The sequence below is a fragment of the Phalacrocorax aristotelis genome, chromosome Z (assembly GCF_949628215.1).
Source record: "Phalacrocorax aristotelis chromosome Z, bGulAri2.1, whole genome shotgun sequence".
Lineage (NCBI taxonomy): Eukaryota > Metazoa > Chordata > Aves > Suliformes > Phalacrocoracidae > Phalacrocorax > Phalacrocorax aristotelis.
Genome location: NC_134311.1, coordinates 78,086,431 through 78,208,326, shown reverse-complemented (window position 1 = coordinate 78,208,326; position 121,896 = coordinate 78,086,431). Strand labels below are relative to the sequence as shown.

The 121,896-nt window shown below is 46.9% G+C and overlaps 4 protein-coding genes across 8 annotated transcripts; 2 read left to right on the top strand and 2 right to left on the bottom strand.

Annotated features, from left to right (window-relative positions):
• Positions 1 to 318: 318 nt before the first annotated feature.
• On the bottom strand, positions 319 to 44,517 carry ARK2N (arkadia (RNF111) N-terminal like PKA signaling regulator 2N). Of its 2 annotated transcripts, XM_075078286.1 has the most exons (5): positions 44,322 to 44,517; positions 28,869 to 29,685; positions 10,577 to 10,759; positions 6,498 to 6,624; positions 319 to 2,086 (listed from the first exon to the last, which is right to left on the bottom strand). In XM_075078286.1, exons 2-5 carry the CDS (start codon positions 29,590 to 29,592, stop codon positions 1,897 to 1,899), a joined length of 1,224 nt encoding a protein of 407 aa, XP_074934387.1. In that variant the 5' UTR covers positions 29,593 to 29,685; positions 44,322 to 44,517; the 3' UTR covers positions 319 to 1,896. The 2 variants fall into 2 exon arrangements, with proteins under 2 accessions (XP_074934387.1, XP_074934389.1); XM_075078288.1 differs by lacking the exons at positions 319 to 2,086; positions 6,498 to 6,624; positions 10,577 to 10,759 and adding an exon at positions 21,880 to 22,462.
• Positions 44,518 to 54,655: 10,138 nt separating this feature from the next.
• Positions 54,656 to 65,432, bottom strand: HAUS1 (HAUS augmin like complex subunit 1). Of its 4 annotated transcripts, XM_075078653.1 has the most exons (10): positions 65,395 to 65,411; positions 65,233 to 65,286; positions 63,704 to 63,878; positions 62,955 to 63,090; positions 61,776 to 61,910; positions 60,691 to 60,814; positions 59,842 to 59,907; positions 58,088 to 58,159; positions 56,145 to 56,192; positions 54,656 to 55,076 (listed from the first exon to the last, which is right to left on the bottom strand). In XM_075078653.1, the coding sequence occupies exons 2-10, from the start codon at positions 65,251 to 65,253 to the stop codon at positions 54,993 to 54,995; spliced, it is 861 nt and encodes a 286-aa protein (XP_074934754.1). In that variant the 5' UTR covers positions 65,254 to 65,286; positions 65,395 to 65,411; the 3' UTR covers positions 54,656 to 54,992. The 4 variants fall into 4 exon arrangements, with proteins under 4 accessions (XP_074934754.1, XP_074934752.1, XP_074934751.1 ...); XM_075078651.1 differs by having other exon boundaries at positions 61,776 to 61,892; positions 65,233 to 65,432; XM_075078650.1 differs by having other exon boundaries at positions 65,233 to 65,430.
• Positions 65,433 to 73,834: 8,402 nt separating this feature from the next.
• ATP5F1A (ATP synthase F1 subunit alpha) lies at positions 73,835 to 81,732 on the top strand. Its single transcript, XM_075078285.1, has 12 exons — positions 73,835 to 74,195; positions 75,224 to 75,302; positions 76,404 to 76,573; positions 77,405 to 77,578; positions 77,657 to 77,823; positions 77,968 to 78,116; positions 79,043 to 79,194; positions 79,325 to 79,549; positions 79,656 to 79,763; positions 80,300 to 80,444; positions 80,664 to 80,814; positions 81,526 to 81,732. The coding sequence occupies exons 1-12, from the start codon at positions 74,136 to 74,138 to the stop codon at positions 81,605 to 81,607; spliced, it is 1,662 nt and encodes a 553-aa protein (XP_074934386.1). The 5' UTR covers positions 73,835 to 74,135; the 3' UTR covers positions 81,608 to 81,732.
• Positions 81,733 to 85,769: 4,037 nt separating this feature from the next.
• Positions 85,770 to 106,870, top strand: PSTPIP2 (proline-serine-threonine phosphatase interacting protein 2). Its single transcript, XM_075079029.1, has 15 exons — positions 85,770 to 85,841; positions 93,745 to 93,845; positions 96,070 to 96,147; positions 97,087 to 97,121; positions 98,221 to 98,327; positions 99,004 to 99,066; positions 99,531 to 99,629; positions 99,827 to 99,872; positions 100,255 to 100,334; positions 101,918 to 102,016; positions 102,534 to 102,630; positions 102,925 to 103,006; positions 104,651 to 104,685; positions 105,211 to 105,268; positions 105,466 to 106,870. The coding sequence occupies exons 1-14, from the start codon at positions 85,809 to 85,811 to the stop codon at positions 105,258 to 105,260; spliced, it is 1,005 nt and encodes a 334-aa protein (XP_074935130.1). The 5' UTR covers positions 85,770 to 85,808; the 3' UTR covers positions 105,261 to 105,268; positions 105,466 to 106,870.
• Positions 106,871 to 121,896: the final 15,026 nt, after the last annotated feature.

Sequence of the window (121,896 nt, the reverse complement as noted above, 5' to 3'; positions counted from 1 at the left end):
AGGAGAAAAGATCAACAGTCACTACTGACCCAGTGCCCCAGCAGCACAGGGCTTGGCCCTACTGCAATGCGAACGGGCTCCATCCACGCACCGCTCCCTCCCTCCCACCCCCAGAGAAAGAAATCGGTCACTAGAAGCACCACATATATTTTTTCCAGCCATGCAATACACTTAGGTTCAATGTTTTAGAAAGCTTTAAACCGGAATATCAGTCCCTTACCTAGCTGTTCTTTAAAATGCAGTCACAACCGTTCTGCATATTAAAGAAAAAGCTGTTTGCTACTAACTATACCACCAGTGCTGGTTTTTTTTTTTTTTGCTTTCTTATGTGACATAGACAATTTTATTTATTCTTTTTTCACCTACAGATAAAATTATTAGAAGCCAAATAAATTTAGAAATCAACTAACACAAAAAGAAAACAGAACTTCCCATGTCCTGACTACCCCCATTCAGCCTTAAATGGCAAAAAATCTGATGACAGACCTGTACAAAATTCCCGCTAGAAACATCGTGAGCACAAAGGAACATTTTAATTGCACAATAGACATTTAAAGTGATTATCATCTTGTTAAAGTCTAATCTTTGGTTTTTTGCCTTGAGAAAGGCTCAAAATGACAGGTGAGGGGTAGGAATTTCCATATATACTATAGAAACTACAGCCTGCTAAAGTAAGTAGTTCCACTGATTTCAGTAAATATTCTGGTAGAAAGTGTTTCCTGGATCATACCTTAAAAAAACAATTCCAAAACTAGGATAAGAGACATGATCTAAAGCCAGGAAAATGGTGCAGATCTAGTTTAAGCGGGGGAAAAAACCCCCACAGCCTTAAGCCCAGACCCTGCAACATCTTTTAAGGGCAGAGTTTTAAGCACTTGAATGGCTCCACGAGTTTCAGCAAACTGTCCAACGCTGAACTCTACGCATCTCCTACGGCACTTTGCCGGACTGGGGCTTTGCAACTTGGTTTTTTGTTTTGTTTTGTTTTGTTTTGTTTTTTTGAGATGGTCAACAAAGCAAATAAGCAACAGTAGGAATGAGGACTATGAGTGAGCAGAATGTTCTGTTCTCTCCTTCTCCTACTCCAGGCAAGACTCAGATGTAAGTAAAAAAGTTCAGCTATATTTGAAAAGGAGAGGGATGCTGGGCCTTTTAACTACTTTTCTTTTTGTTGTGCTTTTGCAATAACCAGCTGCTGGTAAGTCACTACTATTACTATTTTAAACCCTAAGAAGCTGTGGGAAATCATCAGTGAAACACAGTAGTCAAGTAGACAGAAGTCTCTGCACTGAAGAGAGTATAAACTATAAATTATATTGAAAATAAAAATCCTTTAATTAGAAGCTGTTCAGTGCATATGTTATGGGCCATTTGTATTACAGACAGTCCCTCCTGCTGGTAGCATAACCAACTCAGCTTGGGTATAAATACTCTTGGCCCAGTTTTCTTAAGTGTTGAATACCCTCAGTCCCAGTGAGGACACAGCATTTCTCAAAATCACTGATGCTCACACAGCAAAACACTAACTTCTACTAAAAAACCTCAATATACTGATAAACTCAAAGTGTTCTGAAGTTGGAGGTGGGGAAGGGTGGGAGGACATAAGTTTGCACACAGTTATTTCGTCAGATCAACACAAACACACAAGTTAGTAAGTGTAGATGTGTTTTACATTTGGAGCTATTGGCTTTTAATTCTGGGAGGAATCCTCCTTCGAGAAAGCAAAAACGTTTTAAGTGATATTGAAATTATACTACATTCTTACGGAAACGAAAAACTTCATGATTTTGAATTTCATAATGCCATGAACAGGGCTTCTGAAGCTGAAGCTTTAACAATGAACTTCTGTGCCACAAAGGGGAGGAGGGGTGGGGACACAAGCACAGTGACACTGTGTTACAGTAGATATTTGCGTCTGGTATCCTCATCCAAGGTGAGGTCTACTACTTCCGGAGGCGAAGACCAATTCTGCTGGGGAGTCACAGCTGTCCATGATTGTGTTTGCTGAGTGTTAATATACTGTGAGCCTGAGCCATGCTTCCAGGAAGACACACTCTGAATCACACCTCCCCTGGGATGCACACACCTGTAGCAAGGCAAAAAACACAAAGGATGAAAGCTACTATTGAATTCAGGCACCAGATTCTTAGCTGCAGTGTTTTATCACTCAGGCATCTTGTTAACATGCCCCTCTCCAAAATGTGCTCGTGGATTTTCCGTTTGTAGAGTCCATGACATCTTATTTAAGTAAACAAAGCTGAGACTAAACTTAAATTTAAACTTGGGGATGGTGGTAGGAATTAAGCTATTTTTAAGAATTGAATTCTGCTGGTGGGTGTAAAGTGATATTCCTTGCAACATATGTGCACTGATCCCAGGGATCTTGAAGAAGTTGCTCCCATCATGTGTCATACCATGCGTTATTCAGACGCACAGTTTCCTGCCAGCAGTTTTACCCACTGGACTTCTAAGAAGAGAAAAAATTTAAGTGAGGCTTGATGAGACTAAGCAAAAAGATATCTCTCTATATGAAATCACACATGTTAAAGTAAGGCCACAATGATACTTCCGTTACAATCACTACAAGAGAGATCTTGTAATTACATTATAACCACCATTACACTTGATTTTTCTTTAGTCTTCATAATTTCTTAACTAAAAATTACAAACGTGCTGGGAAATGCCCACTGATAACAGCACAGCCCCACTTCAGCAAAACATAGGCGCTTTCAGTGATTACAGTCAATGAGACTAAATCATGTATTTAAAGATAAGCACACACTCAAGTGCTTTGCTGAAGTGAAGTACGTATCTACTTACAGTATTTTTACTTATATTAATAAAGGATGTGTGACAATTCAAGTACAAGCTAATATTAATTAGAAAAAAAAAACAAAATGAAAGACAGACTGATTTTTTTATATGATGAAGTGATGACAAGAATTTACTGGAGCCTTTAAGATGATCACTCCATTCCCAGCTGTAAATCTTAAACAAGTGCCTTTGTGAAGGCACATGTACTATTATTTCAGGAACCCAGGTTTTCTGCACTGGTCAAATCATAGAATGGTTTGGGTTGGAAGGGCCTTTAAAGATCGCCTAGTCCAACCCCCCTGCCATGGGCAGGGACACCTTCAACTCGATCAGGTTGCTCAGAGCCCCGTCCAGCCTGGCCTTGAGTGTGTCCAGGGATGGGGCATCGACCACCTCTCGGGGCAACCTGGGACAGGGTTTCACCACCCTCACTGTAAAGAAACGTTTTCCTTATATCCAGTCTAGATCTCCCCTGCTTTACTTTAAAACCATCACCCCTTGTCCTGTCACAGCAGGCCTTGCTAAAGAGGTCACCCCCATCCCTCCTACAGCCCCCCTTTAAGCACTGAAAGGCCGCCATAAGGTCCCCCCGCAGCCTTCCCTTCCCCAGGCTGAACAACCCCAGCTCTCCCAGCCTCTCCTCACAGCAGGGGGGCTCCAGCCCTCGGAGCATTTCTGTGCCCCCTCTGGCCCCGCTCCAACAGCCCCGTGTCTGTCCCGTGCTGAGGAGCCCCGAGCTGGAGGCGGCGCTGCAGGGGGGTCTCACAGAGCGGGGCAGGGGGGCAGGACCCCCTCCCTCACCCTGCTGGCAATATCTCCCCAAGTACCATCTGGGGAGGAGCATCTTCCTCCTACACACCTATGGGCAGGCATGAAGCACTCATGGAAACTGGGATATCTTGTGGTCCGTCCACTTGAGAGGCATGGGGGAAGAGAGGCTGCCGGTAGAGACTGAAGCAAAAAAGTTGAGTACTTCAGTCTTCTCCTCATCTGTTGGTACCAATATGCCATCTTGCTCATCAGGAGGGTACATATTTTTGGCCATCCTTTTCTTACTGACATACCTGTAGAGGCCCTTATTATTCTTCGCATCCCTTTGCCAAGTTCAGCTCCAGCTGCACCTTGGCCTTCCTGACCCCATCCCTACACAACTGGGCAGCAACCTTACACAACTTCCAACATACCTGCCTGTCAGGGTTTTGGCTGGGATAGAGTTAATTTTCTCCACTGCAGCTGGCACAGTGCTGTGCTTTGGATTTAGTGTGAGAATAATGTTGATAACACACCGATGGTTAGTTGTTGCTGGGCAGTGCCTGTACTAGTCAGGGACTTTCACAGCTTCCCACGCTCTGCCGGGGGCACAAGAAGCCGGGAGGGGAGGGGGCACAGCTAAGGCAGCTGATCCAAACTGGCCAAAGGGATATTCTGTATCATGTGATGTCATGCCCAGTGTGTTAGCTGGGGCTGGGGTAAGCAGCAATCCCGGCTTGGGGACTGGCAGCATTGGTCAGCGGGTGGAAAGTGGCTGCATCACTCGTTTGTTTGCCCCCTCCCCCCCTCTGGGTTTTGCTTCTCTCTCTCTAGTTACTTTCCTTTTTCTTATAGTATTATTCCCAATATTACTATTTTATATTAATTATTAAACTGTTCTTATTTCAACCCACAGGTTTACTTGCTTTTGCTCTTCAAATTCTCTCCCCATCCCACAGGGGTGGGGGCAGTGAGCGAGCAGCTGCGTGGTGTTTAGTTGCTGTCTGGGGCTAAACCACAGCACAGTCCTTTCTGGTGACCAACGTGGAGCACGAAGGTTTGAGATAACAACAGTTGATGGTCACAGCACTGACTCATCTGTTCTCAATGTCGGTTTATCCAATCTGCACCATGCCCTTGTATTTGCTGTGTCTGTTAAAGATTGTTGTTAGATCTTGTAGTCTGCTGTGCTCTGCAGTGATTAGCGATGTTTTGCCTGGGAGAGTTGTTATTAAAACAAATAAAGCCTTGGGTTTTATCTGGTATTCGGGTTTTGTATTGAAGCTGTTACTTTACCTTGGGTACGACCTCACGGAACAATTCGCAATTATACCTCCCCCTCTGAGAGGTTTTTTTTATGGAGGAAACACAGAATGGCACCTTCGCTGCTGCCTTCTCTAGTGCCTCTTCCCTCACTACAACAGCTTTGCAGATTCTTGAACAGCTTGGGTATAAATGCTCTTGGCTGTACAGTTTCCTGTCTAAGAGATCAGGTCCTGCGCACTTTCCTTCTTCCTCTCCTCAGCAAAGACACAGTGAAGGGACAATGAGGAACAGCTCTGTTCATTGTCCCTTTTCCATCTCTGAGCATCTACTAGGCAGCAGACTAGTTTTAGAAAGAGACTGTGTGTATACTGTTTTAACTTGCTTTTATTCCACCAGATTAACCGTCCATACTATATGAAAATGCCAGTCTTGTTCAACTGCTTCATAATACCTTAAGCCAAGGAAAGACCATAGACTAAAGATCACAGGATCATGCAGTTAAGGTTGAAAAAACCTCTAGGATCATCAAGTCCAACCGCCAGCCCAACACCCCCAGGCCTCCTAAACCATGGCCCCAAGGGCCACGGCTGCACGTCCTTTGAACCCCCCCAGGGACGGTGACTCCCCCACCTCTCTGGGCAGCCTGTGCCAGGGCCTGACCCCTCTGGCAGGGAAGGCATTTCCCCTCATCTCCAACCTAAACCTCCCCTGACGCAGCTTGAGGCCGTTCCCTCTCGTCCTGTCCCTGGTGACTTGGGAGCAGAGACCAGCCCCCCCCTCACTCCAGCCCCTCTCAGGCAGCTGCAGAGAGCGAGAAGGGCTCCCCTCAGCCCCCTCTTCTCCAGGCTAAACCCCCCCAGCCCCCTCAGCCGCCCCCCAGCACACTTGTGCTCCAGACCCTGCCCCAGCCCCGCTGCCCTTCTCTGGACACGCTCCAGCACCTCAAGGCCCAAACCTGAGCCCAGCATTCGAGGTGGGGCCTCACCGGGGCCGAACACAGGGGCAAGATGAAGAGTAACATCAAAAAATGCCTATCAAGAACAACAGCTGAAGCACAGCTGGACAGGTTTCTATCTGAGCATGAGAGAAACCTCTGGCTTTCTTACCCTCATCTACTTTGGGTATTTGATCTTTCTTGTATCTTGAAAGAAAACAGATTTATCATGATCCAATTTTTAATCTAAAGGGGCTATCTTATGACATTAGCCATTGAAATGTTGATAGTATTTTTATGACTCCTGATTAATGAAATAAACTGGAAGCTGATTAAATGCCTAAAGTTAATATTTTGAAAGGAAACAAGAACCCACATAAATATTTTTGTTTATGTATTTGCATATTCACACTCTACCCTTAAAATCTGAATTCCTGATGTATATAAATTTGGTATTTTAATACTACATATATTTTGTCTGCTGATGTTTAATATTGAATCACAAGCTTAAGCTGAATACTTATCAAGTTGGTAACACTCTGAAGACAAACACATTCCAACATCACCATGACCAGCAGAACAGAACAAACAAGTGCAACGTTCACTACCTTTTGGGCATCAGTCACAGATGGACAAGCACAGAAGTGGAAGTCAGCGGTTTTTTTCTGTATTAATTTTGGCAATATTCTAATGAAATGAAAGAAATATTAAAGCAAGAAAAAAGAATTCATACCTGGCATGTTCCTGAACTCCAACAATCTCTACTTCACTATCAGAAGAGGCAATATTAATTTCTTCATTGATCTGGGCATTACCGGAACAGGTTTTGTCACTTACAAGGAAGCCTGGATCCAAATGACCTACAGGTGGGGAAAATGCAAATACAGCCAATGTTTTACAGCTGTCACAATGCAGAAGTCAGCTGGAAAAGGAATCTCCCAAGCTAACAAAAAAAAAAAAGACCAAAACACCAAGATTGGAAAAATCTTACCAGATTAAGTTATCCAACTTTCACTTTATACAGGACAACCACTGGATTTATCCAGTATCAATAGTTCTAACGATGGTGTTATCACACAAATGTGAACAAAGCCTGAGTATTTAGTCAAGAACACTTGATGTAATTAGGCTTTGCAGCTCTTGTTTTACAATAATACTAAGTCAGACTGTGGCTAAACCTCTTTGAAATAAAGAAACACAATCTATTGTCAATAAATCAAACTCAATGATACTGTGGCAAACAAAGCCTACAGGCTGGACAGAAACATCACACACCAAGGAAATTTAAAAAAAAAAAAAACAGCTGAAGCCAGTCAGTGGAAAAAACCTAACAAACCCATTGGTTTCTGGTTGCACTGCTTCACACATCTGCTCTAACATTATTACGAATACTTGGAAGAAAAAAAATCTGTTTCTCAGAAGTTCCATATACAGCTGTGCTGGTTTTCAGTTTAAGTTCCTAATGCCATCCAGTTCATCAGTCTGTCAAACAAGTCCTTTCTAAATACTCATAACAAACGTCACAGGTTTTGTCCTTTCTGCCAAGAACTGCTAAGAAGGTTCTTCACCACAAGTAGTGACACTGTGTTGTGACATATTAAATAATACTTGCATGGAAAACACAAAACATCCAAAATTATTATTTGTTTTACAGAAAATAAAAAATTTTATGTTTAAAAAAACAAATAACAATTCAATAAAGAGACAATGTCTACCTTTTTTCCTTAAAAAAAAAAAAGATTACTTCCACTGTCTCTCTTCAGCAGTAACCTGAGGGGTGCTGGGCAGCCCTGAAGCAGAAGAGAGTACCTGCTTCTTGGAAACCACTCATTCTGCTGTATTTCACAGGGGAAGAATCACCTATCAGTCAGGAAATCTGAGAACAGAGGAATATATTATGTATATCTAGTTTGAATGGACACCTCTTCAAAGATGAGGAGCAGGAGGATGCAATAATGATCCACCAACTCTCAAAGGCATGCGAACACACAGAACTGATCATACCCCCCAAACAGATCAAGAGGACACAGAGAGAAGAAATTAGAACAAGTGCCAGGGAAACTTCTAATGACTGGTTAAAGTAGTTGGAAAAGACACCAGCAAATAGAGGGGTGGAGACAATACCGTACGCTCAGTTTTTGGAAAGCAAAGGCCCTTGGTGCAACCCCTGATCAGGGTTAGCAAGGGAAGGAGTTCTGTGTGCTGCCATGTACCCAAAGGAGTTTCCACCTCACAAGATGAAAAAGATTTGTCAGCTGAACTTAAAATGAATTTATAGCCCAGGCAGACTTTTCCTAACACTACACTCGGCCAAACATTTCTTAGCAAACATCACTGACTGCCAGAAAGTCCCAAAATGGGTCACGGATATTTCTTTAATAGAATTGACTGGGCACAGTGTGAAGCATGAAATGGAAGCGCTCAGAGGCTTCGATTCACGTGCTGGTGATGCAAACCAGGAGCTTTACGTGGCCTCCGCCCACAATTCGCATCACCCTGCTCCTGAACATCACTGCTGCTACAGCACAAGCAACGGAACACGAACACAATCCTTGGTCACTGTTTCACGCAAACTGGTACGGGTATCGACCTGCTTTAATATGTTTTATTAATGCATTAATGACGTACCACCACTCTGCACCCTTTGCTAGACAGGTTAATGTCTGGCAGAGGGGCAGAGCAGACCACCTCTTAAATAGCCCCAAATGAATCCCCAGAGGTATGAGAGCCTTAAGAGGGCTTTCATATATTATCATAGCTTTAAGTGCAGACAACAGAAAGGTAATTAGCAGTAGAGAAACCACGATTAGCAGAGTACATATTGCAACAGTAGCTGAGTGTAAATCAGGATCATAGCATACAGATACATTTACAGCCTCTGGCCGTACAAATTTCATGCCTAATAACATGCCTACACTGTTAATTTCTTTGCGTGAACATTAGGATGATGCCCAAAGCAGATATTTTATTTGCCCTACAACATCAGGGCCCAGAATATTTGCCCATGCACAAAGATAGTGTGTCCTAGTAAGATTTTTCACTCACATAAAGCTCATGGTGTTATTTTCCCATGAGAACACATCATTTAATGTCTGTTAAACTAGACACAGGCTGAAGATTAAATTTGGGAACAAGGTGTAAGATCTGAGAATTCGGTTTTCCAAACGTGCAATCCCAGACACGGTAAGAAAAGGTCACTGCTGACAAATGTGCTGTCAGAGGTGTATGGAAGGCTACAGGGCTCTGGGACAAGGTGTATGCAGGAAGAAAAAGAGGTTCACCCTTTCAGACATTGAAATGGCCATAGCACCAGAAGCAAATTTGTCTGGATACGTTCCCATAGGGTCAGGGATGAAGAAGTTTCATGAAGTTTTCTAGTTTTCTTTTGCCTGGCAACCTCTCCCTTGCAAGTCCACTTGGATATAGGTGGAGGAAGGAAGACAAATTTCTACCTGCACCGCAGCATTTTACCAATCATCAGAAAGTGGAAGAAAGCTTGGTAAGAAACATTAATTTTTATTCCTTACGCTCCTTTGAAGTACCAATCCATTAGTACTGTATAATAAAGTTAGTTTCAGGTGTTTTAATCGTTTAATAAATCACTTTATAAAGGAGTGGGCTTGTTAGGGGTCAAATAGGTAACTATCAGTCAGCTGCTATCCTGCAAATGATACCAGTGAGCTTGGAAAACACCAACTAGCTGCAAAAAGGCTGGAACAACATCCAGCCACAGACCACAATGAAAATAATGCAAAAGAGATTCAAACAATGGATTTGTCCACTATACAATAATGGAACTTTTCTTTCAAAATCTACCACGTGCTTGTATTTCTTTAAGCCTTACAGACATTGAAAAGTAGCTCAGAGCTCCCAGGACACTTCCAGTGTAGGTGCCCTTTGGCAGGCTTATGTTTGGAAAACACAGCATGAAACAAAAACCTGCTGTGCTCCACCCCTGCAGGCAGGACTGTCTCATGCAGCTAAAAATCCTAACGTGCATTTTTAAAAAAATGAGTGGGAAGGAAGGCAATATGTTGGCATACAAGTGTACTGGACGAAGCCAATAGGAGATATTCCCTGTTAGCTCTCTACATCCACCACACAGTAGCGTTTCACATTAACTCTCTTGTAAGTGAAGAGCTGCAAGCACTTAGGGAAGCTGAACAGTTTTTACAAGCTACACAAACTCCTCTGAGTTCTTCTACAGTATTCCTGCTCTTGATTTCTTGAAGGAAATTTCTTTGCTGTCTCTTGATGCTAAGCCCACTTACCAGCACCTTTTCACCCTTCATCTTTATCTGATGCTGGTCTGTCCAATTTTCTAAGGTATGTTAGAAACGCAGGTGGAATACGGGAATTAATCCTGGTATTTTAAAGAAATCATGAGACAAAAAAGACTTATACGGACAACTACAACACTTAAAATGAGACTATGATCAGTTTACTGGCTGGTTGCGTGGGTTGTCGTAATCACAAGTAACAAGATTAGCTCACTTTCATTTAAATAAAACCAAACCACCACCACCACCAAAACCCCAGACCTAAGTTCCAAGAAGTAATTAGGGGGAAAAGGAGAAAAAAACCTCAAGAAAATTAGTGTCAAAAATACATTGCAGGAATCTCTGCCAACTTTTAGCAGTTGTATTTTGGAATAAATGTCAGACTTTTTAATAAGCACCTGTACTGTTTTACAGCAAAATCCATGTAGGGAGCTTTTAACTGCATAAGCTACAAAAATACTGAAAGCAAGAAAGGGAGAGACACCAACTGAGATGCTGGAACAAATGTCAGAGGAAGAGAATTTAAACAAACCTGCGTCAGCACTCAGTTCATCTAGCAGCCCTCTGGTTCTCCAGGTAGATCCCGAGTCTTGATTTCCTAAAGAATTATTGTGCTCTTGAACTACTGCAGCCGCCAACAGATTGTCCACATTTACCACTTCTGGGTCTGAATTTGTGTCTGATATATCATAATGAGCTACAACTGGAGGTCCATCTGCGGAAGGAGAGAAAAGCAATGCATATTAGAAGTCAGCACACTGTGAAAGACACCTTTAAAAGCACAAATAATTTGTTTAAGGATCAATGTAATCTACACGAAGCTCTTAAAGAACTATAAATTATATGAGTTATTAAACTTCAGTTAACGAACACAGTCTGAGATTACAGAGACATTTTAACCTTTACATACACAGGAAACAAATGGAAGAAACACACATTTATCAATGTATCAGTTACTTGTGTATCACCTTTTACATTAACACATAGACATCTCCATATATGACAATGTTGCATTTACAATCTTGAACGGATAAAACCTTCAGTTTAAAATAAAAAAAGTTACAGGACATTAAATTTGGTAAGACAAGATATTTATCTAGAGGATTTTACAGAACTCAAGTGACAGCTTACATTACTTTAGGGTTGACTGAATAAACCTAAGTTTTTTATATAATTGATCCAGTGACAATGAATTTAACATTAGGCAACTTTCATTTCATAACATTTACCTGTCAAGGACAGGGGAATTTTTCAAAATGGCAATGTTTTTGGTGTTGGTTTTTTTAAGATTAAAAATAACAAGACACAGACTATAATGTGCAGTGATAAATACGCTTTTAGTTTAATATGATTACCATATGCATTTTTGGCCACCAAAGTGAAGGGGGAAAGAGAGAGATAAAATTGCTTACGTGATTCTGAAATCTGTTCTTGAGGAATAACAAAAAGCTATTTTTGGCCTATTTTGTTAGAATGGACTATTTTCTTTGTGAGGAATGCCAATCACTTAATTGGAAAGCATGGTAGAGACAGAGGAGTCTCAGAAAAAGAAGTCAAGGTCAGGACAAGGATTGATGTGGCAGCCAAGACAGAACAGATAAATATCGTAATCTTGAAAGGATGCACATTTTAACTCAAATGCCTCATCTCAGCTATAGCTTACAACTTAGAGTGGATGAAAGTGGCTGGAGTTCCCATTCCCCAGATGGCAGAATCAAAACTTTCTTTGGGCCACAACTTCATCCACAAAAATAGAGCAGGTTGGGCCAAAGCTCAACTGCTTTGCTACTGCGATTCTTTAACTCCAAGGAAGTTCTGGCAGTTGAGTGTCTGCAAGACTTTTTTTGTTGTTGTGGGTATGATACACAGAGGGTATAGTTTGCACAGGATAATATAAAATAATCATAAACTAATAATATGTTTAGGAAGAGAGGACCTTCAGTATTACAAAATGATTAAAGAAATCCTTAGAAGTCACAAAGAATAAAATGAAAAGACTTTTCAGAACAGAACAGACTGGTTTCTTTTAGGAGTGTTAAGTGCCTGTTGAAGACAGAAAGAACATGATGAACTAAAAGTTTCAAATTTAGTTCTCTGAAAAGTGGTTTCTACTGAGGTTTTTAGGGTGGGGTGGTTTTTTTTGTGGTTTTTGTTTGGTTTGGGGTTTTTTTTTGTAACTTGGTCCCTGACACATAATTTAACCCACTATTTTAAGAAACACCTATTTTGTGATTAGCAACACACTTTATTAAAGAGTGACCATATTGCTTAAGTCATACTAAAGATCAGTTCTGCAACAAGGTATGAAGAAATCCACAAAATATTTTCGATCAGACCTGCCTCCAAAATAACAATTTCATAAAACAATGTTATATTACAAACTTAAAACAGACCCAACAAAAATAAATGGGTAGTTAAATGCCAATGTATTAAAGACCAAACTGTTCGCAACATGAAACACTGATGATTATGACTGGAAAAGAAGTCCTGATAATTAACTGAAAGGCAATCTTTGTCTTTTCAAAAGGCAATTACATAATAATGGAATACCAAGTTCAAAATTAAGCTGGCTGACATTCAGTTAATTATTTGTGAAAGCTGATGATTAAATTACATGCAGAAGTTACAACTGGACTGAGTCATGAGAGGCATGTTTTCCTTCAGTCTTATCATCAGAGTTCAGCGTGAACATATATAATGTGATCTATAAAAATAAACAGTCGAGTGCAGAAGATACGAGGGTCAAGTACAATATTGACTATTTGACCATTTTTTCAGTAGGTTATCTAAAATTTCAGGAGCTATGTACTGTTCCTTCAGGTCTTTGTTTCTCTCGCTTCTTACCAAGATCTCCAAAAGCAGAAGCGAAATTTGATTTTAGATAGACGTGTCTATGCAAGTAAAAATATATTTGGACAAAAGGCACTAATAGTCTCAAGTCAAAATTGTACCACTCCTACATGTATAATCATGCAAAAATGTATAATAAATGTATATACATGCAGAGTGATATTCTCATCACCTACCCATAGAAATAACTTGTGTGAAAGTCTTCATCAGTAGGAAATACAAGCATAAACTTGTTATCTGTAGCTCCACTCTTGTATCTTCCACACTTCCAAACAGCACACCTTATAACTTAGCTTAAATTTAGTATACATCAAACAGACAAAAATATTTTCAATATAATTTACATACTGTAATTATATTTGTCAGTGTAATAGCCACCAATTTAACAATCGGGAAAAACCAAGCTGCCTCAAAGCAATCACAGCAGAGATCTATTTTTGTTTTTCTCAGCCTTGCCTTTCAGGATCAGATTTGGAAACGGAAGGCCCCTGACACCAGGGTTATCCATACCTATCACCAGTAAATGACCAAGAGGCCAAGATAACAGCAACAACGCTGCAACAAATCCTAGGATTCCCAGCTTGTGTGAAAGAAATTAGCAGTAAATGCCTACGTGTGTTTAAAAAAATACAAAAAAAAACCAGTAAATAAACCAATATATAAGTTGTAGATAACTACAACTAGATGAAAGTTGCAGTGAAGGCATATTTTAAAAATCCTCTAAAAATCTTTCATTCCAAAATGCCAGTTTCTTTTTCAGAGCTACAAACACACAACAAGAGTTAAATTTGGAAATAAATACTTCCCTAACCAACTACGTGATCATCCGATGATGTGATGCAAAGTGAATATGGCCTCAGCTAGGAAATAAGTGAAAAAATGCTTTCAGGTTGAAAAGGTAAAAGGATTAACTACAACCATACTTGTAACTCATCTTTTCTTTACAACAGAGACACTCCCCATAATTACTGACTGTAACAGGATTTCAACAGATAGAAAAACAGACACCAACACAAATCATGCCAGAATCAAAATTTAATGTAGCACAATTAGGAGGCTCCCTGGTCAGTAATTTAAACAATCTATTTAAAACAAACCACATCTTTGAGAAGCCAGGGTAGCTGGAAGACTTATATTTCCCTGGTGATAAGCTTTAATTCATTTCTAAAGCAATAAATGCTTGAAAAAGACAAAGCTGGAAGTTAATAAGTACCAGCAGCAAAATACAGCTGTTGATATTCAATGTTAACAGGGGGCAAGAAAGACTGCTTTTTTTTGTTTAAGAATTCAGAGGCAGAGGTCATTATGGGGACAGCATTTCCAACTGTCCAATTTTCCCTTAATTTACACAGCTCATCAAAACTAATTCCACTCAGGACAACTGAAGCAGAAGCCACATGCACAAAAATTCAGGTCCACACATGCGAATTTTTATTTTAAGCTTGCAACATAGAACGTTCAATGATTTCTTATCTGCTAGCCACTCATACGCTTTTCACAGAACCTCATCTCAACATTCAGTGGTCTACGTACTATATGATCCACACTCCTATTATCCCTTAATTCATTACAATGGCAGAACAAACAGAAAAGTGCAATCAACTGTAAAATTTCAGCTGTAGGTTAAAAGCAGCAACCCTATAAGATGCACCATACCTTTGTACTACAACATGCACAGCAGTACTTCATCATAGGAAACAAAAGATATTAGCTAGCAGAACCTGAGTGGGGAATTTAGTCCTTTAAGTCATTAAAAGCTCTTTAGCGTTCTTAACATCAGGCATGCAGTGCCAAGCTCTCACCTAAACTCCCTCCCACTGTAACCACAAAGAGGAACTTCAGCATCAAGTAATCTCACCCTGGAAATTGCAGCCTGGAGCATCATCTCCCCTCCTTCCCCAGCACATAGAAAGAGCCTGGAGAACCACCTTAGACAAGGTACCTAACTTTTACACTGCTGCAGCAAGATGAATTCCAGCCTTAGGGATGGGATTTAAACTTCGCTGAATTTTCTCTCCAAGCAGTGGAAAAGACTGAAATCTCCAGAGGACTACCCTGAAATAATTTCAAAATTAAAAGCCTAATTTTGGTGGTCTGAATCGCCCTCTGGAGTCATCACTGTCTTTACAATGAGGAGATGTGGAGCCTTATTCAGGTGACTACCACCCTAAGCTTTAACACACGCAGTCAGGTACAATAATAATAGCAATAATAATTACAGCACTTCATTCTCACAAAAAGCTTTCCATTAGTGGATCTCAAAGAGCTCCGAGGTGGTTATTAACCTCCTTTGCCTGTGGGGGAAACTGAGGCAAGCAGGGATTTGCAGCTTGCTCAAGGCTAACAAGCAGAGCAGCTCAGCTTTGCTGAAAACACCACTCCCCTGAAATTAATGAGCTACTTTTAACTGATAAATTATTGAGGATTTTAGAAGTAGTGTTTAGGAATTCTTTTGTGAAACATGCAAAAGCTAAAAAGGCAACACACAGAGGCACCCAGGTAATAGCAAGCCCAAGGAGACACAGCTTCTTCCAGCCTCACCCCTGCACCTTCACTTGAGCGTAGGCACTCAGTACTCTAAGCTAAACTGCATTTATTTTTATATAACAGAATACTGAAACATTTTAATACAATAGAAGACCTAAGAATGCCCTCATTTACACCTGACACTTAAGTTAGACTCCTATGTTTTTTTGAATCTTGAAGTAAATGAATGGACTTCAATACCTATATAAATTTTAAGATCAGATGATCATTACAGTAATTGAAAATATTCATACTTTGTGTGCCAAAACCTAGAAGATTAATCTTAAGTGACTTGCCAAAATAAAAAGGCTTCATACACAAGACTATAGGCTGAAGTGACAGCCTTTTTGTTTTAGATAAACAATACAAACTTGGTCTTACTTAAAAGATGATACAGAGCTGCAGTTTAAAAAAAAGTATGAGCAGAGCAAATGGCAAAACTAGCTGAACCCGAAAACAATTCCCAAAAAGGGGCTGGGAGGCAGGAGATCTGTGCTTTTTTGTGTTCTTTAGCAACATGAAACACTTCATTACTGTTTATATTTATTTATTCCAGGTTACAGTAGTTACATTTCAAAATTTACAGGGTTAGGCAAAGAATACATTGTAAATACAACAAAAAACAATAGTAACATAACATTCTCTCTAAAAACCATAAAGTGAACAAAAAGTTATTGATGAAACCACTTTCCTCACATTTTCCTTCATTTCACACAGTAAAAGCTTTTGTGTTTGTTTTTTTGTTTTACCATAATACTGAAATAATAAAATCAAAACGACATGATCAAATGAGTATCTGTTCTCAGACTGGACCACTTTTAATATATCACATCAAAAGAGATCTCAAAAATTCAAGTCTTGCTGATCAACATTCATTCTTTCAGGCTCTTTGATGACTAGATGGAAAATAACTTGGATTTGTTTTATCAAATTATATATAAAGACATAATAAAGTATTTTCATTGTGCATTAAGCAAAGGCACATGGAACTTGGCTGCATATTGAAAATATCAGGAAGTGGCATGCACTTTATATCTCATTATAGGATTTATTTTCCCTGATGCCACCTAATGATTCATTAATTATGGAACCAGATATATTAGCCAGATCTATTCCCCAGTTTTACTTGCAAAAGCGTTATCAGGAGGGGTTTGGAAACAATCACACCCTACTCTTACATACCTATGACAGTTTAAAAAAAAATCCCTATGTAAATAAAATGTACATTAGGAGAAGGCAGGCAAACATGCACCCCGCGCACACCCTTCCAGAAAACATCACACTTCTGCAAGTACAAACTGCACCTTCCCATGGAAGGACCGGCGCAGCCTCGATGCAAAACTTTTGACGGTCCAGACTAACCCCCTGCGAGATTTAACAGAGCACTTGAAATCACTTCTAACTTAATAAGCCTATTTTCCATGTGCCTTCATTTTGCTGATCTAACACTCTAAGACTAATAAAATTTGTGAGAAAGGCTGGTTTCTAGCTGCATGTTTTGCAAGGTACTGTCCATCTCTATCAATCAGCCTGAATGTTTTAGCATCTACAGTACAAATTACACAGCGCATTTGTTTTAATACTTCCAAATATAACTGCAGACCTTGATTACTTTAAAAACATCTACTCAGCTGGCCTGATGTACACACACTCAAAGACTCCCCTTAACGTCAGCTGAAGGATTCTCTGACCAGAAACTGCAGAATAAGTTCAATTTCTTTTGAGGTGAAATCCTAGCCCCACTGAAATTAGTAGAAAATTTCTACTGGTTTTAATAGGGCTAGGATTTAATTTCTTAATGCCCTTGAAACATTACTAAAAAAAAGAGATTTACAGTATGTGGATACAGGAAGAGACAAAATATATTAACAAGAGAGATCAGTGATAATGAACACATTTCAATTCGTAAAACAACTGCCAAATATAAGCCCGTTCCATTGAAGCTACGATTGGTCCTCCAGTCTTAACTCTAGCAGCTCAGATAAAATAACCTAACAATCCTGCAAAAACACTAAGAGACGCTGAACTTAAAAAAAGAGATGTAGATTTCTGCCTGCATTATTTTGTCCTAATACTGTTAAAAATAACACTGAGGAGCAATATATCTGCAAGGTTTAAGATTTTTTTTTTCTTCCCCTACTCAGATATTTTCTGCAATAGAAACACTGAAAAAAGTTTCACTGCCTTTACCTGAATTTTTTTATATTTATATTAGCTTTTTTTAACCTAAATAAAACCTGAAAACATGCGAAGCAAAACCCCAAACCCTCAGATAAAATGAAGTGTGAAGGGCAGACTTTCCTACAGACCTGCCTTACCAAACCCCGCTCAAGGGAGGGAAGCAGCACGGGGGCCTGGGGAAGAACCTGCAGCCAAGCCTTCAAAACCAGTCCACACTAAAGTCCCTGGACTTCCAAGGACTCCACATACAGTCCAGTTCATGGAGCAGGTCCTTTTATTTTTCATTTACTGAACTGTCAGTTTGACATTTAGTGACATTTAAATTGAGCCTTTGTAGAAATACGTCTTTTGCACTTGCACAAAAAAAATGCTAACAAAGTAGCTGTGTTCACCTGCTACTAAATCCCAACTCTGCAGTCACACGGGTGTTCAACTGCTCCCATGCAAACAGCTGTCACATTGAAAACATAATTTGATATTAAAAATTACAATACAGCTACCTGAATAAGCCAGTTTGGTTTAAACTGACCGCATCTTCCCTGGAATGACACCAGTCTACACCAGCTGATCCCGACTTGATGCATTTACTCTTTTAAACCATAAGGTAAATAAAATTCTTTAAAGAAATTAGAATGCTTCTTTACTCCATTCTCAACTATAACACTTAGGGCAATTACAGTAACTCTAAAGTATCATCTGTGATTCTCCACATCTGTGCAAAACTCCTACTGATTTATCCTCTATTTGTTAGATTGGATGGTTTTGAAGTAATTTGTTGAGATGTGAGCATAAACACACACTCAAAATGTAACTCTGGGTTGGAAAGTACAAGAGTTTCCTTCTGATAATCTTAAAATAGTCTTAAGGCCAGACTGCTTTAATGAAATATAGAATAGATGAGATTAAAATTTATGTTAAAATTTCAGCTCAAGAAATTTTAACTCCCTGAAAAGTTCTAGTAAAAGCCCTTGGAAAATAAGAGCTTAGAGTGGAAATCATGACAAACTTCACGCAGCCATAAAATTTAGCAATAATATTTCCAGAAGAAAAACAAAACCTGAAGTTACGTATTAGGAATCTGTTTTCTCCAAGAGACGCCAAAGGCTGCCGCACATGCATTTAAAATACAGACTCATCACTAGTATTGGTATCTGAAGGCCGGTTTCTTCAGTGCCCTGCATCTTTCAAATTCATGATACAAAGCAAGAGAGATGCTCCTGTTTAATTGCAAAGCCTGCCAAATCCTTCATCAGGTAGGTTATACTACACCTGAACAACAGAGGGGTGGGGTTCCCCTCTCAGCTCCTAGAGAAACATACTTCACATATAAAACAACCTAATGGACCAGATATTCAACTGTGTAAATCAACGCACTTTCTTCGTTTCAAAGGACCTGATTTATGACAGGTTTGAGGCAAGTTTTCAGCTTCAGAGCAACCAGACAAAATAATATTTACCATTTACAACCACTGGTCTTGCACAGGTGTTCTTAACACTAGGGTAGCTTTTGTGGGGAAATTAGGTTAAAATTACATCTAATGTGAATTATTCCCGCAGTCTTCTGGGTGCCTTGGAATAATTTTATTCTAGAAAGAATACAGCTTTAATGTCTGTATGCTCAACTGCTATAATCCTCTGCTTGTTCTTTCACATGCACAGCTATTTGCATTGGGGAAAAAAACAATTACCATAAATGGATAAAAATGTGACAGTTTTTCATTTTTGTCTATAGTAACCAAATCCAATTTTGTATCTATTAATACACTGAATTATAGCCTTTTTTGGTTTTTTTTGAACAAGTTTACCTAACCAAGACATCGAAAGTTCACTTAAATTTCACTGGCTGCGTCCCTAACAAAGTTATCATCCGTTTACAAGACCAGCATGTAAAAGTCTGTTTCAGTCTGAGACATAAATAAGTTCGACTGATGTCCTTATACAATTTGTTCTGAAATACCTAATTGCTCCATATATACTACTTTATAAGAAAGGTTAAGGGCATGCTTACAGATATACTGAGTTAAGTGACTCTTGCACATTAAAAGAAACCAGTCACTGCAAAAAGCTGCTTCTGCATGCATGGGAAGACTTGTAAGGTTGTCATGCTTTAAAATATGCTGCTCTTATCATTGTCATAAAGTTTTAATATATATATATAAATTCTATGAACACCAGAAGGTTCCAATTTTTTTTTTTTAATATCAGCAAATAATCTTCCCTGAAGGATCTTAAATTTTAAACAGATGAAGACAAGTTTGTTTAACTACAATTAAACAAAATAACTCATTTAACTTTTACCCATAGTTAAGTTAAAAATGCACACAATGTCAGATGAGGGAGTTTTCTTACCGGTTCGTATCAAAATCTTTGTATCAAAATTATGCATGAAGATGATCTGTAAAGAATTTATTCCAGTACTTAAAAATTATCTCCTGCATAGTCTCTCAAACAGTTACTCTGAAGACTCTCTAACCTCATTTTTCCTGTAATGAAGGCATCACATACTTTAAAAAAAAAAAAAAAGGAGTCCTGGACCAAGAATAATGTTGAAACAGCAGTGCTTTTATCATACTGATAATAAAAAGCATTTCTTGAGCTCCTGTTACAGGTTTGATCCAAACTTCCAATTAAATTGATGGAAAAACTCCTACTAACTTCAAGGAGGGGGAAAAAAAAAACCAGACCAACAGAAGATACAGTGGGTACTTCCAACAGGAAGAAAAGGAATTATGCTAAAATAATTAGCAACAAAAGTGACTGTGGTTTAAAAAGCAAAATAACAGCTAAAGGAGACCTACAGTGTTCTCTTTACTTAATCTATGTCTATGCAAAGACATTATTTCCATTATTAGAAATAGTCCATTATTCCAAAATGTCCATTATTAGAATTTTAATTAGAAACTTTTAGAAAGTTCTAACTGCTGATAAATATACATTTTTGGTAGCTACGGAGAAGTTACTTCAGATGAAGAAAGGCCTTAATGGAGAGATGATCAAAAATCCCTGTGTCTAGTGATAACTGTAAGAATTAAATAGAGATTTCTAATATACACTTTAAATTAATCCTACTTTAAACATCACAGTTTCAAGCCTGCCTATTCAGGATAACTATCAGTATAAAAAAATCCACACAATAGCAAGTTATTGTATTATTTTAATGCAACTAATGTTCTGGCATTCCCCGTCACTAGTAAATAATGATTTCAGTGGCATTCAGACATGGTTCAGAAGAGGCTCTTGCTGTCTCACCCAGATCAACAACCCATACCTTCAGACCACCATGGTGTTTACTAATCTGACTGTCAAGCCTTCCTTTAAATTCCTGTGCCAAGACTCAATCCATCCACTGACAGCTGCTTATCTTAGGACTGACACGGCTATTTTTATTCCAGCATGAAGGATGCAGTTTGGTCATATATACAGAAGGAAGCAGCAGTGCTTTGTGCGCACAGGTCATGCATGCACACGCAGCTGGGTGTGATTCATCTCACCTAACTTTAGCCAAAAGTTATCTATTCTGAACTGTTTAAGGGAGGTTTAGAAAAGTAACTGAAGAGAAAGACGCTGCCAGGGGGTATCCTCTGTAGGTGCTTCTCTCTCCCCATTGACTCCAAAGGAGCCCCACAGCACAGCAAACAAGACACCTAAAATTAGAGGAGATGACTTCCACCCAAACCGAACACACATATACATATATATGTGTGTATTTGTGCACACAATATAAGATAGCTGCTTCCATAAATATGCCATGTGCAACACAGCAGTGACATTAATAAAAACTCTGGACATAAAATGAACTACTCAATAGGAGACAAAGAAAATCAGTTGTGCACATTTGTTATATTTAGCTAAATCTTTAGGGTAAACTTATTTATTACTTCTACCTAAAAAGGAAGAAGCAGCAGCTAATGTGTGACTTGTTCAAGCTGCAAAACTTGGGAGAAAACACATAGAGAAATGTTATGTGTCTGTATCTAGTCTGATTCTCTAGGGTACTTTACATCTTTAAATATAAAACTTATTTCCTTATATAAATGTTTAAACATGCAAAATGAGCATTTGGATCAATACTCTGAACACTCCTATTGTAACAAACATAGCTCTACTGATTTTGGGGTACCTAAACAAGGATTCTAAGTTATATTCTCCCAAGTTTGGTGATGAAAGCTTAGGGTGGTGTGTCCCCCCCCCACACCTTTAGAGGTACTTGTACATGTGTGCTGGCACATGCACCTGGGAATACTGTGGGGGTTTTTTAAACTACACAAATTCTCTATAAATTAAAAAAATACCATGTTAATAAAGCCCAAAGGAGAAAAACAAAACATACGAAGAGAAGAGAAAAGCAAACCTTGTTTTCAGCATATCCAAAGTAACATCAAGATTGCAAAGACCAGATTTTAAGTTTATGATTGATTCAGATCAGGCTCTGCAATATTCCCATTCTCTGGAAAGATAGGTGGAAAATTGTTATTAAAAGTCGCTGGAAACTCTAGCGTAGCATCAACATTTTGGTAGCCCACGTAAGAATTAAACGACTGCTGTGGAAGTACTTGGCTATCAGGCATCTGTATGAAAGCCCCTGACTGTGTGGTAGGGGGAATTCTTTGGCCAACTAGTTGAATTTTAGGTTCCCTGGGCTCCAGTTGTTGCTTGCTTTCTTCATCTGTGTCAAGACGGGTTAGCTTTTCTATCCACATGCGAAATTTCTCCTCTGTCTGCCTCTGCATCTCGGCAAAGCAGTTCATGGCCTCTTCCAGGACATTGCCTATGCAGTTCCTATCCCACACGGTGCCCCTGTCAAGCAATCCTGGAATTTCCCTGGTCGCTCCTCCAGATCCCCCAGCACGACTGAAGCCAGCTTTAAAGACATTGAGGCCATTTGATAAGACATCATTAAGTAAGAACATAATATTTTTTATTAAGGCATGTTAACGCAGGAAAACAAACTTTTCTAATTGTGTCCCTTGGATATGACAACAGGGGAAGAATTAGCAAATATTAACCAACAGTATTACCATGAAAAAAAACCAAACATTTTACACCCACTGAGATTTAATAGAAATTTTGGCTTCAAAATAATTTTTATTCTAGAATTCTCAGACAATATTGTCACAAAAGTTTGGGTTCTTCCTTAAATAAACCAATTACTCCAATTCCCTTGCAATTTCTGTTTTGAATTCAACTGAAGGTATCAAAGATGTTGTATAATAACATGTTAAGCTGCGATGCAACACACTACGGTTTAACTGATAAACCTGAATAATTAATGCATATTTTACTTACATACTTGAACCCTTTTATAATGGAGTGTTAAATATACACAGAATTGTACATAAGATAACAGAGATAAAGGCTGATACAGTGATTGCTGCACCTGAAGTTGCCAAGCCCAAAGCTCTCGGTCTAATTTTGGAAAACACACTGAACACCCGTGAAGGGAATACACAACACAAACACATACGCACACAAGCACGAAGATGTGTGAAAGCTATGCCAACGCATGAGGTAAAGGAGCCTCTGTTAGGTCTGATGGACACAGCTACAACACAGGGGTAATCCACACGACATGTAGGAGGGATCAGCCTCACGCCAACCAGAAGCGTGCCCTTCATCGCACAAGCCACCGGCTATGCGGCATTTCCAGCATTACTTCCAGCCAAGGCAGAAAACAGACAAGGGCACAGCTGGAAGGGAATTGTTCTCCTTCTATCCATCAAAAAGATGGTTAAAATGACTGGCATTGGGATTATCAGGAAGAACTTCAGCAGCGAGAAGAGAAGGCCATCCTCATTATCTTATTCTACATATCAATAAGAAAAGGCAGCAATATCTATATTTTTAAGTTTAGAGTTCACTCAGGAATTTTCTAGGAAGGAATAAAACCCCAAGAAAATGTGGCTCTGTACCTGTTTGAGAAGTAATAAACAACACATGCACGCTGTCTAAACACACAAACGTTACCTAAGGTAATTCCAAGACAAGACAAGCATCACATTAAACTACACAAAGCAGCTACAGAACCTGACAATTTAATAAGGAAACGTGAAACTTGTGGAATAATCTATCATAATAGAAAATACCCTAAGAATGAGAGAAATAATTCACAACTTAAGCAAATATTTACTAATAAAAACATAAGGCACTAAATATTTATTGGGATTTCACTGTGTACATGAAATTACAGTATTACTTAAACAATACATTCTTTTTAGGAGCTATTTAAATGAGGTATACAAGTCCTTCAGTAACAGCTACACAAAGCCCAGGATTATTCCCTTATTTCTGAGCAGTAGCAATGCTACCTGCCAGGGGTCAAAAACCTGACTCTCTCCCATCTGTTTACCTATCAGACAGGCTGGAAATTCAGCATTCAGGTCCTCTGCCCAAAAATAAATTACTTTATAGCAACTGATTTACACCCCTCTGACTGCATTTTAACTAAAAGTAATTAAGTAAAATGGTAACTTCTCCTTAAAACGTGGTTCCTTTTGTACAGCCAATGTCTTTTTCCTACCTGAAAAAAATTTTCTATTCACATACTCAGTGTTGAACATCCCATATGATTCTGTCAGTTCGTCTTTAGTCCGGGATCTTATCCTAAGATCAAGTAACTAAATGGCAGTCTGATTTCCACAGGCTTATGATCAGATACCTTTAAAGTTGAGTAAGTTTAATTGCGATTTAAAGAAAAAAATACAGATGGTGATACGTGAGACAATCTAGCTGGGCTTTTAAAATTAAGAATGAACTACCATGGTCGAAGTTGACAAAATTGTTTTGTAAACTGAAGAGACTACATATCAAAATATGTATCACCCTACAATACTACTTTTAAAGGGAATCATTCACAGTATATCTACAAATTACTGTAGCAGCAAATCAATGTTTCTAATGATTCGCTTGGAGTTCTTGTAACAAGCCTTATCTAATCTTTTCTTTACTGGTACCCTTCAGGGTTAAAAAGAAAATCAAGCCTAAAAATGCATTTTTATTATATTTAAAATGCTAGCATTTATCTAATTGGTCCCTTTGCTACCTGTAAACTTACAGCTCTAGTTTCTGAAGCTATGCCAAATTAAAAGGCGAAGAAATTTGCAGTCAGAAAGGGTCAGAATCCAAGACTCGTATCTTATTTTCAAGGGAATACCTCCTGCAAAACAGCACATAAGAAATGCCCCAATGCTGTATCTTTTGGGATCTATTAAGTACTATCTAAATAACAACCAAATCCAAAGTTATTTAATTTGGGAAGTCTGACAACATAACAACTTAAGAAATTACGCTGCATCTTCATGCTAATTAACAGTGGTGGATTCCTCTGCGTCAGTACGCTATCCAACATCTCCAAATGCATATTCTACTGCAAACCACTCTTAACAGATTTTCCCTCCTGTTGCCATAAAATTGTCCTTCTGAGTTACTTCAATCAAATTCATCCTTTGCAAAACACTTCATCCAAGGTCTATGCACAATTCTTAAAGTGTAAGTAACCTCACTGAGAGTCCCTCACGCAGATTGTTCTCTTCTCTTTGGATTTCTACATATTAAAACCCCTTTTTCTTTTTTAAAACGTGAGCTGGAACACTAACATCATTACTCAAACTTTCTAATAGATTTTTTTGAAAGCCTGAAACATGAGCCACCCCTACTGCAATTCAGATTTGTCTGAGTGGTGGAAAGCATAATGGTGCTGAAATGCCAATTTGTTCATATATTTGAGTTTTTAAACCCCCTTTCTTCTTCCAAAGAAAAGTGTTTACACAGAAATAAATATTGCTTCCCAGGCTTGCTCTCCTGCTAATTTAGTTCAGAGTTAATTTGCACAGTCAAATTTAAAATCATTTAGAGGAAAAACTCTCAAGAGCAGCAGGTCTCGCAGAACCTGTTTCAGGACTCAGATCACCCTCTTACGCTGTGAATAGTGTTTAAGACGGGTAAAATCCTAAATGCCAACAGAGAGGCTCAATTAAAAGACAAGAAATTGCTCCTCATTTGCAATAACTCAAAAATCATGGCATTCCCTGAATTAAAGAGCCCAAGCTTACGACTGCCCAGGTCAGTGACAAGACTCTCAGTAGCATTCACAAAGTTTAGATTGAACCTGTATTTTCAGGTATAAATTGATACCGAATAATATATTCGGAATAACACACCATAATGTACTTAGCTCTGAATAAGCTCACAGTATTTCTATTGAAGTATCACCAGTAAGATCTCAACTCTTTACTCAATTTTTGTTGAGAACAACAACACTGCCAGTATTTATCCACGTTACATCTGAGTTCAGCAGAGAGAACTGACTCTCTATTGCACAGCTGCTCAGTTCACAACTTGGGTGCACGCACAAAATGAAGCTAACAACACTACAGATGCTCAGTGGAATAGATAATAATGCTGTGAACATTCTCCTTACCATACTAATTTAGCCAAACATACTTCAGAGCCAGTCGTGTGGACTGTTTGAAAAAATAACTGCACTATTAAAATGAAAGTGGTTTAGTAACATGACATGAAAGACTACTACTGTATTCTCATATGTGGCACTTAAAATTTTCAGGCCACACACAAATGACTGTCTTCTGTAACGCTACACATGTCAACAGAAGGTTAAGAGCCGAAGCACGAACACCCTTTGTACAGGAAGACCATATTAAATTAACTGTCACTAAAAATTTTAGAGCATCTCTGTTGGCAAAGCTAGTTTTCAGACAACACATATTTGAAAATCAGTCCCAATAATATGCTATGTTGAAACAGTAACCAACACTACAGCTGAAGTATCCAGATACAGTAAGACTAAGGGGAACACAGGCTACCTGTAAAACTCTTCTGCATCAATGTGTACAGACTATTTTTCAAAATTAAAGGCAAAAGTTTTCCCACACTTATGCCTTTCTGACAGGTGAATTGTAGTTTCTTGACACTGAGGTTCAAGTATCAAGCTTTTAGATCAAGACTTAGCTTTTGCATGTGTGCAGAGGACACTCATGGCCTGAATTTCCAGTAATGTTTTTTCAATACCCTGTATTATTTTCTAACTATGCATTCATTCCCTAAATTTTGAGGATATTCACAGTGTAATGCTAAGTGCACTAAAATGGCTTTCTAGTCAAAAAAATAATTCAAGTTAAGCACTTTGCCAGTTCCAAGAAGAGGGATCGCAGATGGCATGTGAACCTACCACTGCGACGGAGAGCTGGGAGTCCTGCTCAGACTCACAGCTCCACTGCATCTGTTAAGACCACAACGTTTCATTAACCCACAAGCAGCACAGGATGCATTTTTGGCCAACCTTGTCCTTATCTCTATGGAGAATTTTTTTCTTTTGTACTTGGAGACTGTTTCCCACAAACCAAAGTCGTTTCTATTTAAAGGAAAACTGCAATGTGGCAGATATGCATTGCACCTAATTCCAAAATGACAAGTCAAAAGTTTCAATGCCTTAGATGTACTTTAGTATCAAGCAGGTGACACAGGCTATGGAATAAAAACAAAGGTCACTGTTCTTCAGGATGTTTTTTTTACTCCCACATTTTGCTTCGCAGGTGAAATTGGGCCTTGTTGTAATTGCCACTAAATCACTGAGCTCTTCCGTGCACAGCAGTGGGGCCTCTTCACTGCAAGCACATCACGGTTAACACCGAGAGCTCAAATACAGAAAGCCTAGTGACACAGCAAAGTACCATAGAGTGGTTTTGGGTCTCCGCAATGGAAGTCAGAAATCCAGGCAAATCTGAAAATACCATGTGGTGCCTTTCTGGGTCACAAGGTACTTTTATGACAGAATATCACCTGGGGGGTTTATTGTTTATGTTTTGGGGTTTTTTTAGGGGTGGGGAGGAACCTGTCCCAAAAGTCTTCGACAGGCTTTAAATCAGGCTTTAATTACACAGCAAAGTGTAAATATAATAAATAAAAAGACAGGAAAGTATGAAAGCCAGAAGTTTGACTAATGACTAAATAGGTAGAAATAATTTTAGAATTTCTACTAAAAGTTTACTACACAGTAATTACAGGAGGCCTATGCCTTTCCCAGGCTTTCTAATAAAAAACATTAGCTTCCTTTGTGCAACCTGCTTCCTTGCAACATGTGGGAAAAACGCCAGTTCTCATGGTGACAGAATCATTCACCATAATCAAGTCGGTTAAAGAACAGCTATTTGTAAAATCTGCTGCAAGTATTTTAAATAATTCATCTAGCAAATGTTAGTTCAGCAACTTAAGACTAATTATTGCAGTTTTCCTTTAAATGTTCTTACGCTATGTAAGCTGATATTTATCTAAAAAAATCTTCTAGCACAAGGTAAAAAGGCATGCAACCCAGTAAAAATTGGCAAGCCAAAAAGTTTATTTTGATGTGATTTTATTTTGATTGCCGTATGAAGATTGCCATTTGATGACGGTTCTAGGGTATAATATGCTGCAAGAATAATTCGCACAAAATCCTGTCCATGGCACTTGGGCTAATAAAGTAACAAAGACTCAGCAGACAGAAAACTTGAAGAATTCATCCTTCTTTTGCTAATAAGATCGTGAGAAGGACCCTAGATTTTGCTGCCTCCAATCTTAACACGGATGTGTATAAAAACCTTAAAGTATAGAAATTATAGATATTTATGACATAGTCAAATGCTAGCAGCTTTGTCTAAAATGTTGAAAATTTAGGTGTGGCTATAGCTTGGGCACCTGTGTAAACAAGTTCATATTTATGTCCTAAAATAGGTGACCAGCTGCAATCTGCAAGAACTTACAATAAGGCTAGGTAGGTTTGTCATGCACTGAAACGTAGAGCTGAAAGCACAGCATAAGTGCAATAATGAACAGGGCCTTACTGTAACACAAGCAAGAGGTATGCCGCATTATTTCTAACACAGTCGCTGAGCTGTGGTCTTAATATATTAAAGCAAAGCTGGCCACTTATCTTAAGAATGTATTTATTAGATTATCACCATCTAATGGGATTTGACAGCACTGACAGGAGTTCATATAGGCTTACAAAGGAAGAGATCTGAAAATACCAGAATTCAAAGATAGTCCTTCCTCCCATTTACCATTTCTATGCTTTGTTGGTGTGCAAAAGTGCACTGAAACCTCAGAACAGATTTTTAAGATTTGCCCATGTCTTGTTAATATACTGCAGTCTTCAAATTTACACAGAGCTGCAGTTCTCCTGGTTTTTCTCAAGTGTCACTCATCTAATTTAGCATGACAGCTGAGAAACGATGTCAGATGCGTTACAGTTCAGTTTAAAAAACATCCTCTACCTGGTATCTCTGCAGTGATTGTCTTGCTGCTCCCTGAAACCTCTTCATCATCATCTGATGAACTCGTGCTCGAGTCACACGTCAGGTCACTATCACTGGTACTGCTGTCCTGCAGCAGGTTGTACTTCTTGCGAGCAGCTGCCTCCCGTTTCTGTCTTAACAGCCGGATTCTTTCTTTGTGCTTTTGGCTTCGATGACCTTTTACCTTGGTAACTCGACCATTCTGCTTATCACTAGACTGTCGGTTTTTCTTGGCAGCCATTGTTGAAGTTTCACTTTCGGACCTGGATCGCCTGGATTTCCTCCCAACTGCAGCCCCAGACACAGCAGAAGGGTCTCCCTCTACAGCAGCTTCAGCTTGACAGGGCTCATTCTCTTCTGTGGAAGACAATGTATCTGAGTCAGCCAAATGCCCACTGGAAGAAGGGGAAAGCATGCAATGATTGGAAGAGTCACTCTCGTAAACTTGACTACCCGTTGGCTTATCGCTCTCTGTAGATGCTAGCTGAGACTCCGAGGAGTCTCGCCTCAGTTCCATCAGTAAGCAAGGCATTGAAGAGAGCACCGCAGAGTCTGCTACAGCAGGCACATTATCTTTCTGAGTTTGTGCCTCCAGTTCTATAGGTCCGACTTCATCAGGTGCAGTCTCTTGCTTTTCAGAAGTCTTTGGTGGAACTTCTGAATCAACAAGTTCTTCTGTTTTTCCTACTGCCTCCATCTTCATTTCAGAACACCAAGGTCCTCCTGGTCTCAAAGCATGGAGCCCACGGTCTGGAAGACTGGGTGAACTAGATGTGGATTTCAGCAATACAGCAGCCTGCAAAAGAACAGAACAGTAAGAATCATTAACTCAGTCCTGCTCTTCACAGTACTACCTGAAGACCTCATTGCTTTCAGACAGTACGGTTCAGCATCCTACTGGTTTTCCTCTCATTTACTTTTTCCTGGTGGACTCATCCTATTACAGCAAACTATTCTTCCTTTTACACACCCATGAAAGATGGTACTGGAATCACATTAAACTTGGATGACCTCACTAGAATAATTAATCCAGATCAGAAAAAATATTTCTAAACTCTTTCTTTATAAAATCTTAATCAATATATTATAAGCAACATATGCTAAACTACTTAGAACTTTAGGCATAAACAATGGGTAATTTTAAGCCCCTATGAACAATGCCAGCCTGAAAATTCCCAGACTTGGTAGTCATCTACCTGGACAGGCCAGAATATAGTTCAGTTTCTATATCTACGAGAAATCATCTTTCAGTTGAACAGGACCTCAACCTTGTAAAATTACAATGCTTTTATGTAACTTGCAAACTGACAGTACCAACATGACACAGTAGAAACCCAGTCACTCTGAGCAGAAACCGAGTGGCTGCTGAACGTTCCAGCACAAGACTACAGCCACCTTCCTTTCCCGTGGAACTGCTCTGCCAGCAGGTTTCACGTACCAAAAGATGCATTTACAAGAAGGGATACCAAATTGTCAGGGACACAGGGTCTACGACGTCTACAGGCAAGGTCTAACATCAGCTACGTGTAACAGATTTGTTCTCAGCAGAGAACTACCGTGCTGGTGAGTCATGTGAAGACTTCTTAGGAGTATCTCATACACCATTCAAGAGGTCCTTGAGTGTCTCCCATACAAGTCCTGGTTGTATGAGAATCTACAGGCTGACCTACTTTCTCTCAAATCTGCCAGTAAAACTGCATCAAATAGTATGGGCTGCAAGCAAGAAACAGTATCCACCCACACCAGTATCCTAGATTTTACTTCAAGTTATGATTTAATAAGTTGCATTGCTTCAGCGCAAAAACAAAAACCCAAGCTATTTATCTGATTGATAACGTGCATGTTATAAACCCAAAAGTACCTGAAGCACCTGCAGGGAAATTTTGCCTTAGAGATCAATATTTGTCATTTTCTCTTCCTTATTCACACCTTGCCCTCCACATGAATTCCAAGTGAAAATTTAACATAGAATAAAGATCTTTCAACTACCACATTCGCTTGCAGATGAAAGGCATGGAACAAATCGTTTATGGGTTTAGAAGTATAGTAAACAATAAATTTATGGCACTTGAAGAAAGGTGTAGACAAAAAAATCAGCAGTAAGATGTAATCTACTGTTTTTTAAAAATGCACTTCTGCAGACAAGGGCAATTAGTACTTGAGCAGCCCGAGAAAGCATGGGTGGTTCAGAGAGATTTTTCTGTTCCCTGAGAACCCTTCCTCAGTTTCCTGATCCATCCCAAGCTGCCTGTAATTGTATGTAATTGTATGCTGCTTCCCCCCCCCCCCCATCTGCAGCACAGAATAAGGCTACTTCCCTGCTTCAAAAAGGTGCTGTGAACAACTCAATGTTGTCCTATCTGCCCTAACCCACTTTGAAACTTCATTTTTAAAACAATATTAAAAAGAGAGTTCATGCTTCCTTCAGGCTAATGAATGAAATGCTGGATGGTGCAAGGGAATTACTAAAATATTTATGGGAAAGAAACACCAGTTAAGGAAAGAAAGCTTAGTTAATATCAGGCAACACAAGAACAATGGAGATGACAACTCAGTCTGCTAAATGTTAAAAACAAAAAATACTAAACCTCCCCAACAAAAAAAAAAGAATAAAATACATACTGTAAAATACAGGAACATTATATAAGAAAAACGTTTGCCAATACTTGCAGACTAAAACTCTCTTGAAAGCAACTTAAAAGAAGAATTTCTTGAGATGGTAATTTAACGTAGGTAATAAATATCACATAAGAACCAATTTATTTCCAACGCCACAGCACAGCATCAACAAACCCAAATGATGAATACGCATCTTCTGAGACAAAAATGCATCCCAATACTGTAATAAACATCAGTATTTCTACATATTTCATCCACAAATCTACATTACCAAATAATTCTCTTATTATGCAAGTAAGTAAAACATAGATTTGATGACCGAGTGACTTGCCAAGAGTTATACACAGTGGAGTATGTCTTTTACCTGCTAGTGCAACTCCCAGCTTTGCTCTGGTCATGCGATTTGAAAAGAAAAATATCTTTTCTAAGAGTTTTGAAATGTACATGCAAGGAAAAATTTGGTTGCTCAAACAAATACAAGACGACTATTAGCCTGGCCAAAATAAATGTATTTAAATATTCATACTAATTGCTGCAGAACAGCTTCTGCAGTATTCATCCTTTTAGCCTGGGAGCACAAAGGACTGAGCTCGACACAACGCTAAAGGGCAGCCAAAGTGAACTAGAGACTCTTTTTTCACTGATGTCCTACTTGGGAACATCATCTACCTCACAGGTCCCAAAGGGACTATAACAACACCTGTACTTGCCTTTCCATCTCTCTGGCCTATCTGCCAGAAATAAATATGTTTCATCTACATGGTACCACCTTGCTAACAGTCTATTAAACAGCTTGAGAACATTTTTTTTTTTTTACTATTAAGCAGCATCTAACGTAAACTACTCAAACCACACTGGTTTAATCCCTCAACACAAGGATCAGTGAATTATATTTTCAGTGAGAAGGCAGCACAGGGACTAGTAACTTCATGAAAGTATATCTGATCAACACTGATGTGTGTTTCTATGTGCGTGGAAAAAATATATGCTCTGATGAAGCTTATACTCTCCAGGTCCCTTGAACTGGCTATTTAAAGAGTCAACAATTCTAGTGTTAGTACATAAATAAAGAAGAATTTTATGTTTATCTCAGTGGAAAGGCTCTGTCACGACTCAAACAGACATCGCTGCAGGGAAGAATACAGACAGTTCCAGGGAACGTATATGCCTTGTCTCAAAGAACGAAAAAGATGTACTGATTTATTTCTCCTGGAGAAGTGTATAGATTAGAGAGAGGAAGAGACTACAGTGAAAAAAAAACATACATTCCTTTCCACTCACTCTTCTAGTAACAGTACTAGACAAGGTGATCTTAAGGTGATGCTACAGAGAGACGAGTTTCTTACTTAAATGAGATCAACACAGCACTGAAAAATAAGCTGTGATGCTTACACAGATGGATACTTAATTATACATTGCTCAGAAATATCATTCTTTTCCTGATGCACAGATACTGCACTGATGATTTTAAAAGACAATTCTGTAAAGACTTCTGTTCTAGATTTTTCCAACAGAAACTACTTTATTTTCCAGCCACAGATAGAGCATACAAATATGCAGAAGCCATTCAATATCTAACTGTACCTCCACCTGGGAAATACTTTCAAATTATGGACTCATTTGTAAAGGCATGTAATTTGTACACTATGAAACCTGCACTTTAGTGAGGAAATCCAGAGGATTCTAAAGGTCAAATTAACAGAGATAGCCCAGCCAGCCTAACAGCTCACTGCCACTACCAGGGATGGGTTTTACCCCCTGCTCTTTTACCACTTCACCGCGGCTGCACAGTCATGCTCCCTGCTTTGCACCAGAACTGGCTCATCCTTTCTTGGGTATATTCACTTCACTAAGCCAGCAGAAAACAAGAAATTTTCTGCCACAGCTGGCAGGAAGACAAGGGAAGGGAGGGCACGCAACAAACCACCCCTTTAGGAAAAAACCAAAATTTGATTAAAAACACACAGCTTCCAACTAGACACAGGAAAGGGTACCGAGTGTTTCTTTCACAGCACTGTTTGCTCTGAGAAGATATTTTTGAAGATAAATGACTAAAAAGTAAAAAATGAAATTCTGAGGTGTTAGTAGCTTTCTAAAGAACAACTATCATGCAATGTATGCTATTAAGTAATACATACTACTGCACAAAGAGTTATATAGAACATGGCTTGTATGCCCTTTATCAATAACTGGCCACTCATACATCCTTCATAATATTTTTGTTTGGTTTGCTCTCAGTAGATGTTCTTTCTTCATAAATATATACCCTGCAATGCCAGAAGAAAATGAGTTTCACTCAAACAAACCGTAAAGCCTGAAACACTCAATAAACACCATGACACCCTGACCTTATTTGTACATTTTCATTTAGTTATTATTGAAGTGATTAACAATAAAGAATGTCTAGCTTACATGAAGCAAACCAGCTCCTTTTCTCAGCAGCTGTGGATTTGACAGATTCTTACTTCAAAAGTACTACGTTTTTCAGAGCAGCCTGCTGTTAGAAGTCACTTTAGTTTATTACTGACACATTCTCTTATTCAGAGTCCAACAGATCACTACTTTTCCCTGCTTACAACCATATCACCTTCTTATGCCAGTTTTAGCAATAGTTTAAATAAAAAAATTATCCAGCAGAACATAGTCTTTTAATGCCATTTGTGCACTGAAAGAAAACAGTTGGAACTACCTCCTTGCACCCCTAGCAATTCATTCACAAGCTGTAATTTTTTAAAAAATGAGAAACTGTACCTACATTTTTGCAGAAAGTAACTTCAAGTACGTTCTTTAAGCTTTTGTGACTACATAAATGAAAAGTTAGACTGCACTGATGCGTAGGAGTTACTTGTTCAGAGTACATAGCTAACTACAGCGATCCTTCCAGAGCATCTATTACCTTACAGACCCAGTGACACAGAAGTCAGTATTTTCATCTAAATCTGAATATGTTTTCATATTTCTACAGAATAAAGAATAATGGCTCATACTTGCATAAACATTTCCATCACCAGTGGATTACATCTCACATTTACCCAACATAACTGAGCACAGATGAAATAAATCAGGTGTGAGACAGATAATGGCAAATGTATGTAACTGAGGCTAATAAAATTATGGAAAACAGTTGACTTTTTTAATGTAAAAACTGAAGCAAGCCTGTTAAGAAATCTGAATCAAACACTTTATAGAAAGGACAGAAGCAGCACACGACCTGGGTACGGACTAGTTGACTGTAACATCCACTTCCTAATACAGGCAGAACTTTTGGCAAAGACCAAGGTTATGCCCTCTTCTGACAGAGCCACGTAACTCTGAAGATGTGACTCTAGCCACTTCCAAAACTTCACCAAAACCCTTTGTAGGTGTATATGCATGTTGGCCATGCTTTCTTCCTACTCCAGTTGCCTCCCTTTCCATTAGAAGCCAACACACTTAATGCAGCAAACTCACCAGTAACATTAGAGCACAAAAAACGCATACAGACATGCCCAACAACAAACTAATCAATCCAAACAATGAGGCCTCTATGAAACAAAAACCTAATCTGCATCTAGACAGACACAGGAGTACCTGTGCTCTCTGCACTTCCCACCTGCTGTCTTTTGGACTTGTTCATCTCCTCCTCAAGATACCATACATTCTTTTTCATTTTAAGTGTCACACATAGCAATGCACTTAGAACAACAGAAGCATGACCAGCATTCTATTTAACTCAAGACAGTTGACTCAGCTCTGTGTGGATGTGTGTGCACGATGCTCGAGAGCAGATTTTTCATAACACTAAGCCACCCCCACATGGATACAGTGTAATTTATATAGTGTTCCTTTGAAAATGCTGCCCTAAAGCTGACTCACTGGCATACAATTCTACCTAAGGCGGATTTCTGGGAGTGGACCTGGCTCTTTATCAGATGATTCATAAATCAGGCCGGGTAACCATCCTAAAGAATAGGACCCTTCGCAACCAACATGGTAAGAGAATCGGTAAAAGAATTTCAGCATGAAACAAAAGAAGAAAGGATTAAACTAATGCTGTGTTTCAACTGGTTTTGCATAAACAAATGACGGTTAAAAATAGGCCGCTCCTACTGAGTGCTCAACAGGCTGCATATACAAATTATCCAAGACTGAATAAAAATGGCAAGTATATGTGTTAAAGGTTTGTGCAGCATCTTTTGCAACCTTGAAAAGCAACATTTTTCATTGTAAAGAGGCAGGGCTTTACATTAAAATACAGGGTTTTGCCCTGTAATGCTTAATGCACATCATCTGCCTCTTTCAAATGAAAGGTAACTACCAGCTATGGGTTAGTTCACAAGGCTGCACGCAAGCCTCCAAGAGCCATTCACCAGCTTCACTGGAATCCCACAAAAAAAAAAATCACAGTCCTTGCATAAATAAATTCATTAGCATACAGAGAAAGGCATATAGGGTTGGCTGCACTTAGCTTTCCAAAATCTCATTTCTTTCTCATAGTGAAACTATTTTTCTCAAGTGTGCAGTGATTTAAAGTCTACAGTGCCCTCTACTATAAAAATTAGAGGGGGCATATTTTTATTAGTATCTATTACTGAAAATATAAGCGCCTTGCTCTTAGATTCTTCATTATTCTTTCAACAAAACTAACGGCAGAAATCAATGCTAGAATAGCCATGCTTCATTTCTTTTTCCCTCTGCTGTATATTAGCTTGCAGAAGATCATCCTACTGAGTACAGTCATAGGGATGTACTGTCTTTTTTCTAGTATTTTCAGTTTAACAGATTTTCCCATGTTACCTATCCTTTTCTGTCACTCAAAGGAAATGTATTCTGTGCTTCCCCTGCTGGTTCATGGCATTCTATATAAACACACCTCTTCTCAGGAAGTGCTGGGCTCTTGCTCTACCATGGTCAATAAAGTAATGCTCACAAAAAAAGCCACATTTCAAATTGCTTGAGCAAAACAGTAGAAAATTTATCCTGACCTTCAGAGCACAGATTCTCTATTAGGAACATTTATCTGAAATATCCTGAAAGTAATAAAAAACTGTGTTATCCACTAATAGCTCCAATCGGCAGATCAGGACAACTGCAATATAACTTCAAAGTATAAGTCATCTCAGTACTATATTCATTCTCATACACAGTATTCATTCGAGAAGGGCTTGTGCTGTCTCCCCCAAAAATCAAAGCCGGTCCAACACAGACCAGCACAAGTGTATCCTGCTATTGCTGCTATTTGGAAATTGAAGTAGCAAGGAGCACCATGGGGCAGAGGCTGCAGTTCCAGGAGCCCCCGAGTCCATCCCACAGCCCACTGCCACTGTAAAGAGGCAGAACTGCCAACTTGCTGGGCCAGTTAGCACCCTTCACTTTCCTCTGTAATTCAGCTTCCCAGAGGAAAGCTGTGCACCTCGTCATGGGGCTAGCTGGCTGAATGAGATCGGGGTCAGGGTCCAGAAGGAGGGCAAGCTGAGCACCTTATACAACAGGCAGCAGCAACAGACCTGGAGCAAGGGGGGGCACTGGACCATTCACCTGATCTGGCAAAACACCACTCCAAAACTGCACAGCCCTTGCCATCAGGAGGACAGATACTCTCAGCAGATGAGAGCTGTTTTGCCTAGTTCTGTGTAAGGTTCCTTTCCCCTAACAGCGCTGCCTACCTAACCGACGCGACAACCGCCCGGGGCTGACTTGCGGGTACTTGCATAGCTCGCACAGCCACTCACCAACATCAACCCCTCTCCTACAGCTATCTGAAAGCTCAAGCTGAACTAGAAGTGGTATGGATTTATGACAGCTGTTTAAAAAAAGATGAGTTAAGCAATATTAAGTGACTCTACAGTTTAAGTATTTTACGATCGGTCCTTTTTACACACCTTTGCTACGTGATAGTACACAGCAAATAAACAAAACCAACCCTCAGGTATTTTAAAGCTTCAAATACTTTAATTCAATACCAGTGCTGTGTCTTTGCCTTAAGCCAGTACCCTCCTGCCACGGGGCAGTAATATACCCATTTTATGGTCTGGAAAGATCAGGTGACATGCCCAAATTCTACAAAAAGGCTGGAAAGGAACTGTAAGCCAAACCCTCATCTCCAGTCATTTTCTCATCCACAATCTACTAAGATTATTCATTTGTTGCTTTAATAATTAAGTTAGCAGTATAAAACCTAAATATTGTATCATGAATTTGCCATAGGTATGTTACTGAAAACTAAACGGTATCGTCACACTAAAGGCAAAGTCACTTTGCATTCAAATTGTGAAAACTTTAGTAGCGGTAAGATACCAGCTGCTGTTGGGCTGTTCTTGACACCAAACCCGTGATCATTTGTGACCAGTAGTTAGAGGTGCCAGTTGATTTCAGCACCCACTGGATTTCTAACGATCAGTACCATCGCCTTTACATGTCCCAAGTGCTCCTGAAGAAGCAAGCACTCATGACTCTGGTCTGTCATGACCTAATTAGGACTCAGTAAGCAACAGGTGTAGCTTCACTGGAAATAACCTGCTACCTTCTCACCAAGAAAGCTCACCCGTGCCACTGAACAATACTCAAGAGCACAGCTAACCTAACCTAACACCCTCCTCCTTAGCTGAGCTTTCCTAAGAAACTAATGCCACAACACAAGTTAAATTCTTGTAGGATGCCACAGGCATAGAAAAACATCTGTGGATGCTGGTGGAATTAGAGGGGCTGTGGCACAGACTGTTATGGAAGGAGAACAAAGCCTGATTAAGAAAAAGGACAGTGCAGGAGATCGTTAATTTAGAACAAGCTTTTGGCAAACAGATGAAAAAATAGCATGCAGTAAACACTAGGTGGTTCTACAAATGAACAAAAGCTATTCCAGGTGTTTCAAAAAACAGAAGTGTCAGACCAAAAGCCAGTTACATATGCATTACAAATAATGCCTGTAACAAGGGTTTTACGATCAGATACTTCCTACAGTATTTACTACCACTTGGCAGAGGCGTAGAAATTTGACCTCTACTTTGAGAGGATAACAGACAGACCGGGCAACAGACATTTCTTTCCCACAACATACAAAAGACTTTGCATATATTTGACTACAGAAATGAAACAACAGCAGATACCAAGTTATCACCTATATAAAGAGGAAAAGAAAGTTAAAAGGTAGTTTTCATTGGTAGTTTTCATTAGTACCATGCAAATACTGACAGGAGGAAAAAAAAAAAACCAACAACAAAACACCAAACAACCCCAATCGTCCAAAAACTTAACCTTAAATAAAAGCACCATTTACCCCAAAAATTATTTGTTGCATTACTGTTCTTGATTTAGGAAAGAGAGGCTTAGCTGGCAGAGCTTTCTTAAGAATAAAACTAATGGTTAGCAACAGGAGATGTGAACAATATATACACTTTCCCCAGCAAAAGGGGAGGTAGAAGAAAAAAGAGCATCAAGTATTAATTTGACCCCAGTCTGTTCATTCAGCATAGTCTTGTTACTGCTGTAGTTCAGTGAGTTCCATACAAACAGCAAAGTCCACTACAGGTGTTAAAGTAGAAAAACCATTTTGATCTTGTAAAACAAAAAAGGGAAATAAAGTGTCTGTTGTCAAACCAACTTTAAATTGAGGTGAGGTCTATAACTTCATAAGCCCTCAATAATTAGCTAACTCTGGCAAGATATTAACTGAATTTCCCTAGCTTAGTTTTAGGGTATTCAACAATTTCTGGACTTCATTACAGTGATCCAAAGCCTGTGAATTGCCTTTAAGATGACTTATTAAGGTCAGTAACTGTAATCATGGACAATAAAGCTTCACCTTAAAGGCTTTTAAAAACAACATTCAAAGAAGTGCTTTTTTAATAGCTCCTCACAGATTCTGCATAGTCCTGACTAAAAGGCATTACCAGATCTGGAGGAACCATGGCTATTGACAACTGAAATTGTATCTATCTGTAATTCAGCTCATGGGGACTGCTATGAGAAAGCCACAGTACAAAAGAACAGCACTGTTTTAACCTTAGCTGGCTAAAACATCAAGTTGCTTCTTTTCACTTCAGAAAGTTTGACAATACCGTTGGAGTGTACAGTACCAACCTCCAACTGGTATCATAGAAATGTAATATTCCCAATGAAAAACAAATGACTGAAAAGGTAATAACTGCATCAGACAGACAACTGGTATTTATAAAGTCTTAGTTATTCCCAGCTCTGCTACTATGAGTCACTTGGTCTCTACCCATTTTGGATGAATGAACGTGAAATCTGCCTTCTCTAAAGTAAGTCTTGAAAGACTGATGACCAAGCACTGTGAAGCAAACATTACAGCAGAAAAGTAGTAAGAAGAATACTTATCTAGTCATGGCCTCGCTCTTCCTGCTCATTTCCAGGAAATTCCGAAGCATCAAATCTGAAGAACATTGTGCAGGACACTGCAAAAGTCTCACTATAAAGTCAAATTCATGATCCACATATATTTTAAGAAAAATGCTAGCTTGTAAGAGTCTTAAATGCTTGCATTTAACTAAAAAGTGACCACCTGTTTTGCTAATGATTAAAAAACTGTCAGGCTGAGTCCTAACCACTTTTAAGCTGTCTTCTTGGTGACCAGATATCACAAGGAGCGATACGGCTGAAGCCTGTACACTACTCTGCTGCTTGAATCAATTTCTGTGCATTCAAATGAATGACTACGTGGTCAAATTGATATAAAACCCCAAATATGTTCTTAAATAAAAGGGGATATTGGGCTGGATCATTCCCAACCTAAAGCTGACTCACCAAATGACCACAGGCATGTTACTTGACCTCCCTGTGCATTCGATAATGCATCTGCAGTGCTGTAAAGGCAACACCTCAGTGACTGAGCCACATCTCATTTTCAGTCCCGAATGAGTAATCGATGTGTGCCCCAGCTGCAGAAAGTAAGCCATATCTGTGAAGAAATTGCTATACTGTACAGGCTCTATACGTGCTGATGAGACATGTGAAGAGGGAACACTAACAAGTGGGAACCAGCAACCACAACCTTAGCAGTAACACTCAGTTAAGTGAGAAGGTGTCAGTCACTCCAGCCTAGCTCAGAGATGTCAGAGAAAGCAACTGCAGAGGCTAGTATTTACACTGTATGCACTTTTTCATTTAGTGTCTCTTTCACCCAGTTTTCCTTTTGCTCAGAATTGCACATTTGTAGACACTACATTCTACACAACAAGTCGCAGACTTAGAACTGCATTACTCATTTAAAACCTAGAACAAAGACAACAGAAAGATAACACAGATCATGACGAAAATTGTACTAAGTTTCTCTCAATAACATTTGCTGCCACAGATTCCGCAGTCGTAACAGTTCAGCTACTCCCGAGGTACGGTGCTAAAGTTGAAGGCACTAGTGTCGGTCCTCTGCTGACCTTTGATTCACGTACTGGCAAACCAAGGCAAAAGTGGTTTCCTTGCCACGTAAGCCTCAGGTTATCTCGGAGCTGTAACTGTGCAGCAACGTGCAGCACACCACACACCTTCACCCCAGAGCGCTTTCCAGCGCTATGCCTGTCCCCCTCTCCCACTGCTGCTTCATTTTCGGTTACCCATTGCTACCAATAACATTCAAGCCAGCAAAGGTTTTCAAGTTTTGGTACTTTTTTTCCCAGAGTGCTTGTTCTCTGGTGCAAGTTGTACATTTACAACTATGGTATTTAAATCTTTCACTCTGATGTAGTAAAGATGTTATTAAATCTGCTGCTCAGTTTCTGTCAATGTTTACACTTTTCTAAGTCATTTAGTCAACTGCAGATAAAAACACAGAAGCTGAGATTGACCATAGACCCAATTCTGTCAAGAAGTACCATCAACACACTAAGTTTGAAACATTATAGAAAATTAAATATGGGTTGCTTGAAACTGTTTACCCATTTGAAAAGTTTCCAAAGCTTTAAGATACCTGGTGGTGACATTTCAGTCAGCGGGTAAGCAGACAGTTGCAAGTGCTTGCTCTGCAGCCGCTTTCAGTGTGGTACCTAGCGACTCCCATCTCATTGACAGATGTTTAAGTGAGATGTTGATGAGGTGAATCGTAGATGGCACACTCATCCTTGGTGGAGCAAGAGGCTGATGGGATAATATACCAAGAGATAGCAAAGAAAGTGAACAGAATCAAGGCAAGGCAAAGAAGCCTGTGTTTTAAAGGTAAATACACAGGAAGGAGATGAGGGGTCAGGACAACCAAGGCAATTATTTCTCATTGCTCTGATCAAGTTTCACCAACTTATCTCTCTAATGCTCAGTGTTCAAAGCCCCTCATGATTCTCTACATTTACTCTTTGTTCATCCAATCTTATCTTACCTCATTAATCCCCACCTCCTCGACATTGCTGCCAGTGTGATCTACTGATCTATCAAACACACACAAACATCCTTCCTACCTCTCTCTTATCAGCTGGAGCAGTGCTTGCTTTGTGTGTGTTGTGACCACTCCGAGCCGACTGTTCTCAACCGCCTCATGGGAGGCTTCAGGTTCCTTCCCTTTTCTCTCCCTCCGCAGTACCCAGTTTGATATATCCACTCATTTCCCAACTTGTTTGTGCACTTTGATTTCTACCAGGCAGGCAGCCTTCGTGCATTTATCAAGCACAAACATGGATAGCTAGACTGTACACATCAGACGCTTAGAACATGTAAGACCACAGCCCTCTCCTCTTCCTGATGTCTCAGGAATTTCTCATCACACCTCTTCATGATGCCAACTAGCAATTAGGCTGAAGAGCAAACAGAAATAGCCGACACATTATAATTAAAAATTTGAGTGTTTAAAAATGAGTCAGAATTGTTATCCTTATACTTGAGCATAAATACCAGCTGCCCAAACTCACGTATCACCTTCCGTCACTCCCGCCGTCCCTCCTCCAAATCCCCTAGACAAAACACCAGTGTTACCGATATACCAAAACCACGGAGAGCAGTACTTAATTAGCTTTTAGTAGCCACATAACCACCCCCTTTGGAGCTTCTTTTGCCAGCAGACTCCTCTAGATCCCTAGATGTGCGGAATACTCTGAAAACGATGGTTAAAAATTATTGCTGTTGGGCAGCTGAGTTCTCCGTACTTCATCTCACTGCTTCTGCACCGTACACGTATATGAGGGGAATGTTTGGGTTTAGCAAACACGTGACAAGTAACTTACTGTTCTCCTCAGTGCTTTTTACAACCTATTCACCCCACAAAGGCAATGTTTCCCTCCTGCAGGGCAACAGGGGAAGCTGCACTGTTGTGACTGCCTGACTTTCAGCTCTTATATCACAGAAACAGCAATTACAGGTGTTAACTAGGGCAGGGGAACCACAAGATGAAGACCTCACAGAGCACCATACCCAGTTTCCACCTCAAAGTCAAACATTAGGTTTTTAATAGACTTATGAAACGTAAGATACTTAATGAAAAACATTTTAGATTTAATGTTTGTCTGTTCTAAGGGGACAGCTGTTAACGTTTGTACTTAAAATTTTAGCTTGAACACTGGAAATAGGCTAGCACTTGCCTATAAGTGAAACTATTATTTGGTCTGATGCTTGACAACTACCACAGAAGACTTAAAACCAAATAAAAACTTAGTGAGGGGAATGAAGGGAAATGTTACAGTTTTAAAAAGATGCTGTAGGGTTCAAAGACTTACTACTCATTCATTTTTAAAAGCTGGAATTACTCACCAGTGAAAAAACAGCCAAAACCAAACAGGATTTACATGTACGTCATAGCACCTCTACACACAAGTTTTTTCAGCCTTTGAAAAAGGCTGAAACTTTGTGCTAGTTTAAAATATGTAACTAGTTACAACCAAGACCTTGTTTAACTAAGTTACTGCAGTTATGGATTCATAAAGGTACCCACAAACTAATACAAGTGGCCTAGCTCCACTATTAACAAACTAAGACAAATACAATTAGAAGCTACTTAAGAAAGGTAGAAGCTCTCCCTACCAGCAACACAATGTAAAATTAAAAAAAAAAAACCAAACCACCAAGTCTTTCAAAAAGTGGCCTTCTAAGTAGTTGTCCAACAACCTTAAAGCAAAGTTACAGTACTGGGATTGGGGAAATAGTTAAAATATTACAAGCCCGCTTGGACTACCTTTTTCCTTTCTAAGAAGAAAAAGTAGCACAGTTAAATTTTATATTTCCCTCGGATGGCTGTGTCGCTGAAAACCACATCTGCAGCCCACGCGACGTTAGGCGCTCAAGGGGAACTCGGGGTAGGTACGCACCGAACCACCTGAACTTTGGGGTGTTTTTTTCCACACGAAACATATTCCGACAACATCCGAGGTAAACAAAGAAGCAAAAAAGCCTAGAGAGGCGTAGAAGTGGAGCAGTTACACGCCTCGGTTTTCAAAGGTTAGCCTGTTTCTCGGAACAGCGAAGGGGACCCCGCGACGCAGCACCGAAGTCCCGGGAAGCACAAAGCGGCCCGAAGTCGCCTCCCGGGGCCGCGGCGCGGTTCTCACCCGCTCATCCCGGGCAAGGTTAGGACGTGAACACACAAAAGAGCGGGCGGCGGGGCTGGACCCCCGCGCTGCGGGCAGCGCCGGGCCCCGCCAGCGGTCACCCCTCCTCGGCCGGGGGCGGCCGGCGCCCCCGGCCGGGCACCCCCCGTTCCCCAGACCCCGGCCGCGAGCAGGGCCGCCTCGGCGGGGGCGGGAGGTGAGCGGGCCCGCCGGGGCGCCGCGGGGCCCTGCCGCCGGCTGCGGGGCACGGCCAGCACCGGGGGAAAGAGGGGACCCGGTGCCCGCCGCTTCCCGCCCGCGCCCAGCCGGGTAACGGTAACGGTGGCCACTCGGCTGCGGCGGCCCGGCCACTCACCTGCAGGACACAGAGCCGCTCCTGAACTGGCCTCTCCACCGGCGGGGAGCAGCTGGGGCATGGGTGGCCGGCAGCGGCCAGGAGCAGCCGGGTCTTCACCGCTGCCGCCGCCTCCCCCCGCCCCCGACGCCAGATAAAATGTCACCGGAGGCCGCGGCGGCCCCCCTGCGCGGCGTCACTTCCTCCCTGCGCCGCCGCCGCCGCCGGAGCAGGCGAGCGCCGGGTAGAGCGGCCGCCGTCGCCCTCTAGCACCACCCCACGGCTCAGCGCGGCGCCGCCCGGAGCCGCCGCCTCCCTCCCTTCGGCGCCCTGAGGGCAGCGGAGGGACGGACGGAAGGGCTGGCTGTGTTACACGCGGCCTGACACCCGCGGGGGGAATCCCTCTCCCCGAGCAGCCCCGGGCCCGGTGGGGCCCCACGCTGCAGCCGTGGGTCGCCCACCGGAGGGGAAGGGTGAGGCAGCCGGCTGTGGGAGCCCCGCGGCGGGCTGAGGGGACACGGCTGCCTCTGGCCTCCCTGCAGCGCAGCGGAGCCTGCGAATTTTAGGGCTGCAAAAATGCTCCGAGGGCTGGAGGCCCCCTGCTGCGAGGAGAGGCTGGGAGAGCTGGGGTTGTTCAGCCTGGGGAAGGGAAGGCTGCGGGGGGACCTTATGGCGGCCTTTCAGTGCTTAAAGGGGGGCTGTAGGAGGGATGGGGGTGACCTCTTTAGCAAGGCCTGCTGTGACAGGACAAGGGGTGATGGTTTTAAACTAAAGGAGGGGAGATCTAGACTGGATATAAGGAAAACATTTCTTTACAGTGAGGGCGGTGAAACCCTGTCCCAGGTTGCCCCGAGAGGTGGTCGATGCCCCATCCCTGGACACACTCAAGGCCAGGCTGGACGGGGCTCTGAGCGACCTGATCGTGTTGAAGATGTCCCTGCTCACTGCAGGGGGTTGGACTGGGTGGCCTTCAAGGCTGCCTTCCCACCCACATGGTTCTACTATTAAACCGAACACAGCAGTTGGAACTAGCTGACAGGCAGAGGGGGAAGCAGAAGAGAAGCAGGAGATATAAAGAAAGAAACACCTTCCCCCGGTTCAGGGGCCGGGTGAGGAGGAGGGCTGAGCTCGGGAGAGGCGAAGGCAGCAGGAGCCCAGCACTGCAAAGGCCTCCTGCCAGTCTCTCAGCCAGCACTGCTTCTCCTGCCAATACTGACCCTGGCGATCCTGCCTCTGCACTCCCTGGGATCAGAGATCCCTGGGCGGGGGAAGCGTGGCATGCAATTAGTACGACATTACAACATTGTTCTGATGTTTCTTAATCAGAGTATTTAACTTTGCAGCCCTGGGGCATATATGCTGCGCAACTACACAACACATTGTCGGTAGCGCTCTGCAACTTGGCAACAGGTGGCAGCAATCACTTCAGTATAGTCCCTAAATCCTCATTAGGGCCTACAAACACCTAGGAGATCCAAGTGTTAAACGTGCAGCAGAGGCACCCTTGGAGGATCCCGCTCCTCCACAGCCACTACTTGTGGCACAGAATCCGCTGAAGAGTTTATATAGAAACATGCGTTTCATCTACCCCCTCCACCACCCAAACCACGTACGCGGTCCTGGGAAACAAAGACTTTACATAGTACATCAGGAGTGTTTATCACATTGAGGAGAAATAAGAATGAGAGAGGGATTCAGGTAGAAGTAGAGCTACATATTCAGGATTTCATTATTCTCTTCTAAAACAGTACTTTGCAAGATATTTCTCACCAAACATGTAAAAAACTTCCTTTGCGAGAGCACCAGCCGCCTCGGCGCATCCAATATTGGCGGTGTCAGCGTAAGAGGGAACCAGCAGGGCGCTAACGAAATCTGTACTCAGGAAAATATAAAACCTGCCCTGTGTGGGGCTGCTGGGGGCTCTAATCCAGAGTCTGCTCTGATTTCCTACGTGGCTCTAGCCATGCCCTGCCACCAACTAAAATCAACCTCCGCAGCCTGGCTGGCTACTTCTGGGAGAATAAACCAGAATCTGTATTTAGAGGGAAGGATGTGCTTTGGAGGCACGACTCCTGAAAGACACCCGGAGGATGGCACACTGTCGCACAGGCGTTAGGACACGGCAGCGAGGAACAGGCGGTGCAGTTTTGGACGGCGTACAGAAAAGCGTAACGGCACAGGCGAGGGCGGTGAGCATCTGCCTTGCGTTTGCGAGGAGAGGGATAAAGGGAAAAGAGCTCAAAGAGCCACGACTGAAGGAACCGGCAGCCTGGAGGCACTGCGAAAGAAAAAAGGGAATTCTGACTATTATAGGTACAATGGAATGAGTAGACTAAGCAGGGAGACATTAGTGATCTGTAAATATTTGAATGAAGCAAGTGGCATGAAGGGAGACAACTGGTGATACATTAATGATTTTAATGGGGTGAAATTAAGGAAGGGCATGTTTAAGCTGAGAATCAGGGTGGAAATCTTCTGAATGGAGAACTGTAGGCTGGAAAATTGTCTCCCTAAGGGAAGTGGTGAAAGCTTTATTGCCTAAGATTTTAAACGCCAGATTAGGAGAAATACCAGGGGACTCATTCTGAATTTTCAGGGAGATGGGCTGAAAGATTAGGAAGGCGGGGAGGAAAGTCAAGAGATGGTGCTGGCTACAGGAATTTAGGGAGTGCAGCCCTATGCTCCTTTGGGTCTGTTTTATCCCTCTTCGACCGCCTCTGTCAAGAGTGAAATGATTTCAGCATTAGTTACCTCCACAAGGAAGTGGTAAGACCTCCTCCGCCATGAAGAAACATGGCTGAGAAATGGGAGTCTCAGTGGAGCATCTCTAGAAAGGACCACAGGGGAAGGGAGCAGTGGAGGCTCCTTCAGCTGTGTGTGAGGGATTTGAGATGACGCTCTGTGTACGGCCACGATGGAAAATTACAAGCTGAACAGAGCCGTGAGAACGCGGCCTTGAAGAAGGGAGCTGGGAGGATTGTTACTGAACAATATGTTGTTGCCATCCGGGGGCTGCTGTTCGCCGGCAGGGCACGCACCGGGCAGGCCTTGTTGCTTGCCCCGGCCACGCGCGCGGCAACGTCTAGTCAGTACTTTTCCACCCCGTCTGCTGAGGGTATGAAAAAGCGCGGCTCGAAGCGGAGAGAGGAGAGAGGGCACAGACTCTACGAACCACAGGGGACGCCCTGAAGGTGCCGCAGCTACCTCCCTTCTCTGTGGTGACCCCGCTAATGGTCACCCTCCTGCTCAGCGGTGTCTCGGGCATAGTCGGGTTGGTAAGACTCTCATAACGGGGAAACAATACGCTAGTAACTGCTTATGCAAGGCTGTAATAGAGCAATATGCTAGTAACTGCTTATTCGAGGCTATAATAGAGCAATAAATACTGTTGTGCTTTTAAAATATCATGTGTTTGGTGAATTTTGTGCATAGGAATCCTGCAAACTGGTTACAAGCTGCAGAGGGGCCCGGTGGTGCAGCGCTGCGCCTCCGCTTCCAGGGGACCATCACCACCACCACCTCTCCTCTGCGGCACTTGCGCTTCCCCAAAGACAATGGGAGGAAGTTAGCTCAGCGCTGGAGCAGACGGCAGGAGCAGCCCCAAGCCACGCTCCCGTGTCAAAGTAAAAGCTGTTTGTGAGAGCGCTTTGGCTCGAGAGGGTTTGCAGGAGAGCTTCCCTCACCCGGCTCTTTGCAGAGGGAGCAGAGCTCGTCCGTCCCTGCTCCCATCTCGCAACCAGCCCCAAGCCAAAAGTTTCCCTCCAGCTCGAGACTGGGAGAGAGACTTTTCTCATCTCATCCTCACGCATCCGACGGCGGCATCTGTAGGCACATGACTAAGCATCCTCTGCAGAAGGAATATATAGAAACTTCACCTTCCAAGTAACATTTAAACAACGCCCATTTTGCAAGCTGGGCTGCGGGCTGCCAAGCATCTGAAATCACAAATGCGCCGCTGAAACCCAGCCAAGCCGTCCCCGCGCTGCACTCCTGCTCCTTCGGGAAGTCACCCAGGCTCCTCCGCAGCCACCAGCGGCAGCCGAATGGGGACCACAGGAAGGTCCTCAGGACACCGCGGGGTTCACCAGCCCCTCAGCCATGGCCCTCGGCTCTGGGGGAAGGAAGAGAGAAAAACTTCCATCACTGCAGGGTTTTACCAGCCAATATTGGTTGTGCTGCTTAATTAGCATTAAAGGCATCTTTAGCAAGGGGCTAGAGGAAGCATTTATTAGATTAGGTCCTAGTTTTGGAGATGTGGGGTTTTTTTTACCAGAGATTACATGCTTCAGGAAGGGCAGTATAGTGCTGAACGACTCCGAGGCAGATGGAGGCAGCACTGTATCCTCCCACGTAGCTGGTACCCAGCGAAGAGGGAAGGAAATGCAAGTTTTACTTTAAACAGACACTTATTGATAAAGCCTCGGCTTACTCGCTGGTGCAGGTTTTTTGCAGAAGACATATTTCTGAATTGGAGAAGCAGAAATCCTTCCAGCCTGGGGCTGAATTTTTTTAATGAAGTGAGCATTTAAGAAAATGAAAGATGTTTCTAAAGCCGCTTGAAGTTACTCACAGCAATTGCGTACTCAGAGACAAACCGAAGGATTTCCTGCAGTGTGCAAGGCAGCACGGGCCAGGATTACTACCGTTTCGCTGCGGCCCCTGTAATATAAAAATTCAAAGAATAGCTCATAAATACAAAATCTTTCCCAGCCAAGGCCTGTTCAGTACTAGATATAATTAAAAAATTCTTAAGTACACTTACAATTTGACACATCTTCTTGTAAGTACCCAAACCAGAACTGAGTAGTAAAAGAATATTTGGAGTGTTTTACTGGAAACGGTACAAAATGCAACTGCCTTACTTCCAAAATAAATCTTGAAACTATTTTAATATTTTTTTAAATTGCATTTAATTATGAAGTCCTATATTAACATTCTATATCTACTAGAGTATTGATATGAATAAAGGAAAAATTTAAATACTTTCAAAGGAAGATTGAAAAGCAACCACAATGAAATGTCTGCAACAAATAGTGTATTTCTGTAGTACTACCTGAAATATGTAGACAAAAGAGATTCCATTCGCATCTTTTGAGTCAATGCATTTTGAGTAAATAGGTACGTATTTTGGCTCAGTAGCCTTAAATTTGCCTCACGTATTTTGCTTTTCTCTAGCATTTTGTTTTTATTATTCTGGTTTTAGTACCTGAATGTTTTCTTTTAAATAAATCCCTACCCCCTAATTAATATGGGGATGGATTCTTAATCTATGTCCTAAAGTAATTACTGTTTTGCATATTGGCCTGATAAGAACAGCATGTCACTCTGTGGTAAAACATATACAGGTTTACACTTGAGGTTGAACACTGTTTTTCACGTCTAGTGCATAATTTCAATTCCTTTGTTTGTTTTTTTTTTCTTCTCAGGTGGAATTTGTACCCTCACATTTTCCAGGAAGAGGAACGGAGCGCACGGTGACAAGGTGGTGCACACCTTTTGCCCTTTGTTCGTAAAACCAGGGGATCTGCAGCTCGGCCGGGCTCTGGCTCCAGCCCTGCAATGTCCCATGCCATGGGCAGCTGCCCCAGAGCTGCGGGAGCCCCATGCAAAGCTCCCTGCAAGCACAGCTGCTCTCGGCTTGCAGGTGTTAATAGACCAGTGTCTCCAAAACTCAAGCTGGGAGTTCAGCACAGAGCAGCTGATGTAATCTGAAGACAGGCTGAAGCAGCGGAGGCCTCTCCAGGCAGTCATGTCATCTCAGTTAGGTGATTATTTCATAACACACAACAGCCGAGGGGTTCAGCTGGCAGCGTCCCTCCCTCCAGGGTGCCACACATCTCACCACCCACTGTGACCTCCATGGAAACACTCAACAGCTGCCAGGGAAGAAGATGAAGCTCCAGATCAAACATTTTCTCGTGGGAAGGCAGGCTGGCTGGCCCCTGTCTTGGTAGGACCTCCACGAGGTGCTCCTGCACCGGCACCCCCATCCCTGCGCTGGAAGAGCTGGACCGCCCCAAAATACCAACAGCAAGGAAGGACATCTCTGCTTGCCCTGCAAGGCACCCTGCCTGTGCAGACACATAGCCAAAGAGCTGAGAAATGTTACTGAGAGTGCACCAGCTGCATAAATCTTGTTTATTTGACTTTCCTCGTTCCCATCAGAAGCTGAACTGTCGGACCTGACAACTGGCCCTGATTTAATGTTGTGTGTGCTGCAGATGGCTCAGCTGTGGCACACAGCTCGAATGCAGCTGCTGGGTATTCTTTCCCTCCTTGTGTTTCCAGTGCTAGGAAGCAACACGTGGCTATCTGTGGACAGCCCGAGTCAGAGCCTGGCCCGGCCGCTCTCTATATTCGGGCTCTTTGCCAATGAATGGGACGCAGCACATGCTGTGAAATAGCGGCAGCCACCCCGTGGGCGCAGGGGGAAGAACACACTGCCTAGGCTTCACAGCTGGTGCAGTGTTACCTGATTCAGTGGTGCTAAGGGAGTGCCACAGCCTGGGAAATCCTCCCAAGCCTTGAGTCATGGTTACACATGTGGGAATAAAAGGCTTCATCTAATGTTAGCAGAGTAATTCTTCAGGCTCGCATTGAAAAGCAGGGCTGGTAGCATCCTCAAGCCCTTATCTAACCCATCTTTCTAGCCCAAAGCATGATCAATGCTCCCATGCTTATAAACACCTAAGCAAAGCATTTCTGGTCTGCTCCTAAAAGTCTCCAGTGATTAAGACTCCTTAATTGTCAGGCCATGACCTCCAGTGCCTTACAACAGCTTTCTTGTTAAATCATTCTCTGATGCCTACCCAGCTACGTTCTGACGCCTTCCATGACCATGACTTCTTTCCCCTTCCACAACAGGGAAGATCAGATTATGCTCTTGCTCTTCCCATGTTCAAAGACTATACTCCCTTGCCTTCTTCCGATGTTTTTTTTGGTAAGCAGTGGCTGTACCTGCGGTCACCCCTGCACTACTACACGTCCTCTAGATTTCACATCAGTCACCTCTGAGGTAATTTCCCCTTAGCCAGTTCAGCCCACATGTACGAGGAATGGCTTGTCCACTTGCGTTTGACATCTTGATTTCTAGCCCAGAAGGAATTGAAGATAAATAGCCATGAAACTACTGCAGCTATCCCTTTCCTAACATATTGATTTAAAAACCTGAAACTAAACAGCAACCCCCTCCAGCTGAAGACTCCCACAAGCAGCGGCTCTCGGAATGTCCTTCAATTCTTCCCCATCGCAGTGAAAGAAATGATGCGAAGAAGGTCAAAAGGTGAGGAGGCTGTGGCACTTTACCAACACCAGTGTCATTCTGAGCTTGTAGCTGCTTAGAAATCAGAGCTACACCCTAAGCACAATCAGATACAGATCTCATGGTCCTGTTGCTTCAAGGGAGGACATGAAGCAATAGAAAGAACCTCTCATCCTGCAGATCAGTGAAATCAGTTTCTGCAGTGAGGTAACAGCTCCTGGGGACAGGCACACTATCCTAAACCATTACCATAATCTTTTGCAACTCTAATTGCAAACAGACGCACCTACAAATTGCACTGAGAACACCACTGCTATTTGTCTGGATGTTGCCCAGCACAACTGGGCTTCTTCAAGGCCTTTGATAAGGTCCCCACAGCCTCCTCCTGGAGAAATTGATGCGTTACGGCCTAGACAAGTGGTCTGTGCAGTGGGTGGGGAACTGGCTGACAGGCCGCACCCAAAGGGTGGTGGTAAATAGCTTTTTCAAACTGGGAACATGTCACTAGTGGTGTCCTCCAGGGATCAGTATTGGGCCCCATGTTATTCAACATCTTTATAAGTGATCTGGACAACGGCATCAAGTGTAGCCTGATGAAGTTTGCAGATGACACCAAGTTGGGTGGGGAAGTAGACACTCCAGAAGGGAGAGCTGCTCTGCAGGGAGACCTGGAGAGGCTGGAAGAGTGGGCCAGCAAGAACCTTATGAAGGTCAACAAGGACAAGTGTAAGGTCATGCACCTAGACAAACATAATCCAGGAGTGCAGCACAGACTGGGATCCACCTGGCTGGAGAGCAGCTCTGTGGAAAGGGACCTGGGGGTCCTGGTGGACAGAAAGCTCAACATGAGTGAACAGTGGCTGCTGCGGCCAAGAAGGCCAACAGGATGCTGGGTTGCATCAAAAAGGGCATCACCAGCAGAGAGAAAGAAGTCATTATCCCACCCTACTCAGCGCTTGTCAGGCCACACCTGGAGTGCTGTGTGCAGTTCTGGTCCCCGCTGTACAAAAAGGATGTGGCCAGGCTGGAAGGGGTCCAGAGAAGGGCCACCAGGATGATCAAAGGACTGGGAAGCTGCCATAGGAGGATAGGCTGGGAGAGCTGGGTTTGTTCAGCCTTGAGAAGAGGAGGCTCAGAGGGGATCTCATCGCCGTGTACCAGTACTTAAGGGGCAGCTACAAAGAAGATGGAGGCTCCCTTTTTACATGGAGTCCCATGGAGAGGACAAGGGGAATGGACACAAGTTGCTCTTGGGGAGATTCCGATTGGACACCAGAGGGACATTTTTCACAGTGAGGACAGTCACCATTGGAATAATCTTCCCAGGGAAGGGGTTGACTCGGCCACGTTGGACACCTTCAAGAGTCGTCTGGACAGGGCGCTGGGCCATCTTGTTTAGACTCTGCTCTTCCTAGAAAGGTTGGACTAGATGATCCCTGAGGTCCCTTCCGACCTGGGATTCTGTGAGTTTGTGAAATGGGACCTAATCCATGCCTGATGTCCTTAGGTGCTCCCTCTCTTCCTAGATTTTTATTTTTCTCCATCCACAGGACACTTTCAGATTTTTAACTTTAGTGTAAAAAAAAAAAAAGGCATTTAAAAGCTGGGGTGTTTAAGGCTAGTGTGGTGGTGGCATGGAAATACAGGTCTCTGGGGACCCTTCTGGAAGATTACATTTGACATAGAACTGGAAAAGACAATGTAGCTTCAAAATGGCCACATCCCACAGTGGTTCTGCAAAAACACTGAGGTATTTTCAGACCTAGAAAGGTCTTAGAAGGGATTTATTGTTTGTTTCTAAAGCTATCACTTCACTATCAAAAAAGCTATTTATCCACCAGTTCCATTTGCTTAGCTCTATTTATAATATCAGGAGAAACAACAAATAGTCATCAGTAAACTGGTACCTCCCAAAGCCTTCAACATGGGCAAACCTTACAGGTTAGTGCCATGGGCTTCCGTTTTCTCAGATGACAATGAAACGACAGAACCTTAGGAGGCTGATGCTGCTACATCTCATCTCCATACAACTTGCTGACCCATGAAGCCAATAGTATGACCCATGCGAAACAAGTCAGAGCTCAACTTGTTTCCATGACAGTAGGCAGCCATCACACACACAAGAAAATCCCCTTTGTGGACCGTCTCAGATGCTGCAGGGCTTTAGAAGGCAGTGCGAACTACTGTTCTGAGCCCTAGATCATAATTTCCATATTGTTCACTTTGATTAACATATAAAATCCCTGCTGAAGACATTAAGGAGAAATTAAACTGTTCACATCTGTTTAAAGAAAATGCTCACACTGTGAAGCACTCCAGGCACGAGTCTAGAACTGACCTTCACAAACTTGGTAACTATCAAACACACTATGAGTGAAAAAAATAATCTGTGGCCAACACTGAAATTGACAAAACACAACAAGGGAGCAAAAGCCAATGATCTAGCAGATGTAATGACAGTCTGACATCACTGTACTTGCACCACCAAAGACAGGACTCCAGAAGAAAGCACAATCCAGAGCCTGGACAGGGAAAAAAAAGAAGTATCGTACCTCGAATGCTGGGCTCAGGTTTGGGCCCCTCGGGACAAGAAGGGCCTTGAGGGGCTGGAGCGTGTCCAGAGAAGGGCAGCGGGGCTGGGGCAGGGTCTGGAGCACAAGTGTGCTGGGGGGCGGCTGAGGGGGCTGGGGGGGTTTAGCCTGGAGAAGAGGGGGCTGAGGGGAGCCCTTCTCGCTCTCTGCAGCTGCCTGAGAGGGGCTGGAGTGAGGGGGGGGCTGGTCTCTGCTCCCAAGTCACCAGGGACAGGACGAGAGGAAACAGCCTCAGGCTGCGTCAGGGGAGGTTTAGGTTGGAGATGAGGGGAAATGTCTTTATCGAAAGGGCTGTCAAGCGCTAGGACAGGCTGCCCAGGGAAGTGATTGAGTGACCACCCCTGAGGGTATTTAAAAGGCATTTGGATGTTGTGGTCAGGGACATGGGTTAGTGGTGGACTGGCAGTGTCAGGTTTACAGTTGGATTCGATGATCTTACAGGTCTTTTCCAACCTATACAATTCCGTGTGTATTCTGTGTAAAAAAAAGACAAGACTCACTGATCAGTTCAATTCTAATTAGTAATGGTCAACCAAATCCTGCCAGGAACATCTTGTGAAGGTGCCACCTAGAGGCCAGTTACAAGTGCATATCACATGTGGAAAAAGAACTGATAAAGGCGGCAGTAAGTTTGAGGTTACCTTATGAAAAATAGGTGAAGTTTACAGATGCAAGGCTACACGAACAAATGAGCCTGCTTGCTGGAAGGTCACAAGTGTGCCACCCAACACCAAGAAGAGTAAGACAGAAAGCTGCAGACGTACAGCAAGAATTCCAAAGTGTTTTTCTAGTGCAAATAAACAGACAGTAGAAGAGAAATCTTCTTCCACGCAGGCCACTTCATTTGAAACCGAATCTGCTGGACCCTGGCAGGTCAAAAGTCAGCAGATCAAGCTCCTTTGAGAACTCTGCATCCAAGACATCCTAGCAAGACAAAAAACCAAGAGGAATCAGTGACCATGAAACAGTTTTCTTACATTCCTGTTAGACAAACATATCTACAATGATCAAACCTTGCGATATTACTACCACTGATGAATCCAAATATTGACTGGAAGGTCTCACTACTGTGAACAGCAGTAGTCTCTGCAGGCAATGGCAGAGAAATCTACAAATGAAGGGCTAAACAAGCTCAGTTGCCTTTATACCATACCCCAGTGTGATATTAGACATCTTCAAGCTGAACAGATACACTACAGAGGTGAGTATTCTGACCTGATAAAAGGTGGTTAACCTCAACAGGTTAAAACCTGAGGCTGGTGAGCTTGTATTTCTGAATCAAAAACAAGTGGCTTACCAACCTGAGCAGTCCCATCTGAAGATGCGCAAAGTACTCTCAAATAGCTGTGATTTTTGATCACAGCTTTACAGCTTATCACTGAATACCTTGTACTTTATCTATGAGCAGGCAGACAGTAGCCCAAAGGAATAGAGACAGGCTTTATGCTGAAATGTGGCCCACCCCACTCAGGAAAGCTGCGTATGAACTTCCCAAATAGCTTCATGTGAATGTTTCGCAGCAACCATACCTGCAGATTATACAAGCATGGATGAAATGGGCATTATGTTTTATCGAGGAATGTCCCCACTGCAGTCTACAAGGCAGCTGTTAAATAAAATATGGGCCCTAGAGCCCTCTGCGAGTTCAGGAGCTGCAAGGGAGGTTGTGAGACCAATAAGCTGCACCACATATGAGTGAAGGACAGGTGAAGCTGACCAAATCCAGGGGGATACAGATACCTAATCCCCACTGATACCATAATGCCCAACTGCCTTGGCAGCTTAGATACTGCTCCTCTACCAGTTCCTCCTACCAACATGCACACCTTCTGCCTTACCAGAGCAAAATTTCCCTCTAGAGATCATTAAAACTACAATCTGACGCAGATAAATCCACAACCATATGTATACGGTTGTATATGTATCTTGTTTTGGGACAACAGCACTTATTTAAAACAGCACTCTCTGTGAGAGACAAAAAAAACCTCTTACCAGTTCCCGTTTTGCTTCTTCAATCTTCACTGTTGCAGAATAGATGTTCTGAGGAGGGAAAATGGCATAAATATCAATATTTCAGCTGGAAACACAGAGTCCCTGCATCATTGCAAGAGTCTGTGCCACAGGGGAATTCAGGGATAATGAAATCAGTACACCCTTCACATGCAAAAGGTACTGACATTAAAAGCCTAGTATCAGTTTGGTTTGAGCAATCACATATTTTTCAAAAGCCTGGTAGGGCATAGAGTCTAAAAAAACCCCCTATATTTAGGAATTTTCCAAATCTACCAAGTGAGGAACTAGCTTTTAAACATATCCGTGCAAAAATCTTCCAAAGCACAATAAGCTTGCAACTATAAACCTTCCGCCCTCCTTCTGCCTGGAGCACAAGTGAGGCGTCGGGGCTCTCCCTGGCTCCGCTGACAGAATGATGGGAGGGAGGGAAGGGGGAATTGCAGAGCCTAATCCAATTTGAACGTCGTGTTTTGCCTGAGCAAAAGAGGCAGCTGCTTCTTGGAGCAAGACTGATTTAAAAGAGAAGCAGTCCCACCCTCTCCCTTCATCCTTTTCTTCTAGGAGGGAGACAGCAGTAGTTGTATGAGAGAGATGTCTTGAGAGGCAGGAACTTGATGGAGGGGCTAATGAGGTGATGGGAGAAGTATGGGCCAGGAGACAGGTCCCGAGCTCATGATACAAGAGACGTAATTAACGGCAGAGCTTCTGTGTGATTTTGGACAAGCCTGTTTCTCAGGACCTCTATGCCCCATTTATAAGAACTGGAATAAATGTTTTTTCACGTCTTACACAGAAAGGTCTGAGGTTAGCTCTATTAGAGGCTGTAGGGTGCTCAGATGAGGAGATAACAGGGGCCTTATCAGGTAACTCAAATACAAAACTAAACTAGACAGTTACAATTGTATTTAATAAAATTGAAACCCGTTCAACTATTGACACTGGTTTTTGCTATTTCTCCCCTGAATGACAAAGAGAAAACTCCTTATCTGTAAAAGCAATGGCAATCTTCCAAAGGAGGTTGGAAATACTTGGGTTTAGTGGTCCCAAATATCACAGGTGATGATGTACAGACGTCACACAAAGCCAAGGCCTTCTGTTTCACGGACTAAAGCCTCGTTTACCCATGGCTTCTTTAAGCCACTAAAAAGTTGTCCACAAAATTACCCTTAACTGAAACAGTGTTTTGTAACAAGCATTCTAATCTGAAAAAAAGTAAAATCCTTCTTATAACAGACGCTTCCCACAGCAGTCTGGTAGTAACTCCTAGCACAGGGACCAACAGTGACAATAGCCAAAATATAAAATGAAAAAATAGACACAGACAGGGGCTCTCCAAACTGCAATTTGGTCACCTAAATGAGAAACCTGCATTTTCAGAGAGCTGAGTATCCAGCACCCTCAAAAGAAATCAAAGAAAATGATGGAGCAGCCAGTACTCACACAAGCTAGCGTGCTTGTTTAGGGGACAACGCCTACATTTGGCTATTTCTTCATAATCGTTAAAAATCCTGCTCAGAGCTCCAACCTCTGCACCTATGCTGTGCCCACCATATTGACAGCCTGATGACATGTAGAGCTCATAGTGGTAAATCTCAAAAAAATTTGTTATGCTAAGAAATTATATTTTCTTCCACATTTTTTTGCCCAATTTCTAGCTAATTCACCTTGATACTAAGCTCACCCAGCAAATCTGCGCATTTTGTTAGAAAAAAGTTTGCCTGGTAAGCATACTTAATTCTTTGGCTTTGATTAATAATTAGATAGCCTTCTGTTTAAATAAAGTCTTCTGTTTACACAATTAATAGGCCTGTAGGGTATCTACCTGTCCGCTGAAACCATCACAACAATATCCTTTACATTCTGAAGTCCATTAAAATCAATCTGATGGCAAATACAATAGGACAGTAAAAAAAAATAATTACAGGAGGTAAACCTAGGTAGCTCTCCAGTTTCTTCTTCAAAGGCACAATTTCTTTCTGCAGTTCAGCGAGTTCCTGTGAAGAGGGCAAGGCAGATTATTTTCTGTACTCTTATAGAAGTGATGTAAATCATTGAAACAGATCAACGATTATCTACAATATTCCAAAATTCACAGATGTTGGTGTTTCATAATCCTTCTTAAAACCCATGGAAAACCAAAGATCTGCTATTCATTCAGTTACCAGTCAGTCAAACCCAGTTCAAGTTTTACACAGAGCTATCATGACATCTTCAGATGTCTTTTCTTACAGCATAACCACCTGATCTCACCTCCCTGAAAGGAGCGGGGATTTCAGATGAGAATCCACCAGACTGAGGACTGTCACCATCAACCTCACAGTAGGCCAGAGAGAGAATTGAGCCCCAAGGAAGGGGATACATTCTCATGCCTATGGCTTCTGTGTGAAAACGGTTTTGCACATGCAGCAGCAGAAGGACTCCCCTTACACTTGCACTGTTTTGCTTATTCTGTTAACAAGGGGAAATAATGTCTCTTTGGGGCTGAAAATTGAGCCCCTTCCACATGCACTCCGAAGATACAGCCACTTGTGCGGCTCAATTCACTGAGCTCTTGGCAAAGCAGACACAGAACTGCCAGGGTGTCAGACCTGCCCTTACACTCAGGTTCTAGAAGGGGATGAGTCTAGAAAATCACCTATGACTTTTTGCATTTAAGACTCCAATGATTTTTGGTTAGTGTGCTTCTGAAACGCTGTGCAATGTAAGCATTGCCACCTAGTGCTGGCTCAGGAGAACGACAACATAAAAACCCAGAAACCTCTTTTCATTGTTCAGCTAAACTGACGTGCAGGAAAAGCTAGCAAAAAAAAAAAAAAATGGGGAGGAAGACTAAGTTCTCACTACATTAATAGCAAATAATATTAAAACGTGATGAGTGCAGACAGAAAAACACAAATACGTGTTACATGTGTACAAACGCTTCAGCACAAAGCTGGAGAACCTATAGGCAGTAACTCAAGAAATGTGCTTTTTCCTTTAAGGAATTATCCCCCTGGGCTTACAATACAGCTGAAAAATGTTATATTTAAAGACACGAGAGAAAAAAAAAGCACACAGCGGTTCAGATTTGCTTGCTCTGAAGTGTTTGAAAGCAGGTTGATTTCACAAAAACCAGAAAGAACCACCTGGGTCATTCTGTCAAGTAACTGCAGTACCCAGGCAGCCATGTAACAAGACACAGTCAACAGAATATCCAGTCTGTTTGTAAAACGTATCACTGAGAGAAGGAGGCAGATCACAGGCTGCCAGTTTTCTTCCAGTGGCAGGGAATTTATTCCATGAAAATTCTCTAGTAGGCTATATTCCCAAGTATAGACAGAGGCAGAAAGAGAGAAGGAAAACCAAAAGGCAACAAAAAGAAAGATTCCAATAGCTCCCCTCCATCAGTCCAGAAGGAAAGCTTCTTCCCAAGTCCAAAATAAACCCACGTCTAACCCTCAAGAAAGGTGCCACTTCAGCACACACAGATGCTTCCCAGTTTCCAGGAGAGACAAACCCAACCAACACTCCCCAGTTCAGAGGTATCCATCTATGGGATTTTTATTTCTGCTTCTTTTTACCATTAATATTTGTTCAGGTAACCAAGTAGCAAGCTACATTTCCTGAAACCACCCAACAAAAAACAAGCCTGTCGTGTACCACTGTAGAAACATCCACCTGGTATCTAAAGACCTACCTCAGACAGGATCACGAGCGACTCGTGTGTCAGTGATCTGTCCAAGCCTGTGGCAAGAAGCTGCTCCTACAAACAGGAAAGAGTTTGTTCATAACTGACCGCAAAATGTAACAGGGAGGAGAAAGATTTTACCTTTTCCTTGGGTTTTGATCTAAACAGGCAAACAAGAACACGGTTTGTCAACACCAGAAATGTGTGCTATCTGTACCACAGCTATAGCTGGTATATGAACCAGTTGCTGCTACAGTTTGTATAAACAAGTCTTTCCAGAAAGCTACTGGGAGAAGAGCACGTGGCAAGGCTGGGAAGAGGCTTCTCAGAAAAATGTCATCAGCCTTAACACAACATTTTCTATCACATATTTGTCAAGGTACTGGACAGCATCCAAGTGTTAAATAAAGCACTCACGTATCCTTCATCATGTAGGAAAGGTGAAGAAGACAGTGCAACTCCTGCCTTCTGTGTTTAATCATTTATTAATTTCAGGAAATGGCTATATGCAGAATTTTGACACAGTTTACCGCAGTGAATGAGCTGCTCTGCTGGAAGCTGCCTGTATACTCTTATATGACAGTACCTCACAATAAACACATGATAGTCTGAGCTAATACAGTTCTCAGGGAAAGAAGAGAAAGCATCCTTGCATTTCTCATAGGATGTCCTGGAGGGAGAACACAGATATAGCAGGAACAACTGAAGTGTAGTATCATGTTGTCCTGTTAGCCCACGAGTCCGCAGTCCTGGAGTTTAAGAAGCTCCTGGGATGTCTGTAACTACAATTTTGGGCCTGACCAAACATGACTGTGCCATCCCACCACAACATCTTGTTAGAAAATGCCTTCCATCTACCTTAGCGGCCTTGATCCGATATTTTAATTCCTCAGATTTCCTCCTCAGGAACTTCGAGTCCTTGGATTTCCAGTCAAGCACAACCCTTTCTTCTTCCAGAAGTTTCTCTGTTTCTGTAAGATCACTTTGAAAAAATACAAAAAGGAACAAACTTTTGCATTCAAAGAGATACCAGTATACAGATACTGCTTAATTATCTATGCTGAAGCTAAACACTGTAACACAACCAACACAAAAAGGGAGAGAACGGAGAAAAATTTGCATTTTGCAGTGAGATTCCCCAGTGGAAACATTCACAGCTGTTACATCCAGAGTCCCAGAGATCGGGGGGGGGGGGGGGGGGAAAAGGCCAAGGAGAAAGCCATCTGCATAAAAGCGAAGTGTAATAGTCTTCTGCATAACTCCCTAATTCAGTCAGACACCTGTTACGCAAGCTAAACTTAAGATCACAGAGAGGGGCCACAGCAAACCTGCACAGAGCACACAGGTCTGGCATCTTTACTACAAGCAGTGCCACAAGTACTACTTTAAAAGACAAAAGCCAGAAAATAATTGGACTGGAAGGGGGCTGTGGAGATCATCTGGGCCAATCCCCACTTCAGGCAGGGGCTGATCCTGCCATGCTTGGCAAAGCGCTTCAGATTACATCCTCTAGGGAATGGACTTGATACCATTTTTGTTTTGTTTTTAAGTATCCCACACACTGGTTAGAGGAAATTCTTACCTGGGAGCAGTTTTTCTTTTACCTGGCTCCTTCACTATTACTACAGAGCCCACACTAAATGTGTTAAGAAAATCAGGTTTGCCTTCGACCTCAGACGAAGGCAACTGGTGGAAGATGCCAGCCCATATCTGAAAACTGCTTGTAGACCATTTTTGCATTTAACTAATGGGTTTGATGGTACCCCAAATCTCTTTTGATTACTGAATGTGTCTGTAGAACATGGCTTTTGATAGATACTTCCAAATGTTGTGAATCAGAGATGCAACAAAACAATGAAAATTCAGTTTTCCTTGTCAATGGTCCACATTGCAGGGATCAGCAGTATTGCTTACATCTCTCCCTTTTCTCATCCATTACTTACTCCTGTAACCGCTTTTCCAGCGCCAATGCTGCAGTTAGATTTCTCCCAATCTTGGTCAATTCCTGTTGCATTTCAATGTTTTTTGCTTCTGTTGCATACAGGTCTGAAGTCATATCACTGATGGCACAGAATAAGCTGGTGAAAAAAGAGATTCAAAGGGAATGCTGAGGAGTCAGCTCTTCTCAAACACAGAAATTATTCTTTTCTCCACACTTTCCACAAATTACTTTTTTGTTCTCATATTATTATATGTCAGATAACTGTGAGCTATTCTAGAGGAGGAAAGTAAAATAAGTCACTAAGAATCTTTGCTTCCCTTAACTAACAAAGATTCTACCTGTAAGGGGAAACAGCCCAGCAATCTCAGTAGGAGGAAGTGAACAAGATGTGGCACTCTAGTGAATATAACCACTGGGTTTGACACGATCAGATGCTCCACTCCTGGCTTGCCACATTGCCTTTCAGAGAAACTGTATTCAGTCCCTGAAAATGCATGTCCCTGAGACATGCCCAGCAGTATTTCGGTCTCTTCCTCTTCCCAAATGGTCCAAAGCTGCTTGCCCCACCAGCTCAGCAGAAGAGCTGGAAGAGCCAAGCTCCTGAACATCATATAAAAATTGGATTCCAAGGCAGTTTTGGCCTTTCCTTACTGCCGGTGCTCAGCACACGCCTGCTGTGTTATGGGTCAAAGCCAGGCTAGGGAAAGGGGTCCAGGAAGAGCAGACTAACACCTGCCATTTCTCTGTGGATGAGCTGAGGAAATCTCCTTACATTAACTGAGGCCAGATAAGTGAGGGAAGAAAGAGGAGCTGAGATGAAGACCAGTTACAGTTCCCCAGTCCTTACCTAAGCAGTATGAAACGTGCTCTAGCTTGTGCTACCTGGCATAACAGTCTGAGTGGCAGCATCCTGCAGCCACTGACCACAAAAGCAGGGCCAAGAAAGGGATTTAACTGTGGCCAAGGCACCTCTCAGGCTTCAGAGACTTCCTTTGCTGGGATAATCAGGAGTTAGAGCTTTGTGCTCAGTGCCTGTGTCCTCCAAAGCTGCCCAAGGGGTGAAAAAGAAGCTGGACAGGTAAGATTTCTGGTGTGAAAGTCAAGTTAGAAACTGTTGCATTGAAAAACCAGAGGGAAACAGCACAGACCACCACCCTTGATGCACACTGGGAAGAATTACCTGATAAGAGAAGTGTCCTTCGTTCCAAGTGTCATTGTGCTCCTTACCAGGTCATTGACAGAGCCAAAGCCTTTCCTGGACGTACTGCCCGGGGAAATATGCAGGCTTTCTAAGAGAATGCCCCGTAGATAATTAGCTGGAAAACAAATAAACCCAAAATAGTGATTTCTTTTTTTATATTACTGTTCTTTTAAGGCCTAGGTGGGACTCTGTTTTAACACACGTGTTAAAAATGGTCCCCTGAACCACTCACTCGCTCCAAAAAAACCACATTGTCTAACACTCACTCTAGACAGCTTGAGCATAACTTAATCACCTCACTGTTGTTCCATATTCCTCAAGTGTTTTCCTTAACAGCTGATTAGCACTACCTCAGACTCTTAAATCAGCTGTAGGGTTGCTTCCCTGTCTATCCAGCCAATATTTCAATGCTGTGCTACTCAGCCCAGCAGGCTAGGAGGTTTTAGCAATTAATCTGCTTGTCCATATTTACAGCCTGCTCAAGATGGCTTAAAAATTGCTCTTGGCTAACCTTATGTCACTGTAAATTTTCCTGAAAGCAAGGCATGGGATGCATTGTCGTAAAAACAGTACCAGAACAGAAGCTGAGCTCGTTCCGGTTGTTCATATACACATATGTATATATTTATTTACATTTAATTATTTGTAAGATTTTAACAAAGACAATCTTCAGGGTCACTAGGGAAAACTAACTTTGATGGAACTGAGAACTGGAACTTCAGACTCACCTTGCGCTTCATATTCTTTAGCCTTGTGCTTCAGCTCCGCTGCCACCAAAGCCATGTCCCTGTCCTTGGCTTCCTTGTGTTTTACAAGCTCATACAAGATATCAATTGTCCTCGCATTCACTTCGTACCGTGGAACAGGCCGATTCCCATACACTTTCTTTAGCCATAATGCAATCTGCCAGAGAAGGGTCAAAAAAGATTAAACCGTCAAGTGAAACAACAGAAAATAGCTTATAGATGTGAGAAATGTAAGGTGCTGCAAGCTCTACATTCCTGAAAAATAACTCCCACTACATCAGTCAAGGCACGAGTGGAAAAAGAAGACAGAGATTCCTTTGTCTCTTCTTCAAACACCTTCTGTAGTTTGGAAAACCGTTTCCTTTTTAATCTCCCGCATTTCACTGGACACCTGCTTATCTCCAGATGATAAAATTTTATTTTTTTTTATGCACATGACCTGTTTGCTTACAGACACATAAACAGTTCAAGAGATATTAAAGGCGTATTTGGGCAGCTGGTAAAAGCGTGGGATAAAATTGTCCCAACCGTTATCACTGGGAACGGTCTCTATGGGTGAGCGGGGGAGCAGGAGTTTCTGCAATCTGCAGGCACGAGCCCCGCAACGCACAATTTCTATCGCTAAGAAGAAGGTCAGAAATGCGTGAGAGATCAACACAGTGCTCTCAGGCAGCACCAGACGATTAGATTACGCCCAACAGTAACTGAATACGTGGAGGTTCAACACTGAGGAAACATGAATCCTGGCCTAAGTCTAAGCAACCTGATGATGGAAAAGGACCCAGCCTTATAACCTAAAAAGTCACTTACTTCTAGCATGTCCTTCTTTACTTCCCCCATACCAGCAACTCACCTACATACACTGCTCACAGCAAACATCTCCCTGAACTATGCTGGGGAGAAAACCATCAAGCCCTTAGACGCAAACCACTCGAATTATGTATAGATGAGAACGCTAATACTGCAAAAATGCCAAGTTCACGATCGAAGGATGAATTGCATCTTCCTGCCACTCTCTCTAGGGACAACGATTTGAAATGCAAAAACTTCGGGCACCTAAGATCTTCATAACCCAGCAATCTAAACCAGCTGCGAGCTTATACTTAAAGGCTAGCGAGCCCGGGCTGTTACCTAGTGGGTAGAAGAGGATGAAGCGGGTGAACACAGACTTTGCTGCTGCAAAACCCACCCAGAGACCGCGTCCCCCAGGCTCTAACGGAGCACGGGAACGGCACGGGCCCGTTTCTGCTCTTCAGCCCCGCAGGTCCCAGGACCAGCCCAGCTGCGCCACCCTCGCCAGGGCCCCGCAAAGCTTCCCGCGCCGCCGCTCCGGTGCCTCCACGGTAAGGGCTGAGCGGGGCGCTCCGGGGAGAGGAGGACGCGGCCTCCCGCATTAAGCCGGGTCCTTCCCCGCTGCCCCCCGCCGGGGCCCGGGTGGAGCAGCCGGGCAGGTGAGTGCCCGCGGACACGCCGCACCGGGGGAGCCGCGACCCGCCCAGACCCGCCGTTACCCGATACAGCTTCGCCTCCATGGCCTTCCCCTTCGCGGCCGCCGATGCCGACGCCTCCATGGCCGTGGCCCCCTCCGAGGCCTCCGCGGCCGCCGACGTCTCCATGGCCGTGGCGCCCTCCATGGCCTCCCCGGCCGCGGACGCCTCCACAGCCGTGACCACCGCAGCCGCCGACGCCTCCATGGCCACTGCCAGCGTCCCGCCCCGCGCCTCCCACCGCCCCCTGGCTTCCGCCGCGCCCCGGGGCCGCGCCGCGGGGCCTGATGGGACGTGTAGTTCCTGGAATCATGGACTTGTTAGGGCTGGACAAAACCTCTGGGATCATCAAGTCCAACCCAACACCCCCAGGCCCCCTAAACCATGTCCCCAAGGGCCACGTCTGCACGTCCTTTGAACCCCCCCAGGGACGGTGACTCCCCCACCTCCCTGGGCAGCCTGTGCCAGGGCCTGACCGCTCTGGCAGGGAAGACATTTCCCCTCATCTCCAACCTAAACCTCCCCTGACGCAGCTTGAGGCCGTTCCCTCTCGTCCCGTCACTGATCCTGGCTTGTATCAGGAATACTGTAGCCAGCAGGAGCAGGGAGGTGATCATGCCCCTGTACTCGACACTGGTGAGGCCGCACCTTGAGTACTGTGTCCAGTTTTGGGCCCCTCACTACAAGAAGGACATCGAGGTGCTGCAGCGCGTCCAGAGAAGGGCAACGAAGTTGGTGAAGGGTCTAGAGAACAAGTCTTATGAGGAGCGGCTGAGGGAGCTGGGGGGGTTTAGCCCGGAGAAGAGGAGGCTGAGGGGAGACCCTATCGCTCCCAGCAACTACCTGAAAGGAGGTTGTAGCGAGGCAGGGGTCAGTCTCTTCTCCCTAGTAACAAGCCATAGGACGAGAGGAAATGGCCTCAGGCTGTGTCAGGGCAGGTTTAGGTTGGATATTAGGAAAAACTTCTTCACTGAAAGGGTTGTCAGGCATTGGCACAGGCTGCCCAGGGAGGTGGTGGAGTCTCCATCCCTGGAGGTGTTTAAAAGAGGGGTAGATGTGCTTGAGGATATGGTTTAGGGGTGGCCTTGGCAGCGATAGGTTAGTGGTTGGACTCACGATCTTAACGGTCTTTTCCAACCTTAACGATTCTATGATTCTATGGTGACCTGGGAGCAGAGACCAGCCCCCCCCTCACTCCAGCCCCTCTCAGGCAGCTGCAGAGAGCGAGAAGGGCTCCCCTCAGCCCCCTCTTCTCCAGGCTAAACCCCCCCAGCTCCCTCAGCTGCTCCCCAGCACACTTGTGCTCCATCATAAGACTTGTTCACCAGTGGGGGGGGGGGGGCCTGTAGTGTGTTTTCCCAGCTGTTTTCCCAAAAAGCAGGACCATTCACCCTTTGTGCAAGACACCGAAAAACACACAGAGCAGACGTGTTTTATTAAGTTCATATTTGAGCAGAGATGGGTCTAGCTTTGTGGAGTTGCACACGGGGTGAACGATCCTGCTTTTGGGAAAATGGTTTTGGCAACCCAGGTGGGACAGCCTTTCCTGGGTCATCTTGCCATGCCCAAAGCAGCGAAGCAGTCGACTGGACTCCAGCACGCACTGACCTGTTCATCAGGGAGTCCATTGGCTCCTCTCCTGCAGCCAGGTGGCGAGCAACACATTGGCGCAACACTATTCGAAAGAGGTGTTTTAATGGGAAAAGGTGGGAAGAGCAAGACCTTTTATGGAAGAAGTTGGAGCTGGTTTTTGTATTTGCTCTGCATAAGACACATCAGAAAAGATACACAGCAGCATCACAGTTTCCTTTGTACACATTGTACTTGTAACGTAGGGAGAAAATCCCTCATTTTGTATTTGGAATTTGTTGTGTATGGAACATTGGGTTCTTTTTTGGTACTAGGTTGGGTTCCACTGCTTTCCAGGAAGGCTCCTCTTTGTTCTCCCATAGGATGCATCCTAAAGAATTGGAGTAAATTTGGAGGGGACCCCATGACTTAAGATAAGTGAAAACAGTATTGGAATCAGTGGTGGCCACAGTATCAATTGGAGGATGGTGAAAGACAGCCTGAAAATGGGTCTTTGAAATATGACACTATATTACAGCTAACGCCGTTTTGATGAAGAGATGAGAAATGGGATAACATTTTCCTCTATAATGCAACAACTTCAGAGTCAGGAGTCCTAAGACTGGTAACTAATAACCACGCCAATCTCCCCACTAACTTGTGAGAAGAATCTGATGCCACTTTCCGTGACAATCTGTGCATAGCTGTTTCAGTTATCTTGGGGGGTAACCACCGCCCCATCATCTATTTCATGCCATGCTTCGGGACCCCTCCAAATTTACTCCAATTCTTTAGGATGCATCCTAAGGGATAACAAAGAGGAGCCTTCCTAGAAGCAGTGAAACCCACTTCAGTACCGAAAAAGAGAAACAAGTGGCATTGGGAGTGCTGACACAAGTGGCGTTGGGAATGCCGGGGAGCTGGAAAAGACCAGTGGGATACTTTTCCAAACAATTGGATGAGGTTAGTAAAGGCTGGCCTGCCTCCTTGAGGGCAGTAGCGGCGAATGTAGCGTTAATTGAGGAATCCTGAACTGACACTGGGTCAGCTGATTACTGTGTTTGTACCTCACGCTGTATTGTCTCTCCTCAAAATTAAGGGACACCACTGGATTTCCCCAAATAGGTTAGCGAGATATCAAGCTGTACTATGAGAACAAGATGATGTCACGCTTTCCCTAACCTCCACCTTAAATCCTGCCCCCTTACTCCCAGTTTTTGAGTCTGATGGATTACAGCATGATTGTCTAACCACCATTGAACAAGTGTATTCCAGCAGACCGTATCTATGGGATGAGCCTCTGTCTGACATGGAAGTGGAGCTCTTCATTGATGGTAGCAGCTACCTGTTAGAAAGAAAACGAAGAGCCAGATATGTGATGGAAACAAATACCCAAACGTTAGAAAACAGAACACTGTCTGGCAATACATCTGCTCGAAAGGTGGAGTTGATAGCACTGACTCAAGCCTTAGAACTGAGTCATGGAAAAGAGTTAATGTATGTATTGATGCCAAATATGCATTTGGAGTGGTACATGCACATGGGGCAATTTGGAAAGAAAGAGGACTATTAAACTCACAAGGGGCTCCAATAAATTATGGAACAGAAATTATTAAACTTCTGCAAGCAGCTCTTCAACCAAAGGAAGTTGCAATAATACATTGTAAAGCTCACCAAAAGGGAAATAGTGAAGTTGTGAGAGGTAATCGAAAATCAGATTGGTTAGCTAAAGAGGTAGCCCTGAAGGAGCCAAAATTGAAAGAAGCCTTAATTCCATTATCTTGCTTAGAACCACCACCACCAAAATATGCAAAAAAAAAAGAAGACTGGTTAGCAGAACAATTAAATTGCTTCAAAAATGATCGGGGTTGGTGGGTGATGCCACTGAAACAATTATTGGTTCCTGACAAAATGATGGAAATTTTACTTTCAAGGCTACACAAAGAAACTCATACAGGAGCAGATGTACTTGGATTAACTGCTAAGAGAAGCGCTTTCAGGCCCAAGATGCAAACTATAGTGGATATTGTAGTGAAAAATGTACTGTCTGTTGTACTAATAACCCCAAAATAGGAAGAAGGTTATGGGAGGACTTGTAAGACAAGGTAAAACTCACAGGGAATACTGGCAGGTAGACTTTTCATAATTACCTAGATGTAACCAATATAAATATCTATTGCTATTAGTAGACACCTTCTCTGGTTGGCCAGGGTCTTTCCCTTGCCATACCAACAAAGCTAGACAAGTAGTTAGGATCTTATTGAAATAAATTATACCTAGATTTGGTATCTCAGAAGGTGTCTCCTCTGACAATGGGCCTCATTTTATTGCAGAAGTATTAAAGAGAATTGCCAAGTTTTTATAGATAAAGTGGGAACTACACACACCTTGGAGGCCTCAATCTAGTGGGAACGTAGAAAGGCTGAATCAGACCCTCAAGAGGCAAGTTTCTAAACTTTGCCAGGAAGCACACCTTAAGTGGACAGAAGCCTTACTTTTAGCTCTTCTGCAAATTCAAATAACCCCTAGGGTTAAGGAGGGAGTAAGCCCCTTAGAGATCGTATAAGGGATAGCATATCCCACAAACGTTTTAAACGTCAAGGGAGACCAAATGCATATAAGCGGACACGCTGCAATCAAAAAATATTTTATTTCTCTCTCACAGACTTTGTCTTCACTGTACAGGTACCTAAATCAAAGGACGTCTCTTCCCTTGGACGCACCGGTCCATCCATTCCAGCCTAACTAACTTGGAATGATGAACTGTTGAAAGAAAAGTGGAAAGGACCCCATACTTTACTACTGAAGACTTATACTGTGGGTAAGGTAGAAGGAATTGATTTCTGGATTCATTATAGACAGGTAAAAAGGGCACCAAAGCCCAATCAAGGTAAATGGACTTCCGTCCCAGCTGGGGAAGTTAGACTTCAATTGACCAGAGACCCTCAGTGAACTGTGCTGAGGAAACAGGACTTGCCTGCATAGAGACTAAGTGCCTATTTTCCCCGCAAGGATAGTTATGGAACCCCCTCAGAAAGCATTGTTAATCAAACTATGCCAAGATGAAAACTGTAAATATTGTAGTCGTATATTGAGTATTTATGGTCTGTAAAGGAAGTTTAATCTACAACTTATCCAGTCATTCAGGAGAATCCACACTAGCAGCAGTTTGACTCTGTGTCTTCCACTACCAAAATCTGCTGCAACCCCCCAGATTGGGTGTTAGAAACTTAGTTCTAGGTTTAAATTGAACCTTTAAAAATTTGATAGCTAATAGTTCAGCAATGCTTGATCTCCCAATAACTGGAGGTAAATTAATCACATTTGGGTGTTACTACACGGTCATGGGGTTTGTGCATATATAAATTTAAATGATAAGGATTTGTTGTGTTCACATCCCAAATATTATTAAAAACCTAGATGATCAATTAGACGAAATGAAACAAGTGGCAAAGTCAAGCCAGGACCTGAGGCATTCAATGGAAATGGGATGGTTAAACAAAATATTTTATATAAATTTGGATTCTCCCTTACTGGATGGTTGCAAAGCTTGTTACAATGTTGTAATTATGATTGTAATTGCTTGTATATTATTTGGATGTATTAAGAGTATGACAGTAAGAAAGGTTATGGGAAATTATATACTGTTCGTGAAAAGGAGTGAGACTTATGAGACTCATGAAAAAGGTCTCATAGTCTCAAAGGGTGGAAAAATTATATCCCGCAGAAAATGAAATTTTCCACTAAGTAATAACAACGGACCCTGTGACCTTGGCAAAACAGAGTCTGGCAGTCAGAGGAGGGAGCTGACAGATAGGGAAGCATTTGTTTTGCAGCTGTGTCCTTGAAGGACTGAGACTGAAAAAAGAAAACATTCCGCCTCAGAAGACAACAAAAGACGGGTGATAAAGTGTGAAGTCAGTCCAAACTGCGGTAACTGGCAGAACGGTAAAGGTGGCAGGGGGAGCTCATGGCCACCGATGAGACTCAGGACGGAGAAGCCTTGCCCCTGACTCCTGCAGGGTGCAGGCGTGCTAATTTACATACCTAGTGAGGCTAATTAAAATACACTTAACCAATACCAGATGAGAAGATAATTACTAACCAATGAATATGAATTTCGGTGGGCTTTTACTAATCACGTAACAAGATAAATACCTCATAGTTTCCTGGTGCGGGGTGCTAGCTCTGTGGAGTTACAAATTAGCGCCCATCTGTGTGCAAATGTGAAATGAATAAAACACCTCTGCTCTGTGTGCGTTTTGGCGTGTTGCGCACCGGGTAAACGATCCCACTTTTGGGAAAACAGCAGGGCAGGTGTGAGGGCACGAGGTGGGCAGGGGCTGGTGCAAGACACGGGAGGCCGGTGCGTGGGGTGTGTGAGGAGCCTGGGGCTGGGGCTGTCGGGTGTGGGGTAGGGGCACAGGGCTGGTGTGGAGGGTCTGCAAGGCAGAGGGCGGTGGTGTGGAGCACGGGTGGTTGGGGGGTGTCCCCCCTTTTCTGGGGGATGTGTGTGTTCGTGCTCCTGTCCACCCTGCCTTGTAGCAGCTGCTGGCGGCAGAAGAAAATGCATGGCAGAGAACTGCTGCCATCTCCTCTGCGCTCTGGAAAGGGGGTAAAAGGGACAGGATGCGTAGCACTGTGTTGGTTTCCTTACCAATACAACAGAGGAACATGAATTTTTTAGCCAGCTTGCTGGTAACATGTGAAGCCTAAAAGCTGACCCCACAGGTGCCATCAGATGGTGACAGGATAGCAGCATTGCAAGCTAGGGAGAACCTCACTGCAAGAGGCGGTCGTGCTTATGGCACATGGGCATCTCTCCCTTGTCGTGATCCATCTACCAAGGCCTAACACTGCAGGGACAGTGTGCTTCACAACCAGACCCGTGCATGAGATGTAGGATTTAGTCTGCCGGGGAGAAAGCGCTGAAACTCAAGCAGGCACAGCGTGGTCGTGTCTCCGTGGTCATCTGGAGAGGTTAGTAAAGCACAGGCCCCAGCAGAGCATTCTGGGAATTGAAAAGGTTAAGTGAGAAATCCTCAACTGTTTTGGCATGTGTTGTATCAAACAAAATGCTTCAGCAATGTTTCTCATGCTGATTATTTCAGTAACCACTTCAAATTGTGCAAAACTTCTTGGAAAAAAGCATGTTAATTTAAATAACTCACTTAAGTCTTGTCCCTATGTACTTTTTCTCTATTGCTAAAGGAAGGTTGTTCCCTGATAATTGTTCAAAGGATGTGTTTTTATGGTGTGTTTTCTAATAAGGAGCACTGCTTTTGTATGACTTTATGTAAGCAGTGAGATATAAGCTATTAAAATTTCAGTTGTTACCCTTTAACTTAAAAATACAATTTAAGCCTTTTTGATGAAGGGCTTTCTATGCCTTTATTTGTAATTTGCCTTATGATATACATGAAGCATACAATTCCATTTACAAAAAAGTCACCTCAAAAAGATTCTTTAAAAACATTTGGGGAGTTTAAATCCACTTTGATAAAAGTGTCCACTAGTGAATTTAACTGATTTTTACGTTATTTTCTCTGTGTTTCAAGAATTTAAAACTAGGAAAATGAGTCCAGCTGTGGTCTCCCAAAAAGTAGAATTTTTCACCAGGTGTGCAACACACCGAAACGCACACAGAGCAGAGCGAGGTGTTTTATTCATTTTACATTTGCACACAGATGGGTGCTAATTTGTAACTCCACAGAGCTAGCACCCTGCACCAGGAAACTACAAGGTATTTATCTTGCTACGTGATCAGTGAAAGCTCACCAAAATTCACATTCATTGATTAGTAATTATTATCATTATTATTTATATATTAATTTATATTAGTTGTTACTAATCTATGGCTGAGGTGAATCCTATGAGTTCAACAAGGCCAAGTGCTGGGTCCTGCCCTTGGGTCACACCAACCCCAGGCAACGCCCCAGGCCTGGGGCAGAGGGGCTGGGAAGTGCCCGGCGGAGAAGGCCCTGGGGGTGCTGGCTGACAGCCGGCTGGGCATGAGCCAGCAGTGCCCGGGTGGCCAAGGAGGCCACCAGCCCCCGGGCTTGTGTCAGCACTGGTGTGGCCAGCAGGAGCCGGGCAGGGATGGGGCCCCTGTGCTCGGCACTGGGGAGGCCCCACCTCGAATGCCGGGCTCAGGTTTGGGCCCCTCGGGACAAGAAGGGCCTTGAGGGGCTGGAGCGTGTCCAGAGAAGGGCAGCGGGGCTGGGGCAGGGTCTGGAGCACAAGTGTGCTGGGGGGCGGCTGAGGGGGGCTGGAGGGGTTTAGCCTGGAGAAGAGGGGGCTGAGGGGAGCCCTTCTCGCTCTCTGCAGCTGCCTGAGAGGGGCTGGAGTGAGGGGGGGGTTGGTCTCTGCTCCCAAGTCACCAGGGACAGGACGAGAGGGAACGGCCTCAAGCTGCGTCAGGGGAGGTTTAGGTTGGAGATGAGGGGAAATGCCTTCCCTGCCAGAGGGGTCAGGCCCTGGCACAGGCTGCCCAGAGAGGTGGGGGAGTCACCGTCCCTGGGGGGGTTCAAAGGACGTGCAGACATGGCCCTTGGGGCCATGGTTTAGGAGGCCTGGGGGTGTTGGGTTGGGGGTTGGACTCGATGATCCCAGAGCTCTTTTCCAACCTTAACGATTCTGAGTCTATGATTATCTCATGTGCTACTGGTTAGCTACACTTTGATTAGCCTGACTAGGTATGTAAATTAGCACGCTTGCACCCTGCAGGAGTCGGGGGCAAGGCTTCTCTGCGTTGAGTCGCGTCGGTGGCCATGAGCTCCCCCTGCCGCCTTTACCGTTCTGCCAGTTACCGCAGTTTGGACTGACTTCACACTTTATCACCCGTCTTTTGGCGTCTTCTGAGGGGGGATGTTCCCTTTCATGTCTCTCAGTTCTTGAAGGACACAGCCGTAAAACAAATGCTTCCTTATCCCTCAACTCCCTCTGACCGCCAGAGTATGTTTCGCCAAGCTTACAGGGTCCGTTGTTATCACTAGTTAGCGGAAAATGCCATTTTTTGCAGGATGTTACCGCCGCCGATCCCCGCCCCTTCCGCCCGCCAAGGGCCATTTCAAGGGCACCTGCCCAAACGGGGTATTTTTCTAAAAGCCCCGTTTCGGAGTCTTTTTTGTAATAATTTTATTTATAATTACATTTTCCCTCATCGCTCGGAGGCGCCGGGACAGCGGGGGTGCCGGGGGAAGCATTTCCCCGCCCCGCCCCGCCCCGCGCCGTGGGCGTGGCTTCACCGCTCAAAGGGGCGGAGCGCGCCGCCGCCATTTTGTGGAGAGAACGCGGGGCCGGCAGCCTCCTGCATTTGCTGCACCTTTCTCCTGTCAGACGCCGCCGCCGCCGCCATCATGCTTTCCGCCCGTGTGGCTGCCACCCTTGCCCGCTGCCTGCCGCGGCCGGCCGGCCTGGTGAGCGCGCCTTCTCCTCCCTGGAGCCAATGGGCTAGTGGAGAGGGTGGGGGGGGAGCGGGCGCCGTCGCCATCTTGGGGCGCGAGGTGACATTGAGGGGCCGCGGCCTCCCGCCCCGGGGTCTCGGGGTGTGTGGGGGGCTCGCCTCAGTGCTGGGTGCCCGCGGGCCCCGGTCCCTGCTGAGGAGTGAGGGTGTCCTCAGCCGAGGGGTGGGGGGCTTAGGGACGGCGTGTCCTTCTCCGGGATACGGGCGGACACTGCTGGGGTTCAGGGAAATGTCTGAAAGCGGCCAGATCCCCGGGATTAGGGGTTTGAGCTGCGAGGCTTTGCCAGGTGGCGGGTTTTCCCCCGTTTTGGGGTGCGGAGATCTGTTAGGGCCTGTTCCAGCCGGTGTCCCTTGTGAAGGTGAACGGAGGAGAGGCCTGCCCAGGCTTTGAGAGAAATTGCATTAATGCTTCATGGGACTGCACTGGAGGCTTTGCATGGGATGTAGGATTATAATATTTGAATGCATTCATTATCACAGGGTTTTGGTTTTTTTGTTTTTTTGTTTTTTTCTGCTATCATATATGTTCTAGCCATGCTTGAGGAAGTCTGCAGTGAGATTTTTCTTAGGCCAACCATTAGAAGATGCAGTCTTATCTCTCCCTAGTGCAGAACCATGAGAGGTGCACCGATTTTTTTTATGCCCCAGGCTTTTGATGTTCAGCACAAAGGTGGCAAATGAGAGGAGGTGTTGCTCTGGGAGCTGCTGCGGTGCTGTGGTGGTGACATAAGCGCAATGCAGAAAAATGCAGCGAGTAATTGAAAGCAGTCTCCTTTATCATCTGTCCTCGCTTAGTAGCGCTGACCTTGGTTCCATAACTACAATTTGTGAATGGAGTGCTGTATAGCTCAACTCAAAACAGAGACACATTAAATGTATAACCTCATCATCAAAAACTTCAGTGTGTTATCTCTTAATGTTTTTTTTTTAATGATTGATTGAGGAAATCTCACTTGTTACTGAAGTAATTACTTATTTTAGGTGTCCAGAAATGCCCTGGGTGCAGCATTTGTTGCTACAAGAAACATCCATGCTTCCAAAACATGCTTTCAGAAAACTGGTGAGTCTGAGAAAGGCCTTCATATAAGAGTGCGGTTTAAGAACTTCCTCTGTCAGATAAAAATGAATTTTATTATGGAGCGTGAGGAATGTTTGTGTCAGTTGACAAAACACTTAAGGACATTTATGTACTGACAGTGGTTGACAGTCAACTTATCTGTTACACAGTCACATCCAGGAGGCTTCACTGTAATAACTAATCAAATTATGCCCAAACCAGAGGAGTGGTCACATGTCGGTTTGCTGACACAGCTTACCTGCTTCGCGAGGATTCAGTCTTGAACTCCTGCACAATTATTTGGAAGAATGCCTCAAATTCCAGCTTCCTGTCTTGTTTGTAACAGTATGCAGGAACGAATGACTTTTCCCAGCCTGCTCAGTTTGACCTTGTGTCCTTGAGTATAACTTTTTTGCTTGCCAGCGTCTTGGTGCTGAGATAAGGCAGCAATATTGCATAACTGTATTTTTGGTAGCGGCTCACGTTTTTTGAAGTGGCTTAGGGTTATTAAAGGTATTATTAGGAAACAACAGTTTTACAGGGTTATTTATTATTTCCTACCTCTGGAAATAAAAAGTTGTTGGAGGCACACTGCCAGACAAATTGGAGGAAGATGAAGAATACATTTTTCTAGCTTATATTGAACTTGCACCTTAAATGTATTGAGTTCTTTTAAATATATTTGGATCTTGGATTACAAAGCAGTTGACAGGGTGTTTTGATGCCTCCAGTCTAAGTAAATGCTCTGTAAGCGGAGCTAGCATGTCTGTTCTTTCTGATCTAAGCCTAGTCTACTTAATCTAATTGCTTTCTAGGGGAGAGGTTGATTGCTAGTAGTATAGGACACAATGAAGGAAATTGATAACTAAACAGCCATCAGTGTTTTGATTGAAGCTGACGCAAGATGAGTGGAAGCTGCTTTTATTGGCTGTGAATACAGAAGCTGTTGTTTATCTTATGTACCATATGTAACAAAGAGTGTTGCTTGCTAGATTGTGTGGCGTACCTGAGAAAGGGAACCATGGCTTGTGAATTCAAGACAAGCTTACTGAATTCATGCTGTGCCTTAATGTTCTAAATCTGGTTTGAAACTTCTCTTTCCAGGCACTGCTGAGGTATCCTCTATTCTTGAGGAACGTATTTTGGGAGCTGACACCTCTGCTGAACTTGAGGAGACTGGCCGTGTGCTCTCAATTGGTGATGGTATTGCCCGTGTATATGGCCTAAGAAATGTCCAGGCAGAAGAAATGGTTGAATTCTCTTCTGGGCTGAAGGTAAGCTTTCACTAAAGCAGTTTGTTTAGCCTAGAAATAGACGCTTTTAAGGAGAATCTGAGACTATGCTTGGAGTTAGCCATGTGGACCTTTTACAGACTTTACTGCAACTTCAATGTGTAGTAACTAGTTGAACTAATCCTACAAAAAGCAAACATTTTTTGAATTTGTAATACTTTGCGAAAACAAGTATTCCTTGAATTTTTAATACTTCGCTTTTGGTATAAGTATATGGTTCTTGGCCAACATTTGAGCTTTATCTGTCTTCATTTAGGAAGCACTAAGAATGAATCTGGCATTGAATTTTGTTTTCTTTGGTTTCAGGCTGGCTTTTCTGTTTACTGTTGAATAATAGCCACTGCGCTTCAATACAGTGTACAGTTTGCTGACTTCTTATAGTCCTAAGAGTAGACTATAATTAAGCTGTCTGACTGTTCCCAAGAGTACTGCAATGTCTCTTCCAGTATTTTTAATGACCTAGCTTGCCTTAGGCAGAGAAGAAGGCAGTGTTTTTCCCTTGTCCAATTTCTAGGCAGGAGAGTAGTGTTGTTTTTGAACCCTGCTTATCCTTTCTGATCTTTATAGAGAGATCAATTACTTAATGTTAGATTGCTTCAAGTATAATTAGTTACGTAGTCGGCTGAAGGCTTAGACAGGCTCTCTCAGCAGTATGGAAGAACATGTGCATTGTGCATAAAAGCAGAATGCTACCTATTGTTAAAAATAAGATTGAGGTAAGTGTGTATTGTAGAATAACCGTCTGCGTTAAACTATCAAAATTTTGTAAATGTTGGCATGGGTTTTCTCAGGGTAATGTGATCTTTGCCCTAGGGTATGTCCTTGAATTTGGAGCCCGACAATGTTGGTGTTGTCGTGTTCGGTAATGACAGACTGATCAAGGAAGGGGATGTTGTGAAGAGGACGGGTGCCATTGTGGATGTTCCAGTTGGGGAAGAGCTTCTGGGCCGTGTTGTAGATGCCCTGGGCAATCCAATTGATGGGAAGGTAAGCCTGGCTACGTGCTTACTATGTCTGCTTGTATCTGTGATACAGACTGCAACAGGTTTTCTTCTCTCTTTTAAGGGTCCTATTACGTCTAAGACACGTAGAAGGGTTGGCTTAAAGGCCCCTGGGATCATTCCCAGAATCTCTGTGCGTGAACCTATGCAGACTGGTATTAAGGCTGTGGACAGCCTGGTGCCAATTGGTCGTGGCCAGCGTGAGCTTATCATTGGTGACAGGCAGACTGGGTAAGTTGAATGCCTGAGCTAAAAATGTTTTGTTAAGCAGAGGCATGAGTACAGTGTGCTCCGCTGCGCAGAGCTGGACACAGAACTGCGTAGAGGTTGGGAAAACCATAGGCAACTTAACTTACCAGCCTCTGTGTTACACAGGAAAACTTCAATTGCAATTGACACAATTATCAACCAGAAACGATTTAATGACGGAACAGATGAGAAGAAGAAGCTGTACTGTATCTACGTTGCAATTGGCCAGAAGAGATCTACTGTTGCTCAGCTGGTGAAGAGGCTCACTGATGCAGGTACAGATTTTTGAACGTGGTTGAGCCTGGCAACTAGTGACATCCTGTTCTCATTATAATGCTGAAACTACTGTGAACTCTTCTAGCTGTATGTATGGACAAAATTATTTTCTTATTAGATGTGAGAACTATCTTTTTCTGGACAAAAATCTTTCTAGGTATCTGGGGAAAGAAAAACACCCTCTTTTGCTACAGTGTATTAGAAGTAGTATGAGGACCCAAAACTGCTGGATTGCTTCTGGAAAAGTCACCTTCCATGTTTTTTTTTTTTCCTTTAGCAGAGTTCAGAGAGCTTTCTCATGGCAGTCAGGCCTGATGATGAGCCATAGCCTCCAAGTATTTATGGACTTGGCGTTTGTTTCGTATGTGTGCAAGTCAGCGTGAGTGGCAGTTGCGAGTTTAGTGGAAAGACTTTACTGACAAAACATAGACTTTATAGCCCAAGCGTAAGGGATTAAGTGATAGCATCCTATTAGAAACTGATCTCATTGACATGTAACAGAGCTTGCAAGAGATCAGGCACCTTACCTCTTGCCTCCTGGTCAAGCAGAGTCATATCTAGCAGGAAAATAAACCCATTTTAAAGACAATAATTTGTTTGGTAGTATGAAACAAAGGGTTTCATTGCAGAAGCCAGGAAATCAGACTTCAAGGCTGAGTTATTTCTAGAACCAAAATGTGTCTTAGTGAAAGTTTGAATTTATTTTTAAATGGGAAAGAAGTCTGCAAGTGTTTGTCATTAGCTGCCACGAACTTGCTCTTGAAACTTCTTGAAGTAGTTGAGCTAATGGATGTGTTAACCCAGTATGGCGTTCTTCCCTGTAACAGCATAGTGGTGCTGCCTGGGCTTGCTTCAGCAGCTAGTACTGCATGTTACGGGCGTGATGAGGTAACACTCAGTGGTGTGTCTCCCCCATTTTTTCTAGATGCCATGAAGTACACTATTGTGGTGTCTGCCACAGCATCCGATGCAGCACCCCTTCAGTACCTGGCTCCCTATTCAGGCTGCTCCATGGGGGAATACTTCAGAGACAATGGAAAACACGCGCTGATCATCTATGATGACTTATCCAAACAGGTCAGGAAACATTGTTTATAGGCCTTATAGTCCAACATTGGTGTTTGGAGCTGTAAGATCACCTGAGGTTTAGAAAATCAAAATTTTAAATGAGCTGCTGAAGTCTGAGAGCTTTCTTTATGCTGCACAGGCTGTTGCCTATCGCCAGATGTCTCTGCTGCTGCGTCGTCCACCCGGTCGTGAAGCCTACCCAGGCGATGTGTTCTACCTGCACTCTCGCCTGCTGGAGAGAGCAGCCAAAATGAATGATTCCTTTGGAGGTGGCTCTCTGACTGCCTTGCCTGTCATTGAAACCCAGGCTGGTGATGTGTCTGCTTACATTCCAACCAACGTCATCTCCATCACTGATGGACAGGTAGGACATCTTCTTCACGTGCCAGTACTTCTGTGTAACCTACTGGCAGTTCTCTGTGGAGGCATCCAGGCTTCTGATCTGATGATAAAACAATTTTCTCCTGCAGATCTTCTTGGAAACTGAGTTGTTCTACAAAGGTATCCGTCCAGCCATCAATGTGGGTCTGTCTGTGTCCCGTGTGGGTTCTGCTGCTCAGACCAGGGCTATGAAGCAGGTAAGCATGAAACTGCTGCTCCTCCTCTCAATAGAGACGAGTAGTGTGTAGGCTTTCCAACCCGCTTAACTCTTTAGAGTTGTGAACAGAGAGGAAATAAAGTTTTGTATTCCTTAGCATTATGAAATTATAAAAGAACAAACTCTGGGGATCTCTGGTATTTCCATTGCAGAGGGAGGGGGAAGAAAGGAAAATAATATCTGCATAAAGATGTAGGATTATTAAGTTTCAGTATGCTGAACTGGGTACTGATCTAACTAGAAATAGAGAATGTTCTCTTAAGCCCACACTTCGTTTAATCCAGATATGGTATTAGAGAAGTTTAATATCAGCTGTGCCCATTTGAGGGAGGAATAGCATGCTCAGGTTAAAAGGTCAAGCAGATGGTGGGACTTTCAGAAATGCATATAATCATCTGTCAGAGTCTTGAGATTGACTTGACTGGTATGCAAGGCAAAGCTGACTTGTGACAACTGTCAGCTGAAGGTAACCTGCAAACTACTAGACTCATGTGAAAACTGTATCTGGTGTTGTAGGTGGCAGGTACCATGAAGCTGGAATTGGCTCAGTACCGTGAAGTAGCTGCCTTCGCTCAGTTTGGGTCTGATCTGGATGCTGCCACACAACAGCTGCTGAACCGTGGTGTACGTCTCACAGAGCTTCTCAAACAGGGACAGTATGGTGAGTGTCTTGGATGTAACAGGTCTATGATTCCTGCTAGTGTCTTGTGCTAACAAGGCTGGTCTTTGCGGCAGCATTGAGACATTCTGTGGACACATTAACCATAGATTTATTTGAGCCATGTGTATACATGCAGTTGATCGTCAAAGGAGGACTCTGTGGTACTGATGTGTCCTGATGTAAGAGTTACCAATGGCACGAATGCTTTCTCTTATGCAGTTCCCATGGCTATTGAGGAACAGGTTGCAGTCATCTATGCTGGTGTAAGAGGTCACTTGGACAAGCTGGAGCCCAGCAAAATCACTAAATTTGAGAGTGCTTTCCTAGCTCACGTACTGAGCCAGCACCAGGCCCTCCTCTCCACGATCAGGTATGGTGGTTTACCTGCCTTCATCCCAAGGGTGGTGACTCGATGGCTGGAGTGCAGATAACGGTCACTGAACTGTTTAGTGTATCCTAGAACATCAGGCTGTACAGGCTGCCTGTATGAGAACTGGAGGTTGAATCAGCCGTCCTACGCTCCTTGCACTGTCCAGAGCTCAGCTTCTTGTCCCCAGTCTCGACTTAGGAAATCCAGCTGAGTACCCCTCCTATCTGGTATTGAAATCATGGAATCTAGTCTGTTGCCATGTTTTTGACAGCTTTAACCTATTACAGCACTGTGGATTAAGTGCTGCTCCCTGCCTTCCCTGCTGCTGAGAGTGGACTGTCGGGGACTGAGTATTTCCATGGTTCTGTCCCACAAACTGTGGTCCTAGCTTGTTTTGTTGTGAGTCAAATCATGTGCCTTCCATCTCTGAGGCATAGCTCTGTAGCAGAGCCATGTTGAACTACGTACAGCTGTTCTGAAAGTATTTGTTGACAAACCTTAGTTCTTAAGCAGGACTAACTTCTTGAGGAGAAAGGGATATTACATTAGTTTCAGTGGTGTAGCTTCATGCATCAAACAGAAATCTGTTAATTCACCTACTAATTTTGGTAGAAATTGGAAGGGTCATTGTAAAGTGTTTCTTTTGCCTTAGTCAGGCATTGACTGTGTGCCTATTTCTGCATCAGAAGTTTAACTCAACTCTTTCAACAGGACCGAAGGAAAGATCTCTGACCAGACAGAAGCTAAGCTGAAGGAAATAGTCACAAGTTTCCTGGCTACTTTTGAGGCATAAACTCATACTGTTCAAACAGACTAGGCTGTTGTCGTGATCCTGTGCTCCAGCTCCATCAAAGACTTAAAAGTATGTGTGACTTGAATGTACAGATCTCGGTGAGAATAAAAGTTTCCACGTAAAAAGGCTTGTATATTCTCTTCTAGGTTACCACCTTTCTGGTTGGCTACTTGAGCAACACACACCTTTAGAACCACAGAGTTAAACTCCCCTGGGCACATGCTTGCTAAAGAAACTGAAAAATCAGAGGCTGTCTCAGCAGGGTTGGGTGGATCAGAGTGCCCTTAGGGGAACGGGCAGGGGTCACGGCTGGAACCTGTGGCTGAGGCTGCAGCTCCCGTCGTGACAGAGCTGAGGGCCGCTCTTCCTGGTTTTACCCTTTTCAGCTGATCTCAGAGGAAGGTGCGCAACTGGCGAAGCCGTTTACGCTGTCAGGTCACGGGTGGTAACTAAGTGGCCCTCACAGTGTTCTTTAACAGTGATACTGTGGCATAGTTTCTTAGAACTGCGGCCTAGCTGGTCCTGGTGTCTGGCTTTCAGCAGGTGCGTTCTTTCAGAACTGGCTGTCCTTGTGTCCTGGGACAACTGCACATGTAGCTGTCACAGTGATACAAGTGCCACCGTCCTCTGTAGTTCTCAGTGAACTTTGCAGTTGTTAGTGCTTTGCGGGGGAGGTTATACACCCCAGCATCTGTTTAACTTCCTGACTTTCTGGGAGCTATGTGAGGTACAAGGCCCCATTGTTAGAACTTGTATCTGGGATGTGGGAAGGCTCAGATTAAAGTCTTTCTGCTTGGTGTGATGTGTTCAGCTTTACCAGGTACACTGGAACTAGGTCGTTAATCCTCAGTGAGCCTCTGCTCCGCAGTTACTATGATCAGGATGACACCAGATGCAGATGACACCAAGCTGAGTGGTGTAGGTGACACACCAGAAGGACGGGATGTCATCCAGAGGGACCTGGACAGGCTGGAGAGGAGGGCCTGTGAGAACCTCATGAGGTTCAACAAGGCCAAGTGCAGGGTCGCCCCGTATCAGTGCAGCCTGGGGGATAGAGGTGTTGAGAGCAGCCCTGAGGAGAAGGACTTGGGGGTGCTGGGGGATGAAAAGCTGGACATGAGCCAGCAGTGTGCGCTTGCAGACTGTGCCCTGGGCTGCATCCCCCAGCGCGGGCAGCAGGGCGAGGGAGGGGGTCCTGCCCCCCTGCCCTGCTCTGTGAGACCCCCCTGCAGCGCCGCCTCCAGCTTGGGGCTCCTCAGCACGGGACAGACACGGGGCTGTTGGAGCGGGGCCAGAGGGGGCACAGAAATGCTCCGAGGGCTGGAGCCCCCCTGCTGCGAGGAGAGGCTGGGAGAGCTGGGGTTGTTCAGCCTGGGGAAGGGAAGGCTGCGGGGGGACCCTATGGTGGCCTTTCAGTGCTGAAAGGGGGGCTGTAGGAGGGATGGGGGTGACCTCTTTAGCAAGGCCTGCTGTGACAGGACAAGGGGTGATGGTTTTAAACTAAAGGAGGGTAGATCTAGACTGGATATAAGGCAAACATTACACTGAGGGTGGTGAAACCCTGTCCCAGGTTGCCCCGAGAGGTGGTCAGTGCCCCATCCCTGGACACACTCAAGGCCAGGCACGACGGGGCTCTGAGCAACCTGATCTAGTTGAAGATGTCCCTGCTCAGAGCTGAGGGGTTGGACTGGGTGGCCTTGAAGGCTGCCTTCCCACCCAAACTGTGATTGTAGGACTTCTGTGGGGCCGTTGGCTCAGTCCCCAGTCAGCTTCCTTTGCAGGAGCATCCTGTCTCCATGTTCAAACCTGCTGTGGGGCAAGCAGCTGGAAACATTTCATCTAAGCCTCTTGGTCTTCATCTAAGTTTCTCAGTCTTTCCTCACAAGGGGGATGCTCAAGTCCCCTGGTCATCGTGGCCAGCGGAGTGTTATGAAGATGTTCAGGGGCCTGGAGCACCTCCCTGGTGAGGAAAGGCTGAGAGACCTGGGCTTGTTCAGCCTGGAGAAGAGAAGCCTGAGGGGGGATCTCATCGATGCCTATAAATATCTGAAGGGCGGGTGTCAGGGCGATGGGGCCGGGCTCTTTTCAGTGGTGCCCAACGCCAGGCCAAGGGGCCACGGGCACAAGCTGGAACACGGGAAGTTCCCCCTGAACATGAGGAGAAACCCCTTTGCTGTGCGGGTGCCAGAGCAGGGGCACAGACTGCCCAGAGAGGCTGTGGGGTCCCTTCCCTGGAGACATTCACCCCCCGCCTGGACGCGGCCCTGTGCCCCTGCTCTGGGGGTGCCTGCTCCAGCAGGGGGTGGGACGGGGTGAGCTCCAGGGGTCCCTTCCAGCCCCCGCCACTCTGGGATTCTGTAAACCCTTCACTCAGCTCCAGGCTAACAAGCTTCTCTGTTAATGGCCCTTGCTCTGCAGTACAGGAAAAAATAAACGCTTATTTTTAGTCCAGAAGTGTGGGTTGTCTTTCTGGGAAGAGCTGGCATGTTCAAACAGCGCTCCCCTCCTGGAGGAGGGCTTCCTGTGGAGTTCCTTCTTTCGCAGCCTTGTTTCCTCTATGCTCAGCTCCAGAACAGGTCCCTGGGAGCTTCACAGGCGCGGAGGAGTACTGCGGCAGAGCCTTTCCGTGTCACTGGCCCCTTCCAGCACAGCCTCTACACCTCGCTATTCTGTTCTCCCACGGCCACCAAACCCCCGTTACTTGCTGATATTGCCATGTCCTGTTTTACTTACATACTGCTGTAGTTAGCACCAAGCTTAGGGGTGTCTTAGCCCAAAATCGCGCCGCAATGTGTTTGCGGTTGGTACCAGCTAAACGCTCCAAAGTTCTGATTTCTGCCCTGTTGCCGCTGTGACTTAAGAAAGCGGTAATTTCCTCATTAAAGCACCGTGTGATAGGTGAGTGTGGTCAGACAGAAGCGCAGAGGGGTGCTTGAAGGATCGGTCACAAGTCGCAAGAGGTGCGGTGGGCTGCCCCGGCCACGGGGTGGTGCTGGGAAGCAGAGAAATACCGAGTGGGTCGTGACGGCGTGGATCCGTGGCGGGGGGTTTGTGCCCTCTGCCGTGGGAGGCACGCACACAGAGTTCATCCAGCTAAATCAGCTCAACAGCCGGTTCAGAAAATCACAGAAAGGTCCCAGAAATGCGTATTTCCAGCACGGTGTCCTGTGACACGTAACTGCCAGCGCCGCGATAACACCCGCTCTCTGCACAGGTGACACCAAAGCCGCGATGTGCGGCTGACCCACGCGCCTCTGTCCTGCTCGCTTTGGGTCTCAACCAAACTCGGGCTTATCCTCCTGTCCTGAAGCAGTCAGATCCTGCAGTAGAGTCAGATCAGATGGAGAAAAATGTGAAGATTTATTGCAGGATTCACGCCTTGGAGTATTTGGTGCGTTTGCAGCCAGGCAGATTTGATTCGTATCTGAAAGACAGGTGTGACACTACCTCTGCTGCCGGGGCAGGGGCTGCAGCCGCTTACACTGAAAGCAAAATCTGTGCAAACCCGCGTTCATCAGTATAAACCCCAGAAACGTTTGCCAAGTGGCAGTGGCCTCAGGGCACAACCGAGCGGATTTATTTCAGTAAGTGGAAAATGCTTTTTTTTTGATGTGACTGGGCTGCTTTAGCTGTCCCTGTGTTAAAGCAGCGGCAGCGGGTGTGATTCAGGCTTTCCGGCACATAGTGTCCCCTCTCATCTGCTTTCATCTTTTTTTAAGAACAGGTCAGAGGTTGCTCACCCGGCATCTCCTCTCAGGCAGTGTCCCAGAATCAGCTAAGGATAAGAATAGCTGAAATGGTGAAACCTTCCCAAAATACTCCGTCAAACCTCTGGCCAGGCCAGGTGGGGCAGGCGCTGCGGGCCGCAGGGGCGCGGCTGTGCAGCCACCGGCCGTGATGCTCGTCGCGCTCCGTGTTTCCTTCGTGAAACCGCGCGGGTCAGCCGGGTTGGACCGTCTCGGGTGGGTTTCTCCCTACCCCGAGCCTCTCATCCCCACGGATCCCACCCACCTGCCGCGGGGAGAGGTGCTCCCTGCAGCACTGCGCCCCGCTCCCCAAACCCACGGGCATTCGCGAAGCCCCGCGGCAGCCGGCGGGGTGGGGACGGGGTGGGGACACCACGCCGCGGGGTGGGACCGGGCGGGACGGGGCGGCCCTGGGAGCGGCGGCTGCAGCGGAGCGCGGCGGCGGCGGCGGCAGCATGCGGGAGGGGCGGTTCAGGGACAACTTCTGGGTGAGAAGGGGGCACGGTGGGCCCGGGGGGCGCGGGGCAGGACCCAGCCGGAGCTGGGGTGTGTGTGTGTGTGTGTGTGTGTGTGTGTGTCACAGCTGGGTCGCGGGGGGTCACCCCTCCCTGGTCAGGGATGGTTTCAAAGCCGCCTTTGCGATCCTGGGGTGATTTTGCTGAAGGCTTGGAGCATCTCCCGGCAGGTACTGCCCGCCCACGCGTGTCCCGAGAGCTGTGGCTTTGCAACCTGCCCCGTGCAGCCAAAATATGCCCCGGTGGGCTGCTGCTGCGCTGCTGGAGGAAGTCAGTGCTGTGCTCAGGGTTTAACAGTATTAACTGGTCCCCGGGGACCTACTTGGAGGCACCATGACCCCAGGAAGGGTCCTTTAATGTCAAGCTAATCCCGAGCGAGGAGCGAGCCCTTTGGTGTGCTGCTGCTGAGCTGTCGCGGAAAAGCTACGGTTCACGGAAAGCCGCAATTTATTCTTTTGAGTCTGAACTGTGCTTTTGGGAATGGAGAAGTGTTGAATAGCCACTTATCTGCTGCAGAGCATCAGTTCTGTGGCTGCTCAGTTCCTCTTAGTGTGCAGGCCTTCGTCCCAGGTACTGGCAACCACAAAATGTATTACAAAACTTTGGCTTTTGGAGCTGAAAATCCCCATCTGTGAATGGCGGCACTCAGGGTTTCCCAGACGGTGCCTGGGAAGCAGCTCTTGTCTTACAAGACGAGGGGAAGGCACATGGGTCCCAGCAGGAGTTGGCGCTGGGGTTGGGGCTGCAGCCTGTTGTGGATTAAGAGGGCTGAATGCAGTACAGCAGTCTTGGCCAGCATCGTTAGCGTGTTACCTGGCATAGCGCCGTCAGATATGTGAATCCCATATAGGTTTTGAGCCCGGCTTGGAAAATAAAGCCAGCTTTGCATGTGGCAGCTGTTTCTCAGCTATACATTGCCCGAGAAATATCCATGGTGCTCCCTTTGCTTTGCAAACGTGCAGGAGGGGAGGGATGCAAGGTGGTGGCAGCATCCCCCAGCATGGGGGGAATAACTGTGATGGCAGGAGCGCTGAGTAGACAGAGTTTACCATGCTTCAGTGTATGCTGGATCGAAGAAGAGGTCCTTGCTGTCGGGCTGGCTTTGACTAACACTGCCTGGTTTGTTCCCACTGTGCGTGGTGCTTTTTGAGGGAGGATCCTGGAGGAGAGGGCTCAGTGGGAGAAAATACTGTGTCAGGAGCTGCCCCAAGCTGCCAAGGTGAGGAGGACCTGGGGCATTGGATGGGGTCCTCGCTCCTGCCCAATCCCCTATATTTGAAACATGGCTGTTCACTGAATAACCCCAGTTCTCGGGGAGCCCAAAACTACTGGTGCTGCCAGGGATTTTGCTTGACTTTTTCCTTTCCGAAGCCTGTGTGCTTCAACTCGCCCGACCAAGGAAATGTGCCTGGAGCAGGCAGCTGGGGCAGAGGTTGGAAGGGATCATGATGGATGTGACTCAGTGGAGAGATCGAGGCCCTGCTGAGGTCATTTGGCTCATGGAAAAGGCAGGTACCACCCCAATCAGTCTCCACGCCATGTATCAGTGACTGTGCATCAGCTGCAAGAGCTGAGGAGGGAGGTGGGGGAGCGAGACATGAGCAGAAAAAACCAAATGTAGACGAGGTGTGGAGGGCTGCTTATCTGGCTTTGGTTTGCTGTTAAGTGCTGTGAGAGAGCTCAAACTTCCTCCAGTAATTTTTCATCTTACATTACTTTGCTTAAGCCAAAAAAAGGAAGGAGAACTCTTCTTTATCAGGGCAAGTGACTTTGCAGTGGTCAGAACAGCCCAGTGGGAAAGGAGAGATTTTGGGAGGGCTCCACGGGAGGGATGCTCCAATTGATGGGACAAAGACTGAAAAATAACCAAATTCCTCAAAAGCCGAGCCATTTTCAGTATATTGCAGCTTCCAGCTTTGAAACGGGATGGGTTGTGAACAGCAACTGCTGAATTTCTTTGTGGGGCTAAGCTCCAGCCCTCCCTGCTCTGCTGGGGCGGTGGGGCTGTGCCTCAAGCCTCATCTGGGGACTGATCCCCATCAGTTCTGGCTTCTTTGGTGGGATGCGTGTCTATCTGGTCCCTGCTGATTTTCATGGAGTAATGCTCACGACGTGCTGCATTGGGAAAGCACACTGCGAGCTTGTTGTCTGTATTAGAGTTTGCTCATGCTCTTAGGTCTCTTCACAGATGATAAATTCCCTTAAATAAAGGGATGCCCTTTAGCATCCTACCCCAGCTCCTGCTTGCCCAGGGACTGAAGTCCATAGATGCCTGCAGCTGTGTGCAGAAGTGCTGTGCAAAAATAAAAATACGCCAAGGATGGTATTTGTTTCCTCCTGCAGTGCCTGTGGCAATTGCTGTGAGTTGAGCAAGTATGGGGTTTTATTTTCATTTGTTTTTGCAACCTGCTGTTCTTCTTTTATTCTGCGAGGTCTCTTCTTTCACTTTAATAATTTTCTTTGCATGTGCTTGGTTTTCCCCAAGCCTGTTTTTGCAGAGTATTTCGGGTAACCTGATAGCAAAGCTTTGGTTCTCATCATTTGGTCCTTGTAGGCACCTGTAAAACTATATGGGAAAAATAGAAATTATTATCATCCTAAATCACACTTTAAATTTGATCTCTTGTCTTACTGCCTGTAACTTGGAGAGTCAGTTTTGTTTTTAATGAGACCGATGTAATAGCTCTGCTCTCTGCAGGGTGTTCCAGGGTGCATTAAAAAGAAGCATTTGGCAAAATATTTAAAAAATAAGCAAGTGATGCTGGAGACTGAGCCCTGTTGACTCTCACTGAGGTTGGTATGGTCGAGCAATTTTTGAAAATAAGACTTAGGTATCCAAATCTTTTAGGCACTCCCAGATATTTATTTCTCATGCCAAGAAAGGTGATGCTACTAAAACAATCCATGGCTCAGGCAAGTCACCTGCAGTAAAAGCTGCACTGGCATATTTAATTTTTTAACTTTGCAAAAAAGTGTCTGCAAACACTTCTTCCCCCCACCCCAAACACATAGGAAAGAGCTGTTGCATCTCTTTTTGCAATGGCAGAAACAAAGCCTGGGGAAGATAAGTGCTTTGCTCCTCGCTGCGGGGCAAAGGAGCGCCTGTGTCTGCAGAGGAACCCACTACCACGGGTTACAGATGTATTTTGGTATTTTGTCAGGGCTGTGACCAGCTATATTTCTTCTTCATTGCCATGACTTTTTTTAGCCTCATGAGACTGCCTGGAGATAAACTTTTACTCTTCCCCGCTGTTGGGGGACAGGAGGGGCTGCCAGCCCCAGGGTTCCTGGGTTCATCCCCCGCTGCTGACTCGCGACGTGACACTGGCTGGACAGTTTCACTTCCCTTTATGCCTGCTTGTCCTTCTCTAAATGACAACTGGCTTGGCGGAGTTTATCAGCAGTGTTATGAAATCCTCAGGTCGTTGTTTGACAGGAACAAGGTGGGTTTTACAGGAAGAAGTAATTGCATTGTGGCGGGACGGTCCATTGTTTTCTGTGTTACTGGTATGAGCAGGGTAGATGTGTTGGCAGAGGGGAAAAATACTTCAAATGGAAAATTGTTAATCAAAAAGCTGCTTTTTTTGCAGGATACCATTCTCAGGTGGGTGAATTTGCAGCAAGTCCTCTTCTTCCCTGTGATGAGTTTTGTCTGCCCTGTTGTACCCACCTAGTCACAGGATGGGTAGGAACTGCAGCCTCTGGCAGCATGTGCCTGTCTCCTCACCCTGCTCCCTGCAGGCACCAGCACAAGCATTTTTCTTGGTCTCAGCAACCTCTGCAGGACCCTGAGTGATTCTGAGGGTGTACTAACTATGAGCAGGAATAACACAGCCATTTATTGTTGCACAGTGTTTCCAACTACTAAAACAGTCATCTGATTTCTGCTGTGTTTTTCTGAGCAGATAAGACTGAGGAGAGATACTAAGAGCTCTACATAAATAAAGATCTTTCAAGCGATGGACCATGAGCAGTGCAGTGTCCCAGACCTTATATTTTTGGGAAGGTTGGGATAGACTGCTCGAGGGCAGGAAGGCTCTGCAGAGGGACCTGGACAGGCTGCATCGATGGTCTGAGGCCGGTTGTGTGAGGTTCAACAAGGCCAAGTGCTGGGTCCTGCCCTTGGGTCACACCAACCCCAGGCAACGCCCCAGGCCTGGGGCAGAGGGGCTGGGAAGTGCCCGGTGGAGAAGGCCCTGGGGGTGCTGGCTGACAGCCGGCTGGGCATGAGCCAGCAGTGCCCAGGTGGCCAAGGAGGCCACCAGCCCCCGGGCTTGTGTCAGCACTGGTGTGGCCAGCAGGAGCCGGGCAGGGATGGGGCCCCTGTGCTCGGCACTGGGGAGGCCCCACCTCGAATGCTGGGCTCAGGTTTGGGCCCCTCGGGACAAGAAGGGCCTTGAGGGGCTGGAGCGTGTCCAGAGAAGGGCAGCGGGGCTGGGGCAGGGTCTGGAGCACAAGTGTGCTGGGGGGCGGCTGGGGGGGCTGGAGGGGTTTAGCCTGGAGAAGAGGGGGCTGAGGGGAGCCCTTCTCGATCTCTGCAGCTGCCTGAGAGGGGCTGGAGTGAGGGGGGGGCTGGTCTCTGCTCCCAAGTCACCAGGGACAGGACGAGAGGGAACGGCCTCAAGCTGCGTCAGGGGAGGTTTAGGTTGGAGATGAGGGGAAATGCCTTCCCTGCCAGAGGGGTCAGGCCCTGGCACAGGCTGCCCAGAGAGGTGGGGGAGTCACCGTCCCTGGGGGGGTATTTAAAAGACATGTAGATGTGGTGCCTGGGGACATGGTTTAGTGGTGGACTGGCACTGTTGGGTTAACGTTTGGACTTGATGATGTTAAGTTTCTTTTCCAGCCTAAACAATTCTATGAGTCTATGATTCTCCCATTCCATTAGCTTTGTAGGGTGGGTGTCTGGAGGAGGTTTTCCATGTAGATTGGGGTAGGAAGTGGAAATGTCAAGCTCAGCAGCTCTCCTTTCAGCTGTGACTCACACAAGGTCAGAACATGCTTCAGAACCCCACTAGAGCATTTTAGCTCCTCTTGGCTAAAAGTGCAAACAAAACCCAAAACATCACAACAAGCACACAAATTTCGTCTCCTCACTGAGTCCATTGGGAGGATGGCGCAAACCTGGGCAGCAGATTTGGAAGGGGGGCACATCCTGCTGAGACCCGTGGGCTTGAGAAATATCAGCTGCTGCTTTGTCACCTTGAAGTCATCTGGTTTTAGTTTCCATGGGCTGTCCTTTAAATGGCATGTGGGCTCAGAGCCCTGCCCAGCAGCAAGGACCAGGACAGCTGTATGCTGCAGGGTGGGGGGAGAGATACTCATCCTCCTGCATCCCTGTTTGGGGAGGGCTTGGTGCAACTCCCCATCCTCCATACTTGTCTTTGACTTAGTTATTATGTCTTTAAGTCTTGTCCTCTGTGCCCATGTCTCTATGCTTGCTGCGTTGCCCTTCCTCTTTCATTGCTCCCTGCCAGCCCTGCCTTTGGGACATTATTCCATGGCCAATCATGCTGGTCTTTTTTATTCTTTCCATGCCAGCATCTGCCCAGAAGGGTGCTGCAAAGGCTGGTTTCATGGCATACAACCCTGTGCCACTCCTTCTGCGCCAGGAGCTCCTCCTGCCTGGAATCGGCTCTTCTGGAAACCTCCACTCTTTCTGTCACCTCCCATGTTTCACGTAACACCTTACACTGTGAAGTCTGGTCCAGCTTTGCGTGCTTAGGCAACATACGTGCTGGATTTAAATCCTTCTACTGGAGGAGGAAGAGTGATGAAATACAGAGCTTTTTGATGGATGCTCCCACTCTTTCCCCTGGCACTTTTGCCTGGCACAGGAAGCCCAAGTGTCCCAGGCAGCAGAGCGGGATGCAGGAGCCTTCAGGTGCCCCCTGACATAGAGTGATGTGGGTCTGATGGCACTGTTCTGCCTGGGCTTGCAGTGACCAGCAGTTGTTCTCCACATCCATTTTATTTCCTTTGAAACCGAGGATAGGAAGTAAAGTTAGGACGTTCCTGTGTTTTGCAACGGTCATGAAGACTGACTTCAGTGCAAGTGTGTTTCCTTTTTCACAGACCCACTTAGCAAAGACGTGACGCAAACTGAGAACTGGTTGTGGGTTTGTCACTAATAACCCCATTTTGGAGGGATGTTTGTGATTTTGAAAGAAACTGTTTTGGTTTCTGCTTAGGTCCTGCTCCACAGTCCTTTCTTTCTGTGCATGCCACAGATGGAGCAAAGCTGATCTGGGATACCCAGAGATTTCCTGCAGGTCCCACTCCACCAGATCTCTACTTCACTTCTTACTTTCTGGCCACTGACGTTCAAGTCCTTGACTCCTTAGGGAAGTTAACATCATTAAGGCCTTAATTTATCACAAATACCAGCCCTGTTCCTCCTCATTTCTTGCACCACGTACGAAATTCTGAGAAATCCCCCCTTCTGCTGCCCACACATTCATGTCAGTTCTCTGCATACTCTCATACTGGCTTTGAACCATTTCCTCAATCTCTCCATCCTGCCATTATTCCTCTTCAAGCTTCTTAATAACTGTTTGTAGCTTTGTGTAACTTTTGATGAGTTTCATATCTGCTCCTACCATTGCCTCCTTTCTGCAGCCTCTTTCCCTACATTTTTTTTCTCCTAATGTGCTGTTCTATGCACACTGACCGCTGTCTTTGCAGAAGACGAGAGGTAGCACCTTCTGCTCAGCTCCCTGCACCTGCTTCGGGCTTCTTCCAGAGAAGGAGAGCTCATGGTCAGAGCACCTCTTTGTATTATCATAGCATTAGGAGCCCGGCTTTTGGCCCAGGGTGGTAAATCCTCAATAGTCATAGGTCAAAAATCCACATTTTGTCCTAAGGCGCTTCCAGGCATGTGTATGAAGAAAGAATGGGGTAGAAGTAGTCAACCTTAATCCTAGCCCACCTACATCATTGCTGCATGTATCTTTGCATGTATCTTTTTTTTTTTTTTAAATAAACATCAGTACAGTATGTTTTTAAGAACTAATTCAAAGGAAAGTACTGATCCTTCAGAAGTCTATGGGAAGTGCGAATAACACTGCAGGGCTGAGAGCCCTGGGTTGGAAGATGGGACTTGGCCCCGTGGGTGGTAGAGGCAGGAACCTCTCCATGGCTGTGATGTTTTGTGGGGAGTGAAGAAGCTAGCCCTGTGGGATGTATTTGGGGGCATACAGCAGTGGTGGGGGAGGGCCTGGCACTTAGGGAAATGGTCTCTGCAGTGGTATTTTGAATTATGTGAGTGGGACAGGATTGCTTTTCACAAGGCCAAAGAGAAGGCTGTTGCAGCAGTAGCCATGGGGTGCATCCATACATTGCTGTGGAGGCAGCGAGGCAAGCCCATAGCTGAGCAATTCCATGCAGAAAGGTCTGCTAAATTCACCTCCAGCCTAGATGTAGGCTCCTACAGCTAGACATGAGGGTAATGACCAGAGTAGTGCAAGCCAACGCTAACCAAGATCTATCTCCATGTCTGCAGAAACTGGGAGGAACAGCAGTAAGACAGGCTGTATCTAGAGACTTGGAGGGGTTTTAGTGTTTGATTTCATTAAGTTAGAGCTGACAACTAAGCTGCTTGGAGGAGATGCCATGTGCTGTGTGGCCAGCTGTGCTTAGGCCAGGGGGGGAGCCATAGGATGTGGTAGGACTGAGCTTCTCTGTTCTCTGAAAGTCATGAAAGTGCCTTGTCCCAGACTGCACCATTGTTCTCACCCCTAAAAGAAAAAGATCTTATTTCATAAAGAGGCACTTGCACACTTGCTCCCAGGTGAGCCACTGCTTGTGCAAACACTGCTGGAGGTGGCAGAGGCCATGGACTGCACGGACAGGGATGTGACTCCTGTTCTTGTGTTTTCAGAGTACGGATCTGACAAGCACAGTTGGCTATGACAGTATCATTCAACACCTGAACGACAGCAGGAAGAACTGCAAAGAGTTTGAAGACTTTTTGAAAGAAAGGTATGGAGCTGCCTCTGAAAATGGGTTGGGCTGAACCTGGGAAGTGAGGTGGTGGCACTACTTCTACTCCTTGTATTTCCAGTTCAGTTTCTGTCATGTTTAACTGTCCACTATGTTAAAACACCTTTGATTTGTGACTGACGAGGAGCTTGTTTTCTTACACTGTTCTTTCCTTGCACGGCTGGTGCTGTGGTATGAAGTCCCTGCCCAGGAATCCTCAGCTGTGAGGCAGTGATAGTACCCAGGGCTTGATGCTCACATTTTGAACTCTCTGCTGCAAAGAAAGAGGAATCAGGAGTAGTTTAATAATTCAGTCTCCCGTGTTGCCAGACATCTGTACTGATGTGTTTGCAGCTGTTGGTGGCCTGCCCAGGCTACACACTCTCCCATTAAGTTCAGCTTGCAGGTCAGCTTGCAGAAGATTGGGTGAAGACCTTGGCACAGGAGAGGCACAGCTTTGTCCTGAATTTGTCCTTGTACATTATGGACAGCCCATACATTTGATGTTAAAAAAAAAGTAGCAGTGTTAGGTAGTATGTTTATCAATCAGAGGATATAACCTAAACAGAGGTTCTGTGGCTACAAAGGCACACCTGAGATGGTCTCGCCATGTATTTGGACTTTATGGTTCACCTGGTTAGAAATGGCTAAATATGAAAAGCATTGTACAGCAACCCTGAAATAATGTAATTCTGGTATTGAGAACCGGAGAAAACAAGCCTCTGAATACACAACTTGGTACAAACCACCCTGGAACAAATGTAATGGGGATGAAGAGGAGGAGAACCTGCAGTTAAAACATCTATGCATCTACATCTGTCTAGGCTGTAATCCCATGTTCCAGGAAAATTTGGGCTTTCCAGCTGCCAGAGGAACCATCTGCTGAACCTTAAGAACCATGCCCCACTCATCTGTGACAACGGAGAGAGTGCAAAAAGCCTCCTCCACACCCTGTGCATTGTTCTTCTTTACTGCTGAAGGTGTAGCTCCCACTACATGTCTAGCCAGGAGGAGATTAGAGGCTGGATCTGGACTTGATACTGGCATCCGTCTCTGAACATGGCCCAGTTCTTCACATACAGGACAGCTGGTACATGGTCCCAGCCATGGAGAACATGCCTGTTGGAGTTGATGCTTTGTCTCAAAGCAAAGTTAATGAGAATATTGTTAGAGGAAATAAGTCAATTTATAATCTTTATTTTTTCCATTTCCCTGCAAGCTTTTGGGGTTTTTAAAGAGCTAAATTAGTTTAATCCCACTGTGAAACTGTAGAATTCAACAACATAGGCATCTGCATTACAGACACCAGCATTTTAGGAAGCTAGCTATTTTATCCAGTAGACCTTCTAATGCAAGCCTTTAGCAGTACTTGTTTCTCTCCACTGACTGCAGACAGCTAGCGTGGCTTGCCCAGATGCAGATACCTGCATTTGACCGAGCAAGTCCAGCCTTGATTGTCTATACAGATTTCAAAGCAACTGCAGAAAGCTGATTGGTCTTAGACTGCAACACATGCATTTTTCCCCCTCACCTCTTTCTTCCATGAAGGGAGGACAATAAAATCTCTCAAAGGCGTTATTTATATTCCCTCACAAGATGTGGCATCTTCTTCAGGTGCTCTCCTTAGGACCAGAGGTGGGGAGGAGAAAGTACCTATTGCCCCATTTTAAAAAGTCCTGAAGAGCTGAAATGGTCCAGCTGAGCTTTGGGGTGCATGTATGGTGGCTGAGTGGTCTTTGAGGTGCCTACTCCCTTCTGTCACATTTGGTTTAAATCGGCCATATCAGATTCAAAAGTACTTTGTGTGAAGGGACCTACAGATGCTGATGGCTGAGATGCAAAAAACGTGCGATCACACAAGCCTTGTTCCCGTAGGAAACTGAGCTAAAAACTACCCAGGTGACTCACCTGGCTGCATCTCACCACCAGCTGCAGTTGCTGCTTAGTCCTCCATCTCCTGCCGAGGTGGTCCTTGCACCAGTCGGCCACGAGGAGACGGGGAGAGCAATGCATTGGGACCACAGACACAGCAAAACAAACTGTTTCACTAGAAAGGCTGTTGGGGAACTGCAGACAACAGTCGTCCTTCAGACAGTTGTCCACAGTTAGCGTGCAGCAGGTCAGAAGATAGGGCAGGTGTTAAGAGTGGGTCTTGGCCTCTGCTGTAAACAAGTATCAGTTTCTGAAACGAAAACTTCCTCTCATTTCTCTCTTTCCTCTACAGGGCAATTATAGAAGAAAAATATGGCAAAGAGCTCATTAACTTGTCGAGGAAGAAGCCCTGTGGGCAGACAGAGCTGAAGTAAGTTCACAGTTCTGTGTGTGTTTTGCTTTTATGGGTGTCCTTACTTGGAGCAACAGAGGAGGAGAAGGAAGGAGGCTGTGAGAGAAAAAACTGTTGAAATGTGATTGGAACGCTAAGAGAAGGTGATCTGAAATTGGTCTTGTGAATGAATGGTGCACAGTTGGGTTGGCCTTTGCCAATAAATGAGTTGGACTCCACCAAGTTCCCATCAGCTATAGACTAAACCAAAGCATTGTAGACGCTCAGGCGAGATGTGATCTGGTGGTTTAGCAGAGGGCGAAGGACCATGAGACCCTGGGTCCACTCGTGACTCTTTTTGTGGCCAGAAGGAACTACTGCCTTGACTCAAAGTGTGCAAATCTTCAAGGCCTAGTGTGTAACCACTGTGCAAGGGTGCTGTGGCTACTGTGGTTGGTTCTATGAGTGGATCTCCATTTCCCTAGTGACCCTTGACACCTTCTGCTTCCTGCTTTGTTTCTGTACTTTATACTTGCCCAGTCTGATATTCACTGAACATTTATTTACATTTTCACATTGAGGTGTCACACAAGATGTGTCTTAAATATTTACTGTACAACACTAACAGGGAGAAAAGTTCCCTACCTTTCCAACCACTGGCCAACGCACCATGTAGGTGTTCATATGTCGCAAATGATACTTTTAGGAGGTTGCCTGAAATGTTTGTCATAAAAATCAGGATTTTAAATAGCATCCAATGTTCAGAAAGATGTAAAGTAGATCTCAAACCAAGTAAGCTTTGTTATACTCACTGAGAGGGAAAAAGCTGGAGGTGTAAAGAGGATAAATAAACCTGCTTTCAGTTGCTTTGGTTGGCGTCAAGTCAGGGACCTGTTATCTGCTCTGGGAGAACTGCTCTGCTGTTGCCTGCACCTGGCCTTGCTTTCCACTCTTTTTAATGTTCTGCCTGTTTTTCAGCACACTGAAGAGATCCCTGGATATTTTCAAGCAACGTAAGTAATTATTCTTCATGTTTATCAGGACACTTGGCAGCGCCAAAGTCTGCAGGCAACTGCTTGGGAAGAAAATAGCAGAGAAACCTCTAAAGCAGTGTGATGCTAGGGTCAGGAATAGGCTATCCTCCTGGCCAGGCTCATTCCAGCACGTGGGGTTTGGGATGGGCCCGTCCAGGGTATGGGTGAGAGAGGAGACACATGGCACATGTCTTTGGGGATCTCTTGGGCTTTCAGGGCTGGCTGCAGCTCAGAGGTTGCGCTTGCGTTGTGCGCAACCAGTAGCTGTGCGTGGGAAGCTCAGCTGGAGTTTGTTGTACTGGCTTGCCTTGCCCTCTTCACACAAGTATGCACTAACTGGAACATCTAAAAGATGATGCTTTGGGCACCTTATATTGTCCCCTCATTGCCACAGCCCACCTGGGTACAGGCAGACAGCATCCCTACCCTGAGGGCTAGTGCTCTGCTATCCTGTGCCAAGTCCAGCCTCCACCCCAGCCAGGTCTGACCACTGCCCTGTACCTTGGTGGACCTCCCTAACGAGGCTTTGCCTCCACAGCAGCTGATTATTAATGGATGTGGGTTTGAAACAGCCCTGGGGGTTGAATTGTGAGCTAACAGTTAGGCTTAGCTCCCTTGATAAGCTTGCTGGGGTGGTGTTCCGTGGTATGGCTGCTTGCCTTCAGCAAGATGAGCCTGAGATTTTTTTTTAGCACTAGTTTTTCTGTGGCCCAAGTTGCTTGTCTGCTAGCCTTGGGCAACGCTTCCTTCAGAGAGCTGTTTCAGGGTGTGATGTGTTGAAATGCATCTGAATTCATCTGGATGAGGGGGAGATGTGACTGTGCTTATTTGAATAACTTCTTTTGGTACGAGTTTTCTTAAACTGAAGGGCAGGACCCAGCAGGACTGACCCTGAATAGGTCCTTACATAGGCAGGTGCTGCTTGGAGGCTGCTTCAAAAGCGCTGCTGATTTTATGTGTTTATGCAAGGGGGTGTAAGTTGTGGGGTCTCTGGATCAGTTTGATGTCAGCTGCAACAGTTGACTTGAGCAACAGAATCTTTTTAGGAATATGTATATTTAACCTTTTTTCTTTGCAGAGATAGACAAGGTGGGACAAGGTCACATCCAGCTGGCACAAACCCTTCGGGAGGAAGCAAAGAAAATGGAGGACTTCAGGGAAAAGCAAAAACTGAATAGGAAGAAGGTCAGTTGCCATGGGTGCAGCGCCTTTGCCGCGGGGTGCTGATCCTGCCCCAGTGATGGGCTGCTCCTGGCTGGTGTCTCCTGCCATGTCCCAGCCCCCTCCATGCCCCCAGTGTCTGCTGCTGCTGGGAAGTCCTGACCTCCTTCCTATGTGTTGCAACCATGCAGCAACTTCTGACTTCCTCCTTCTCACTGCCACATCTTCTCTTTTGGGCACCTTTTGGGGCCACCTATAGTAGAGGCTCAGCCTCAACCAGGAATGTTTTTGAAACATATATACGGTGCTGTATGATCTCCACAGGGTCTGCTAAAAGTGGCAAGCCTTTTAACTTCTCCTGGCTTGACAATCCTTTGTTGGGAAAATGAGGGAAAACTGCTAGAACCAGGGGCTGGTTTGGACCTAGCAGAGGGGAGTGAGCTTCCCAATTTTGCCAGACCCTATGGAGGTGATTCTGTGCTGTATAATGCTAGGTTTTCATTTGTAGAGTTCCTCTGCATACACAAGTGGTCGCTTAGATAGAAGCATAAAAGATGGGTTTTGTGAAGATGCTTTGGGTGGACAAAGGTCCTTAAGCTGATCTCAGTCTGGTCCATGCCTCTTCCTTTCCTAAGCTGCATAGTCCATCCTGGAGCTCTGATGGTGTGATGTGCTGATGCTGGGTCTGTTGTCTTCACAGATAGAGCTGATAATGGAGGCAATTCACAAAAACAGGAATTTGCAGTACAAGAAGACCACGGAGGTAAAGCAAACTTGTTGCTCTTTCTTGCCATGTGGGTTAACACTGCTAACACACACACGCACAGCCCTGGGGCAGACTTAAATGTAAGGGTCTTCCTCCTCTGCTGCAGCTGTTGATGTTGTGTCTGCATGAGCGGTAGGCAGGGTGTGCTCAGAAAAACTGAAGAGTATGCTAGGGATATGGGTTGTGGTAGCCTTGCAGGGTTGGATACGAGTGATTTAGACGTCATGGACTCGATTGCCATGACTTTTTCATCCCAAACAAAGAGCAGCTCGTCTTGTGAGGTCAGTTTTACCCAAGCAGTAGGGCATCTAGGACTTTGCATGCCATCCTTTGCTCTGCTGGTAGCCTGCACCCGCCTCTTTACTTGTAGGCTGTGCTTTCATCCAAAGCCTCTCGCATGAGCTGTATTTGCATCTCATTGCTTGCTGACGTGCTCCTGCCCCATTTGGTACCTTTCCTAGGCCAAACGGCTCTATGAGCAGCGCTGCAGGGATAAGGACGAGGCGGAACAGGCTGTGCACCGCAACGCAAACCTGGTGACGCAGAAGCAGCAGGAGAAGGTACGGAGAGGCGGGTGGCTGTTGGGCAGGGGGCGAAAGGGGTGTCTCTTGCAGCTCTCCTGCCCTATGGCTATTCTCCCAACTCTGGGTTTCAGGGTGAGATGGGAGGGCTGGTGATGTTCCCTGGTTGGGCTGCAGGGCAGTCGGTGAGGCACCAGGGTTCGCCTCTACTTTTCTTCTCTCTCCCATTTTGGCAGCTGTTCCTGAAGCTGGCTCAGACAAAATCGGCTCTGGAGGACTCTGGTGAGTGTGGAAATGGCAGCATTTGGAGAGCGAGGGGAGCGCTTCCTTGGGTGGGGAGTGGTGAAGCTGTGGCATGGCTCTTGGGAGAGCTCCAGGTGTTGGGTCAGGCACAGCTTCTCACAAACACCTGCCTGAGGTGCTGGAGGTGGGCACCTGCCCTTGAGAAGCCTGCATGGCCCCATCAAAGCTCCTCCCACGGCACGACTGTCCACCTTGCTGTGTGGCTCTGTGTCCCCTTGCAGTGCCCACCCACGGCCCAGCTCACGCGTTACTGCTGCTTTCTCCCTGATGTCCCAGCCACTTCAGGGTTCGCAAATGACCTTCTAGCAACAGGGTATTTTTAATTAACGTTAATCAGATGACAATGTGTTTTGTCATGAAGACAGGAGTTACCAGCAGAACGTTACCACACTGGAGAAGATCCGGGAAGAATGGCAGAAAGAGCACATCAAAGCTTGTGAGGTAAATGCCCCAAAACGCCTTCAAGTGGCAGTGTGGTCCTCTGGATGTCCACCTCTCACTGCAGGGTCAAGGATGGAGCAGATACGCCTCCTATTTCCCTGGCAGTGGAGCAGAAGGATGTGTTGCAGCTAACCCTGTGTGTGTGTCTTATGCTTGGCTTCTGGATCCAAGGTCCCACTTCTTCAAAGTTTCCACTATTTTTTTGTTTTTATTTTTCCTCCCACCACCTTTAAAAATCGACAGAGTCAAAGTAGTGGCATTTTTGCCCGTTATCTGCTTGCACATTTGGTGTGGCCGTCGTCTTGAACAGCCGTGGTCACCTCTGCATACTCAGCAACTCAAGGCCAATATGTCCTACAGCCATGACAACACTTAGCAGGCTCTGTCTGAAACTCTGGAAGACTTTAAATGACTTTGCAGCAGAGGCTGGTGGCAGTCTGGGTGAAGCCGTCTGCACGTGAACGCTGTGTGCCAGGAGCTCTTCACCTTGTATTTCACAGACTGCACAACAGCGTGGGGACCTCTCCAAGGGGCTGTATCAGCCTAAAGTGGACTGTCACATAGTGAAGTGGTCTAGCAAGGATTTCTAGCATGAGCTGGGGGATTCCAGACCTGGTGGCAAGAGGACCATGCAGCTACTCTGCTGCTGACCTGTGCCTTGCAGCCACCTGTGATCAGTGACCAAGGGATGGACAGGGACTGCAGAGATCGAGGTTTTACTCCAGATTTGCTGCAAGCTTGCAAACAGCCTTCCAATTCCCAGCTGTGCCAATCCCTTCCCAAGCTACTTCTCATCAGGCCTCTGTTTTCCTTTTTCCTTTTGAAATGGAATTTGCTGTCTGTTTTACTGGCGTGTGTAGGTGTCTCAGTGCTGGTGTGCTTTTATGTCTGGGGTCTCTGGAAACCTATCTGATGGTGGGGTGTGGAAAGCAGCTGTTTCACTTCCACAGATGGATCATGTGGAGTTTTCCCTCCTGGTGTGTTGCAAAGGTCATAAATTATAAGAAGTGCATATGTACACTTGGGATGAAAGGTTATTTTTCATGTAAATGTGTAAAGGCACATGAAATTGAGGTATAGCAGGCAGCAGGTTCCGAAAGACTTGGATTTAAACCTGCTTGGGAAAGGACTGGGTAGGAAAGAGGGAGACGAGCATCCAGTCAATGCACCTCTGTTTTCATACATTCCCAGTGCTTTTTTTATTGCTCTTTACCTGTGGGAGGGAGGTAAGGTGGGACCACAGGACCACAGGGCACCTAGGGAACATGCACTGCCTTTAGAAGCTGGCTTGGCCTCCCCATAGGCAGTGGTGTGCCAGGTGACCCCTTCCACATCAGTGCTGCAGACCTTCCTGAGCTTAACGCTCATCTTTGAAATACCTGGTTACATAAAGGGATGATTTCTCCTCTGGATAAGCTGGAGGACTCGTGGTTTCTATGTTTTCTGCAGGAGACCACCACCACCTGTGCCTCACTGAGGACAGTTGTCTTTGTAGTGGCACTTGGGGGTGAGAAACATGCAGGATAAAAGAGATTTGCTCTCGTTTTAAAGATGTTAAAGTCTCTTTGACTGTGTTGTTACAGTTCTTTGAGACTCAGGAGTATGAGCGGATCAACTACTTCCGCAATGCCCTTTGGCTTCACGTCAACCAGCTCTCCCAGGCCTGTGTCCAGAATGATGAGGTATGTCAAATGAAAATCTTCATTTTTCTGTTTAGAAAGCAAAGCCCAGTTTGCTTTCCTGTGCACTGGGCTGTGTTATGTCCGAGCTGGGCTGTGGCCTTTGATGAGCCATCAGACACTGGCATGAGTGTGCAGACAGGTTTTGGCCAGACCTCTATCAGATGAGGTTGCCTCTGGGATGCACATGTTTTCTGAGGGTGGTGAAACCCTGGCCCAGGCTGCCTAGAGAGGTGGTCAATGCCCCATCTCTGGAAACACTCAGGGTCAGGGTAGACGGGGCTCTGAGCAACCTCATCTATCTTAAGATATCCCAGCTCGTGGCAGGGGGGTTCACTAGATGACCTCTAAAGGCCTCTTCCAACCCAAACCATTCTATGACTGATTCTATGATTCCCCTACCATTGAAGTTTGTGTCCTGGGTAAGCACTGGGCTTTCACCACAGTGATAAATGATTGGAAAAAAAACTCTTGTTTTTTGACCTGATGTATAGAAATGGTTTTTATTTCCCTTTTGTAGAAGTACGAGGAAATCCGCAAGAGTTTAGAAATGTGCAGCATTGAGAAGGATATTGATTGTTTTGTAAATTTACGCAAAACTGGAACTTTGGCCCCAGGTAAGAGCTCAGTGCAGCCTCACAAAGTAGTGCTGACTTCCTTGTACTCCTCATGCTGTTTGGATGCAAAAAACATTGATTTTGCAATATCCCTCCTTTCATTCACTGGCATGCAGCACTAGTCTCTGCCACTTATCCTCAGCCCCTGAAGATAATCTCCCCTTTCTGTAAATTTTAATTTCCTCATCAGGCATTTTCCCAGAGGGAGGAAAGGCTTAGCAACTGAATGTTGGTGTTGACAAGCAGTTTATGCTTATGAAAGGTCTGTACTTTACTATTGTCAACTTCTCCTAGCTCCTGTTGTTTATGAAAACTACTATGACACACAGAGAAATGCAACTCCTGTGAGAAGTCCGGTTCCTGTACCTATATCAAGGTAAGGGACATAACATGTACAATTGCAATTGCTATTGCAAGTGATGCTCACTCCCCCCCCCCCCCGCAAAAAGCATCTTTTGTTGCTTTCAGTCTGTTGGAGGCTTGACCTTGGGAGTATTAGAGGAAAAAATTTCCCATGCTATGTAGTCCATCACTCTCCATAGCAGGAGTTATGCCCATGTGCTGCTTATTATAAGCTCTTCAGGGACCCCCTCAAGCCAAGTCGGAGGGTTTTGCTCCCCCTTTTGGGGTCATGTCTCTCTTCTTATGAGGGGGAAAGTGCTTGTGGTGAGGGTGTGCTTGTTTTTTCTTGTGCTAAGCCTCTTCCAGAAGTCCTTTGCATTGAGGTGAGTTGCTGTGGGACTTGGACAGCAGAAAAGCAAGGCAGTTTCATGTCTTGCTGTCGTGGTTCAGCCCCAGTTGGCAACTAACACCACGCAGCTGCTCACTCACCCCCCGCCCCTGTGGGATGGGGGAGAGAATTGGAAGAGCAAAAGCAAGAAAACCTGTGGGTTGAGATAAGAACAGTCTAATAATTAGAATAAAAGAATAATTATAGGAATATTGATTATGATAATAATAACAATAATTACAATATAATAAAAAGGAAAAGGGAAAAAGGAAAAGGGAAAAAGGAAAAAAATCAAAACCACAAATGGTACAACCGCTCACCACCCTCTGACCGATACTGCCTGTCCCTGAGCTGCGATTGCTGCCTGCCTCCCCCGGCCAGCTTCTCCCAGTTCACATACTGGGCATGACGTTACATGATAAGGAATATCCGTTTGGATCAGCTGCCTTCGCTGTGCCCCCTCCCCTCCCGGCTTCTTGCGCACCTGCAGAGCATGGGGAGCTGGGAATGTCCCTGACTAGTACAGGCACTGCCCAGCAACATCCAAAACATCGGTGTGTTATCAACATTGTTTTCATACTAAGTCCAAATCACAGCACTGTGCCAGCTGCAGTGGAGAAAATTAACTCTATCCCAGCTAAAACCACGACACTTGCTCTCTCTGGGAACAATCTGAGCTCCCTTTTATAGCAGCATTTGTTACCAAAATGAACTTTTCTGGGCTTCCTTGAATGGTTCTCCTTGTAGTCTGTCTATCTGCGTAAAAATGGATCAGTTAAAAGCGTGTGTGGGTAGAAGGGGGAACAGCAGAGCCTATTTCACTCCTCTGGGACAGAAACCGGGCAGGAGGACAGGGTGAAGGATGCTTCTGCCATGGGGAAGATGAGGATTCAGGGCCAAAGACTCTTGCTAAAGATGAGTGTGCCACTTTGGCCGTTGTGTCAGCAGAAGAGTCATGGCCAATTATGGCTTCCTGATGTCTCACTCTGGGCAAAGGCATGTAAAAAGGCATGCCCTGAGGCCCACTTTGAATGTTTCCCCAACTTAGTGCCTTTTGGTTACTTTTTCCTCTCGCCCACTGTATCAGATTCAATTCCAGTGTTTGTCAGGCAAGGTGTCAGTGGCAAACCCACCATGACATGCCTTGGTGCCAGGTCTCCATAAAGCCCAGGCTGGCCAAACCTCTTGCCCTCCCATCAGCTCTGGGAGGGCAGTTGGGGAGTGCAGAGCCAGGGCAATGGGGGTCCTGCAGCCATGCAGATCCTCAGCTCTGTGTTTCCTTCTGTACAGGAGGGGACCCCTACCCACCCCGACCAGTGTGCCAGGTGAGTTTCTTGCCTTATGGGGTTTCTGGCCCCACAGAGGGACTCTGCCCTTGCTCTTCCCCATCAGATTGTGTGCTTTAGCTCTCTAAAGGGATTGCTTTAGGAGAAGCTCCTGCTTTAAGTACAGTTCCCACTGAAAGATGCTGGGAAGTTGGGTGCTGACTTTGGAGGTGAGGTTTCACCCAGGACAAGTTTTGATCAAAGCCCTGCATGTAGGCATTTCTGAAGCTTAAGACTATCTAAGCTTGGGATCCCACCTGTCTCTGCAATTTGGGCCCTTCTCTGTTTCAGCAGCATGAGCTGCATCATTCGATTGCCACTTTAGTGGTGGGATACTGCAGTGGGACTTGGTAAAATGAGGTCCTGCTTTGGCTCTTGGGCGAATCAAGTAATCTCTTTGAGTCTCATCCGCCACTACCTCCCACCCCTTTCACACGGGTGGCCAGTGCATGGTGTTTCTGTCCTGCATAAAGTCTCGTAACAAGCATTTCTCATGAGCTAATTTTTTTCTGTTCTTTGTTTCAGATGAGGCTGATTACACCACAGTTGATGGCTACAGCTTGATACATCACTAATACCCACAGTAAGTACTCACATTTGATGAAGAAAGGTTTTAAATCAAGATGCAGCTACATGGGGGAGGGACAGTGGACAAGGAAAAGCCACTGGTTAAGGGATGATATTTTGAGGTGACCAACTGGGAGTGATGATCATGTCAGCTCTCCCATTGCTTGTCTGGGCTGGAGCTGTGGTTTAGATGCTGTTGATCCTGTTCTGTAGGTTCTCCAGGCAGAAGACACTGTTGGTCTGGACAGCGTGGCAGAGGTAGTGTTTCAAGTTATTACCAGCCACAGAGAGCTGAAGTGCATCTCCATTTTGAGAAAGTATTTGAGGTGTCTGATAATTATTTGTACATTCAGAAAGTGCCTACTAAAAATCTATGCCTTTGATCAGCAAACTCCTTAGTCGGATATCCCATCTTCACACTCAGGGGAAGAAAAGGAATATAAGCAATGGACCCAGGCACAGGGTGACCTTCTGTGTTGGAAGAAGTTTTTGATTTGAAGTTCTAAAGTGCAGCCTTCTGGGAGAGGCTCGAGTCTCCCACACTCCAGATAACTAGAAAAGTAATATGTGCTGAGGGAGGCAACGCCGTGCTTTGGGATATGTACATCCTTGTGTTCAGGACATACATATCCCACTCAGACCTCAGGTTATGCTTTTGCCTGTTTCTAAAGGCTTTCATTAATGGTGATTAAACTTGTAATTTAGATTTAATTTCAGTCGTGTCTCTCAGGGAGCTTACCAGACGTGGAGGAGACTATGGGTCTGGATTAGTGAGATGGGCTCCAGGCTTAGGCACCAATACTAGGAGCTGATTTGCATCCTGCCTTGTGCAGCGGTCCACAGCGCAGCTACCTAGTGAAAGGCTGTGCCACCACAAACCTGCTGGGGAGTCCTGCACCCTGCAGCATTGAGGAGGACCTGAAGGAAGTTGGTCAGCTCTTCCAGCCGCCTCTCTGATGAGGGGATTGCGGGTTTTTAGGCTCATGGTATAGCTTGACTCCAGTAGGCTCTGGAGACCCCCATTTGATTAACTTCTGGGAATCCCTGAACGTGAACTCGTTCTGGCTATGCACCACTAAAAACAAACTGTTGGCCTGGAGCCATGAAACTCGGTTCCTGACCAGGTCTCCTCAAAGTTAATGCCCTTTTTGTTACTGTATATAAGATTATGGCTTTGGTTCAGAAGCTCACATGCTTCTGCTGCTTTTCTTTCTGAGGTCCCTGTGTGCAGTGTTGTGTAACAGCTCCTCAGTGCCTTACAACACTGGACACGGGGGCCCGGGACATGGGGATCAGCACACAATTTAGCTGTCTAAACCTGGTGCCAGGTGACTAGCTTCAGAGCAAGAGCAGTTGCTACTTTTATGATGTTCTTCACGCTGAATCTGCATGACTTCAGCATGTGCCTAAGCCCGCCAGTCCCTGGGGCTTTTACTGTATTTCCTTGTGCAGAGAAGGTCACTGTGAGCTTTAACGTCTGTTCTGCTGCATTATAACAAACTGTGCAAAGTGCGTACGTCAAGGAATTGGTTGTCCTATTTTATTTCTGAAAGACCAAGTGTACAAATATTCTTCTGCTGCAGACTTCTTTAAATACATATTTTAAAAATAAGTTCTGAGACCTGTGTACTGGTTCTTTTTCCTTTTTGAAGGGTTGTCACGTTCACTTTCTGTCAGGGCTGGGGCTGGTACACCTTCAAAGCACCCTAGGATGTTTGGGTGGTGTGAGTTGCCACTCCTGGGAGGAGCCCTACAAGCACATATCCTTGCCCAGCCTTTATTTCAGTATGTCACAGAACCCCAGACTGGCGAGGGTTGGCAGGGCCCTCTGGAGCTCACCCCGTCCCACCCCTGCATGAGCAGGCACCCCCAGAGCAGGGGCACAGGGCCGCGTCCAGGCGGGGGGTGAATGTCTCCAGGGAAGGGACCCCACAGCCTCTCTGGGCAGCCTGTGCCCCTGCTCTGGCACCCGCACAGCAAAGGGGTTTCTCCTCATGGTCAGGGGGAACTTCCCGTGTTCCAGCTTGTGCCCGTGGCCCCTTGGCCTGGCGTTGGGCACCACTGAAAAGAGCCCGGCCCCATCGTCCTGACACCCGCCCTTCAGATATTTATAGGCACTGATGAGATCCCCCCTCAGGCTTCTCTTCTCCAGGCTGAACAAGCCCAGGTCTCTCAGCCTTTCCTCACCAGGGAGATGCTCCAGCCCCTGATCACCTTGGCAGCTCTGCGCTGGCCTTGCTCCAGCAGCTCCCTGCCCTTCTTGGGCTGGGGGGCCCAGACCTGGCCGCAGCCCTGCAGCTGTGGCCTCACTGGGGCAGAGCAGAGGGGGAGGAGAACCTCCCTCGCCCTGCTGGCCACACTCCCTTCCATGCCCCCCAGGGCACCGCTGGCCCCCTTGGCCCCAAGGGCCCGGTGCTGGCTCAGGGTCACCTCGCTGCCCCCCAGCACCCCCAGGGCCTCTCAGCAGAGCCGCTCCCCAGCAGGTCCCCCCCAGCCTGTGCTGGTGCGGGGGGCTGTTCAGTACCAAGGTACTTGCTCACTCCCAAGGGAGCTGTGGGAGAGAACACACCAAGAAAGGCTGGCATGAGGACGAGCTCTTATGATTAGCCATGAACTGCACACCACCTGGGGCTGTTTCCCCTGGAATAATATCGACTGTACACTACATTGCATGATTTCGTTATTGGGATTTTTCAGCTGACTGACCACAACAAACGGAGCTAGGATTTCCTGGATGCAGAGATCCCCAATGAGATGGAAAGCTGGCTTGAAAGTTGGCACCATAGGTCCCTATAGGGGAGACTGACCTCCTCCCGTGACCCTGTGGATGAGCCTGACCACCCCATAGGCCCCTATAGGGGAGCCTGGCCTCCTCCTGTGCCCCTGTGGAGGAGCCTGATCGACCCATAGGCCCCTATAGCAGATCATGGCCTTTCCCACACCCATATGGAGGAGCCTGACAGCCCCATAGGTCCCTATAGGGGAGCCTGGCCTTCCCTACACCCCTATGGAAGAGCCTGACAGCCCCATAGGTCCTTATAGGGGAGGCTGGCCTCCTCCCACACCCCTAAGGAAGACCCTGACAGCCCCTTAGGTCCCTATAGGGGAGCCTGGCCTTTTCCCACATCCCTATGGAAGATCCTGACAGACCCATAGGCCCGTATAGGGGAGCCTGGCCTTTCCCACACCCCTATGGAGGAGCCTGACAGCCCCATAGGTCCCTATAGGGGAGCCTGGCCTTTCCCACACCCCTGTGGAAGAGCCTGACAGCCCCATAGGTCTCTATAGGGGAGCCCGGCCTCCTCCCACACCCGTATGGAAGACCCTGACAGCCCCATAGGCACCTATAGGGGAGCCTGGCCTTCTCCCGCGTCGCTATGCAAGAGCCTGACAGCCCCATAGGTCCCTATAGGGGAGCCTGGCCTCCTCCCACACCCCTATGGAAGACGCTGACAGCCCCATAGGCCCCTATAGGGGAGCCTGGCCTTCCCCACACCCCTATGCAAGAGCCTGACAGCCCCATAGGCCCCTATAGGGGAGCCTGGCCTCTTCCCACACCCCTATGGAAGATCCTGACAGCCCCATAGGCCCCTATAGGGGAGCCTGGCATTTCCCACACCCCTATGCAAGAGCCTGACAGCCCCATAGGTCCCTATAGGGGAGCCTGGCCTCTTCCCACACCCCTATGGAAGATCCTGACAGCCCCATAGGCCCCTATAGGGGAGCCTGGCCTCCTCCCACACCCCTATGGAAGAACCTGACAGCCCCATAGGCCCCTATAGGGGAGCCTGGCCTCCTCCCACACCCCTATGGAAGAGCCTGACAGCCCCATAGGTCCCTATAGGGGAGCATGGCCTTTCCCACACCCCTATGGAAGACCCTGACAGCCCCATAGGTCCCTATAGGGGAGCCTGGCCTCCTCCCACACCCCTATGGAAGACCTTGACAGCCCCATAGGCCCCTATAGGGGAGCCTGGCCTTCCCCACACGCCCATGGAAGAGCCTGACAGCCCCATAGGTCCCTATAGGGGAGCCTGGCCTCCTCCCACACCCCTACGCAAGAGCCTGACAGCCCCATAGGCCCCTATAGGGGAGCCTGGACTTTCCCACACCCCTGTGGAAGAGCCTGACAGCCCCATAGGCCCCTATAGGGGAGCCTGGCCTTTCCCACACCACTATGGAGGAGCCTGACAGCCCCATAGGTCCCTATAGGGGAGCCTGGCCTTTCCCACACCCCTACGGAAGAGCCTGACAGCCCCATAGGCCCCTATAGGGGAGCCTGGCCTTTCCCACACCCCTATGGAAGACCCTGACAGCTCCATAGGCCCCTATAGGGGAGCGTGGCCTCCTCCCACACCCCTATGGAAGAGCCTGACAGCCCCATAGGTGCCTATAGGGGAGCCTGGCCTTTCCCACACGCCCATGGAAGAGCCTGACAGCCCCATAGGTCTCTATAGGGGAGCCTGGCCTTTCCCACACGCCCATGGAAGAGCCTGACAGCCCCATAGGCCCCTATAGGGGAGCCTGGCCTTTCCCACACCACTATGGAGGAGCGTGACAGCCCCATAGGCCCCTATAGGGGAGCCTGGCCTTTCCCACACCCCTACGGAAGACCCTGACAGCCCCATAGGCCCCTATAGGGGAGAACGGCCTCCTCCCAGACCCCTACGGAAGAGCCTGACAGCCCCATAGGTCCCTATAGGGGAGCCTGGCCTTTCCCGCACCCCTATGGAAGACCCTGAGAGCCCCATAGGCCCCTGTAGGGGAGCCTGGCCTCCACCCACACCCCTATGGAAGAGCCTGACAGCCCCATAGGTGCCTATAGGGGAGCCTGGCCTTTTCCCACACCCCTATGGAAGATCCTGACAGCCCCATAGGTCCCTATAGGGCAGCCTGGCCTTTCCCACACCCCTACGGAAGAGCCTGACATCCCCATAGGTCCCTATAGGGGAGCCTGGCCTTTCCCACACGCCCATGGAAGAGCCTGACAGCCCCATAGGCCCCTATAGGGGAGCCTGGCCTTTCCCACACCCGTATGGAAGACCCTGACAGCCCCATAGGTCCCTATAGGGGAGAACGGCCTCCTCCCACGCCCCTATGCAAGAGCCTGACAGCCCCATAGGTCCCTATAGGGGAGCATGGCCTCCTCCCGCGCCCCTATGGAAGAGCCTGACAGCCCCATAGGCCCCTACAGGGGAGCATGGCCTTTCCCATACCCCTATGCAAGAGACTGACAGCCCCATAGGTCTCTGTAGGGGAGCCCGGCCTCCTCCCACACCCGTATGGAAGACCCTGACAGCCCCATAGCTCCCTATAGGGGAGCCTGTCCTCCTCCCGCGTCCCTATGCAAGAGCCTGACAGCCCCATAGGTCCCTATAGGGGAGCCTGGCCTTTCACACATCCCTACGGAAGAGCTTGACAGCCCCATAGGTCCCTATAGGGGAGCCTGGCCTTTCCCACACCCCTATGGAAGAGCCTGACAGCCCCATAGGCCCCTATAGGGGAGCCTGGCCTTTCCCACACCACTATGGAAGAGCCTGACAGCCCCATAGGCCCCTATAGGGGAGCCTGGCCTTTCCCACACCCCTACGGAAGAGCCTGACAGCCCCATAGGTCTCTATAGGGGAGCCTGGCCTTTCCCACACCCCTATGGAAGACCAAGACAGCCCCATAGGCGCCTAAAGGGGAGCCCGGCCTCCTCCCACGCCCCTATGGAAGAGCCTGACAGCCCCATAGGTCTCTATAGGGGACCCTAGCCTCCTCCCACACCCCTATGGAAGACCCTGACAGCCCCATAGGTCTCTATAGGGGAGCCTGGCCTTTCCCACACCCCTATGGAAGACCAAGACAGCCCCATAGGTTCCCACAGGGGAGCCCGGCCTCCTCCCACGCCCCTATGGAAGAGCCTGACAGCCCCATAGGTCCCTATAGGGGAGCCTGTCCTCCTCCCGCGTCCCTATGCAAGAGCCTGACAGCCCCATAGGTCCCTATAGGGGAGCCTAGCCTCCTCCCACACCCCTATGGAAGAGCCTGACAGCCCCAGAGGTCTCTATAGGGGAGCCTGGCCTTTCCCACACCCCTATGGAAGACCCAGACAGCCCCATAGGCGCCCACAGGGGACCCCGGCCTCCTCCCACGCCCCTATGGAAGACCCTGACAGCCCCATAGGTCCCTATAGGGGAGCCTGTCCTCCTCCCGCGTCCCTATGCAAGAGCCTGACAGCCCCATAGGTCTCTATAGGGGACCCTAGCCTCCTCCCACACCCCTATGGAAGAACCTGACAGCCCCATAGGTTCCTACAGGGGAGCCTGGCCTTTCCCACACCCCTATGGAAGAGCCTGACAGCCCCATAGGTCCCTATAGGGGAGCCTGGCCTTTCCCACACCCCTACGGAAGAGCCTGACAGCCCCATAGGTCCCTATAGGGGAGTCTGGCCTTTCCCACACCCCTATGGAAGACCCAGACAGCCCCATAGGCCCCTATAGGGGAGCCTGGCCTCCTCCCACACCCCTATGGAAGACGCTGACAGCCCCATAGGCCCCTATAGGGGAGCCTGGCCTTTCCCACACCCCTACGGAAGAGCCTGACATCCCCATAGGTCCCTATAGGGGAGCCTGGCCTTTCCCACACCCGTATGGAAGACCCTGACAGCCCCATAGGTCCCTATAGGGGAGAACGGCCTCCTCCCACGCCCCTATGCAAGAGCCTGACAGCCCCATAGGTCCCTATAGGGGAGCATGGCCTCCTCCCGCGCCCCTATGGAAGAGCCTGACAGCCCCATAGGCCCCTACAGGGGAGCATGGCCTTTCCCATACCCCTATGCAAGAGCCTGACAGCCCCATAGGTCTCTATAGGGGAGCCCGGCCTCCTCCCACACCCGTATGGAAGACCCTGACAGCCCCATAGCTCCCTATAGGGGAGCCTGTCCTCCTCCCGCGTCCCTATGCAAGAGCCTGACAGCCCCATAGGTCCCTATAGGGGAGCCTGGCCTCCTCCCACACCGCTATGGAAGACCCTGACAGCCCCATAGGTCCCTATAGGGGAGCCTGGCCTTTCACACATCCCTACGGAAGACCTTGACAGCCCCATAGGTCCCTATAGGGGAGCCTGGCCTTTCCCACACCCCTATGGAAGAGCCTGACAGCCCCATAGGCCCCTATAGGGGAGCCTGGCCTTTCCCACACCACTATGGAAGAGCCTGACAGCCCCATAGGCCCCTATAGGGGAGCCTGGCCTTTCCCACACCCCTACGGAAGAGCCTGACAGCCCCATAGGTCTCTATAGGGGAGCCTGGCCTTTCCCACACCCCTATGGAAGACCAAGACAGCCCCATAGGCGCCTAAAGGGGAGCCCGGCCTCCTCCCACGCCCCTATGGAAGAGCCTGACAGCCCCATAGGTCTCTATAGGGGACCCTAGCCTCCTCCCACACCCCTATGGAAGACCCTGACAGCCCCATAGGTCTCTATAGGGGAGCCTGGCCTTTCCCACACCCCTATGGAAGACCAAGACAGCCCCATAGGTTCCCACAGGGGAGCCCGGCCTCCTCCCACGCCCCTATGGAAGAGCCTGACAGCCCCATAGGTCCCTATAGGGGAGCCTGTCCTCCTCCCGCGTCCCTATGCAAGAGCCTGACAGCCCCATAGGTCCCTATAGGGGAGCCTAGCCTCCTCCCACACCCCTATGGAAGAGCCTGACAGCCCCAGAGGTCTCTATAGGGGAGCCTGGCCTTTCCCACACCCCTATGGAAGACCCAGACAGCCCCATAGGCGCCCACAGGGGACCCCGGCCTCCTCCCACGCCCCTATGGAAGACCCTGACAGCCCCATAGGTCCCTATAGGGGAGCCTGTCCTCCTCCCGCGTCCCTATGCAAGAGCCTGACAGCCCCATAGGTCTCTATAGGGGACCCTAGCCTCCTCCCACACCCCTATGGAAGAACCTGACAGCCCCATAGGTTCCTACAGGGGAGCCTGGACTTTCCCACACCCCTACGCAAGAGCCTGACAGCCCCATAGGCCCCTATAGGGGAGCCTGGACTTTCCCACACCCCTGTGGAAGAGCCTGACAGCCCCATAGGCCCCTATAGGGGAGCCTGGCCTTTCCCACACCACTATGGAGGAGCCTGACAGCCCCATAGGTCCCTATAGGGGAGCCTGGCCTTTCCCACACCCCTACGGAAGAGCCTGACAGCCCCATAGGCCCCTATAGGGGAGCCTGGCCTTTCCCACACCCCTATGGAAGACCCTGACAGCTCCATAGGCCCCTATAGGGGAGCGTGGCCTCCTCCCACACCCCTATGGAAGAGCCTGACAGCCCCATAGGTGCCTATAGGGGAGCCTGGCCTTTCCCACACGCCCATGGAAGAGCCTGACAGCCCCATAGGTCTCTATAGGGGAGCCTGGCCTTTCCCACACGCCCATGGAAGAGCCTGACAGCCCCATAGGCCCCTATAGGGGAGCCTGGCCTTTCCCACACCACTATGGAGGAGCGTGACAGCCCCATAGGCCCCTATAGGGGAGCCTGGCCTTTCCCACACCCCTACGGAAGACCCTGACAGCCCCATAGGCCCCTATAGGGGAGAACGGCCTCCTCCCAGACCCCTACGGAAGAGCCTGACAGCCCCATAGGTCCCTATAGGGGAGCCTGGCCTTTCCCGCACCCCTATGGAAGACCCTGAGAGCCCCATAGGCCCCTGTAGGGGAGCCTGGCCTCCACCCACACCCCTATGGAAGAGCCTGACAGCCCCATAGGTGCCTATAGGGGAGCCTGGCCTTTTCCCACACCCCTATGGAAGATCCTGACAGCCCCATAGGTCCCTATAGGGCAGCCTGGCCTTTCCCACACCCCTACGGAAGAGCCTGACATCCCCATAGGTCCCTATAGGGGAGCCTGGCCTTTCCCACACGCCCATGGAAGAGCCTGACAGCCCCATAGGCCCCTATAGGGGAGCCTGGCCTTTCCCACACCCGTATGGAAGACCCTGACAGCCCCATAGGTCCCTATAGGGGAGAACGGCCTCCTCCCACGCCCCTATGCAAGAGCCTGACAGCCCCATAGGTCCCTATAGGGGAGCCTGGCCTCCTCCCGCGCCCCTATGGAAGAGCCTGACAGCCCCATAGGCCCCTACAGGGGAGCATGGCCTTTCCCATACCCCTATGCAAGAGACTGACAGCCCCATAGGTCTCTGTAGGGGAGCCCGGCCTCCTCCCACACCCGTATGGAAGACCCTGACAGCCCCATAGCTCCCTATAGGGGAGCCTGTCCTCCTCCCGCGTCCCTATGCAAGAGCCTGACAGCCCCATAGGTCCCTATAGGGGAGCCTGGCCTTTCACACATCCCTACGGAAGAGCTTGACAGCCCCATAGGTCCCTATAGGGGAGCCTGGCCTTTCCCACACCCCTATGGAAGAGCCTGACAGCCCCATAGGCCCCTATAGGGGAGCCTGGCCTTTCCCACACCACTATGGAAGAGCCTGACAGCCCCATAGGCCCCTATAGGGGAGCCTGGCCTTTCCCACACCCCTACGGAAGAGCCTGACAGCCCCATAGGTCTCTATAGGGGAGCCTGGCCTTTCCCACACCCCTATGGAAGACCAAGACAGCCCCATAGGCGCCTAAAGGGGAGCCCGGCCTCCTCCCACGCCCCTATGGAAGAGCCTGACAGCCCCATAGGTCTCTATAGGGGACCCTAGCCTCCTCCCACACCCCTATGGAAGACCCTGACAGCCCCATAGGTCTCTATAGGGGAGCCTGGCCTTTCCCACACCCCTATGGAAGACCAAGACAGCCCCATAGGTTCCCACAGGGGAGCCCGGCCTCCTCCCACGCCCCTATGGAAGAGCCTGACAGCCCCATAGGTCCCTATAGGGGAGCCTGTCCTCCTCCCGCGTCCCTATGCAAGAGCCTGACAGCCCCATAGGTCCCTATAGGGGAGCCTAGCCTCCTCCCACACCCCTATGGAAGAGCCTGACAGCCCCAGAGGTCTCTATAGGGGAGCCTGGCCTTTCCCACACCCCTATGGAAGACCCAGACAGCCCCATAGGCGCCCACAGGGGACCCCGGCCTCCTCCCACGCCCCTATGGAAGACCCTGACAGCCCCATAGGTCCCTATAGGGGAGCCTGTCCTCCTCCCGCGTCCCTATGCAAGAGCCTGACAGCCCCATAGGTCTCTATAGGGGACCCTAGCCTCCTCCCACACCCCTATGGAAGAACCTGACAGCCCCATAGGTTCCTACAGGGGAGCCTGGCCTTTCCCACACCCCTATGGAAGAGCCTGACAGCCCCATAGGTCCCTATAGGGGAGCCTGGCCTTTCCCACACCCCTACGGAAGAGCCTGACAGCCCCATAGGTCCCTATAGGGGAGTCTGGCCTTTCCCACACCCCTATGGAAGACCCAGACAGCCCCATAGGCCCCTATAGGGGAGCCTGGCCTCCTCCCACACCCCTATGGAAGACGCTGACAGCCCCATAGGCCCCTATAGGGGAGCCTGGCCTTTCCCACACCCCTACGGAAGAGCCTGACATCCCCATAGGTCCCTATAGGGGAGCCTGGCCTTTCCCACACCCGTATGGAAGACCCTGACAGCCCCATAGGTCCCTATAGGGGAGAACGGCCTCCTCCCACGCCCCTATGCAAGAGCCTGACAGCCCCATAGGTCCCTATAGGGGAGCATGGCCTCCTCCCGCGCCCCTATGGAAGAGCCTGACAGCCCCATAGGCCCCTACAGGGGAGCATGGCCTTTCCCATACCCCTATGCAAGAGCCTGACAGCCCCATAGGTCTCTATAGGGGAGCCCGGCCTCCTCCCACACCCGTATGGAAGACCCTGACAGCCCCATAGCTCCCTATAGGGGAGCCTGTCCTCCTCCCGCGTCCCTATGCAAGAGCCTGACAGCCCCATAGGTCCCTATAGGGGAGCCTGGCCTCCTCCCACACCGCTATGGAAGACCCTGACAGCCCCATAGGTCCCTATAGGGGAGCCTGGCCTTTCACACATCCCTACGGAAGACCTTGACAGCCCCATAGGTCCCTATAGGGGAGCCTGGCCTTTCCCACACCCCTATGGAAGAGCCTGACAGCCCCATAGGCCCCTATAGGGGAGCCTGGCCTTTCCCACACCACTATGGAAGAGCCTGACAGCCCCATAGGCCCCTATAGGGGAGCCTGGCCTTTCCCACACCCCTACGGAAGAGCCTGACAGCCCCATAGGTCTCTATAGGGGAGCCTGGCCTTTCCCACACCCCTATGGAAGACCAAGACAGCCCCATAGGCGCCTAAAGGGGAGCCCGGCCTCCTCCCACGCCCCTATGGAAGAGCCTGACAGCCCCATAGGTCTCTATAGGGGACCCTAGCCTCCTCCCACACCCCTATGGAAGACCCTGACAGCCCCATAGGTCTCTATAGGGGAGCCTGGCCTTTCCCACACCCCTATGGAAGACCAAGACAGCCCCATAGGTTCCCACAGGGGAGCCCGGCCTCCTCCCACGCCCCTATGGAAGAGCCTGACAGCCCCATAGGTCCCTATAGGGGAGCCTGTCCTCCTCCCGCGTCCCTATGCAAGAGCCTGACAGCCCCATAGGTCCCTATAGGGGAGCCTAGCCTCCTCCCACACCCCTATGGAAGAGCCTGACAGCCCCAGAGGTCTCTATAGGGGAGCCTGGCCTTTCCCACACCCCTATGGAAGACCCAGACAGCCCCATAGGCGCCCACAGGGGACCCCGGCCTCCTCCCACGCCCCTATGGAAGACCCTGACAGCCCCATAGGTCCCTATAGGGGAGCCTGTCCTCCTCCCGCGTCCCTATGCAAGAGCCTGACAGCCCCATAGGTCTCTATAGGGGACCCTAGCCTCCTCCCACACCCCTATGGAAGAACCTGACAGCCCCATAGGTTCCTACAGGGGAGCCTGGCCTTTCCCACACCCCTATGGAAGAGCCTGACAGCCCCATAGGTCCCTATAGGGGAGCCTGGCCTTTCCCACACCCCTACGGAAGAGCCTGACATCCCCATAGGTCCCTATAGGGGAGCCTGGCCTTTCCCACACCCGTATGGAAGACCCTGACAGCCCCATAGGTCCCTATAGGGGAGAACGGCCTCCTCCCACGCCCCTATGCAAGAGCCTGACAGCCCCATAGGTCCCTATAGGGGAGCATGGCCTCCTCCCGCGCCCCTATGGAAGAGCCTGACAGCCCCATAGGCCCCTACAGGGGAGCATGGCCTTTCCCATACCCCTATGCAAGAGCCTGACAGCCCCATAGGTCTCTATAGGGGAGCCCGGCCTCCTCCCACACCCGTATGGAAGACCCTGACAGCCCCATAGCTCCCTATAGGGGAGCCTGTCCTCCTCCCGCGTCCCTATGCAAGAGCCTGACAGCCCCATAGGTCCCTATAGGGGAGCCTGGCCTCCTCCCACACCGCTATGGAAGACCCTGACAGCCCCATAGGTCCCTATAGGGGAGCCTGGCCTTTCACACATCCCTACGGAAGAGCTTGACAGCCCCATAGGTCCCTATAGGGGAGCCTGGCCTTTCCCACACCACTATGGAAGAGCCTGACAGCCCCATAGGCCCCTATAGGGGAGCCTGGCCTTTCCCACACCCCTACGGAAGAGCCTGACAGCCCCATAGGCCCCTATAGGGGAGCCTGGCCTTTCCCACACCCCTATGGAAGACCAAGACAGCCCCATAGGCGCCTACAGGGGAGCCCGGCCTCCTCCCACGCCCCTATGGATGAGCCTGACAGCCCCATAGGTCCCTATAGGGGAGTCTGGCCTTTCCCACACCCCTATGGAAGAGCCTGACAGCCCCATAGGCCCCTATAGGGGAGCCTGGCCTCCTCCCACACCCCTATGGAAGACCCTGACAGCCCCATAGGCCCCTATAGGGGAGCATGGCCTTTCCCACACCCCTATGGAAGACGCTGACAGCCCCATAGGCCCCTATAGGGGAGCCTGGCCTTTCCCACACCCCTACGGAAGAGCCTGACATCCCCATAGGTCCCTATAGGGGAGCCTGGCCTTTCCCACACCCCTACGGAAGAGCCTGACAGCCCCATAGGCCCCTATAGGGGAGCCTGGCCTTTCCCACACCCCTATGGAAGACCCAGACAGCCCCATAGGTCCCTATAGGGGAGAACGGCCTCCTCCCACGCCCCTATGCAAGAGCCTGACAGCCCCATAGGTCCCTATAGGGGAGCCTGTCCTCCTCCCGCGTCCCTATGCAAGAGCCTGACAGCCCCATAGGTCTCTATAGGGGACCCTAGCCTCCTCCCACACCCCTATGGAAGACCCTGACAGCCCCATAGGTTCCTACAGGGGAGCCTGGCCTTTCGCACACCCCTATGGAAGAGCCTGACAGCCCCATAGGTCCCTATAGGGGAGCCTGGCCTTTCCCACACCCCTACGGAAGAGCCTGACAGCCCCATAGGTCCCTATAGGGGAGTCTGGCCTTTCCCACACCCCTATGGAAGAGCCTGACAGCCCCATAGGCCCCTATAGGGGAGCCTGGCCTTTCCCACACCCGTATGGAAGACCCTGACAGCCCCATAGGTCCCTATAGGGGAGAACGGCCTCCTCCCACGCCCCTATGCAAGAGCCTGACAGCCCCATAGGTCCCTATAGGGGAGCCTGGCCTCCTCCCGCGCCCCTATGGAAGAGCCTGACAGCCCCATAGGCCCCTACAGGGGAGCATGGCCTTTCCCATACCCCTATGCAAGAGACTGACAGCCCCATAGGTCTCTATAGGGGAGCCCGGCCTCCTCCCACACCCGTATGGAAGACCCTGACAGCCCCATAGCTCCCTATAGGGGAGCCTGGCCTCCTCCCGCGTCCCTATGCAAGAGCCTGACAGCCCCATAGGTCCCTATAGGGGAGCCTGGCCTCCTCCCACACCGCTATGGAAGACCCTGACAGCCCCATAGGTCCCTATAGGGGAGCCTGGCCTTTCCCACACCCCTACGGAAGAGCCTGACAGCCCCATAGGCCCCTATAGGGGAGCCTGGCCTTTCCCACACCCGTATGGAAGACCAAGACAGCCCCATAGGCGCCTACAGGGGAGCCCGGCCTCCTCCCACGCCCCTATGGAAGAGCCTGACAGCCCCATAGGTCCCTATAGGGGAGCCTGTCCTCCTCCCGCGTCCCTATGCAAGAGCCTGACAGCCCCATAGGTCTCTATAGGGGACCCTAGCCTCCTCCCACACCCCTATGGAAGACCCTGACAGCCCCATAGGTTCCTACAGGGGAGCCTGGCCTTTCGCACACCCCTATGGAAGAGCCTGACAGCCCCATAGGTCCCTATAGGGGAGCCTGGCCTTTCCCACACCCCTACGGAAGAGCCTGACAGCCCCATAGGTCCCTATAGGGGAGTCTGGCCTTTCCCACACCCCTATGGAAGAGCCTGACAGCCCCATAGGCCCCTATAGGGGAGCCTGGCCTCCTCCCACACCCCTATGGAAGACCTTGACAGCCCCATAGGCCCCTATAGGGGAGCCTGGCCTTTCCCACACCCCTATGGAAGACGCTGACAGCCCCATAGGCCCCTATAGGGGAGCCTGGCCTTTCCCACACCCCTACGGAAGAGCCTGACAGCCCCATAGGTCCCTATAGTGGAGGCCGGCCTCCTCCCACACCCCTATGGAAGAGCCTGACAGCCCCTTAGGTCCCTATAGGGGAGCCTGGCCTTCCCACACCGCTATGCAAGAGCCTGACAGCCCCATAGGTCCCTATAGGGGAGCCTGGCCTTTCCCACACCCGTATGGAAGACCCTGACAGCCCCATAGGTCCCTATAGGGGAGCCTGGCCTCCTCCCACACCCCTATGGAAGAGCCTGACAGCCCCATAGGCCGCTATAGGGGAGCCCGGCCTCCTCCCACACCCCTATGGAAGACCAAGACAGCCCCATAGGCCCCTATAGGGGAGCCTGGCCTCCTCCCACACCCCTATGGAAGAGCCTGACAGCCCCATAGGTCCCTATAGGGGAGCCTGGCCTTCCCCACACCCCTATGGAAGACCCTGACAGCCCCATAGGTCCCTATAGGGGAGCCTGGCCTTTCCCACACCACTATGGAGGAGCCTGACAGCTCCACAGGTCCCTATAGGGGAGCCTGGCCTTTCCCACACCCCTACGGAAGAGCCTGACAGCCCCATAGGTCTCTATAGGGGAGCCCGGCCTCCTCCCACACCCGTATGGAAGACCCTGACAGCCCCATAGGTCCCTATAGGGGAGCATGGCCTCCTCCCGCGCCCCTATGGAAGAGCCTGACAGCCCCATAGGCCCCTACAGGGGAGCATGGCCTTTCCCATACCCCTATGCAAGAGCCTGACAGCCCCATAGGTCTCTATAGGGGAGCCCGGCCTCCTCCCACACCCGTATGGAAGACCCTGACAGCCCCATAGGTCCCTATAGGGGAGCCTGGCCTCCTCCCGCGTCCCTATGCAAGAGCCTGACAGCCCCATAGGTCCCTATAGGGGAGCCTGGCCTCCTCCCACACCGCTATGGAAGACCCTGACAGCCCCATAGGTCCCTATAGGGGAGCCTGGCCTTTCCCACACCCCTACGGAAGAGCCTGACAGCCCCATAGGCCCCTATAGGGGAGCCTGGCCTTTCCCACACCACTATGGAAGAGCCTGACAGCCCCATAGGCCCCTATAGGGGAGCCTGGCCTTTCCCACACCCCTACGGAAGAGCCTGACAGCCCCATAGGTCTCTATAGGGGAGCCTGGCCTTTCCCACACCCCTATGGAAGACCAAGATAGCCCCATAGGCGCCTACAGGGGAGCCCGGCCTCCTCCCACGCCCCTATGGAAGAGCCTGACAGCCCCATAGGTCCCTATAGGGGAGCCTGTCCTCCTCCCGCGTCCCTATGCAAGAGCCTGACAGCCCCATAGGTCTCTATAGGGGACCCTAGCCTCCTCCCACACCCCTATGGAAGACCCTGACAGCCCCATAGGTTCCTACAGGGGAGCCTGGCCTTTCCCACACCCCTATGCAAGAGCCTGACAGCCCCATAGGTCCCTATAGGGGAGCCTGGCCTTTCCCACACCCCTACGGAAGAGCCTGACAGCCCCATAGGTCCCTATAGGGGAGTCTGGCCTTTCCCACACCCCTATGGAAGAGCCTGACAGCCCCATAGGCCCCTATAGGGGAGCCTGGCATTTCCCACACCCCTATGGAAGACCTTGACAGCCCCATAGGCCCCTATAGGGGAGCCTGGCCTTTCCCACACCCCTATGGAAGACCCAGACAGCCCCATAGGCCCCTATAGGGGAGCCTGGCCTTTCCCACACCCCTACGGAAGAGCCTGACAGCCCCATAGGTCCCTATAGTGGAGGCCGGCCTCCTCCCACACCCCTATGGAAGAGCCTGACAGCCCCTTAGGTCCCTATAGGGGAGCCTGGCCTTCCCACACCGCTATGCAAGAGCCTGACAGCCCCATAGGTCCCTATAGGGGAGCCTGGCCTTTCCCACACCCGTATGGAAGACCCTGACAGCCCCATAGGTCCCTATAGGGGAGCCTGGCCTCCTCCCACACCCCTATGGAAGAGCCTGACAGCCCCATAGGCCGCTATAGGGGAGCCCGGCCTCCTCCCACACCCCTATGGAAGACCAAGACAGCCCCATAGGCCCCTATAGGGGAGCCTGGCCTCCTCC

Bases quoted from the DNA above. Each gene is read 5' to 3' on its own strand.
- ARK2N (XM_075078286.1), bottom strand. From the start codon at position 29,592: ATGAAGATGGAGGCAGTAGGAAAAACAGAAGAACTTGTTGATTCAGAA. The intron at 10,760-28,868 runs GTAGAGGATGTT...CTCCTTCCGCAG, and splicing joins AATCACTGCAGAGATACCAG to ATGGACCTCCAGTTGTAGCT. The intron at 2,087-6,497 runs GTATGAATTCTT...GCCTTGCTACAG, and splicing joins GGAGTTCAGGAACATGCCAG to GTGTGTGCATCCCAGGGGAG.
- HAUS1 (XM_075078650.1), bottom strand. From the start codon at position 65,415: ATGGAGGCGTCGGCGGCTGCGGTGGTCACGGCTGTGGAGGCGTCCGCG. The intron at 58,160-59,841 runs GTAGGTCTTTAG...CCCTCTTCACAG, and splicing joins CGCTCGTGATCCTGTCTGAG to GAACTCGCTGAACTGCAGAA. The intron at 56,193-58,087 runs GTAATTATTTTT...TTCCCTCCTCAG, and splicing joins GCTACCTAGGTTTACCTCCT to AACATCTATTCTGCAACAGT.
- PSTPIP2 (XM_075079029.1), top strand. From the start codon at position 85,809: ATGCGGGAGGGGCGGTTCAGGGACAACTTCTGG. The intron at 98,328-99,003 runs GTCAGTTGCCAT...TTGTCTTCACAG, and splicing joins AAAAACTGAATAGGAAGAAG to ATAGAGCTGATAATGGAGGC. The intron at 99,067-99,530 runs GTAAAGCAAACT...TACCTTTCCTAG, and splicing joins AGTACAAGAAGACCACGGAG to GCCAAACGGCTCTATGAGCA.
- ATP5F1A (XM_075078285.1), top strand. From the start codon at position 74,136: ATGCTTTCCGCCCGTGTGGCTGCCACCCTTGCCCGCTGCCTGCCGCGG. The intron at 75,303-76,403 runs GTGAGTCTGAGA...TTCTCTTTCCAG, and splicing joins AACATGCTTTCAGAAAACTG to GCACTGCTGAGGTATCCTCT. The intron at 80,815-81,525 runs GTATGGTGGTTT...CTCTTTCAACAG, and splicing joins GCCCTCCTCTCCACGATCAG to GACCGAAGGAAAGATCTCTG.